Source organism: Loxodonta africana, chromosome 8, assembly GCF_030014295.1.
Source record: "Loxodonta africana isolate mLoxAfr1 chromosome 8, mLoxAfr1.hap2, whole genome shotgun sequence".
Classification (NCBI taxonomy): domain Eukaryota; kingdom Metazoa; phylum Chordata; class Mammalia; order Proboscidea; family Elephantidae; genus Loxodonta; species Loxodonta africana.
The window spans coordinates 41,679,191-41,783,272 of record NC_087349.1 but is presented as its reverse complement, the minus strand read 5'-3'; the positions used below and the strand labels follow the sequence as shown (position 1 = coordinate 41,783,272).

Sequence of the window (104,082 nt, the reverse complement as noted above, 5' to 3'; positions counted from 1 at the left end):
GGTTAAATGCTATGGCTGCTAACAAAAGGGTCGGCAGTTTAAATCCGCCAGGCGCTCCTTGGGAACTCTATGGGGGCAGTTCTACTCTGTCCTATAGGGTTGCTATGAGTCAGAATCGATTCGACGACACTGGGTTTGGTTTTTTTTGGTTTGCCAGAAGGACAAACAAATCAGTCGTAGAAGAAATATAACCAGAATGCTCCTAAGAAGCAAGGACGGCGAGACTTTGTCTTGTTTACTTTGGACACATCATCAGGAAAGACCAATTGCTAGAAAAAAGCATCATGTTTGGTAAAGTAGAGGGTCAGCAAAAACTATGAAAATCCTCAGATGGGTTGACATAATAGCCTCAACAATGGGCTCAAAAACCTCAAAGATCATGAAGATGGCACGAGACAGGGCAAAATTTCTTTCTGTTATATATAAGGTCTTCCTGAGTTGAAGCTGACTCCATGGCAACTAAGAACAACATATTTTTTCAAATTGTCCACTATAGTCCTTTTTTACTTTTTAATATAATAAAAGACATATAAGATTTAATTGCTATCCTTAGGGAGTATATCTTATAACTGGAAAGGGGAAAAAGTAACATACAGGAAACAAATAGAGAACAATTGAATTCAAAACTACTTGGTTACTGAAAATAAGCCCGACAAATTGTTCAGAGAAGGTGAGATCAGAAGAGTTGAGAGAAAATGTAAGTTCTTTTTTTGAGCAGAAATTTAGCATCCATTGTCCTGAGAAAATTAATAATATAATTAAAAGTTCAGCATTAAGGCTTAATTTTGCCAGAGAAAAGGCCAATTTCCCAGGCCATTTTTTTTTTAGGACTTTAATTGATCAGTAATGCCACGCTAGAATATGAAGCATTTCTCTTTTAAATGTGGATAACAGTGGCCTCCAAAAGCTGCCTCCAAACAGAAGCGATTCAATTCAATTCTACATAAAAAAATAATAAATAAGCTACAAATGTTATAATTCAAAGATACAGAGGGAGAAGAATCCGAATCTAGATTGCTTTTGAAAACAGAATTATTTTGGCATTATTTGCATATTCCCTTTCTTTTACAGTTCTTCTGATCAGAGGACTTTTGAAATTTTCTATTTATATATAAAGAAATTCACACCACAATATTTGTCCTTTAGGCCAGAAGAAAGTAGCAAGACTGACTGCCCTCAAATTAACACCAACCTCAAATAATTATTGTAACACACATAGTCACTCAAAAGCATAGGTATACTCATTAACTTAAAAAGACCCATATTTCATCAAATCTAGGGTGCTGTTAATTATAAAATTCACAACTATTTTATGAATTACCAAGACAGAAAAAAGTTCTGCTAATGAACTACAGTGTACCATCAATTGTTAGATGGATCCTAATAAAATGTGAATAAATGTGCATTTTAGAATCAGTGAAATAGTCTATATATTTTTGGGACCACACGTGAGACCAGGGTCTGTGCTTCTTTTGTTCATCACTGTATGGATAGCAAGCCCAAATAAATTCTAATAAATCTTTTTAATGAATAGGAGAGTGAGTGAATGAATGAGTAGATCTAACAGTAGATTTCGTCTTACACTCCAAATGCCTAAATGATAAATAACAAAAACATTTTAAATCAACTTTAGCTGCTAAAGAAGTACAGAAAAGTAACAGTAATATTGTCTGACACTCTTTTAAAGAGATACATCTATCATTTTTAGAAAAATGCTCTGGAAATGATTAAATTCTGATAAATAAGAACCATCTACCTCTACGTGAAACAGGTGAAGCTTGATTTGTAAAACAAAAATGAGTAATCTGCAGTGTTTAATATGACAAATTAACTGGGTGGGGAGAGCAGGCTGCTATCACCCCTACTCCTCTCTGTTTTTAAAAGGCAGGCACATTCAGACACTGTGTTTTACCTATACGAAAGCAGCTCTATGCTTCTATAAAAACCTGTGGGGGAGATGCCATTTTGTCCATGTACCACTTACGTTGGCTTAGAAAAGACATTTAACAGGTAAAAAAACAATCTGCTCCCCCAGATACAGGAAGGGCTTACTACAATGTGATTACTGCACCTGAATTCTTATACGACCCACTGCCGTCAAGTAGATTCCCACTCATAGCAACCCTATAGGACAGAGTAGAATAGTAACCTTTACAAAGGCAAATTGTCAACTCTTTCTCCTGCACAGCAAGCAGCTGGTGGGTTCGAACCTTGACGTTTCAGTTAGCAGCCGAGTGTCTGATCATTGTACCACCAGGGCTCCTTGAATTCTTATATAGACAGGTACAGTCCAAAGCACCTAGAGAAGGATTCTGTCTATGCTCCAAAGGAAGTTACATCTTTGACTCCTAGTGCTACTCAGTAGCCTGTTTTCTTCTCTGCCCTTTTTCCTCTTCTGCTCCACCCTGTGAGTCCCTGGGTGGCACAAATGGTTAATCGCTTGGCTGCTAACTGAAAGTTTGGTGGTTCGAACCCACCCCGAGGTACCTCAGAAGAAAGGCTTGGTTGATCTACTCCCAAAGATGACAACCATTGAAAACCCCATGGAGGACTGTTCTACTCTGAAACACATGGGGTTGTCATGAATGGAAATCCACTCGAGGGCAAGCGGGTTTGGTTCGGTTTTGTTTTTTACCCCACTCCTTCTTGCTTTGAATCACCATCACCACACCATCACCAAGTTCAGATGCAAAGTGATCCACAGGGCTGACTGAACCCAACTAAAAGTGTTCAAAATAGCAAGAAACAGGGAGCAGAAAGCCCTACCAGTGGGATGAGTTATATAAAAATGCCTCTACATCCATTCAATAAAGAGTAGTGAGTCATCTAGGTGAGTTACTATGGAATTATGAAGATGTTATAAAGATGAATCAATATTCTGGAATCCTGGGAAGCCATAGACAAGGTTAAGAAAAATCCATATGTACTGACCTGGAAAGATATCTGTGATATGGTCTTAATTGAAGAATAAGAAAAAAAAGTTGAAGACTGATATGTGATTAATTATGGGGGCTTTAGATATGTCTGCTTAGAAAACATTCTAAAATGTAACTATCATTGGGGGAGGCACAGTGCTTGTCTTCAAGAGGTTTTTAGTATAGTGTGAGAGATAAGACTTGTCTGTATGGAAAATGATGATGCTGACTGAGGTAGATAGTGAGATATGTTTTAACAGAGGATGAGATAAGATACTGAGAGGATCAGGAATGTTCATGGGGGAAATAATGTTTTAACTGGACCTTAACGGAACCAACTCCATCTAACAATCTAAAGTATGCATGAGGGTATATGGAGTGGGTACAGCCAGAATCTATAACAAATGAAACCAAAAAAACCAAACCAGTTGCCATGGAGTTGATTCCAGCTCATGGCCCCGTGTGTTTCAGAGCAGAGCTCTGCTCCACAGAGTTTTGAAGGCTGTGACTTTTCAGAAGCAGATATCCATGTCTTTCTTCCAAAGCATCTCTGGGACGGTTTGAACCGCCAACCTTTCAATTATTAACCCAGTGCTTAAACATCTATATTTCAGTGTAGTTGAGCTGCATATTCAGCAATCATATGCCATTTAAAGGTATACCCACTAAACCACTGCCGTCGAGTCAATTAGGACAGAGTAGAACTGCCCCATTGAGTTTCCAAGGAGCGCCTGGCAGATTCCCTTTAAAGGTATATATACACACAAAGAGAGAGAGAGATGCATATGCTTGGTACATGTAACAATTAATAATTAAATAAAATTTAAAAATCACATACATAGCCTTAACGGGATGTTATAGGGTGTATAGTAGTGTCCCTGGCCTGTACCCATTGGATCCCAGTAGTATCCTCCCAGATGTGGCAAGCATAAATGTCTCCTGACATTGCTAAATATTCTCTGGGGCATAGAATAGCCCCCAGATAAATAAAGATCACTGATATATGCGAACAAAACATATACCATGGACTTTTTTCCTCTCCTTGGCAGGTGGTAAGAATTCCAGAGTTCATGGCCTGGATTATCTCACTTTCCTTTTTTTTTTTTAAATAATATTTTATTAGGTGAAAGTTTACACAGCAAATTAGGTTCCCCTTTAACAATTTTTATTCAAATTGTTCCATGCCATTGATTACAATTTTTACCATGTGTCAGCATTCTCATTATTTCCATTGTATTTGTTCTGTTTGGATTGATCTAGCTTCCCTTCCCCTCCTTGCCTTCTTGTCTTTGCTTTTGGGTAACTGTTTACTGTTTGGTCTCATATAAGTAGTTGTTTAAGGGAGCACATTACTCACAGGTGATATTATTTACAGGCAGCGCCCCTGTTCCGAACGTTCAACTTACGGGCAACTTGTACTTAATGATAGACTGCTATAAAGACTATTAAGTTAAAAGTTTGAGTTAAATACATATAATGGTTTGTAATAACAAATGCATGAACTACTTTGTGATGCTCATGAAAAGATTGCGCTGTTTGGAACTGTTTAAGCATTTTATATGCATAGAAAGGTAAAATATATATTATATACTAAGACAAACATTTAACTACCTGAAGCTACATAAGAACCAAATGTACCTGTTCTGATTTACCTACAAATTTGTCTTAAAGACAGACTTAGTAACAAATCTTCATAACCCAGGGATCGCCTATATTTTACAAGCCAGTATATTATTAGGTTGAAAGGTGACCTGTAGAAATAGCTTCAATTCCAAGTTTAAAGGGTATCTTAGGGCAATAGTCTCAGAAGTTCCTCTAGTCTCTATTGGTCCTGTAGGTCTAGCCTTTTTTAGGAATTTGAGTTTTCTTCTACATTTTTCTCCCATTTTATCCAGGACCTTGTATTGTGTCCCTGGTCAGAACAGACAGTGGTGGTAGCCACACACAATCTAGTTCTTCTGGTCTCAGGTTAGAAGAGGTTGTGGTTCATGTGGGCTATTAGTCCTGTGGACTAGTTTCCTCTTTGAGCCTCTGATTTCCTTCATTCTCTTTTGTTCCACATTGGCAGAGACCAATAGCTGTATCTTAGGTGGTCACTCACAAGTTTTTAAGACCCCAGACTCTGCTCACCAAACTAGGATGCAGAACATTATCTTTGTGAACTGTGTTATGCCAATTGACTAAGTTGTCCTCCAAGACTATGGTCCTGAGTCTTTTGACCCAGTAAGCCAATCCCCTAAGTTGTTTGGATATGTCTAGGAAGCTTCTGTAACTGTGCCCCCAAGTGGATTGTTCTGTATGTGAATATATATGCAGCACACACAAACGTGTGTATACACATGCTTACAGATACACTTATACATGCATGTGCATTTACTTACATACGCCTTCATATACACACACATGTGTCCATATCTACCTACATAACCACACATTGTTTTTACTGCTGCTGCAAAATTGTGTATGTTATAAAAAAATAAAAAAATAAATTTTTTTTTTTTTATGTTATAGCATTTACTGAAATTGTCCTTTTATCTTATGTCTTCATTTACATTAGTCAAGTTGTGCTGACTTCACCCATACTGGGATTACCTTCCCTGGATTTTCTTTCCAGGTTCCTTCTTCAGTGGCTCTTAACCTCATTTGGGTCAAATAAGCCTTCGAAGATCTGTTGAAAGCTGTTGACTCATTCATTCCTCAGGAAAACACACATGCTCACTCCATGATGAATACAATTTCAGGGGATTTACATTAGGGTTCTCCTGAGAGTTCTGTTTCCTGGAGCTCGTAGAATTGTCATGGTCTACATAATCCTGCAGATAACAGAAGGCTGGTATCTAGAAGGTCCATATTTTGCAGCCTTTTCTGAATTTAAGAAAAAGAAACCTGTTGCTGTTGAGTTGATTCTGACTCATAGCAAACCTACAGGACAGAGTAGAACTGCCCCATAGAGTTTCCAAGGCTGTAATATTTTACAGAAGCAGACTGCCGCAACATTCTTCCATGGAGCAGCTGGTGAGTTCTAACCACCAATCATTCAGTTAACAGCTGAGCGCTTAACCATTGCACCACCAGGGCTTCATGCTCAGAACACTAATAACCTGGTGAGAATTTCCCCTTTCTTCTTCACCTAAACCCTACTTCAGTTCGTTTTAGTAAGATTCATCCCAGAAAAAGACAAAACACAGATGGAGTAACACCGATCCAACTCCCCCTCTCCCTTTTTAGATCTGATTCTGGTCTAGTCCAGTTTATTGCCTCTCTAATTTTCCAGATAAATGAGAATGAAGAGGAAGGAGAGAGACAGGTAAGAAAGGGGCAACATGAACACTTTATTTTGATAAATATACGACACACATATACACAAAAAATGCATAGAATATGTATCTAAAATTTATGACTAATACAAAGTGAACCCCTCTATAACCACCACTCTCTGGGTACTCTTAAAGACTTTCTAGAAATCCAAAGCCAAACTGGTCACTGCTCTGATCCCCCTTTCCTCCCCACCTGGCATGAGCAGGCGTGCCAGAATATGGGGCACCCTGATCCTTTTTTTTCTTTTGATCCTACACGACTTAGGAGTCAAGGTGAACACTCCAGCAAATCTGACCCTTCCCCAAGGCCGGATCAGACCTCCGGTAACAAGTGTCCCAGGACCTAGCCTGGCCCTGATCCTGCAGCCTGGGTTAGTAATTGAGGAGTGAGTGAGGATCCGGGTGGCCCCTGCGTGACAGTTAAGAAGCCTCAGCCTTCCTGGTTCGGGAAGGGGAAAGAATGAGGGAGGGGTAGGATTTCTTTCCGGGTAGAATAGGGAAAGGACTGCTTCTACCTGTGTCTTTCCTTTTCAACCAGGGTGTCTCTGTTGCTCCATAAATAAACGTCCCACTGCCCTCGGCAAAGGATATAAAGGCAGCCGAACAGCTGTCCTGGAGGCATTCCGGGCCCGGCGCGAGCCTAATCAGGTGAGCTCGCTGCGTGATGATGCGGTTCCCATACCCTCCCACCCGGCCCTGACTTAATTCCCGGGGAGGCCACGATGGTTGGGGCTGTGGCTAGTGAAGGGGCACGGAGCGGGCAGGCAGGGGCCAGAACAGCCTCCTTTCTTAGAAGCAGAGAGGGAGAAGGAGGGTAGGAAAACAGGCCCGGGGAGGTGACCTGCTCCACTTCTCAAAGTTCTGCGCCCTGGAGAGCTGCGCCCTGGAGAGCTGCGCCCGGCTGTAGGAATTTGCCCGGAGCGCACGTCGCCTCGGGACCTGGGGTGAGCCCTGAGGGTCCCAGTGCTGGCCGGGGACTGTGCAGAGGGTCCAGAGCGGAGCTGGGTGGGAGTGAGGCTCAGGACCCCCTTCCCACCTCGCACGCGCCCCCTGGTTTAGGGAAATTTCAGGACGCGGACAGCGCCCCAGCTGTCCACCGGCAGGGCCTGGGTGGCGCTAGGGAAGCCCCCAAAGTGGGACTCACTCCCTCAGGTGCAGGTCAAGGGACCCACAGATACCCCTGCATGCTGGCCGCGAGCGCCCAGGGCGGCAGGGTGCGGCTCAGGCTCTCCCCGATCGGCTTCAACAGGCCGGGCTGCTGAAAGGGGTCGTCTCTTCCTGCCCCTTTCTCTTCACCTCCGATGTTCCTCCCGACTCCATCTCCACCCTCATCCTCGTCGCACTCCGCCTCGTAGGTCATGGCTGCGCCTGGTAGCAGGTCCGAGCGGCCACAACTCCCAGAGTACAGCGGCAGCTACGTGGTGTCGCGGCCGGTCTACAGCGAGCTGGCCTGGGAGGAGCAGCACGAGCGGCGCCTGCAGGAGCGCAGGACACTGCGGGAGCGCCTGGCCAAGGGCTGCAGGTAGCGGCGCCTCGCGGCAGCGCCGAAAGCGTAGGCGGCCCCGGCTGCGGGGCGCGCAGCTCCTCCGCGGCTTGGACTCTGGGGATTCCAGGGCTGTTTCCCTTCCCGACGCGGTCTTTCCTGGGCAGAGGGTGGCTCCATCATTCTTGGCCCCGAAATGGACTCTCGGAAACTTGTCTTTGGGGAGATTGTGTTCTGGGAGCCTCGTCTCTCTCTTTCCGCTGGTGAGGAAACCCAGAGTGTGCCTGGAGATACAGCGATCCCCAATGTCTTCTTGGTGAAGTTCAGGCTGAGGAGAGCAAGGGAGGAAAGGGAATCATTTAAAAAGAGATGATGGGTAAGCCCATCACCTGACCGGGAGGTCTTGAAACTCCCAAACTAATCTAGGCAGGAATTCAGGGGCAGATTAACCAGAAAACAAGGTACGCAAGGGTTTACTTACTAATCTGTAGTGCACAGTTTCACATGGGTTTCACCACATCGCTAATATGGTGAAAAACAGGTGAAACTGTGCACTACAGATTAGTAAGAACAAGTAAGCCCGTGCGTGCCTTGCTTGTCTGGTAATTAGTCCCTGGGCAGGATATCATTCAGAGACACGGAATGAAAGCTAGAATACGGGAGAGCGCCCCGTGCTCTAAATTATTAACTGTGAGGCAGTAGGACCCTGAAGGGAACCATCATCCGTGCCTAAACCCAAATGCGCCACCTGTAATTAGTTACCGCAAACATAATTTAGAGAATAGTCAACTACTACCAGATTTTCTTTCTTTAACCCTTTTTTTATGGAACATTTCAAAGATAGACACAGTAGTATAAAGAACCTCCCCTCTTCCCCGAAGACAAATCATCAGGCATGAAAAGGACTGGTCAGTGGGGAGGAGAGAGATGCTGATGAAGAGTGAGCTAATTAAATCAGGTGGACACTGGAGAGTGTGTTGGCAACTCTTGACTGGAGGGGGGATGGGAAGATAGAGAGAGAGGGAAGATGGCAAAATTGGCACGAAAGGAGAGACTGAAAGGGCTGACTCAATAGGGGGAGAGCAAGTGGGAGAAGGGAGTAAGATGTATGTAAACCTACATGTGACAGACTGATTGGAATGGTAAATGTTCACTTGAAGCTTAATAAAAATTAATTAAAAAAAAAAAGAACCTCCCCTCTAAGTTTTTAACCCCCCATCCAGCTTCACCAGTGATCAAACTCAAAGTTAATCTTGTTTCATCTGTCCCCACTGACTTGGTCGCCCCCTCCTGTATTATTTTGAAGCAAATCCCATAATTATGTTTTTTTCTGCATGTATTTCAGTATGTATCGCCAAAGACTAACTTCTAATATAGCCACAATTCTGCAATCACGCCTAAAAAAAAATATATATTTAACATCAGCAAATATTTAGTCATTGTTCAAATTTCCAATTGTCTCATAAATGCCATAATTAAAAAAAATTTATTTGAATCAGGAGCCGAGTAAGGTTCACCTGCTGTTGATGATGTATTTTAAATCTCTTTCATATATAGGCTGCCAAATTTAAACAATACTAAGCAGCAAGGAACAACAAAGTATCCATTCATCACACTAAGATTTCTGTAAAAACCGGCTCTAAACTCATGATGCCAAAATATACACTGTGTTTATTTTTCTTAAAAAAAAAAAAAAAAGAAAGAAAGAAAAGTAAGAAGAAGGTGCCTGGGTTAGAAGTCTGAAAATTAATCTCCATTTAGAGACCCCGTGGCTGCACCATTAAATGGGTTCTTGTGTAGGGATATTTTCTCAGAGGATTAAAAAAGGTGGAAGTGGGGAGGGGACACTTAATCCTGTGTTTTCTAGTACAGTGCATTTAAAAGGATAGATACAGTTCTTGGCATCATGGTAAGCACTTCAGTGTTAGTATTTTCCATGTAATTCTTATTCTTTTTCTAAATAGTTATAAATGTAGAGTTCAGTTCATAACTTTTTGATTTGCAATTGGTGGTGACCAAGATTGGACTGGAAACCCCATCTGCTTGCTTTTTAACAGTTGTTCAAGAAAGAGAGCCCTTCATGTACTGAAGACTCTTCTGCCCATTTTGGAGTGGCTCCCCAAATACCGAGTCAAGGAATGGCTGCTTAGTGACATCATTTCAGGAATTAGTACTGGACTAGTGGCTACATTACAAGGTAAGATGCTGATGAGCCGGCTCCCAAGTGGCTGAGAGTCAGTCGCCAGCAGCAGTTCATGACTTCCCCTGGTTACCATGGAGATCTGTGCCAAATGCTTGCTCATCCTTCAAGGCCTTCATTTTTCCTCTAGAGGCCCTTAGTAGAGAGATTCACTTCTTTTCTTCTGTAGAATTCCCTTCCTGGGAAACCCTGTTGCTCCTCTCGCTGCATGGTTCCAACAGCAGGCATATCACCTAAGCAGTAGCTTCCCAACTTTCTTTGACCACAACCCACCCTGAGAAATATTTATGTTACATCATGACCTGCACACTCATATCTAAAGTTTTGTGAAATAATACCCTCACTACAAGTGATGCACTCTGAGCTTTTCTATTCTGTTTATTTTTTTTTATGATGATTACAGCCCTTTAAATCATTTCATATCTTACACATGGGTTTCAACCTACAGCTTGAAAGTGGATTAAAGAAAAGTGAAGGAAAATCTTGGCCTGGACCACACATGAGTGTCTTTTCTGCCCCCTCCTTTTTTTTTCTTTTTAATCTCTTCCCTTTTTAAAAATATCTAGAAAAATGTTCCTGCACGGGTAGTTATTATTTATCTATTTGTTTTTGCTAGCGCACCACAATTTATTTCATTTTGGTTTTGATAACATTTTTTTTTTCTGAATGGAAATGTTAACTGTAGAAAATATAGACGAAAACATACAGTAAAATGCAAATTATCCATCATGTAATGTAGACATAAGGTGTATTAATATCTTTGGTCTTTTTCCTATTTGTTCCTGTGTGTAAAGATTGGGATCATATATACATAAGGTTTTTTTTTTTTTTATTGTGGTGAAATATATATAACAAAATGTTTGCCATTTTAACCGTTTGAAGTGTACAATTGAATAACATTATACATTCACACTATTGTGCTACTATCATCACTATCCACTTCTAAAAGTTTTTATTAGCTCAAACAGAAACTCAGTATCCCTTCAGCTGTAACTCCTTTTCCCCCTTTCCTTAGCCTCTGGCAAGAGTAATTATCTTTGATAATAGCTTTATACCATAATATTTCCATAAGAATCTTGGGAATCTCTTACAGAGTTGGTGCATAGCAATATGGCATTCTCCTCCTTTCCCCATCCCCGTCATCTTGTTTTTGCTCCCTACTTCCCACTTGCTAAAGCCTCGGGACAATGAAAGCAGAAATCTCATTTACTTACAAAAAATTTATGGAGCACCTAGTAGGGACCAGGCACTAGAAATGCTGGTATGAGTTAGATGCACTACCTGCTTTCAAGGAGCTCACAGTCCAATAAGGACATATATAATTACAATTCAGCCTGCTAAGGGATGGCAAATGAGTATACTTAACCCAGCCTTGGGGGACTGGGAATGGCTTCCTGAAGGTTGAGTTGTCAAAAATGAATTTCCCTGAAGGATAAATTTGAATTTGCCAACCGATGGGAAGTTAGGTGGGGGCGGGATGTGTGTAGAAGGCTGACTAGTTCAGAAGATTGAGCAATGTTGTGAGCCAAAATTTGACTGCAGAACTCTCAAACGATTACTCAGAGCAGGCCAGGTAGAGTCCCACAGAGAAGGAAGCTGTTCCACGGCCTCAGAGTAGAGCCTCGCCCTGATCATCGATGTTTGCAGTCTCAAAGGCAGATGGCAGATAGAGAAGGATGGAGCTGTGAGGTTCATAGACTAAACAATGCCAAGTGCCGGTGAGCATAGCAGACTCTAACAGCCATAACGAGGTACCACCCTGTGGCTTCTGAGAGACAGAAACCGTGCCTAATTCATGTTTAGTCAGTGCCTAGTACAGAGACTGGCACTTAATAGATAATGCCATAAATATTCAGTGAAAAGGATTAGATTGCATTCCTGATAATGAATCATCTTTGTATATGAAAGATGGTGTTTCAAGCCTCATGTCTACCAAGTTTTCATAAAGTATCTTATAATAATTAGTTTTGCTTATTAAGTATCAGACACTGTGCTAAGGGCTTTGACCAGTTATCTCATTCAATCCTCACAACAACCTTGCAAAGTAAGTACTATTATTATCTCCTTTTCAGTACATGAGAGATTTATAAAATCTTGCCCAGAGTTACAAGTTGGTAAGTGGTAGGGCTGGGACTTGAACCCAGAGTCTACAATTATCTTAACTAATGAACTATGTATTTCCTTCCTCTGTGGATAATAAATTTTCCAGAAACATCATCTCTATAAATTTTTTTTTTTGAGGTGAATTTCCAGGAGGTTAACCTGCTTGCTTCATTCATTTAATAAATATTTGTACTTATTCTGTATGTAAGGTGTTTAGCCATGGGAATTCAGTGGTTAATTGACAGAGTTGCTGACCCGATGGAGCTTGTTTTTAATGGTAGAGACAGGAATTAAATGACAGGTAAATAGATATGATATCCAATATGGTGGAATGAATGTGTTGCTGTCATAGGGATTAACTTGAGGAGGGAGTCTGTTTTTGATTGAATGGTCAAGGAAGGCCTTTCTGAGGAGGTGAAATTTAATCAGAGACTAGGGTAAGAAGTAAGACACAGCCATAAGATAAGCACAAGGGGCAAAGGCTCTGAAGCAAAAAGGAATTTAGTATTTTCAAGGGAAGAATGAAGAGAATTCTAGCTTGGGTGGAAAGGGTGGGTGAACAGAATGAGATAACTTTAGGGAAGGCTGGCCACTAGGGTGAGGCGAGTGAAGCACTCACTCTTAAGGTGCTCCCTTAAATATTGCACCTCAGGCATCTTACTTGCCTTACCCTAGTCTCATCCCTGAGAATAGTTGTGTCAGCTTGAAGCCGATCAAGCAGGAAATGGAGAGAACTGCATGGATCTGAAATATATTTTGGCGCGGTAATTGCTGATATTTACTGTTGGATCAGGAGTATGAATGGCAATTGCACATGACTCCAAGGTGGTTGGCTTGAGCAAGGTGGTTGGTAGGTAGTTATGTCATTTATTAAATGTCAAAGACTGGGCGAGGAGCAGGTTTGGGATGGAAAATCAAGTTTCTTGTCTCGATGTCAAGTTTGAGATGTGTGTATGACATCTAAGTGGAGATGCCAAATAGAGACTTGGAGCTACTACAAATGTGAAGGTCAGAGGAGAGGTCTGGGCTAGAAATAAAAATCGGGGAGCCTCAGCTTAAAGGTGATACATAGAATGGGAATCCCTGAGATTACCTATGGAGAGGGAAAGATGAGGAAGAATGGAGGGTAGGAATACTTCGAGGTAGGACAGTGAGGAGGGAGCAACTAAGAACCTGAGAAAGTTGGACCTGGGACATTAGAGAAAAAGGACAATCAGAGGAATGTGGGGTCAGAAGTCAAGAGAGCTTTTTTGTTTGTTTTCGTTTTTTAAAAAAAAGGATAGAAGGGTTGATAATGTTGAACATTATTGAGGGGTAGAATACAATGAATGAATCCATACAACATTTTCCAAAAGTTTCGAGGAGCAGAGAAATATAATTGGAGGGAGATAAAGACATGAAGGTGAAGAGGGGATTTATTTTTCTTTTAACATGGGAAATACTAGCACATATTTGTGAACTAATGGGAATGACCTAGAGAAAGAAAGAGATCTGTGGTCCAAGAGATAGAGGAAAAACATGGAAAGAGTAAAGTCGTGAGATGGGGCAAGTGTGGATGAATTCTAAGACAAAAGTGGAAAGATTGCTTCTTCATGACTGGAAGGACATTTCCTGTATTTTAAAAGGAAGAAAGATGGACAAAATGGTGCAGGTGCAGGTAGGTTTGACAATTTGGTGAAAAGCAAATTGGAGGTATCTTTTATAGATTTTTTTTTTTTATCATTGTAAAAAACATATAACACAACATTTGCCAATTCAACATTTTTTACGTGTACAATTCAGTGTGACCGATATATTAAGCATGTTATTTAACCATCACCAGCGTCTATTGCCAAGTTTTCTATTACCAAAACAGGTACTCTATGGTTTCTAGACAATGACTCCCCTTCCCCTCTTCCTCCTACCTGGTAACCACTAGTAAACTTTGGTATCTATACATTTACCTATTCTAGATATTTCATTTAAGTGTGGTCATACAAAATTTGTCTTCTTTTGATTAACTTACTTTACTCAGCATGATGTTTTCAAGGTTCATCCATGTTGTAGGATGTATCAGGACTTTGTTTTTCTTTATGACTGAGTAATATTCCATTGTATGTATGTACCATGTTTTGTTTTTCCATTCATCTGTTTATGGACATTCAGATTGTTTGCACCTTTTGGCTGTTGTGAATAGTGCTGTAATGAACTTTAGTGTGTATGTATTTGTATGGATCTCTGCTTTCAAGTGTCTTGGGTATATACCTAGAAGTAGAATTGCTGGGTCAAATGGCAGTTCTGGAGTCATTAGGTGGGGTACTAACAGAAAGTCTGGTGATTCAAACCCACTCAGAGGCGCCTTGTAAGAAAGGCCTGGCGGTCTGCTTCTGAAAGATCGTAGCCTTGAAAATCCTACGGAGGGCAGTACTACTCTGAAACATGTGGAGTCACCATGAGTTGGAATTGACTCAAAGGCAACTTTTTTTTTTCTTTTTAATGTTATATGTGCAACTTTTGGAGGAATTGTCAAAATGCTTCCCACAGCAGCTGTACCATTTTGCATTTCACCAGCAATGGAGGAGGGTTCTGATTTCACTACATCCTTGCAAACATTTGTTGTTTTCCTTTTTTGTTTGTTTGTTTTTTAATCTTAGCCACCCTGGTGGGAGTGAAGTGGTATCTCATTGTAGTTTTGATTTGCATCTCCATAATGGCTAATGATATTGGGTATCTTTTCATGGACTTGTTGTTGGCCAATTGTGTATCTATTTTGGTGAAATGTCTGTTCAGATCCTTTGCCCATCTTTTGATTGGGTTGTTTGTCTTTTTGTTAAGTTGTAAAAGTTCTTTATATTTTCTGAATACTAAGCCCTTATCTGATATATGGCTCCCTCAAAAAGCCTCCCAGTCTGTAGGTTGTCTCTTCACTTTGTTTAAGTTCTTTGTTGAACAGAAGTTTTTAATTTTGATGAAGTTAAGTTTACCAATTTTGTCTTTTGTTGCTGTGCATTTGGTGTTGTATCTAATGGAGACTATGTTTTTAATGATATGAGTCTGTTAAATGAGAGTCTGTGTGGAGAAGGGATGGGCAGTTTGAGGAGAGTAGGGGAGGAGCCCTGGTGGTACAATGGTTAAGAGCTTGGAATGGTTAAGTGCTCAGCTGCTAACCAAAATGTCTTCAGTTCAAACGCACCAGCCTCTCTGCAGAAGAAAGGTGCAGCAGTTTGCTTCTGTAAAGATTTACAGCCTTGAAAACCCTATGGGGTCAGTTCTACTCTGTCCTATAGGTTCGCTATGAGTCAGAATTCAACTCCACGGCAATGAGTTTGTTTTTTGATAGGAGAGGTTTGAGAAGTGGACTCAGAGAGATGAAAAGCACACTCATGAAGAAATGTAATTGGATTGTCAGACAGTGCTGAGTGCCCATTTGGGCCTTGTAAACACAAATTCTAAGTGAAACCGTTTAGCCAAAATGTAGATGTCTCCAGTTTCATTTATTTAATTGTCCAAAGGCTATCATGGATGGAAAAGGTGGATGTTTGCAGTCAGCTAGATTGAGGTTTTGCCAGACAAGGGAGAAAGACAAAGAAGCAAGGAAGTTAAGGGTATTTGAAAAATTCTGTGGAATCTGAGTTGGACAAGGAGGGAGGGCGATGAAGACAGAAGGGTACCAAGGACGGTGACAAAGTGGATCAGTTAGTAGATTAGAAGCCTCACGAGAAGAAAGGAATGTTGCAGTAGGGATTCTGGAGTAGGCCAGCTGGAAGGCTAGGAGGTGGTAGCTGGAGAGAGAGAGGCTGAAAATTGAGATTTCAGAGGGTGGGTCCGTTTTCTGATGATGATGAAGTCTATGATACAACCATGTGCTGGGCAGCTGAGGAGTAGGGGAAGAACTCATCAGAGGTGACATGCTCAAGTTACTGAGAAGCTAGGTTGTTGCTAAGGATAATGATCTTTTTTACTTTTGTTATCTGAAAGAATTCTCATCAGGCAGCAAAAGATCATTGCAGCTCTTTCATTGCAGCTTTTATTTATAGCTATGGTCTGCTTTCCACTTTCTACTTTTACTTTCTAAATGTTTCCAAATGTTTATTAGCATGAGCTTTATCTATATATATCAGAATTCTCTACATTATGTGTATCAACCCAGAGATCCCATGGTTTAAATCCATGGTTTAGATTTCTTTACGAAGTGTGTAAATTTCTAAATTGTTCTACCAAGTTCTCTTATAATAAAGATGCTGACAGTATATTTGAGCAGCATTTATCCATAAATAGGACCCTATATAAGAAAACTGACAAAGTCCTTATTTTTCAGGCATGTGGAATTATAGAGCCCAATTTAGGGAAATGGAAATTTAGGACACGAAGCAAGTCCATAGGGAACAGACAGGTTGTGCTTTCATTTGCTGCTGCTCCTTTTTTTGTCTTCTCTTTGTGGAATCACCTTTCTATTCCATGTTCTTGAAGCTACTGATGATTGGAATTCCTTGTTTTAGCTTGTGTTAAAACAATTGATGTAAAAAAATGTTGAAATGACATATGTTTTGTTAGATATGTATTTACCACAATAAAAAAAACTGCACCAGTAATACCTATGTTTCTAGAATGCAAACTCTACAAGAGCAATGACTTTATTTTTTCATTTCTGTATCCCCAAAGCCTAGAACAGTGCCTGGCACATGGTAGGTGCATAATCAACAGTTGTTGAATGAATATGAGTAAATACTTATTGTAGAAAACTAGAAAATACATGTAATGAACACGAAAAAGTACCTCCTCCACAAATTAGAAGTCTCCTAAAATCCTATAACATAGATAGCCCATTAGTATTTTGGTAAATATCCTGCTAGGCACAAATACACGTTGTTGTTGTTATTAGGTGCTGTCAAGTCAGTTCCGACTCATAGTGACCCCGTGCACAACAGAACGAAACACTGCCCAGTCCTGCGCCATCCTCACAATTGTTGCTGTACTTGAGCCCATTGTTGCAGCAACTGTCTCAATCCATCTTTTTGAGGGTCTTTCTATATACCTATATAAAAAATATAAAGACATATCTAGAAACGATAAGCACCAAATTCAGGATAGTGGTTGCCTTCTGAGGGTAGAGGGAAGAAAGAAAATATGATAAGAAAGCTGCAACTGTAATGGCAATTATTTATTTCTTAAGCTGGATGGTGGATACATGGTGTTTATTATATTCTTTGTCTTTTTGTGTTTCTGAATTAATTCATCTTTATTAAAAATCTTTGCACATTTTTTATATACACAATATACATGTTTACTTTTACAAAAGTAATGCATACTTATTACACTTTGGAATCTTTTTTTTCTCGGTTTTCCTTTTACTTCACGTCTCTCCGTGTCAGCAAATGTACTCTTGTAGATATCACATCCTTTTCATTTTGTAGAATTACAGTGTATGAAGCATAACTTACTCAATCACTTCCTTGTTTTGGGACATTCATTCAGTAAATAAATTTTGAGTGTCTGTGGGCCAGGACAGTTAGGTTGTTGTTGGTTTTTTTTTTTCGTTTGTTTTTTTAACTATCATAAACTTAATCCTTTATTAATGACTCAAGGGACAAAAGGCTTGGCTTTCTCTCACTTGATTGAGTGGGATGTGGGGAGATGATACAGAGTGAGTTATGACTGCCTACCTATGAAGCCTTCGGCCAAGAGGAAAAGAATGAGTTACCATCTTCTTGCAACCCTGTGTACACCAAAATATTGAGATTTCTCTGTGAAGCCTGACATTCATTGACCCAGAGGCTGTTGGGATACCCTAGTGGAGGACTGGTCTCCTTCTCCAGGGTAGAGTTGCCTTGCCTGGTGTTATATAAAATTGTATTTTTTCTTTGCCTGGATCTAATTTCTCTTCCCTATCAAGTGGGAGGAAGGATAGTACACAAGAACTGTGTCCCTAGAACACAGAGACACTGACCTCAAACGATACTGTGTCTACATGAAAAACTGGTTTGAGCCTTTGTACTGAATTGATCACGTTTTTAATCATCAGTTGACTGGTTTTTTTTTTCCCACTGATCCGATCAGTTGAGCTAACTCATTTGAGCAGATGATGCATGTGGATGCGATCAGTGTCCCACCTGATTGCGGTCATGGTCTGCATCCTGCCGTAGCCACAGACTGTGCACAGAACAAGGAGACCACTCAGGGCAGGCTGATGCATTGGAGCTGTAAACAGAACATACCAGTGAAAAGGTCTTTCTTTGTGTAGTAGAAATGATACCTTCACTTTTGTGAATTTAATAGTTTTGAATGTACTTTCAGGCATGGCATACGCTCTACTAGCTGCAGTTCCTGTTGGATATGGCCTCTACTCCGCTTTTTTTCCTATCTTGACATATTTTATCTTTGGAACATCAAGACACATCTCAGTTGGTAATTATAAACATATACTACAATTACATTTGTTTATGCTTAAAGTGTTTTGGCTATGTTATGTGTATCACGCTTTCATAGCTTTTTAAATGTTTTCCGGGGAATTAGGGCTTCAGTGCTTTGCCTGCTTTTCCTATTCAGTGATTCAGTGGCTCTCCTCAACTTTCAAAATACTGTGCTTTTGGTTAGCTTTATACTTTATTTTTTTTTTAATTAAAAAATGTGAAAACTATAGTCTACCTTCAAATTTCACAATGTTTTCATTAAGAAGAAAAACTTAACAAAATTTCACTCCACCTCTAGAAAGTGCTCCTTTTCAAAATACAGAATGACAGAGGAAAAAGCCTTCAAGAGGTCTTTGAACCTACTGTTTTACTAGATTAAGTTAACATTCACTAAATTATGTTCTTCAAATGTATATTCATGATCTCCTTAAAAAAAGTTCTTATTTTACATCACTAATATTGGAAGACCAGCAAAGTCTTGCCAAAACAATTTAGAAGCAAAGCTTGGCTTTCATTCTTTGTATGGATCAAAATAGATTTACGTCTGGCTGTTCCCAAAATTTTAATTCTATGTTGTTAGACTGTTCTAGTAAATGAATGTTTTATGCTATTTTGCAACTTTGACATTTATACAAGAGGTAATTTTATTCTTACATCCATCTGCTGGCTAGATATGCCTACCTAGATGATCCTCTTGAAACAAAAATACAACCATCCACTCCTCCCCCAACCCATACCCTCGTCCTTAGTTTTATCTTTCCCCTTATCTAGCATATTACCTTGTCTGTACAAGGAGATCAGCAGTAAGTTGTTGATTGAAAGCATTTCCTCACATTGGAGAGTCAATCAGCATTAAATGCTTACCTAGGTGAGGAACACAGAAGCTGTTTTTTCCTGTGGTATTGCTACATGTTCGGACACTCCAGGTTACTGGATCTTGGTGTCAAGTCCTCTCAACCATAAAGCCCTCCGTAATTATCTAACCATGGGACCATCATTATCATGGATAAAAATATCACTAGGGAATGGAGAAGTTGCTAGCAGGGAAGAGTGTGCTTTTTTAACCTAATCCCAGGATGGTTAAGAGCTATGGCTAAAAAGCCAAAAAGTCGGTAATTCAAATCCACCAGCTGCTTCTTAGAACCCTACGGGACTGTTCTACTCTGCCCAGTAGGGTTGCTATGAGTTGGAATCGACTCAAGGGCAATGGGTTTTTGTTTTAATCCCATGAGAGATTCAAGAATAACACTGAAGAAGGCATAGCCCTTAACCAGTACACCACCACGGTTTCCACTGAAGAAGGTAGGCTTTGTAAATCATTGTTCTCAATTGTTAAACACCTATGATTAATACTTGATTAATTGATACTTTTTTTCACCAGGACCTTTCCCAGTGGTCAGTTTAATGGTGGGATCTGTTGTTCTGAACATGGCTCCTGATGAACACTTTATCAGTAATGAGACTACATCAAATGCTACCGTGATAGATTTTGCAGCTAGAGATAAAGAGAGAGTATTGATTGCAAGCACCCTTACTCTTTTGGTTGGGATTATACAGGTAATAAACTTATAAATAAAATGTAGAGTGATGTGATTTTTATTTGAAATAACTAACTGATTCACCTAAAAGCAAGAACAAAGCAATCTAATGGAACCCAAAATTATTTTCTAAGTTACATTGTTGTAGATCTGATGCTAAAATAGTCAACAGGACCCCAAATTTTTAAGGCTCACTTATCAAAGTCAGAGATAGAAAAAAAGACAAAAGCAGCAGAAGAGCATGTATGATTGAAATGGAGATAAGGGAAGGAAACTGCGAGAACCCGTAAAGAAGAAAAAAGTGTTCTTGTGAGCAGAGCCAAGGGACGTGAAAGTCAAAGAAACTATATGATTTTTTGCTTTCCTTAGGACATATCTAGAAATACTTCTAGATATTACACATGGTTTTAAAATTTTAGAGTGATAGAAGGGTGGGAAGGGATAGGGTATTAAATTCAAATTTGCTTTCCTACAAGTACTTTTATGCTATAGATACAAGAGTTTTAGTTGGTGTTAGGCTTAATTTGTTAATATTTCAAGAGTGTTGATTCTTCTCCCAAGCAAACATTTCATTTTTCCTTCCTTTTTGTCCTAGTTGATATTTGGAGGTTTGCAGGTTGGATTCATAGTGAGGTACTTGGCAGATCCTTTGATTGGTGGATTCACAACCGCTGCAGCTTTCCAAGTGCTGGTCTCACAGCTAAAGATTGTCCTCAATGTTTCAACCAAAAACTATAATGGAGTTCTCTCCATTATCTATGTAAGTATTGCCTCTTACTACAGAAAAAAAAAGAAGTGGGTCATTATTCGTCCCCAAAAGAAATGTGTTCTTTCCCTCTTCAAAGTGAGTCTGGAGAGTATGGATTCTTCCATGCATACTTTGGGAACCAAAAACAATGCTCTTCTCTGAAAGAAACAATAGATTCAGGAGTAACACTGAAGATGGCAGGTTTTGTAAATCATTGTTCTCAGTTGGTAAAAATGGCTTCAGAAATGTCACTGTACTTAAAAATTTAATAAAAATAAAGTGGTATGATGAAGTGAAGACTGGCCTGGGATTCTACAGAGTTGAGTTATGCTTAAGCTTTGCCTACAGTAAGCCGAGTAACCTTAGACACATCATGTAGGGTGGCTGAGAGCTCGGGTTTGAATCCAGGTGGACCTGGATTCAAAAGCTGACTTCTACTTACTGGCCATGTGAGCAAGTAGCCACGAACCAGTTCCCTCTCTGTAAAATGGGGTCGACAATAATATCTACCTCATTGGATTGTTAAATAAGATAATGGATAAGAAATACTTGGCTCAGGGGCTTGCTTGTAACAAGTATTCAAAGTAGTCATTTTGAAATTGACATCTCAAGATCTGTTTTCTTTTTTATTATAAAATAAAATGGTTGGAGATGTGTCTTTAAAGCTCTTTCTAACTCTGAGAGTTTATAAAGTTTATAATGTAAATGTCTCAGCAATTATAGATGAAAACGAACATTAGATTCACACATGATTCAACATGCAAAAGAAGGATGAATAATCTTACTAGTTAGATTTGAAAATATTCCTGAATTTAAATAAGCGTTCTATAAAAAGCCTGTTACTGATGCTTGAAAAGCGGTGATTATAGTAACATATTCCTCAGCTTGGGGAAAATGAAACTATACAAAAATAATATGTCCACATTAAGAATGGAGTTTGAGTCCTTTAAAGATCTAGGTATTAGCTTCTGAAACAATGTATACATATATAAGATCTAGTGCAGTTGTCAGGAATTTGTTCAATTTCATAAAATGCCATAATCCCACATTATTCCATCCATCTAATAAATATTATCAAGTGCCTGTTACAGGCCAGGCACTAAAATGTGAAAATAGATCAAGGAGGGCAGTATATCACATTGATTAAAAAAAATTAGGATCATGGATTTTGAACTTCAACAGACTTGAGTAGGTGTCCTGGTTCCACCACCTACTGTCTGTATAACCTTGAGTATTATACTATTATTATACCCATTTCCCTAAGTTGTAAAATGGGTATAATAATAGTAGCTACCTTGTAGAGTTAAGAGGAGTTGTGTAAAGCACTTACTTAGCACAGTGTCTAGCACACAGTAAGAACTCAATTTATTATTGTTGTTATCATGGATGAGTAGATTTCATGGAGCTTACTGTTAATTTCCAAAGACCCAGTCTGTTAGAAGATATTAACACAGGCTATTTTTTGATTCACCATTGTTTGTGTCACTGTTAACTTTTTTCCTTACCAAGTCCTCTGTTCTCTTTGAGACCTCCTGATCGTTTTATTCTGACGGGTTCTCTCATTTGTACCGTCTCTGAGCCATCTTTCTTTTACTTGCTTTCACACTTTCCTGTCAAGCGTTCATTCATTTATTCATTCATTCATTTAATACACCTGTTCAATAAGTACTTGTTGAATACCCACCATGTACCAGGTACTGTTCATTTCCTAAACACCCACTGACTCCTGACCACACCAAGACATCCCTTAATGAATTTACTCACTCGTTGTAGGAACATTGCATCCACACAGATCACAGGAAGCCTTGGCCAATGGCTAACCTGGGGCCCTGATTGTTGCTGGGCCTCTGAAGAACAGGAGGCTAAAATAGTCTTTTTGCTCTCTTATAACTATGCTTAAGAAGAAGCTTGCTGCAGTTGACCTCTCTTTTAACAGGGACAAAAGTGACTAGGAAACACTAGAACAAGGTCAAAAACTGTCTCTATACCAAAGGTTTTTCTTGTTGAACATTATTCTTTATTTATATATATATACACACACACGTTTTCTTTTTTTTAGAGTAATTTTAGGTTTACTGAAAAGTTGCTCACAAAGAAGCTTGGAGTTCTCATATATCCTACCCTCTGCATACAGTTTCTCCTATAATTATCTTGTATTAGTGTGGTACATTTGTTATAACTGAGGCACCAAACTGTTGGTGCGTTATTATTAACTAAAGTTCATAGTTAGTGTCCACTCATTGTGTTGTACAGTTATATATATATGTTAATAATATTTTATTGTGTTTTTGGTGAGAGTTACACAGCAGCCTAGGTTCTCATTTAACAATTTTTACACGAATTATTCAGTGACATTGGTTGCATTTTTCACAATGTATCAACATTCTCATTAATCTGTTCTGGTTGTTCCATTTCCAATAATCTAGTTTTCCTGCATCCTTACCTTCTCATCTTTGCTTTAGGGCAATTTTTGACCATTTGGTCTCATACAGTTGATTTTTTAAAGAAGTGAAATACTCATGGGTTTTATTCTTTATTTTATGAGCCACTCTGTTATTTAACTACAATGTAACCTCAGGGGATAGTTTCAGTTCAGGGCTGGCATAATGGTCAAGTGCTACGGCTGCTAACCAAAAGGTCAGCAGTTCGAATCCACCAGGCACTCCTTGGAAATTCTATGGGGGCAGTTCTACTCTGTCTTGAAACCCAGACCCAGTGCCCTCTGTCTTATAGGGTCACTATGAGTTGGAATTGACTCAAGGGCAATGGTTTGGATTCTTTGGTTTTCCAGGGTGATAGTCTTGGAGTGCTCGAGTCACAACTGGTTCAGTAACTCTGGACTTTTTAAGAATTTGAGTTCTGTGCCACATTTTTCTCCCATTCTATCAGGATCCACCTAATGTGGCCTTGATCAGAACAGTTGGTAGTGATAGCTGGGCACCATCTAGTTCTGGTCTCCGGATAGGTGAGGTTGTGTGGTTCATGCAGACTGCTAGTCCTGCCCGCACGTGTCTGTCAGTTTGTCGTACTATGGGGGCTTGTGTGTTGCTGTGATGCTGGAAGCTATGCCACTGGTATTCAGATACGAACAGGGTCACCCACGGAGGACAGGTTTCAGCTGAGCTTCCAGACTAAGACAGACAGGAAGAAGTACCCGGCAGTCTACTTCTGAAAGGCATTAGCCAATGAAAACCTTATGAATAGCAGTGGAACATTGTCTGATACAGTGCTGGAAGATGAGCCCCCCAGGTTGGAAGGCACTCAAAAGATGACTGGGGAAGAGCTGCCTCCTCAAAGTAGAGTCGATCTTAATGACGTGGATGGAGTCAAGGTTTTGGGACCTTCATTTGCTGATGTGGCACAGCTCAAAATGAAAAGAAACAGCTGCAAACATCCATTAATAATCGGAACCTGGAATGTACGAAGTATGAATCTAGGAAAATTGGAAATCGTCAAAAATGAAATGCAACTCATAAACATCGGTATCCTAGGCATTAGTGAGCCGAAATGGACTGGCATTGGCCGTTTTGAATCGGAAAATCATATGGTCTACTATGCTGGGAATGACAACTCGAAGAGGAATGGTGTTGCATTCATGGTCAAAAAGAACGTTTCAAGATCTATCCTGAAGTACAACACTGTCAGTGAGAGGATAATATCCATACGCCTACAAGCAAGACCAGTTAATATGACTATTATTCAAATTTACGCACCAACCACCAGGGCCAAAGATGAAGAAATAGAAGATTTTTATCAGCTGCTGCAGTCTGAAATTGATCAAACATGCAATCAAGATGCATTGATAATTACTGGCGATTGGAATATGCGAAAGTTGGAAACAAAGAAGAAGGATCAGTAGTTGGAAAATATGGCCTTGGTGACAGAAACAATGCCGGAGATCGAATGATAGAATTTTGCAAAACCAATGACTTCTTCATTGCAAATACCTTCTTTCACCAATATAAATGATGACTACACACATAGACCTCGCCAGATGGAACACACAGAAATCAAATTGACTACATCTGTGGAAAGAGATGATGGAAAAGCTCAATATCACCAGTCAGAACAAGGCCAGGGGCCAACTGTGGAACAGACCATCAATTGCTCATATGCAAGTTCAAGCTGAAACTGAAGAAAATCAGAGAAAGACCACGAGAGCCAAGATATGACCTTAAGTATATCCCACCTGAATTTAGAGACCGTCTCAAGAATAGATCTGATGCATTGAATACTAGTGACCGAAGACCAGACAAGTTGTGGAATGATATCAAGGACGTCATCCATGAAGAAAGCAAGAGGTCATTGAAAAGACAGGAAAGAAAGAAAAGACCAAAATGGATGTCAGAAGAGACTCTGAAACTTGCTCTTGACTGTCAAGCAGCTAAAGCAAAAGGAAGAATTGATGAAGTAAAAGAACTGAACAGAAGATTTCAAAGGGCCTCTCAAGAAGACAAAGTAAAGTATTATAATGACATGTGCAAAGAGCTGGAGATGGAAAACCAAGGGGAAGAGCATGCTCGGCGTTCCTCAAGCTGAAAGAACTGAAGAAAAAATTCAAGCCTCGAGTTGCAATAGTGAAGGATTCCATGGGGAAAATATTAAATGATGCAGGAAGCATCAAAAGAAGATGGAAGGAATACACAGAGTCGTTATACCAAAAAGAATTAGTGGATATTCAACCATGTCAAGAGGTGGCATATGATCAGGAACCGATGGTACTGAAGGAAGAAGTCCAAGCTGCTCTGAAGGCATTGGTGAAAAACAAGGCTCCAGGAATTGATGGAATACCAATTAAGATGTTTCAACAAACAGATGCAGCGCTGGAGGTGCTCACCTGTCTATGCCAAGAAATATGGAAGACAGCTTCCTGGCCAACTGACTGAAAGAGATCCATATTTATGCCTATTCCCAAGAAAGGTGATCCAACCGAATGTGGAAATTATAGAACAATATCATTAATATCACACGCAAGGATAATTTTGCTGAAGGTCATTCAAAAACGGCTGCAGCAGTATATCGACAGGGAACTGCCAGAAATTCAGGCCGGTTTCAGAAGAGGATGTGGAACGAGGGATATCATTGCTTGTGTCAGATGGATGCTGGCTGAAAGCAGAGAATACCAGAAGGATGTTTACCTGTGTTTTATTGATTATGCAAAGGCATTCGACTATGTGTATCATAACAAACTACGGATAACACTGTGAAGAATGGGAATTCCAGAACACTTAATTGTGCTCATGAGGAACGTTTACATAGATCAAGAGGCAGTTGTTCAGACAGAACAAGGGGATACTGATTGGTTTAAAGTTAGGAAGGTGTGCGTCAGGATTGTATTCTTTCACCATACCTGTTTAATCTGTATGATGAGCAAATAATCCGAGAAGCTGGACTATATGTAGAAGAACGGGGCATCAATATTGGAGGAAGACTCATTAACAACCTGCGTTATGCATATGACACAACCTTGCTTGCTGAAAGTGAAGAGGACTTGAAGCACTTACTAGTGAAGATCAAAGACCACAGCCTTCAGTATGGATTACACCTCAACATAAAGAAAACAAAAATCCTCACAATTGAACCAATGAGCAACATCATGATAAACGGAGAAAAGATAGAAGTTGTCAAGGATTTCCTTTTACTTGGATCCACAATCAACAGCCATGGAAGGAACAGTCAAGAAATCAAAAGACGCATTGCATTGGGCAAATCTGCTGCAAAGGACCTCTTCAAAGTGTTGAAGAGCAAAGATGTCACCCTGAAGACTAAGGTGCGCCTGACCCAAGCCATGGTATTTTCAATCGCATCATATGCATGTGAAAGCTGGACAATGAATAAGGAAGACCGAAGGAGAGTTGACGCCTTTGAATTGTGGTGTTGGCGAAGAATATTGAATATACCATGGATTGCCAAAAGAGCGAACAAATCTGTGTTAGAAGAAGTACAACCAGAATGCTCCTTAGAGGCAAGGATGGTGAGACTGAGTCTTACATGCTTTGGACATGTTGTCAGGAGGGATCAGTCCCTGGAGAAGGACATCATGCTTGGCAGAGTACAGGGTCAGTGGAAAAGAGGAAGACCCTCAACGAGGTGGATTGACACAGTGGCTGCAACAATGAGCTCAAACATAACAACGAATATAAGGATGGCGCAGGACCGAGCAGTGTATCGTTCTGTTGTGCATAGGGTCGCTATGAGTCGGAAGTGACTCGGCGGCACCTAACAACGACGTTAGTCCTGTAGACTAGTTTCTTCTGAGTCTTTGGTTTCCTTCTTTCTCTTTTGCTCTGAACGAGTCGAGACCAAAAGTTGTATCTTAGATGGCTGCACACAAGCTTTTAAGACCCCAGATATTACTCACCAGACTAGGATGTAGAACATAAACTTTATGAGCTATATTATGCCAATTGACTGAGTTGTCCCAAAAGACTATGGTCCTAAGCTTTTAAACCCAGAAAACCAAACTTGCAAGGTGCTTGGTTACATCTAAAAAGTATTTGTAACTCTGCCCCCCTTTGTGGCTTATTATATACGTGAATGTATATGAATTCGTACACGTACCTATATATACAAATACATATAGCTACATCTATATGTATATGGAGCCTGGGTGGTGCAGTGGTTAAGATCTATGGCTGCTAACCAATTGATTGGCAGTTTGAATCCATCATCTGCTCCTCAGAAATTCTATGGGGCAGTTCTACTCTGTCCTTTAGGGTCACTATGAGTCAGAATCAGCTCGATGGCAATGAGTTTGGTTTTGGTGTATGTGCATGAGTATGTATATACCACACACACACACACACACATATATATATGTATCCACACACACTTTTTGTTGTTGTTCTTGTTGCAAAATTATATGTTTTATCCTTTACCCAAAATATCTTTTTTTCTTGGATATTTCTTTGTGGCATAATTTACTTTGGTCGTGCTGTGCACACTTCACCCACATTTGGTGCTACTTTTCCCGTCACCAAAAATGAGAAGTGTCTACTGTCTAGACAGTGATTCCCCCTCCACCCATCCCTGGAAATCAACAATGAACATTGATCTCTGTATATATACCTATTTTTGTCTTCTTATAAAAGTACAATCATACAATATTTGTCCTTTTGCGATTGACTTATTTCACTCAGCATAATGTCTTCCAGACTCATTCACGTTATGATATGCTTCAAGAAGTCATTGTTATTCTTTATGGCTGTGTAGTATTCCATTGTATGTATGTCCTACATTTTGTTTATCCATTCATCCATTGATGGGCACTTAGGTTGTTTCCATCTTTTTGCTGTTGTGTATAGTGCTGCAATGAACATAAGTGTGAGTATGTCTGTTCATGTCTCTTTTATTAGATATCTTGGATATATACCTAGGAGTGAGATTGTTGGATCATAAGATATTTCTATTTTCTAGTATTTTGAGGAAGTGCCATACTGTTTTCCGTAGTGGTTGTACCATCTTACAATTCACTAGCTGTGGATAAGTGTTCAAATCTTCCCACATCCTCATCAGTATCTGTTTTTTTTTTTTTTTTGTCAGTGCCATTTTAGCAGGGGTGAGATGCTATGTCATTGTAGTTCTAATTTGTATCTCTCTAGTGGCTAATGATTGCGAGCCATTTTTCATGTGTTTCTTGGCTGCTTGAACGTCATCCTTGGTGAAGTGTTTATTTGAACATTATTCTTGAAACTTCAGTTTAGAATATGTTGTAAAATTTTGCAAGAAATTTCTTGCAGGCTGAATTGGATGAAGGATGAAGGCATTTCAGTTATCCCTGCATGACGAAAATGATTATATAGGGTTGGATGAGCCACTTAGTCTCTAAAGAATGTTCCTTATGCCATCGAAAGGTACAATCATTCATGAGAGAATTCTTCGGCAAATGGAGAGTAGTGGGGGATTCCTCCAGGGAAGATTGTAAGATTATTGTAAAATACTTTCCTGGAAGGTAGGTACCTTAATATCCCTTTTGTTTTAAGATTGTGTTTTGAGTTGTTTGTTCCCTTCCTTCCCCAAGGGGTACTGACAACTGGAAATAATGAATACAAAAAATTGAAGGAAGAAATAATAGGAAAGACAGAAAAATAAAAATTTAATTTACAGATGCCAGAGATGTTGGATCTATACCAGCTGGCAGAGGGGACAATGACAGGATGTTGGCAGTGATTTAGAATTAGTAATACTTTCGATGGCTACCAGATAACTACTCAATATGTAAGTAAATCTCAGAGTCTGTTTAAAAGTGATTATGTATCCCACCATTCATTTTGAGTGGAATAGTTTGTCTTCATAGATGAGGACAGCTTTTCTGCTTGCTTACTGAATCAATGCTATCTGCTGCATTTCTTCCCCTAAAGAGGAGGAAGACCGTATTAAAAAGTTCTACCCTAATGGTGAAAGTTTTGAAAGCCACTATTAAACTTGATCAGATTTGTTATTTTGAACCAATTTCAATATGTAAAATTTAAGCCATTGAAATAAGAGAATAACACTGTCTTGGTTATCTAGTGCTGCTATAGCAGAAATACAAGTGAATGGCTTTAACAAAGGGAAATTTATCCTCTCATATTCCTAGGAGGCTAGAAGTCCGAATTTAGGGTGCCAGCTCCAGGGGAAGCCGTTCTCTCTGTGTTGGCTCTAGGGGAAGGTCTTTATCATCCATCTTTCTCTGGTCTAGGAGCTTCCCAGCACAGGGACTCCAGGTTCAAAGGATACACTCTGCTCCTGGTTCTTCATTCTTGGTGGTAGGAGGACCCCTGTCTCTCTGTTCCCTTCTCTCTTTTATATGTCAAAAGAAATTGACTTAGTATACAACCTAATCTTGTAGATTGAGTCCTGCCTTGTTAACATAACTGCCTGTAATCCTGCCGTATTAACATCATAGAGGTAGGATTTATAACACCTAGAATAATCACATCAAGTGACAAAATGGTGGAAAATCACACAATACTGGGAATCATGGCCTAGCCAAGTGGACATGCATTTCTAGGGGACACAATTCAATCCATAACAAAAACTTTAAGAATTGATCTATATATACACACAGGATCCAATAGCAGAAATACCAAATAGCAAAGAGGTTATTATGAAAAGTGTAGTATATTTATAGGAAAAAATGAAAGAGAAGTAATTTGGCTTCTAAAGTTTTTGTTGTTGTTGTTGTCGGTTCCGACTCATAGCGACCAAATGCACAACAGAATGAAACACTGTCCAGTTCTGCGCCATCCTTACAATCGTTGTTATGCTTGAGCTCATTGTTGCAGCCACTGTGTCAATCCAGCTCGTTGAGGGTCTTCCTCTTTTCCACTGACCCTGTACTCTGCCAAGCATGACGTCCTTCTCCAGGGACTGATCCCTCCTGACAACATGTCCAAAGTATGTAAGACTCAGTCTCACCATCCTTGCCTCTAAGGAGCATTCTGGCCGCACGTCTTCCAAGACAGATTTGTTCATGCTTTTGGCAGTCCATAGCATATTCAATATTCTTCGCCAACACCACAATTCAAAGGCGTCAACTCTCCTTCGGTCTTCCTTATTCATTGTCCAGCTTTCACATGCATATGATGCGATTGAAAATACCATGGCTTGGGTCAGGCGCACCTTAGTCTTCAGGGTGACATCTTTGCTCTTCAACACTTTGAAGAGGTCCTTTGCAGCAGATTTGCCCAATGCAATGCGTCTTTTGATTTCTTGACTGTTCCTTCCATGGCTGTTGATTGTGGATCCAAGTAAAAGGAAATCCTTGACAACTTCTATCTTTTCTCCGTTTATCATGATGTTCCTCATTGGTCCAATTGTGAGGATTTTTGTTTTCTTTATGTTGAGGTGTAATCCATACTGAAGGCTGTGGTCTTTGATCTTCATTAGTAAGTGCTTCAAGTCCTCTTCACTTTCAGCAAGCAAGGTTGTGTCATATGCATAACGCAGGTTGTTAATGAGTCTTCCTCCAATCCTGATGCCCTGTTCTTCTTCATATAGTCCAGCTTCTCGGATTATTTGCTCATCATACAGATTAAACAGGTATGGTAAAAGAGTACTGCCCTGACACGCACCTTTCTAAAGTTAACTGATAAATTCCTTATACACAATGTTGGATTTTTTTTTCATTATGGTTCCATGCACGCAGATAATGCTGGGCAAGAATGAAGAAATTATCTAAATGAAATGGTCCTCAAATTCTCCAAACATGGTAGAATATGAAGTAACAATTTATCTGTTATTTAAAGCCCATTATCATGGTTTGAACTATTCGGAATACTAGGCTAAAGTACAGAATCATGTGTGTATCCATATTATTTTGAACATATTTTAGTAAATATTTTAATAGTAAACTAAATTAGAATTATGTTTCAGTGCTTTCTTAGAATCTCTTGTTTGTATCTTTGAGTTCAATCTATTTCGGTTTATATGGGTCAGTTTATTTCCACATAGATTATACTTTCTATTGTAAAACTTGCATAAGAGATCCTGAATGATTGCTCAATATATATAATTACTAACATAATTATATGCCTTGTTTGATGCAATTGTATAATATAAACTTTTTGTTTTTCACCTCAAATTACATTTTTAATATGCCAGAGGTACTTTTTATTGAGAGGTCTAAGTGACTTTCATAGATGTAAATGGGAATCCTGTAGTGAACACTTTTGTAAGGTAAAAATGTTTTTGTGAATGATATAATTATTCCAAAAGTTTTTTACAAATTTGAATTTTCCATTTTGGATTGAAAAGTAAGCCTTTATTGTGTAGCAATTAATCAAAATGTTATACCTGGCTCATTAGTTACTGAGGGTCATCATCAGAAAATTGATTACGTAGAGGGCCAAACAGCAATGATACCTTCACGACTGAGGTGTGTGGGACTGTTTGCTCCTGTGTTCAGTGCCCTAAGTTCTTGAGTTATTGCGTCTGCTTCTGGTGGGTTTCTGTTTTCTCTTTTTCACTGTGCTGTCAGCTGTTTTGGAAACCCTGGTGGCGTAGTGGTTAAGAGCTACGCTGCTAACCAAAAGGTCGAGGTTGGCAGTTCGAATCCACCAGGCGCTCCTTGGAAACTGTGTGGGGCAGTTTTATTCTGAGTCGGAATCCACTCAACGGCAATGTTTTTTTTTTTTTTTTTTGATCAGCTCTTTCATCTTGTGCTGTCAGTGTATCTGTCTCTAGCAGTGTTCACTGTTCTGGAAAGCAGATAAAGTGAACTTGTTGTATTGGATTTAAAATAAAAGCAAAAATACTTTCTCTGTAAGTCAAATGCAGACTCTAGTTAAAGGACTTCGTGGAATGTATTATGATTGCACAATAACTGCCCACCCCTTCACATTCCCTTGCTCTGAATGTGTTCAGGTTGCTGCCAAAATGACTTCTAGATTACTTAATGTTTACTATACATAATAATTGTTATCAGATTGCCATGATAATTATTTTAAGTATACCTATAAAAATAAGTAAGATATATGTTATAAACTATAAGATGCTCCATTACCTTTATCCTCATTTAAATGTGTATCTATGAAGAGACTCATTCAAAGAGAAGCAATCATGACTCAGAGATTACTTGTCTCAAATAACTGAGGAAAATCTTAAGTTATGCTTCCTAAGGGACCAAAATTAATATGACAAAGATGCTAGTGTTCTTCCCTGGGATTTTCCCTCGTTAATTTCCTTGAAGAACACTCTTGATTCCCAGAAACCTTCTGTTTACAAAAGAAAACTAGTTTTTCTTGAGCTGGTCCTGCTGAGAATTTGCATTTCCACCCTCAACCAAAAAGACCTGTTGCTGACTCATAGTGACCATATAGGACAGAATAGAACTGACTGCTCCATTGGGTTTCCAAGGAGTGGCTGGTGGATTTGAACTGCTGACCTTTTGGTTAGCAGTTTAGTAGTTAAAAAAAAAAAAAAAAAATTATTATGCCACCAGCACTCCGTTATTTCCACCCTAGATATACTGAAATCAGAATCTACATTTTTAAAAAGATCCTCAGGTGATTCTTATATATAACTTCCTGGGAACTTGTTAGAAATGCAAAATTCTCAGCAGGGGGTTGAACTACAGGGGCCTGGAGCCCTGGTTTGCCCACTTGGAAAGATTTATTTAAGCTACCTTGGTTCAAGATTTAACTAAGTACCAAATTAATTTCCAAAAAATTAATATGAGTCAGAATCAACTTGAGAGCAACAGGTTTGGTTTTTTGATTTAACTACTGTGCCTGTTGGCTCCCACCTCAAGCGGGTGCCCAGGGCATACACCCTAACTGCCTCCCACCCCCTAGTTAGGCCTCTGTCTGCATATGAAGTGTTTTAGGAATTTTTATTATTACCTATATCATCTGGGTTTAAGGAAGAGCTTTACCTAAAATACTGGGTAATTGTGACCAAAAAAAAAAAAATGGTTGGAACTTTTTGGTGTGTCAGCCTTTAGTCTCAATAATACCATATCAACATGGAGAAAATTGGGCCACTTAATAGAACCTATAATTCCACTTTAGAGTATAAACTTTTAGAGCTTTTCTGCAAGCAAAAAACAATGTATAGTGACATTTTTTAAAAAAGTTCTTCATCTTTATTGTAGAAGGTACCAAACCAAAAAAACCAAACCCATTGCCATTAAGTCAGTTCCAACTCATAGCAACCCTATAGGACAGAGTAGAACTGCCCCCACAGGGTTTCCAAGGAGCGGCCAGTGGATTCGAACTGCCAGCCTTTTGGTTAGCAGCCAAACGCTTAACTACTACTTCCCATAGAAAATACAGACAGGCAAAAATAAGAAAGTAGAAATCGCCTATAGTTTTAGCACTCCAAGTTAACTAACCATCGTTAGTAACTTGGTATACATTTTTGGAGAAACTTGTTGCATTTAATGTTCTTTGTATTAGTCAACAGATTTTTATAATTTTACATGAAACTCAAGTGCTATTTGATGATGATGTCATGATTTTTCAGATAGATTCACGTAAGAACTAATTAAAAAAAATTTTTTTTTTGCAACAGGAAATACATAAATTTATTTTCTTTTAACAGACGCTGGTTGAGATTTTTCAGAACGTTGGTAGTACCAATATTGCTGATTTCGTTGCCGGCTTACTCACCATTATCATCTGTATGGTAGTTAAGGAATTAAATGATCGATTTAAACACAAAATCCCCATCCCTATTCCTATAGAAGTTATTGTGGTAAGTAGAATATGTAATTCAGAAAAGTCAACATTAAATGAATTGACAGGAAAGAAATTGTTAAAATCAGTAGAGGCTTTTTGTTTTTTCTCTCTGTGTTTTTTTTTAACCTCTTCTTTTGTTTTATTTCAGACAGTAATTGCTACTGCTGTTTCATATGGAGCCAACCTGGAAAAAAATTACAATGCTGGCATTGTTAAATCCATCCCAAGGGGGTGAGTATGACAATCTTAGGCAATACTAATGTATTAGGCCAGTAGTTTCTACTTAAAAATTACAAGCTTCATTTCACTGGTGTCCTTCAATAGTCCTATTTGTGTGTGATCTTGAAGAAATACCCATTTGTGTAAACCATCAAACAAACAGTATGTGTGTAGATAAAGTTCAAGGCATTTATTTAAAAGCAGCCACCTTGTGCACTCTCTGTTTTCATTTTCTTAAATCTTGGCAGTACATGTACAGTTAATACTAGACTTTTGATTTAAACTCATATGTATAATTACAATTATACAATGGCATCTTGATTAGTAACATTAAGTGCACTGTGAACAATCTATTTAAGAAATCAGGAACATCTAGCTAAATTTTCCACCATTTAGTTTGATCTGTCTTAGATAATAATAATCATATCTTTTGTGCCTATCAGTAAAATGCATTATTTTCAAGAAGAGTTTCTACATGCTTGGTAGTTTGATGAATTAGAAGAATAAAAGATCAAGATCCTTCATCCACCTCTGTGGCCTTGGGAGGTTTTCCTATGAAACAAGGGTAATGACAGCTACCCAAGCCTCAGCTAGAGCTTGATGTGAAACACCAATGAGATCTCTCAAGAAAATGTGTAGAAGTGAAAAAAAGTGCCCTACACTATAATTTTATCACCTGGGGTTAAAAATGTGTAGTAGGCTTGGAACATTAACTTGTAGCCTTTATGACTAGCCTTGCTGTTAGATAACCAATAATTACCAGTTTCCTCTCCCTTAATACTTGCTAAGGGACATTATACCAATCTTTTTTTTCTCCATACTCTTATTAGAAACTCTTCAGGCAAGATAAGTCCCAGTGCTTATTCCACAAGGAGTTGTTGCCTTCATATTTGATTAATCTTATGATTTCTTCTAATATCTGTTCAAAAAATATTTTAAAAATTATAACTGGCTACGTGGGACTTTATTTATATATTATCCATTATAGTGTTTCTCAAACTTACCTTTTCAAAAGAATAATGTATGAGACTCCTGTGAAAAAAAATGGCTTCCCACCCCAAATCTATTCAATCAGACTCTCCAGAAGAGAGACCTGGGAATTAATATTTTTCAAGAGCACCCCAGGTGATTCTTAAGATCAGGAGAGTTTGGGAAACTATGTATTAGAAAGAAAAAACTATGTATTAAAAAAAAAAAAAAGGACCAAAATTTTAATACTGAAATATAATACAGGAGGAATTTAATGATAAAAGATGCAGTGTGGCCACTTGAGTTATGGGATTTTCATTCTAACAATTAGGTTATATGAGTCATTATAATTATGTAAAAATATTTTTTAGAGATCTCGTTGTCAGGCTTCGTGATATATAACACTCATAGGTGGTCCACAGCAAAAGCCCTGACCCCATAAATCCATGTTCCATTCATTGATTAGGGGAACTTATTTTTGCTACCCTCAGTTACCCTTTCTGACCCTACAGAGAGGTTTTCCTGGCTATTCCTGGCTACTCTCCTCCTGGGACTCCATATATAGCCTCTTGTCCCTAGGCTTAATTAAGTTTAATCCTCTGACAGACCACCTGGTATGCTGGGTCAGGTAACCTTCCTGACCCCAAGGACTATAAATTCCTTCGTTTGTTTTGCTCAACTTTGTCTCCCTAGAACAGTATCTAGCCCACAGTAGGCTCTCAGAAAATACCTGTTGACAGGATAAAATATGAAAGCCTGTGTCATTATAAGCAAGTCACAAGAGAGGCCTTTGTTACTTGTTCTCACTTGGTAGCACAGAAACAATTCTAATGATATTAGCAAACCTGAAAAACAGAGGGTGGCCTGAAGAGATTGGAAAAAGAGCAAGGAAGGTAGAGTGGTTGAGGTGAATACAATAGAAGGAGGTGGAACAAAGAAAAATTGTGATATTCCACCCTTTCATCTCCCTTTTCCTAAAGGAACCAAAACAAGACTATGGTCAGCAGCTTCCTTTTATTCTATTGAGGGTCAGTATCATATGTTAGGGTTGCTTGATCCCCAATCACAGTTGGGCAGCCAGCCATAAACTATGACTCCATGCCCTTCTTTCTTGCTACCTTTTCTGGCAAAAAATATACAATTTCTCCATGTCCAGTCGGCACCTGAGTATCCTACTAGGATTCACCCAAACTGGGAGCCCTAATCCTCTTACTAAGGCTTTTTCTTAACCAGCAGACTCTAAGAGGGCCAGTCACAACATGCCTTTCTTCTTATGAAACTGATCTTTATCCTGTAGCTCTGAATGTGTCCAGTTCCTCAATCATCACAACCTCGGCTTCTCCTTTACATCTTCTGTCATTGTTTCTCCCCATAACAAGATGGATGATTTTCTCCTCTGTGTTTATAACCCTCTCCTGCCTCAGGGCGGAGCACACCAGTGACCAGTCCCCTCCTCACCAGTGTCAGGTTGTTATCATGTTTATTACCACTAGTTTTCTGTTTTGTAAATGTTTTCAGCTTTGCAGGCCACAATGCCTCTGTTGCACCTACTCAACTCTGCCATTGTAATTTGAAATCATTCATAGCAAATGCATAAACAAATGAACATGGCTGTGTTCTAATAAAACTTTATTTACAAAAACAGGCAATGGTTGTTACCACTGTTTTCTAAAGTGATTTTCTCTACATTTGTACTTGAAAGTGTGGTACAGGGAAGAATAGCAGGGACAAGGACAACAAAATTACAGAGGCCCTTTCCTAGCTGCTTCTCAGGGGCCACTTTTTGTTTTAGCTGGAGTAGTTTTGCTTCAGTTTGGCCAACCTGAAGTAAAAATGTGCAGTTGGCATCATGTTTATCCTGCCTGCCTCTCTTTTATTGGCCCTTTGATCATTCAGAGGTTTACCTCTCTGTCCTCTTCTTTTTGGATAATTGTGTGCTCATACTCTTGTAGTCCTAGGTGCTATTGGTAATGTTATCTCATCAACAGGTCAGATAGGGAAGAGTTCCCTGCAGCCAGACAAGGCCACTGAGTGAGCATAGAATTTGGAAAGAGTTATGTCCACTGAAGGAGGGCAGGAGCTAGTGGAAAAATCTACTCACAGAATGAGATGTCCAGCCAGGGCATTAGGTTGAGTGGCTTGGGACAAATAATTGGCACTATTAAGGTTCAGCAAAACAGTACAGATGGGTGGCAGGAGTATGGCAGATTTAGGCTCTCCCAGCATTTACTGAGCACCCCACTTACTCCTCCTAGTAGCCCTAGGAGAGGAGTATGGAGTCTGTATTTTGTAGTGAGGAAACTGGGACCTGGTAGGGTGAAATAATTTACCCAAAGTCATAAGGTTGCATGTGGAATGATGAAGCCAGGATTTAGGCCCTTTGATTTCAAGTGTTTGCATTTTATCCTGTGTAGCTCTGGGAAACAAGGATCTGGCAGTATTTGGAGAGCTAGACAGGCAGGAAGGCAGTGGGCACTAGGCTGCTATCGAAAGTAAACTCCCTCTAGGACTGGAAAGTTATCATGACGAGCCCAAGTTACCTGAACTAGGGTTGACTGGGTCTCAGGAAAAAGTCAGGAGCCTGGTTTTAAAAAGGAAGGTCCAAGGTCACATTCAGACTAGCAGGTGATGTGATGCCAAGTCCTCAAGTGCTGAATCACAGCTCCTAACATCCTGTCTGCCTACAGATAGGATCCATTCCAGAGCCTACATGTGGGCTAAGATGGGAAGTGGTGAGAAAAGAAGTCTGAAAGTGGGGGGTCAGTTAATCTCGCCCATGGGGGGAGGAAAGATACAAGGGAAGAGAACCATGTAGATCTTGTAACCTAAGCAATCATCTAACATTTATACCTGCACTTACTAAATGGCCTTGAGCAAGTCACTTCATTCTTCTGGGTCTCAGTTCTTTTTTCAACAAAATGAGACAGGTTGATCCAACAATATCCTGGATGCTTGCTGGTTCTAAATTCCTATGATTTTCTATAAGAATCTTATTTCTAATCGAATTTTACCACTTTTCTCTAGTTGTAGAGAAAAAATATGTATCGTTCCCTATTAATGGAACTTCAGGCATAAGTGAGGTAGGTGGTGGAGATATTTTTGGCAAGTAACCTCTAGAATTATACCATGTGGTTAGTCATCAAAATATAATTAAATGAAAGGTCATTTCCCGGATTTTCTTGCTTGGGGCAACCTCATGATTATAAACTTCTAGGTTTATTTCTAATTTCTTAATATGGCTTATACAGTAGCTCTGGTTTTGTCATTCAGATATAAGTATCTAACAAACAGTAGTCATTTTACCCTACAATTTTGGGGTATTTTAGTAACTGTAACTATGAAGTATTCTGAAGATTAAACAAATTAATTTGTGGGGGGGAGGGACCTCAGGAAGATTTTAAATATCATGGCTCTTAAGATTTAGATGTTTCACTTAGCTCTTTTAGCATCTTATCTTTGTCTCTTTAACACACCTGAGAATACTTCATACAGAAGAAGTCTCACTTTATGGCTAGAATAGCTTTTAAATTCAAAGACTTTTAAGATGAAATTATATTTGTGTAAGGAGAAAGGGTCGGCAGTTCGAATCTGCCAGACGCTTCTTGGAAACTCTATGAGGCAGTTCTACTCTGTCCTATAGGGTCGCTATGAGTCGGAATCGACTGGAGGATGCTGGTTTTTTTTAAGGAGAAATGGTAATGTGTGAAAAGGCAGGGCATGGTGTTGTACGATATTAAAGAATCAAGAAAACCAGGTTTCTTCGTGGCAGAAGTATAGACTAGACAGCATATGTAGGCTCTCAAATAGCATACAAAGAAATCAGCCAGTGAGATACTATCAATTTTTAATTAAAAAGTGTAAAAATGATGCTACCACTTATGTATCTAATGTGCTTTTTTGTTTTCTTGAATCAAATGCTTTGACGTCTACCATGTGGCTGAGCTGACGTGGCATTTGGTGAAGTGGGAAAAGAACTGTGGTTGCATTGTCTTAGCACTCTTCATTTAAAAACTCACTAGGTTTTTGCCTCCTGTGATTCCACCTGTGAGCTTGTTTTCTGAGATGATGACTGCGTCATTTTCCATTGCTGTGGTTGCTTACGCTATTGCAGTGTCTGTAGGAAAAGTGTATGCCATCAAGTATGATTACGCCATTGATGGGAACCAGGTATGGTCGGTTTTTCTTCTGAGCTGGTTTTCTTTATAGGGCTACAAATGAGAAGAAGAAGGGGAAAAAAACTAAATGAAAAGAGTTTGGTGTCTGTTGAAGAAGGCATTGAGTTCTTCCTCCAGTCCTTATTGGGCTGGTTTCCCTTTGTGCTTGCTAATTTGAAGTTATTTTGGAATATGGAAGCTGCATCACTTTACTTTCACTTTTTTAAGAGACAAGTTGAAGTGATTGTCAGGGCATTCAAAATTAACGTATTAGGTCAGAGTTAGAATTCTTCATGCATCTCCTCTAGGTCAGTTTTTTGCTAAGTGGCAGCTACAATATGACAAAATGGTGCAATTCACACTGTTAGTAATAGTTATGACCACTTTAAATTGAGGCAATTCAGTGTGCAATTAATATATACAGAAGAGTTTTTGTAGGCATATGATGCGTTGCTGATTTTATATTGCTCACAAATCTCCAAGGATGATATGTTCCTGGAAACACAACAGTTACAGCAGTTAAATGATTAGTAGTCAAGCAGAATAATAGCTCTCCTGGTCGTAATATACTTATTAGCAAATATTTAACCATAGAAAATGCCTTACGTTAGAGCAGAAAAATGCTTTATGTGAGGGTTGCAGATAAGCCACTCAACACGCAGTGAAATAAGCATTTTAGCAAAGGATCTGTTACTATCACTTGTCAGCCTTAAAAACTGTTGAGAGAAATGAGGCCTCTCTTGAATTCTATAGGCTCCAACCTCCTGATGTCTACAAGACCCCCAGGTACATTTAACAGTAAAGATTAAATTGGGGCCACCAGGAAGGTGGGTTTGGGAGTTTACTTTCTTAAACACTCCATGAGGGTCTTACAAAGGTTATTATATTTGTACTGTAGCATCACTGCAGCCCTGGTGGTACAGTGGTTAAGAGCTTGTTTGAATCCACCAACCATTTCCTGGAAACCATACGGGGCAGTTCTACTCTGTCCTGTAGGGTGGCTATGAGTCATGATTGACTAGATGGCAACAAGTTTGGTTTGGTGTTTTTGGTAGCATCACCATTATCCAGTCTCTCTTTTAGGAATTCGTCGCCTTTGGGATCAGCAACATCTTCTCAGGATTCTTCTCTTGTTTTGTGGCCACCACTGCCCTGTCACGCACCGCCGTCCAAGAGAGCACTGGGGGAAAGACACAGGTATGGAACGACCTAATATGACGATTTTCATTTACGATCACAAAGAGCAAGTCAGGAAGGGTGTCTGAGAAAAGCTGGCATAGGAATTGAGCAGCACAGTTAGCGTATGAGAAGAAAGGGCATTGTGCTTCCTGATCTGATTCAACCTAGGTCTATCCAGCTCCATGGTCTGCTTCTTCACTGAAAACTTAAAAAACAACGTTTATGGTTTTCTGATGAAGCAATTCTTAAATCTCTTTGTGTTAGGGCTCACCTGACAGCTAAATTTACCTGAGTTTCTAGGCACAATAATGATTGACACGTAATTAGTAATAGAGAATGTTGGTTGTTACCAATTTGTTATCTGAGGATAAAGAGGGCCTAGTAAGAATACTTCATGGCTTAGTGAGTTATTATATTTATCAGGAAAATGACAAGCATACGTTGACGTTTCCTTTACAAGGATCAGTAATTTCCTCCAAAGGCCTTTGCTCCCACTGAACAGCAGTTTGGTAGCCAAGAATATATTTGTTGTAACATTTTGACATTTATTCTAAGTAAGGTTTTTGTTCCTAAACTTTGAATGCGGGATTAACCTTGTCTTTTAAAAAATCTCGTTTTAAGGTGTTAACTTCACAAGGTGACCAAAAATCCAGCAGCCCTGTTAATCTCAGGATAACCCCTCCCTCAATCGCACGTAAAGCTCAGGAGCTGTTCTTAAAGAACACCCTTTCTAGGCAGAGAGGGAGTCAGATATACCAAATCAATGGGTAAAGTCAGAGGCAGACTCTGGAATTATGTTTATGTTATGCCTGGAGAGCTTATTCCTTTAAACACAGAAAGAGCTATTATTTAAGAATAAGAGGTGCATTGAGAGCGTAAAGAAGAACAAACCAAAACTAAAGAGTGGTAATATGCGTACACATGCACGCACACACACACACACACACACACACACACACACACACACACACAGAGTCTTCAAATAGGGTTTTATTGAGGGAGAACCCATTGCCGTTGAGTTGATTCTGACTCATAGCGACCCTATAGGAAAGAGTAGAACTTTCCCATAGGGTTCCCAAGGAGCAGCTGGTGGATTTAAACTGCTGACCTTTTGGTTAGCAGCCAAGCTCTTAACCACTGTGCCACCACAGCTCCTATTGAGGCAGAGACACTTACAAATAGCTACAAAAGGATATCATTGAGAAAACAAATGATTCCAATGGTGGCTTAGCCCAGGGAGCCTTAATTATCCCCAAGGTGCACTTGATGGTCTTTTTCCATTTGTGATAGATCTTTATGACAGAGTTGGAAGAATTGGCCTCTTCCAATTTCTTGGTTCTTTTTAAACAAAAATTTTAATTCTAGTTTTCAGAAATTTTCTCTTTATAACTGAGTTTACATTTTTTCTTCTTCAATTTTTTTTTTTTTTTTTGTAAACATTTCTAGATCTGAAGCAACAGGTAAAATAATACAGCCTTTTCCAAGGGGCATAACTAGAGATCTCTGATCAAGGGGATGAGGTCAGAGTTTATTGCTTAAGCAGTGCCCCTGTTCAGGCTGCAGCCATTAGCAGTGGGGGTTTCTGCTGCTTTTTTTTAGATGGGGCATTGACAAGTTGTCCAGAGCTCATGGTCTTGAAATGGGTGGAGGCAAATCCTGAAATGCTGGTGTCCACTCACTCTCCTGCTATTACCTCCAGGCACGGGCTGGCCTCCGGAATAAGAATGCTCATGTAAAGTGACCTCCTTGGCAAGGGGCTTGGGGGATAATGGTCTTCTGGTAAGCTGATATCCCCTGTCACACACTAGTGTATTATACTGAGGAATGAAGGATGCCTGGATTTCAGCATTGAAGAATGAACCATGCTCAGAAATGACTTGATATTTAATTACTGAAATGTATACTAAGTTCTGAGGTTAAAAGTCTAAGTGTCTGCACTGAAATCCAGGGACTGAAGACAAATAAATTGGCAGGCCTCGCCTTATTGTGTAGCCTTTCATATTTTCTGTTATGTTAGAACCTTAGTTTCCGCATCTATAAAATGGGAAGATAATCGAATCCGCCTCATAGAGGTGTTGTGAGGATTAAATGAGGAAATGTTTGTAAAGTCCTGGCACATGCTTGTAAATGTTCATTTTTCCAGTCATGAGCAACTCCAGGGTAGGAACAGAGTCTTAGTACCCATGATACATATTTTGTGCCTGGCACATAAGAAGCATCCAGTGTCTATTTGTTGAATGGAAGAAGGAATATTGGTGGACATCAACTGTTTCGACACAAATACAGATTGTAGAAGAGCTGTTCTTCCTCTCCCTCCCCCATCTGATTCCTACTGACTCATGAAAAAATAATTCTGATTAGCAAACTACTCTCTAGCTGATTATGCTCTCATTTAACAGAATAATTAATTTCCTAGCAATTGAATCTGCTCATAGATATAAAATCTATATTGTTTTCCTCAAACCAGCCTTATAAAGTACAGGTAACTGATTCCTGACAGATCTTAATACAGTGACCAAAATTAGCCTTTGGTCCCCATAATCGGGGGCTTATTGTTACGTATACTTGGTGAGTAGGTGACCACTCTCTTAATGTGAGCTGGGCAGGTGGCTGTGGTCCCAAATCTCCATATGGCTCTCCAGTTCGCAGTGAGATGCAAGTGGCAAATGGGACACAATAAATATTGGTTAAGAAATTGCACTGGAGGAGTCCCTGGGTGGTACAAGTGGTTAATGTGCTCAGCTGCTAACTAGAAGTTTGTAGGTTCAAGTCCACCCATGGGTACCTCAGAAGAAAGGCCTGGTGCTTTTTCTGAAAAATTAGGCATTGAAAACTCTACGGAGCACAGTTTTATTCTGACACACATAGGGTTACCATGAATTGCGGCCCCCATGAGTCAGAGTCAACTGGATGGCAGCTGGTGGTTTAACTGCATGGAAGGAAGGAGAGAAGGGAGGACGGGAGGAAGAAATGAAGGGAGGATATTAGCATCCTCGTAGCAGAGGGGAAAGCTCACCAAGGTGAGGGGAGCCTGAAGGTGTGGTAGTAGGTGGTAACACAGCCTAGGAAAGGGGAGCTAGCAAACAAAGCAAACTAGTCATATACATAATATTGCCTCAGGCTGGCCCAGCTGTAATCTGAACATAAAGGATCAGTTTTCCAGGTGGAGCGAATGGGTGTGACTATGAAATTCCCTTACGTTTTCTAATTCTCTATTTCTGTCTCCTTTTCTCTGTCTCCTTTAACTCAAAAATCTTGCATGCGGCAGTAGCTGGTCTCAACGCCATCTTCTCTGTTGCTTCCTCCCTGATTGCTTTGCTTCCAGTTCCCTGTCTCCTCTTCTTTGTTTCAGAGCTTCTATTCTTCACTTCGGCCATGCCCCAGCTGTCTCGACAGAGAATTCACTGGTCATCTAATCAAACCAGAGAGTAGCCCCACCCCCTCAGCCTCTCTCCTGACTATCTTAGGAGAGCTTTTGGGCAGTGAAGGTAAAGTTTTTGAAGCTTCTTTTTCACCCCTGGTATTGCCTAGTCACTCTACAGTTGCCATTAAGAAACTGCCGTGGGGCAGAGCTGGGAGCCTGCTCAAAGCCTACATCCGTGGAAATGGCACAGGAAGCAGGAGACACAGCCCCACCTCTCGACATGCTAATGTGACATTTCGAATTTGTAATATGATTGGTAAATTTATTTTCTCTGAGACTTCCGTGGGAACCATGTGCTGTAAGTACAAAGTGTTACCAGGATTGCTAGTATGGCTGCTGCTTCAATAATTCAGAAGAATCGGATATGACATCATTAGAGCCGTGAGAATTTATTTTCCAAGAATATCACAATGATCTGTTATTGGGAGAAGGGAGGTGGTCATTGCTTCTTGGTATGGCAAACAACTAGAAGTTTGGTCCCCTGAATTGACACGAAGACTATAGGTCTATAATATATCCTGAGACCCTGGGTGTATAAATGGTAGAGTGCTCAACTGCTAACTGAAAGGTTGGAGATTCAAGTCCACCCAGAGGAGCCTTGGAAGAAAGACCTGGCAACCTACTTTAGAAAAAATCATCCATTTAAAACCCTATGGAGCACAGTTCTGCTCTGACCCACAGGAGGTCACCATGAATCAGCTCTGACTTCACGACAACTGGTTACTGGTAATATATCCAAATGAAAGTCAGGTCAAACTGGCTTTACTTTAGCAGGCTCAGTTTCCACGTTTTCTTTAGCTTCTCTGCCATAAACCGAACCAAACCCATTGCTGTCGAGTTGATTCCAACTCATAGTGACCCAATAGGACAAAGCAGAACTGCCCCATAGAGTTTCCAAGGTCGTAATCTTTAAAAGGAAGCAGACTGCCACAGCCTTTTCCTGCAGAGCTGCTGATGGGTTCAAAGCACTGACCTTTTCGTTAGCAGCCAAGCGCTTAGCCTCTGCACCACCTGGGCTCCTTTCTGCCATAACTACTGTATTCATTTTCCATTTTTGTTCACTTTTGTATAGTTTTAGCAAATAATTCTCATTTCTCTCAGCAGTATTGAGCAGGAGGGGGAGGCAGGAAGTCATCAAGTGTGCCTGTGAATGGGCCTCTCACACACCTTTAGCGAGCTGAAGAAGGAGGATGAGCCCTGTTCATGTGAGGTGTGTGTCTTTCAGATTGCTGGCATCCTCTCGGCTGTGATTGTGATGGTCGCCATTGTTGCCCTGGGGAAGCTGCTGGAACCCCTGCAGAAGGTATAACCCTGCTTCTGCGAACACTGATTGAATAATTTCCCTTCACTGCTTCTGAAACCAGAGAAATAACAGGAGATTTACAAATCATCACATCGTCACATGGAAAGCCATTCGCCTGAATAACACAACCTTCCCTGTCTCTCTTGGCAGTCGGTGTTGGCAGGTGTTGTGATCGCCAACCTGAAAGGGATGTTTATGCAAGTGTGTGATGTCCCTCGTCTATGGCGGCAGAATAAGGTTGATGCTGTAAGTCACCTACTGTTCGTTTTTCTCTGAAAAAATACTTTGGTGTTTATGCCTGCTGCCATATCACTATGTCTCCTTTTCTCCTAAATATTGTTAGCGCTTTGAGAACCCCAAAACAAAATAAGAATTGTGTGGATAAACCAGAGCAGAAGTCTTCCACAGGAACTGTCTTTTGTGAGATTCCTGTATCTCTGCGAAGATCCATGTCTAGCAAGACTCCCGTCTGAGGCTTATTCATGCACTCCTGGCCTTCTAAAGCCAAAACACAAATAATATTTTTAAATACTGAAATTTAGAAGAACAAGCAAAAACAAAACACAAAACAATGCAAGAACAAAAATTAAAGACATAAACTCATGCCGATGATAATTCTGACCAAAGTAACCTTCATAGCTATTCTGAGAATTTACTGAAATCAGAAGGTAAATCCTTTAGAGTTTCACTCTGATTTAAACCAGGACCGATAAAAAGTGTGAGAAAACTTTCTGTATGCCAATACAAAAAGATCTCTAAGACAAACCATAATATGAAAAAGAGACCTATGCAGAGTGGAATAGTGTGTATAATATGATAAGAGGTGGGAATATAAGATACGCTGTACAGTCATATTTACTTACATTTGCGAAAAGAAATGCTTAGGAAAAGCATACATACGTACATACAAATAACAGAGGACACAAATAGGCAGGAGGAAGGGGACTTGGTGGAGAGGAGAGAGGTTTCTCCAGTGTACGTTGTTTTAAGTATTATTTCCTTTTGAACCATGTGAATACACTACCTATTCAAAAATTAAAAAAAAAAAAAAGAAATGACACAGTTGGTCTTTATTCGGAAGGCTAATTTCCATTTTATGTAAATGTGAAACAAATAAAGTCAAAATGTATTTTTAAAAGGCCATAATTTGTTCTTAGATCATTGATCTTACTATTTTTACAGGTAGTCTCTCACCTGTTGATGATACCTGATGAATTAATGTAATTGTTTCATTTCTATCTTTTCGTAGGTTATCTGGGTGTTCACCTGCCTAGCATCCATCATTCTGGGGCTGGACCTCGGCTTACTAGCTGGCCTTATGTTTGCATTACTGACTGTGGTCCTGAGAGTTCAGTTGTGAGTAATATAAGAGACTCACATTTTCCCGTCGACAGGAAAATATACCCTGACCTTTCTTATATCATTTCGATAAGTGTAGTGAGACCATATTTCATAAAGTTGTTGTTAGCAACTCCAACTCATGTTGATATTAAGTACAACAGAAAGAAATGCTGCCCAATCCTGTATCATCTTCATGACCATTGATCATGAGACAATATTCTGTTGTGATTCATAAGGTTTTCACTGACTAATTTTCAGAAATATATCGTCAGGCCCTTGTTTTCTAGTCCGTCTTAGTCTAGAAGCTCTGCTAAAACCTGTCCACCATGGGTGACCCTGCTGGTATTTGAAATAACAGTGACATAGCTTCCAGCATCATAGCAACATGCAAGCCACCACAATATGACATACTGACAGATGGATGATGGGTATTTCATAATAAACAAAAAAAAACCCATTGCCATCGAATCGAGTCCGACTCATAGCGACCCTATAGGACAGGGTAGAACAGTCCCACAGAGTTTCTAAGGAGTGCCTGGTGGATTTGAACTGCTGACCCTTTGGTTAGCAGCCACAGCACTTAACCACTATACCACCAGGATTTTATAATAGTTATTATCTATTGAGTGCTTCTATGAATTAAGCATACAACATTTTACATGTGATATATTTAATCTTCAGAAAAAATCCTGTGAATAGGTTTTATTATCTCATTCCACAGGTAAGAAAACTAGAGCTCAGAAAGGTTAAGAACCTTGCCTAAGCTCACATAGCTAGTAACTGGCAGAGCTAGGATTTGAACCCAGGTCTATCTCACCCCAAAATCCACGCACCAGTCACGTGCTCTACTGCCATGCTGTCCTTTGAAGTCATTGTGAGACTAAAAGACTCTGATTATTTTGTAGTTTCTTCTTCAAATGAGATGAAGTATATGAGGCCATGGCCCAAGGCTTGGGAAATGACAGTTGCTCAATATATTTAGCTCCTTTTCTTCTTTTGAGGCTAAGAGGTCACCAGTTCTGTAACCCAGAACAGGAGAACTTTACAACAGTTGACTCTAGGCAAAATTTGTTCAAATCTGCCACATAAGGCATATACCAAATAAACTGTAAGACAAGCTACACAATTATGTGAAGTAGGATAATTAGATCATATGCAGAGGGAAGCAGCAAAGACATGATTCAAAGAACGGGAAACAACCTGTGAGGAAAAGTTGGGGGCCTGTAGCTGGGTTTTTGTTGTTGATTTTGTTTTGAGTCTTGAAAGGGTTTAGGTATGTGCCCTCTGGGGCTAACGTGGGAACACAGTCTCTCCTCACACTTCCATGTCTTCCCAGACTTCTGGCCCCTTCTCTGCCTGCCCTGGGGCCATGAAGGACCAAGAAACCTGGAAAGACATCAACTCAGAAGTCTTCAGCTTAGCACAAGCCTCCCTCTCCTGCCCCACAAACCATTTCTCCCTCTTGCCCTCTTTCCTTACCCTGGCATGTTAGTGTTTACCCAAAAGGCTTGTGTTTACTGCCTCAACACCCTAAGTGGTTACCCAGAGGCCCGAAAGAGTTCACAAACTCCCAAAGTGCCCAATTTGCTGCTAGGGGATGACTTAGAAACTACTCAGAGGATGCTACATCTCACACTGCTTATTCTTGTGGGTGTGTGGTTGAGGAGAGAAGAGTATTATATAGAGACTGTTTAGCTTATGAGCTTTAAGTTAAAAATTGGCATAGCAATGCGGACTGAAGAGAAATCGGTGGCATAATTTAGCTGTTGATTTGGTAACTAGGCTTTGATCCAACAAAAAGCAGTATCCTCTACGGTATTTAATTTCCTGTAATTATAATGAAGATCCAGAGAGCGCATTTTCAAAAGTACCCCAAACAGATACCCTTTCTTCACAAATTGTATTTAGCATTTGCCCCTAGTCACACTTGAAGAATCATGGAATTTACCTGATTGCATCAGGAACAGGAAATCAACAGTCTGGTTGACAGAAAGACTAATTTGATGGCCAACAGACTCTCCATACTTGTCAGGAAGTTATCATCATCCACAAGTGAGTGCCAGGCACTGAAGTCCCACAGGTTAAAGACTGCACTGCCACTCACCCCCAGGGCGAGGGTGAACCTTAGTTCACTTGCCTATAAAATGAAGATAATACTAGTGACCTTTCAGGATTATAAAAAACCAAGCCTGTTGCCATGGAGCCAGTTCCAACTTGTGGCGACCCCATGTGTTACAGAGTAGAACTGCTACATAGGGTTTTCTTGGCTGTAATTGTTACAGAAGCAATTTGCCAGGCTTTTCTTCCTCAGAGCCCCTGGGTGTGTTCCAACTGCCAACCTTTAGGTTAGCAGCCGATCACAGACTGTAGCGCCTGGGGACATTTTCAAGGTTATGATGGGCCTTAAATAAGATTAAACATATGTGAAAGCATCTTGTTTATCCTATAAACTGTTATGCATGTGAACGTGCGATGCTTATTATTTCTCTCAGCTATCAGAAAAGAGTCACGGTTCGTCCTTCTCCCCCGCTTCCACACAAACACCAGCTGTTCATTTCAAAGTTAGCTACAGGAAAATGTCATCTGCAATGAAGAGGGAGTCCAAAAACACCAGAATGATGGGCTCTTTAATATCTTATTTCTTTTAACTTTTTATTCCAAAATATGCCTGTTTCAGAAAATCCTGACTTCATTTTTCTTCCTTTAGTCCCTCATGGAGCAGCCTTGGAAGCTTCCCTAACACAGACATCTACAAAAGTACCAAGGTTTACAAAAACGTGAGTGCTTTTGTGAGACATTTGCTGGACTTGGGTTTGACTAGCCTGGAATTTCAGGAGCTGCGTGTTCTCTTTTAGCCTATTAGGTACAGGTGGCCAAAAGGGAGACCCTGTCATATCATAAAAGTCCATGAGACCATTGAGAGTATCATGGACTTTTGATCCAACATGCCCTCTGGTATCCGGGATTTATATAAATTTTATCCATGCTAATTGAATGTCACTAATCTTTGGAGCAGGCCATTTTAATGTAAAACCATTGCAAGAGGGGATTTTAAAAAATAGGCAATTAGATTATTTCCAGAAGTTGAATCAGAATTCTGTTTCTCTGCTATGTGAATCTTATCCTCTATGAAATTGTCTGAAATCCCTGTAAGATTTTCTTCATTCAATTCTAATAAGAAACTTTGTTTTCTGTCACTAAGAACCTTATTTGACATTTTGTTTTATCCTTGGAATATGAAAATGTAATATATAGTATTTGTTGTTGTTGTCAGGTACTGTCAAGTCAGTTCCAACTCATAACGACCCTGTGTACAACAGAATAGAACACTGCCTGGCCCTGCACCATTCTCACAATCATTGTTACGCCTGAGCCCATTGTTGCAGCCACTGTGTCAGTCCATCTCATTGAGGGTCTTTCTCTTTTTCACTGACCTTCCACTTTACCAAGCATGATGTCCTTTCCAGGGACTGATCCCTTCTGATAATATGATGAAGTCTCACCATCTTTGCTTCTAAGGTGTATTCTGGCTGTACTTCTTCCAAGACAAATTTGTTTGTTCTTTTGGCAGTCCATGGTGTATTCAGTATTGTTCTCTAACACCATAATTCAAAGACATCAACCCTTCTTCAGTCTTCCTTATTCATTGTCCAGCTTTCACATGCGTATGAGATGATTGAAAACACCATGGCTTGAGTCAGGTGCTCCTTAGTCTTCAAGGTGACATTTTTGCTTTTTAACACTTTAAAGAGGCCTTTTGCAGCATTTGCCTGATGCAATGTGCTGTTTGATTTCTTGACTGCTGCTTCCTGGGTGTTGATGGTGGATCCAAGTAAAATGAAATCCTTGACAACTTCAGTCTTTTCTCTATTTATCATGTCGCTTATTGGTCCAGTTGTCAGGATTTTTGTTTTTATATAGTATAGGAAATGAAAACAAGGAAGCTAAATGTCCCAATAGTGGGCCGTGCTCTCTGCAAATAAAATTTGCTTCATGACCACTACAGGAATATATTAAAAACAAAAATGAAAAAGCAATGAACGAAAATACCATTATAACAAAAAATGGTTTTTAAAAGCAAAAAAAAAATTTTTTTTTTTTTTTTGTAATATTTGGGCCCTAGGAAATAGTAGACTAATTCTACCATAACTTTAGAAGATGTCGAACACTAAACCTGTCATTTCAACAGGCGCTATTTTATTTATTTCCACAATCTATCTCATTTATATTGAGCCAACTGCCTTCAAAAGCTAAAAATGCTCCTGGAGAATCTTTTGGCCCCGGAGCTAGGCTGAGTTGGAGAGTTTTAGGTTCTAGATTCAGTCTTGGTGGGAGCTTACCCACACAGCCTCTCGGAGGCTCAATTTTCTCATTTGAAGGGGCTGGTCTAAAAATGCTATGCTTTCTAGAAATCACAGACTAGAGAAGTCTATGCTTCTATAATTTCACGGTTTCTACTTTTGGTTTGGCCACTGTGTGTCAGAATACAAACAAACAGATGACATCATACGCCTCAGTTTTCACAAATCTTCTTAGCTTTTGCTACTCTTTGCTAGTTAACATTTTAGGAGAATTTTAGCAAAATGAAGAGTGCTAGTGGCATGAACTTGAGGCAAATCATGTCACCATTCTGAGCTTCAGTTTCTGTATCTGGAAATGAGAGGGCTGAACAAATGGCCTCCTAAGGCCCGTTCTAACTTTGACCCTCTACCAGACTGTGACTTGTTGGGGTCCAGGAACTTTGGCAACTGAGATGAAGCCCCTATTCAAGGAAAGCTGAGTGCAGCTGCATAATCCTCTGAGTGATTGTGAGTTGCCAGAAATGTAACTGAATATTTGAAATCTTAAATTGTGTAACTTCAGACTTTTTTTATTGTGATAAATATATAGGTAACAAAACATTTGTCATTTCAACAATCTTCTCATCAGATCTTTTTTTTTTTAATGTGTATGTTAGATTGCAGAACCTGAAGGAGTGAAGATTCTTAGATTTTCTAGTCCGATTTTTTATGGCAACATCGATGGCTTAAAAAAGTCTATCAAATCCACAGTAAGTATTTTATCCTTAGAAATTTGGATTCTAACCTCCGTTGAGACTTCACTCATTCATGGGTTTCCAACTAGGAGTAAGACTTTATGCCTTGTTCTGTTTGTGCTGGGCATTAAGAATTATAACATAACATCCTTGCCCTCAACTTAAAATCTATATGGGGATAGAAAAAAAATCTCTGCAGCAATAACTATGCCAGATAGCAATTCTAAAGATGCCTCCAGGCAGAATGTCTCCCAAATAAATAGTTGTAGTGAGTGTGTGGGAGTTTGGGGCTGATCAAGGAAAAAGATATGACCATGAAATAGCAGCACTGCACAAAAAGCTATTTATCAGGGCTGACACATTGACAGCTACATGCAGGGGGCAGTCCCCTACAGCAGAAAGTCTTCCAGAGGCAAACAGCGAGGAAGCCACCAGAAGGGAAAGAGGGCAAGGAAATCCCTGGAGAAGAAGAGAAGGGAGAGGGAGCGTACATGTGCCTATGTGATGTCCTTCTCCAGCAAAATGGGGAGTCTCTGGGTCCGATAGCTCCAAGGACAGCAGCAGCTTGGGGGTCCTTATAACTACAAAGTTTTATCTTATTTATGGCTAGCAGACGTTGGGTGCAGTTTCATGTAGTATGTAAAGCAGGCAGTCTTTAAGTGACTAAACATCTGCTCATTTGGGCAATTTTATTTATTTATATTTTTTTATTGTGCTTTTGGTGAAAGTTTATAGCTCAAGTTAGTTTCTCACACAAAAATTTATACACATATTGTTATGTGACCTTAGTTGCAATCCATACAATGTGACAGCACATTCCCCCCTTTGCACCCTGGGTTTCCTCTGTCAATTCAGCCAGCTCCTATCCCTTTCTGCATTCTCATTCCACCTCTGGACAGGAGCTGCCATTTAGTCTCATGTATCTACTTGAACTAAGAAGCACATTCTTCACGAGTATTATTTTATGTTTTGTAGTCCAGTCTAATCTTTGTCAGAAGAGTTGGCTTCTGGAACGGTTTTAGTTCTGGGTTAACAGAGAGACCGGGGGCCATGTCTTCTGGGGTTCCTCTAGTTAGACCATTAAGTCTGGTCTTTTTAACGTGAATTTGAGTTCTGCACCCCACTTTTCTCCTGCTCTGTCAGGGACTCTCTGTTGTGTTCCTCATCATGGTGGTCATTGGTAGTAGCTGGGCACCTTCTAGTTCTTCTCGTCTCAGGCTGATGGAGTCTCTGGTTGATGTGGCCCTTTCTGTCTCTTGAGCTAATATTTTCCCTGTGTCTTTAGTGTTCTTCGTTCTCCTTTGTTTCAGGTGGGTAGGGACCAATTGATGCATCTTAAATTGCCGCTTGCAAACTTTTAAGACCCCGGACACCACTCACCAAATTGGAATGCAGAACATTTTCCTAATAAACTTTGTTATGCCAGTTGACTTAGATGTCCCTGAAACCATGATTCCCCAGACTGCCGCCCCTGCTACTCTGTCCCTCGAAGTGTTTGGCTGAGTTCAGGAAACTTCTTAGCTTTTGGTTTAGTCCAGTTGTGCTCACTTCCCCTGTATTGTGTGTTGTTCTTCCCTTTACCTAAGATAATTCTTGTCTACCATCTAGTTAGTGAATTCCCCTCTCTCTCCCTTCCCACCCTCGTAACCATAAAAGAATGCTTTCTTCTGTGTTTAAACCTTTTCTTGGGTTCTTATAATAGTGGTCTCATGCAATATTTGTCCTTTGGTGACTGACTAATTTCACTCAGCATAATGCCTTCCAGATTCATTCATGTTGTGAGATGTTTCTAGGATTCATCATTGATCTTTATCGTTGCGTAGTATTCCATTGTTGGAATATATCATAGTTTGTTTATCCATTTAGTTGTTCTACCTCTGTGTTAGTTTAGGCAGGTAGTGTGTTTCTAGAAATTTGTTGTGCATTTCCTCTAGGTTTTCAAATTTGTTGGAGTACAATTTTTCGTAGTATTCTGTTATGATTCTTTTAACTTCAGTTGGTTCTGTGTGATATCACCCATCTCATTCCTTATTCAGGTTGTTTATTTCCTCTCCCATTTTTTTTTTTTGTTTTGTTTTTGTTGTTGGTTTGGCCAGTGGTTTATTGATTTTGTTGATCTTTTCAAAGAATCAACTTTTGGTCTTGTTAACTCTTTTGTTTTTCTGTTCTCTATTTCATTTAATTCTGCTCTAATTTTTATTATTTCCTTTCTTTTGGTGCCTGAGGGCTTCTTTTGCTGTTCTTTCTGTGTTTGTTCGAGTTGTAGGATTAATGTTTTGATTTTGGCCCTTTCTTCTTTTTGGATATGTGCATATAAATTGACCTCTGAGCACTGCTTTTGCTGTGTCCCAAGGTTCTGGTAGGATGTGTTTTCATTCTCATTTGATTTTGTGAATTTCTTTATTCTGTCCTTAATTTCTTCTATAACCCAGTAGCTTTTGAGCAAGGTGCTGTTCAGTTTCTATGTATTTAATTTTTTTTCCGGTATTGATTTATACCTTTACGGCTTTATGGTCAGAAAAGACGCTTTGTAATATTTTGGATTCTGTTAAGTCTTGCTATGTGACCTAATATGTGGTCTGTTCTGGAGAATGTTCCCTGTGCAGTGGAAAAGAAAATATACTTGGCTGCTGTTGGGTGGAGTGTTCTGTATACGTCTATGAGATCAAGTTGGTTGATTGTGGCTTTTAGATCTTCCGCGTCTTTATTGAGCTTCTTTTTAGAATTTATGTCCTTTACCGAAAGTGGTGTGTTGAAGTTTCCTACTATTATTGTGGAGCTGCCTCTTTCTCTTTTCAATGCTGTTAGAGTTTGTTTTATGTATTTTGGAGCCCTGTTGTTGAGTACATAAATATTTATTATGGTTATGTCCTCCCGGTGTATTGGCCCTTTTTAATCATTATATAGTGTCCTGCCTTATCCTTTGTGGTGGATTTTGCTTTAAAGTCTGTTTTGTCAGAGATTAATATTGCCACTGCTGCTCTTTTTTTGGTCGTTTGCTTGATATATATTTTTTCCATCCTCTTGAGTTTTTGTTTGTGTCTTAAGTCTACGGCGTATCTCTTGTAAGCAGCATATAGACAGATTGTGTTTTTTTATCCATTCTGCCACTCTTTGTCTCTTTGTTTGTGCATTTGGTCCATTTACATTCAGCATAATTATTGGTAGGTATGAGTTTAGCACTGTCATTTTCATGTACTTTTTTGTGTATTGTTGACAGTTTCTTTGTTCTACTTAATTTTCTGTGCTGAGTCATTTTTCTTTATGTATTTTCTTTTTCATTGTTGTTGATTTTGTATTTGCTGAGTCTATAGGTTTGCTGTAAGTTGGAATTGACTTGATGGCAATGGGTTTGAGTTTTTTTTAACGTTTTTCTTATTTTTTATTTTGACGTGTAGGATTATTAGTTTCCTTTGTGGTTACCTTAATATTTACCTCTATTTTTTTAAGTTTAAACCAGTCTTTTATTTCTTTATATTGCCTTGACTTCCTCTCCATATGAAAGATCTGTGACTACATTATTTAGTCCCTCTTTTTTGTTTTAATGTTGTCATCTTTTATATACTAACATCTCTGTTTCCCTGTTTTAGCTTTGATTTATTTTTGTGACTTCCCTATCTGGGTTGATACCTGGTTGTTCTGTCCTGTGTTCTAGTCTTGGGTTGTTATCTGATATCATTGATTTTCTCTCCGGAGGATCCCCTTTAGTATTTCCTGTAATTTTGTCTTGGTTTTTACAAATTCCCTTCACCTCTGGTAATCTGTTAATACCTTAATTTTGCCATCATATTTGAGAGGCAGTTTTGCTGGCTATATAATTTTTGGTTGGCAGTTTTTTTCCTTCAAGGCTTTGTATGTGTCATCCCATTGTCTTCTTGCCTCCATGGCTTCTGCTGCATAGTCAGAGCTTCATCTTTGTGCATGACTTTTCATTTATCCCTAAAAACTCAGCTGCTCTTAAATTTATCTATCTTTGGTTTTGGCAAGTTTGATTACAATATATCTTGGTGGGTTTCTTTTGGGATCTACCTTGTATGGGATTCGATGAGCTTCTCAGATAGATATTGTCTCATCTGTCATGGTATTAGGGAAGCTTTCGACCAACAAATCTTCCATAATTCTCTCTGTATTTTCTGTCATCCTCCCCCGTCCACTTGTAGATTATTCCTCTTGATAGAGTCCCACATAATTCTTAGAGTTTCTTCTTTTTTCAAATTATTTTATCTGATTTTTCCTAAAATAAATCAGTGTCAGGTGCTTTATCTCCAGTCTCACTAATTCTGACTTCCATTGCCTCAATTCTGCTCCTTTGACTTTCTGTTGCGTAGTCTAATTCTGAAATTTTATTGTTAATATTTTGGATTTCTGTTTGCTGTCCCTCTATGGATTCTTGCAGTTGTTGAATTTGTCATTATACTCTTGTATAACCTTCTAAAGTTCCTCTGTTGCTTTGTCTGTGTGTTCCTTGGCTTGGTGTGCATTTTGCCTGATCTCCTTCCTGATCTCTTAAAAAGCTCTGTATATAAATCTTTTGAATTCTACCTCCGGTAATTCCAAGACTTTCTCTTCCTCCAGGAGGTTTGTTGGCTCTTTCTTTTGGTCACTTGCTAAAGTCATCATGGTCTGCCTCTTTATGTGATTTGATATTGGCTGTTTTCTGTGAGCTATCAATAAGTTAATATATTTATTTATTTTATGTTTGCTTACTGTGTCCTAGTTTCTTCTTTTCTTTTTTGGATATTCCTAAATAAGTTGGTCATGTGAGCTACTTTGATTATTGGCATCTTTGAAGCTCTCACATCCTGTCACCAGTTGGTTAGAGCTCTTACTAGGCATGTGGACCCAGGAGTTCATTAATTTTTCTCACGTGGATTCAGCTTACATGTCCAGGTTGTCAGTCGCCAAGTATGTGGTGCAGGTTCTCACCTACAGTCCTAGGTAGACAGAGGTGATTGGAGTAGGCACAGGTATCTGGCTGCAGTAGGGGCTTATGTACTAAGCAAGGTAGAAGGCTGACAGCTGCCCCTGAGTGCCCAGGTAGAAGGTGTGTTCCTGTTCCCTAGAGTGCCTAGGTGGGTGGGTTTTGCAGCTGGGCTTTGGGCACCCAATGTTGTTGGCTGTAAGGACTTGGAGGCACCACTTAGTCCTGGACCTCTGTCACAGGTGGCTAGATGGGGTGGGTGGAGCCACCAGTGCTCAGATCCCTGATGTGGGTAGGTGAAGACCCTGCTTAAAGGGCAGGGTGGTATCAAGTGTCGTGAATCTGCCACTTCCCTTAGCTGAAAATAAAAACAAAAATAAACCAAACCTGTTGCTGTTGAGTTGATTCCAACTCATAGCAACCCTAAAGGATGAAGTAGAGCTGCCCCGTGGGGTTTCCAAGGAGTGCCTGGTAGATTCAAAGTGTCAAACTTTTGGTTAGCAGCCATAGCTCTTAACCACTGTGCCACCAGGGTTTCCAGCTGAAAATAGGCGTCAGGTATATACCCCGTTGTACCGTGGTAATGAGGGCCTATGCTGTTGAAATCCACCCATACAGGTCTAGGTAGGAGTGAAAGATACCCAGAGTCCGTGGACCCCTTATGCCTGTGCCTAGGCAAAGGGGCTGTGCCTGTCCTGAGACCCTGCTTAGCAGATTATTTTTTCCTGTTTGTTAATTTGTTCCATCTCCAAAGCCAGGAGAGTGGCTCAGGATATACAATAGGTCCTACTTTCAGGTCAGGGGCACAGCAATTGCTGAAGCTGGACCGAACCCAGAGCAGAGTGGTGAGGGGGCAGTTAAATGGGAGAGAGGTACTTCTCAGAGGGGGAACAGTTTTTAATCCCATTCAGTAGATTAGACACTTTCACTTAACTTTTCCTGATTCCGCCCTGCTTCTCCCTGGTTCTGGAGGCTTGAGCAGACTCTCTGCTGCTCGGTGTTTCCTGATGTGGAAAACACATCCTGAGGGCTACTGCTTGCCTCAGCCCTCAGTCATCATCCGATCCAGCCTGCAGGGTAGCGGCCAGGTCAAGTCCGGCAAATCCTCGCTGCTTCTGAGCTGTCACTACCTGCCCCTGCCACTCAGTCTGACTCCTAAACTTTGTCTTTGATGTTCAGGGCTCTTAGATTGTCATATATAATCAGTTCACTTGTTTTTTTGGGTCTTAAAAAAAATTTTTTTTTTTTTTGTTGTAAGAGTGGCCACAGGAAGCATCTGACTACTCAGCCATCTCGGCCTTGCTTATTTGGGCTATTTTTGAAAAAATTGGATGTGTACAAATTTGAATTTGATGCTGGCAGGCTTTTGGGGGGCTAAAAGACCTCAGCCTGCTATGAAGAAATAAACAACCTGTGGCCAATACACAGAGACCATCTTTGGCTCATTTGTAGAACAGTATATAGACGTTAGGAGTCCCTGAGTGGTGCAAACAGTTAATGGGCTTAGCTGCTAATCGAAAAGATGGTTCGAGTTCACCTAGCAGTACCTCCGAAGAAATATCTGGCAATCTGCATCTGAAAAATCAGCCAATGAAAACCTTATGGAGCACAGTTCTTCTAACACACATAGAGTGGTCATGAATTGGAATCGACGCTATGGCAACTGGTAGAATAGGTGTTAAGAGTTTAAAAAAGGCAGAAATCTGTGTTAGCTGGACTGACCAGGCTTTGGGTGGCAGTTGGGTGGACGGAAGGAGATTATCTTGGGTGTTAGAGAACTAAGTGAGCTGAGAGGAGGAGGTGGGGACATTTATATAGGGCAGAGTTGCCCAGTTGGAGTAAACAGCAAAACATACTAGTTTATGTAAACAAGAAATTCTGGTCTTGAATGCTGTTCTCCACTTCAGATTTGGAGTTTACCTGTATGTCAGTATTTTCCTAAGTGAGTTCCAGGGCATACTGGCTTAAGAGGAATATTTATAGATTTTGGAATAACAAAAGGGTTCTGTAATGTCAAGGAAATTTGGAAAACACAACCCTAAATCGAAAGAGGTTATTTTTTTGCTGTTTTGCATTGTTTTTTTACTGTCTTGAATACTTTAACATCCTAATGTATTCCCTGAACCTCTGGGAGTGGGGTGGGTGGGGTAGGGTGTCCTGGTAGTGGAAAGGAATCTGCTCCATCAGACGTCAGAATTCCTTTTTTGGCAGAATATCTTTTTGAGATTAAAATTGTCATTAATGAGTATTAGAAACCAGACATTTTAAGTAACTTGACATTTATTTCCAAAGGTTGGATTTGATGCTGTTCGAGTGTATAATAAGAGGCTCAAAGCACTGAGAAAGATACAGAAACTCATCAAAAAAGGGCAGTTAAGAGCAACAAAGGTGAGACAACATCTTACTTTTTCTCCTTCAATTCTTTCTTTTCTCTGATGAAAGCAGTTAGAAGGTCTAAAATTAAATCTACCCCCTTTAGTACCCAGAAGTGCATGAGCAGGTGACATATATATAATGGAGAACAGCTGGGCTGTTCTTGTATGCAAGAGGGAATGGGAGGAAATAAAATGAAATCATCAGAGCTCCCTGGAAACACAGAGTATGATATATATATTTTTAATCACAAACAGTGTATGCATTACTTTTTCAATTTTATTGTTTATTTTTAAATATACTTTATTTTTGTTGAAAATCTAAACAATAGAACATACACCAATTCAACAGTTTCTACATGTACAAATTTTGACACTGATTACATTCTTCAAGTTGTGCAAGCATGCTCACCCTCCTTTTCCAAATTGGTCCTCCCCAATTAACATAAACTCATAGCCTCCTAAGCTTCCTATCTAACCTTTTGAGTTGCTGTTGTCAATTTAAAATTTTGTTTTTATTGAAAGAAATGAAATAAGTGTTAACTCAATGCCAGAATATTACTCACAATAGAAGGCACTAAGTTCATAAACTTTTACAACCATTCCCTTTTATTCACATTCTCCTGCCAGTGTGTCTCTTGGCAAAGTTCCACAATCTTCCAGAAATTAACACTGACTAATCTTCCACAATCTTCCAGAAATTGTGGCTCCTGTGTTCTTTCGTTTTTCTTCCTAGAGAATATCAAAGTTTGACCTGAAGTAAACCTCATTTCTTGAGAGTTTATCCCCTGATATTTTGCTTAATAAGGAACTGAGTGTAGGACTTTTAAGTCATTTGAAGTGAATTGTTCAAAGACATTCCAAATATCGTTGGTAATTAAGTTGGCAGTGTTTTCCTTGTTTAGAATGGCATTATAAGTGATGCTGGTTCATCGAACAATGCTTTCGAGCCTGATGAAGATATTGAAGATCCAGAAGAACCTGATATCCCAACCAAGGAAATAGAGATTCAAGTGGATTGGAATTCTGATCTTCCAGTCAAAGTGAATGTTCCAAAAGTGCCAATGCATAGCCTCGTGCTTGACTGTGGGGCTGTGTCTTTCTTGGATGTTGTTGGTGTGAGATCATTGAGAATGGTAAGGTCCTGGTTTTTAAAAGTATAGGTTTGGAGCTTTGGCGATGGTAAAATGATATGGGTTGCACAGGTTTGCAAAAGGGTGAATGCATGGGCTCTGTAATTTTTTTAGGTGAATGCTTTTGTAATAGAGTGTACTATTTTAGAGCATGGGCTCTGGAGCCATACTACCTGGGTTTGAATCCTGGCTCTGCCACTTACTAGTAGAGCAATCCTGGGCAAGTCATTCAGTCTGTAGGGACCCCAATTTCTTCATCTGAAAAATGGGGGTAGCGATGGTATCTTCACAGGGTTGTTATGAAGATTAAATAAGCTAATAGATATAAAGAGTTTAGAAAACTATCTGACATATAGTCACTCCTCAGTAAATATTAATATGATGGATTTTTTTTTTCTGTGAATACATAGAAAATAGAATATGAAAACAGGGAAAAGTGGGCAAAAGTTTGTGTTAAGTATGATGTTTCTTTTGTTATGTGAACAGCAGCAGGATAAGGAGTACCAGGTACATGGTAAGACTGGAAAAGCCAGGCATTATTAAGCATTTGAGCAGAAAGCAGGTACGAAATCTAGGAAGTCAAAGCAACAGTTGAGGGGCATGTAGCATAGAAATATTCATGGTATCAGAAATCCAGTTATGCAAGCTTCAGTTCATTAATTCTTTCAACAAATAGATACGAAATGGCTAGTATGTACTAAGCACTCTGCCTGGCAAGGGAGACTTAGTGATGAAGTAGCCATAGTCCTTACTCTCATGAGACTAAGCAGTCTAGAGGGGAAGGTGGACAGTAAGTAAGTAATCTTATTAATAAGAATGTATTAAGTGCATTCTTAAGGAGAGTGTCACCAGAAGTGTCAAGTTTAGGTAAAGTTTCAGTTTAAAAAAAAAAGCAGTTGCTATCAAGCCCATTCCAACTCATGAGTAAAACTGTGCTCCACTGGGTTTTCAGTGGCTGGTTTTTCATAAGCAGATCACTAGGCCTTTCTTCTGTGACACCTCTGGGCAGACCTGAACCTTTAGACTTTCAGTTAGCAGCTGAGTGTGTTAAATGATTGCACCATCCAGGGACTCCTAAGGTTCACTTAGCGTCAAGAAAAGTAAGGCAGAAAAGTAAGCAGTCCAGTGCACCAACAATCATATGTAGTAATATGAAACTGACCGCTAACTGATGTTTAGTTTAGCAGGGAGCCTCTTGCCTACCCTCTGCAAGAGTAGGAAATGAGTCCACAGTGTGGGTACTAGGTAGGTAAGGTAAATGAGTGATTGTGTTTGGTGAAAGGATAGGAGAATAGGCTGCCTGGTTCTGTTCCAGTTCTCTTAGTAGACCCCTTTATTATCTCTTTTGAGAACACACTCCTGTTGTTCCTTGTGCATTTCCTCTGTGCATTGGCTCAGACCCATTGTTGATCCCATTGCCGTTGAGTTGGTTCCAAATTATAGCAACCCTATTTTTTTTTTTATAGGACACAGTAGAACTGTCCCCATAGGGTTTCCAAGGAGCAGCTGGTGGATTCAAACTGCTGACCTTTTGGTTAGCAGCTGAGCTCTTAACCACTGTGCCAAATGGTTTAATGAGTTACTTTTGGGGAGAGTCTTGAAATATGTAATGTCGTAGTGTTTTCCACACATTGCAAGTAATTGCTATCAAATGCTAGAATGACTGTTATAAAACTAAAGAAAGTTTCAAATTTTATAATTGAATAGAGGCCTTGTTTTCTCCCCCCAGAAGTTTCTATTTCAATTCTATTATTGCCCATAACTCTTGTGTCTTGATTTTTTTTAAAATACAGTTTTTATTTCTAAATAGTTGTAGCTGAAATAATACAAAGAAGTCCCATGTACCTTTACCCTGCTTACCCCAATTGTAACATCTTGCAAAAGTATAATATAAAATCACAATCAGGATATTGACATTGATACATTCAAATTACAGAGGCCTTGGTTTTTAGGTCAGTTTTTACATTCCAAACCTTGTGGCCACACATACACCCCATATCTCTTGCACTCAAAGCTGTAAACTCATGCTCTTTTCTCCAATCAGCAGGGGATATCTTAGGAAGCCTCCTGTCCTTTCCTTCCTTTCTCAAATATTTATTAAGTATCTTTGTCCTATAGGGTACTTTGCTATAGATGTTGCCACCTCTTCAGATAACTGTCATTTCATCCCTGATCACACCATTATTATAGGTGGAAAACCTCTATGTGTTTTCCAGTAATGAACTTTCTTCCAATGACAAACTATCCTCCAATAATGAACTTACCTCAAAGACCTGATTAACCATGAAAGTACTGAAGTTTATCCTGAGCAAGTAATTGGGTGCTACTGAATTATGGACAAATGAAATTACTCATTGTTACAAATTCTTCCCTTTTTTTAAAAAGATTGTCAAAGAATTCCAAAGAATTGATGTGAATGTGTACTTCTCATCGCTTCAAGGTAAATGCATATATGAACATATCTGTCTAAAGATTTTCCCTAAGGTCCTTTCCCTCCCTTGGAATGTGGGCGCATATCTGAGGGCCTTTTCTCACCTAGGAAGACCTTACTTCTAATTTGTGCCATAGAGCTGGTAATGCATGGAAATCTATGTTCTGACAGCTGTGCAGGATCAATGGGGAAATCTTATCATGGGGAGAGCAGAGCTGAAGATGACTTAGATCCTTAGAACAAGAGGATCCTCAAGGGTGTGAGTCTATGTGTCTGTCTGTGTATGAGTGTATGTGTGTAAGAAAATACTGATGCGTAGAAGCAGAGCCTGAGATGGGGAATTCTTGTACAAGTGATTTACTGAGAGAGCGCTCTCTGGAGAAAAATACAGGGGAGGGGAGTGGGATAGGGCAGGGGAAGAAGCTGGGCAAACACATGGTTTCAGAAGTCTAGCCTCAGCCTGATTCCACAGGGAACCCCACAGCAGAAAGAGTACCAGAGGGTTATCTCTTCTTGAGGCCTTTGTACCCTCCTATCAGTCATTGGCTGCAGGCTACCTGTATGTGGCCGTGTAACCTCCAGGCTGTCTCAGGTGAGGCAGCTCCCATAGGCCTAGGAAAACTCTCCAGAAGAGGGCACAGCTGTGAGCCACTAGCAGCCAGGCACACAGCAGTTGGAGGATGGGGGACCAGCCTAGCCAGGCAACATGATAGGGTACCAAGACTGTCCACTCCAGCCAGTTATGGTATAACCATTCTATGTGCTTCTGGAAAAGAAACTCAGTTTAGAGCAGGATCACATTTTGGAAATAAAAGAAAGAAAAAAACTAAAAGGAAGAACTATAAAAATATAGTATTGGTTGATGTTAGAAAAATACATTTTCCTAGAAACTAACTGAACATTATGTGTCTCTTTCTTTTGAAGACCATGTGATAGAAAAGCTGGAGCAATGTGGTTTCTTTGATGATAACATTAGAAAGGACATTTTCTTTTTAACTGTCCACGACGCTATACTCTATCTACAGAGCCAGGTTAAATCCCAACAAGTTCAAGATTCCATTTTAGAAACGGTAAACATTTAACCTTTTTACATATATATCTTTCCTAAACTATCATGATTTCTGTAGATGGTAAAAATTACACAAACCTAGGTTTAAATCCCAGCCTAGCTGCGAGATTTTTCGGATATCTGCTTTACTTCTTAGAGCCTCAGTTTCCTCATCAGTAAAATAGGAGTGAAAACATTTATCTTGCTAGGTAGATGTGACGACTAAATAAGAAAATTTATAGGGGAAGACCTGTTAGTACCTAGTATGTAATAGTTCTACAATATGTAGTTTTACTAATAAAAGTAGGCATTAGCTGTAATGCCTTTTCTGAATATGGCATTGGATCTTGGGTCTTCTATGATTTGTGTACACAAATGACAGCTTAAATTCTCAGCAGCCTGGAAACCCCTGAATTACAAATGTCTTTAAATAGGACCCAACAAGCCATAAGCAATCTTTGAAATAGGAAAAAAAAAAAAAAAGCCTATGAATAAGCCCCAGAGTTAATTTTTCCCCCCAAAATGGAATAGACTTCAGTTGCTAATAGGCCTCCTTATTTTGTGAGCTATCCCATCAAATACCCAGAAGAGTATTTGATCTGGTTCATTGGTCTGGGCCTACTGGTGGGCCTGGTATAAGAACCTCATTTCTCATGGATCCTCTCACAGTGAATTTGGGTAACAAAAATAAATACTTTTTAAAATATAATAACAATAATAATAGTGACTCCAGTGACTTTAGTGCATTATATTTTAAATTGCTTCCCTTTTTTCCAAAACAAGGATACGTAGATCCTTATTGTAGATTGGAAGTTACCATCTGAAGTAAAACAAATTTAGAAAACAATAGTACATTATTCTTTTCAGGTGTTTTTAGTGAAGAGATTGTTCTGTTTAATGCTTGTGGGGTAAACTGTAGCCCTAAACACCAATATGTGGATCTTAAACACAAAAGAGGGAAAAAGAAAAGTAGTAAAGCCACAAATCTCAAAGGAAAAAAAGAAAGAAAAAAGCCACATGCAAGCTGCTCAGATTTGATGTTAGTCTCATCTTTGGAAACTCATAAACCTTTTAAATTCTCTAACTCGTAGGTGATAACTACAACAAAGCAGGATCATATAAAGCAGCCAGAAAAGATCCCACATTAAAAGTAAAATAGAACCAAGGTGTTAAGAAGTTTTTTAACATGAAACTAGGTATTTTGCTGTTTGTTTACACCCCATTCTCATTCAAGATCTCAGGCCATGAATGCCACAAAAACCACTAACCAAGAGTGTACCCACCAGGTTAAATTACATCTTGTTTGCAATCAGGGAGGCACTGTGAATGCCTAATGGATTTTTTGACCCAGAACAAATGTTAGACTGAGTAAAACTGAGTGCTTGTATTAATATACTTAGTGGTTCACTGGATATTGAGTATAGCTGGTGACCTGTCAGGTGAGAAGCCTTATACTTCTGAGTACTTGGTGTCTAGCACAAAGCCCTATGCATGGTAGATGTGTGGTAAATGACGACATATCTCTACCTGTGGTACTTTCATTTTCTTTAGGTAAGGTCATTTGTGTATTATGGATATTGTAAATGCAGAGTTATGACCCTCTCCCTACCCCTTTATTTTGCCATTGCAAGGACTATCCCAAAACTAACCCAACTTGTAGTTACCCCTAGATTCTAACTTTAATACTTTATTCTCATTAATTTCCACACTAGCAAAGAGAATTGAGTTAATCTATTTTGTAAGATAAACACAGCTAAATTATACTTCAAAATATCACTCTTACCTTGATATGTATTTGGAGTTGCTTTGGTAATGTCCTTCAAGTATGAGACAAAGCCTGGGTAGTTGCTGGTTTCCACTGTGTAGAAGATTAAATTGCATAGTATTCTCAAAAAGCAGATTTCCTGAATAACCACTTTGGTCCATAGGCATTGGCTTCATCTCCAGTGAAAGTTCATCTTGGGACTGTTTGTTGCCATCCACAAGCCCTTCACTGTGTCTTCGTTGCATGTTCGATGCTGTACTAAGTGCTCTTGGCTTAGCCATTGAAGGAGAAGCGCTATCAACTGCTAAATCATTTAGGCAGAGGGGAATGACTTGTAAGAGGCACACGATTCAGAGGTTGGGAAAGAGAGCCAGAAAGGAGTTTAGATAATGGAGAACTCTGCCAGTTCACACTTGAATTGGGGGAAAAAAAAAAAATACATGGGATAGGGAAAATTCAAAGAACAGGAAATCTGAAGAGGATTCTGATGTATGTAGATTATAGATGAGAGCCACTATCAAAGCTACCAGTCTCTTTCAATGGCATATCAGGTGGGTTGATGCTATTATGTTTACAATAAATACTCTCTGTATTCTCTTTGTCAAGATAACCCTCATCCAAGACTCTAAAGATCCTCTTGAATTAATGGAAGCAGAGTTAATTGAAGAAGAACTTGATGTTCAGGATGAGGTATGATCATTACTTCCTAAGAAAATAATTTTAGGTTAAATCTTGAATAAATAGGATAATACAAACAGTAAACGTATGATTAAGAACTGGGAAAATAATTTAAAGGAAATACCAAAAGAATGGCTTCATAGATGGGGAAGAAAGGCCTGCAGATCTACTTCCAAAAAATCAGCTACTGAAAACCCTATGGAGCACAGTTTTACTCTGACACTCATGGGGCCACCATGAGTTGGAATCAACTCCAACAGCAAGTGGTAATAGCCACTTAGTGGATTGAGATCTGCCTTCTGTAGCAAAAGAAACTCTCTCACTGAATACCTCTTTAAACGTGTGAGAATAGCTTTCTTATCTCTACCAGACTGTCCTCCAGGCAAGACTCCTCCCATTCCCTCTATCATTACTCACAGTCGTGCAGTTTGTCAGTGCTTTTCTGGCCAAGAAGGGGACACTCCAGTTGTGGTCAGGCCAGTATGAGATTATGCAACTATGATCTACCTTGATCTCATCAAGATACTTCTATTTTACTGCAACTTAAAAAAGTGTTAGTTTTCATAATAGCTACATCAAACTATTGGCTTCAGTTGAGCAGGGGTCAAGTAAAGACTTGAACATTTTCACACAAACTGTGGTGCCACTGGGTTCCCCATTTACATTTATGTGATTGGTTTTTGACCCTAGTGCAGTACTACATATATTTCTGCTAGATTGCATGTTGTGATTCCAGTTTATTGACATAGTTTTGAATTCTGAACCTGTCATCTAGCGTGTTAGCTATCCACCCCAACAAGTGTCATCTGCAAGTCTGATAAGCATGTCTCTTCTGCCTTTTTCTAGGTCCTGATAAAAATGTTGAAAAGAATAACTTTCGAACTCCTAGAGGAAAACCAGACAGATGGGGTGACAGGCAGGGACTGTTTTTGTGGAGGAAATAAATTGCTGGAGTGAAAGTCAGACCTGCATCTTAGCTTAGTGAGCCCAGGAAAGTCATTCTTAATGAGCTGAGAAGTCTTTCCAGCTTTAGTAGCTAATAAATGGCTATATGCATATAGGGCTGACTTAGTTTGAGTAAAAACTCATATATCAAAATTGGAACTTAAGAAATTGCCACACTATAGAAGTATTTATTGACTGCCCTATAAAAGGATTCATGGTAGAGCTCCTGTAGATAGTGAGGCAGTTTTCAGAGTAGTTTTAAGGGAATGGGCCTGGATGCTGTCATGATTCTGCCACTTACTGGCTGTGAAGTCCAGGGCAAATTACTTACCCTGATTTCATTTTAGATTCTTCATGTAAAATAGAAATAATAATACAGTGTTGCAATTAAAGTATGACAAGGTACAAAATTAAATTTTACTTTACTTGTATTGTGATGAGATACACCTAAGATGAGCAAACGTAAGCAACCAATGCTATTAAAACGTGTATGTAAAAAAGATAATGCAGACTTGAGAACTCAGTTGCATCAACACTTTGTTTCCTCTTTGCTTCCACAGGCTATGCGGAGGCTTGCTTCCTGAGAGAGAGAGTGGGCTCAAGGAGATCACCATGAGCAGGGACTGTGAAGCAAAATTTCCCCACCCATGTCATTCTATGCAAACGTTTTCTGCTTTGACAATTTCTTTGGACTTGAAACACTCATTCTTTTTCCATTAGATTTTTAAAATCTTTGTCCCCACCCCCGCCTTAGCCATTGGAAGAGGAGCACTAAGATTGTTTCTAGGCTTTATTTACAAAATGTGCAAAATGGTTGAAGAAAATTATCAGGTAATGTAGCAATGTCCAGGATCTGCTGATGTCATAATACGCCACTGACCTCCACTGACAGATTAGTGGGTATCAGAGTATCTTGTTCAGTTGAATTCGCCCCAGGAGTAAATACTTAAAGCAGCAGCCCCAGTGGGCAGGTGAGTCAGGAATAACTAATCATAAGGAAAAATCGATTTCTGGTTGACCTTGACGCCCAGGAGCTGCACTGACCCCAGTACAAGGTCACATTAAGTAAGTAAATACTGAAACCAATTATAAATGCATCAATTAGTAAAGCCTTCAAAATAATTTTTTGGCAAATTAATGAAAACTTTAAAAAACATGTATGTGTGGCTACTTCTTAATAATTAAGTGTTATTATGTGTGATCGGATACATAACCGGAATTCAGAATCAATGAAATGGTTCACTTAAAAGGTACAGAATAGGACCGATGTATTTTATAAACATTGATTCAGAGAAGTAAAGAGATAAGGAGATATTGTGCCCCGTGGAAATCATATTTTGATATAATAAAAACGAATCACAATTGAAATAAAAGAACGTATATGACATCCCCTCTAGCTTAAAAATGCAGTTTTAATTTTAGTCCTTAGAAATGATCATTGCATGAAGGTATATGTAGTGGTAAAAATCCACTGGCATCAAGTCAATTCATTCCAACCCTTATTTCAACCCTGTATGACAGTGGAACTGCCTCACAGGGTTTCCAAGGCTGTAAATCTTTGAGGAAGCAGACTGCCACATCTTTCTCCCAAGGAATGGCTGGTGGAGTCCAACCGCTGACCTTTCAGTTAGCAGTCGAGAGCTTTAGCCACTGCCCCCTAGGGCTCCTCTAAAAAAAAAAAAAAAAAATCTATGTAGGTATAAAATAGGTATAAATATATATAGTCTATTTAAAATCCAACACTAAAATTGTGTTACTTAAACAAAAAACAATTTGATTTAGATGTTTATAAGACTGTGGTGATTAAAAGGAGATTATATTTTTCTAAAATTTTAGTAGTATGTACATAATCTTTGAATTCTCTCCACCTTTCAAAAAATATGTCTAAAACAGGAACTGTTTATAGTAATCTATGTTTAAAATGACTTTTTAAGATAAAACATTCAAATGAAGAAAGTGTGTTTGGACTATACACTTGAAAATAGGCAAATTTTTTAAAAAACCTATGTTTTAAGCCAGAAAGTTTTATTTTATAACTTTTATTTATACTTAATCTTTTCTGAGTGCCAATAATTTTGTAGATATTATATATAATATATAAGCTTTGGTCCAGTGGACTATTCCCATATATTTCATATTGGAGTGGATGAAGTTATACTTCATTTCTAGAGAAAAAGAAATACTCAGGTCCCCAAATGAGAATATCTTGCTTAACTTGATTGAGAATTATACTGTTCCTTTGGCATAAAACAAACCAAAACCACTGCCATCGAGTCGATTTTGACTCAGAGCAATCCTATAGGACAGAGTAGAACTGCTCCATAGGGTTTCCAAGGAACGCCTGGTAGATTTGAACTGCCGACCTTTTGGTTAGCAGCCAAACTTAACCACTACACCACCAAGGTCTCAAACCCTTTGGTACAGGCGTGTGGAATTCTCGAATGCCTGGCTATCCAAAGGCAGAATGTTTTCTTTCTCTTTTCCTTCTGAAATACAATCAGAAATAACATATCTACTTCTGAAGGAATATGATCAGTGATTATGTGAGACTGGCTGATTAAAAGCATCATCACAGCCCACCCCATCCACTACTCAACATTAGAATTTGAATGAGTTGTAATGGATTATAATATTATAATATTCTTTCATGCCCGTGGGGTTGTATTGTTTCATTGACTTAGAACACAATTCTCCCTATGTTGGGCACAGCATAACCAGGATTATAATGTTCTCTTATTTTCATAATGCTACCTGCCTATAATGACAAGAAATCGTATCTCTACAGAGTGAATACAATAGTCTTGAAGAAAATTGATGAATACCTCTGTTCAATAGAGGAAATATGCACTACTTACTTTCTTATTTGTTTGAAGGAAACACCAAAGTTATATCTTACAGTAAGGCCAGAGTTTTGTAAAATCTTGGTTCCACATGTGCATTTTGTGAATAGTAAGTATACTTTTAATTCTGTATTGTTGATGGAGATTTCACTTGAAATTGAAGGTGCCTTTTGTTATGTTTTTAACCTATAGAATAAGTCTAGTATCATATATGAATTTTAATAACAAATGAAAAAAATCATATTTAGAAATATTTTCACCTTTTTATTAAATGTTAGATTGCCTTTTAAAATACTCTGATGTGCCCTTTGTGAACAATATATAACAAAAAATGCTACTTTCAAATTTGTCATTATTCTCCTCAATCATCATTTTAGTGCCTCTTTGTAGCTCTATTTTCCATTTGTGTGCAATTTCTTTTTGTAAAGGAAAGACTTATCCGTGCAATAAACCATGTTATTCACAAATATCTCAGGTAAATTCTTATCCAAATACTTCCAGCTTATTTTGTGCAATGACTTCTCATTATGTTGTACAAACATTTCTTTGTGCTACAGTATACAGACAAAAAGGATAGAAACTATAGCATATTACTTGAAGAATTTTCACAAAATAAGCACACCAGTGTAGCCAGGATGCAGATTAACAAGCAGAACATAACCAGCCCCCTAGAAGACTTTCTCTTGCTCCCTTCCAGTAATTGCCCTCAAGAGTAATAATGTCCTGACTTCTAACCCTTGTTTGTTGTGAACTTTATATAAATTAAATCAAAGAAGATTCTTTTTCTTTTCTCTTTTGTGCCTAGCTTTTACTCCACATCACAATTGTGAGGTACATCCATGATGTTGCATAATTGCTGTATAGTATTCTATCTATTGCCTGAATTTACCATCTTTTATTTATCCATCCTACTATTCATGGAAGGAGCCCTGGTGGTACAATGCTTAAGTGCTCAGCTGCTAACCCAAAGGTCAACAGTTTGAACCCAGCAGCAGCTCTGGCAGAGAAAAGACCTCGTGATCTGCTCCTGTAAAGATTACAGCCTAGGAAACCCCATAGAACTACTCTGTTCCATAGGGTTGCTATGAGTCAAAATTAACATCACCCGACACGTTGTTCATGGATATTTATGTTGTTTCCAGTTTGGGGCTTTTGTGATCAGTGCTGCTAGAAACAGTCTTTTTTTCTTTTCTTTTTATTTTTTATAAATATATGCACACAATCCTGATTGCTGTATACCTAGAGTTGCTGAATTACATTCGTATGTTCTGCTTCAGTAGATATCACAGTAGTATTTTTTTCAAAGTGGTTGCACCAATTCACACTTTTGTCAATTGTGAGAGATCCCTTAACCCCCTCCCCTAAGCCTATAGCATATACAAAGGAAACAAACAAAACAAACCTGTTGTCATTGAGCCAATTCTAACTCACAGTGACCCTATAAGATAGAGTAGAACTGTCTTGTAGGGTTTTCAAGGAGCAGCTGGTGGATTTGAACTGCCAACATTTTGGTTAGCAGCCAAGCTCTTAACCATTGTGCCACCAGGGCTCTAGATGAAGGAGGCCTGGAAATCCATCTATGCCTTGGATCCCTGGCATAGAAGTATTTGGTTGAACAGGAGAAGCCTGGATCATTAGAACACACTTGTGAGCCCATGACATGTCTCCAGTATGCTCCCAATTAAGTGGATAGGGGGAGGAAGTGGTAAGAAATGAGAATGGAAGGAAGACTGGGGCCAGATTCTGAGAGGTCTTGTACTGCATTGAGGAGCTAGGACTTTGTCCACCAGTCTGGTAAGAGATAAAGTCAAAATGGTTGAGTTACATTACTTGGCTAATCCAGTCAGCTGACCTCGGTACCTAGAAATAAATTCAAAAGGTGAAATTAGAGATGAATGAGACTTTTGTTTTTTTAGTTTATGAGGAAAGAGTAAGAGATTAAAGTAGATATATTAGCCTTTGTGATTTGGAAATAAAAAGCTTGTTTCATGAATGATTTTTATTTTCATAGTTTATCCTTTTAAAACACTTGTTAGTTTCCTACTATTTATAATCATACAAGGCATTACTTTTATAATCAGGAAAAGAAATACATGTTATTTTTAAAACTTACAAGGCAGAAGTAGATACTGATTTGAGATTGTGAAGTTAATATTATAAACATGCTGCTGTTTCTATGCACGAGTCACTGTCTTTTCTGGCTTTATTTGCTCCTAAGTTGGTATAAAAACCAAAAAAAAAAACAAACAAACCCACTGCTGTCAAGTCGATTCTGACTCATAGTGACCCTATAACAGAGAGTAGAACTGCCCCAAAGAGTTTCCAAGGAGCGCCCGGTGGATTCGAACCACTGACCTTTATGGTTAGCAGCCGTAGCTCTTAACCATTATGCCACCAGGGTATAGTCAGGGATAAATTTGCCTAAGAAAAATGTATATGGTAACTAGAAGAGAATTGTGGACTGAGCCTTGGTGACAACCAAAAAGGGCTAATCTGATGCCTCCTTTGCCATGAGACCAGAAGAACTGGATGGTACCATTACTGAACATTTTGATCAAAGATTCCATAGAAGCATCCTGATGAAAATGTGGAAAATGCAGAACAGAATTTAAAATTTTCATGGACACCAGACTTCCTGGAACCATGAAGGTTGGATGAATCCCTGAAACTATTGCCCTGAGGTAATCTTTAAACCTTAAACCAAAAATATCCCCTGAAGTTTTCTTAAAAGCAAGCAATAGTTTAGCTTAACTGGTAAAAAAAATCTACCTCGAGCACCATGCTCTTTTAAGAATTATCTATATGGGATCAAATTGACAATAGCAACTTTAAAGATTAGATAGAAACCTTAGGGGGCAGTAAATTTGTGTTAATAGGGGAGGAACAACCCAGAAAAGGAGGGTGAGAATGGCTACACAACTTGAAGAATGTAATGAATGTCACTACATGGTACACTTACAAAATCCTCATGACTGGACCAATAAGCAATATCATGATAAATCGAGAAAAAATTGACATTGTCGAGGATTTCATTTTACATGGATCCACAATCAATGTCCATGGAAGCAGCAGTCAAGATATCAAATGACTTATCGCATTGGGCAAATCTCTGCAAAAGACCTCTTTAAAGTGTTACAAAGCAAAGACATCACCTTGACGACTAAGGAACTCCTGATTCAAGCCATGGTATTTTCAGTCACCTCTTATGCATGTGAAAGCTGGGCAATGAATAAGGAAGACTGGAGAAGAATTGAAGCCTTTGAATTGTGGTGTTGGCAAAGAATGTTGAATATACCACGGACAGCTAGAAAAATGCACAAATCTGTTTTGGAAGAAGTATAGCCAGAATGTTGCTTAGAAGTGAGAATGGCTAGATTTTGTCTCTCATACTTTGCACATATCATCAGGAAGAACCAGTCCCTGGAGAAGAACATCATGCTTGGTGTAATGGATTGAATTTTTTCCGCCAAACGTATTTGTCGACTTGGCTAGGTCATGATTTCCAGTATTGTATGATTGTCTATCATTTTGTCATCTGACGAGATTTTCCTACCTATGTGTTGTAAATCCTATCACTATGATGTCAACGAGATGGATTCGTGGCAGTTGTATTGATGAGACCTACAAGATTAGATAGTGTCTTACGCCGGTCTCTTTAAGATATAAAAAAGAGAAGCGAGCAGAGAGACGGGGAACCTCATACCACCAAGAAAAAATGCACCGGGAGCAGAGCACGTCCTTTGGACCTGGGGTTCCTGTACAGAGAAGCTCCTAGTCCAGGGGAAGGTTGATAACAAGGACCTTCCTCCACAGCTTAGAGAGAAGAGAAAGATTTCCCCTGCAGCTGACACCCTGAATTTGGACTTGCAGCCTACTAGACTGTGAGAGAATAAATTTCTCTTTGTTAAAGTCATCCACTTGTGGTATTTCTGTTATAGCAGCACTAGATGGCTAAGACAAATTTGATGCAAGGAGTGAGATGCTGCTCTAACAGATTCCTAAAATGTGGGAGCAGTTTTGAAACTGAATGGATAGAGGACTCAGAAGGAAGTAAGTGATGAGAACTGTTAATACCGGAGACAGCGAAGATGATGAGAAGCAGCAGAGGACTGGCAGCTGAAGAGAAGCAGCAGTGGCAGAGAAGTGGCAGCAGCAGAACCAGGAGACCAGTACCAGACAGTGCTGGAGCCGACCCATGGAGAGAGCGAGCTGAATGCCTGTGCACAGGAGGCTTCCTGGCAGAGCGAGGCGCCAACAGGTGCTTATCGATTGAGCTAGGCTTGCCAACCAACGGAGAGAGAGAGAGCTGAGTGCCTTCCAGCCAAAGTTTACTGGCTGAGTGGGGTGCCTCCACGCACTGATCAGTGGAGCTACAGAGCTTTGGAACACTTCCCCAGCAGGGCAGATGCAGTCGTGAAGCCTGAGGACCAAGAGGCTGAGGAACCAGGAAGCAGAAGCTGAAGAGACAAGAAACACAGGAAGCCAAGCTGTCTCAGTCTCAAAAGGTATGGCCAGGACCTCTGGGGTTTCAAAGGGTGGAGCCATGGCCTCTGGTGTTTCTAAGGGTGGAGTTGCCACTCAGACAGACTAGGAGAATGGTGCACCTAAAGCCAAGGAAGTGGAGTTGTCATCCCAGTGGGCCTGGATGGCACCTAACAACAACAACCGATATATGTAGAAACTGTTGAATTGATGTATGCTTTTTTTTTTTTTTTTTTTTGCAGTGTATAGAGACCCTGGTGGAGTAGTGGTTAAGTGCTACAGCTGGTAACCAAATGATCAGCACTTTGAATCCACCAGGTGCTCCTTGGAAACTATGGGGCAGTTCTACTCTGTCCTATAGGGTTGCTCTGAGTCTGAATCAACTCGATTGCAACAGGTTCGCTTTGTTTTGTTTTGCTTTTTTGCTGTGTATATTCTCAACAACGATGACAAAATAAATAAAATTATATATTCAAAAAAGGGGGGGGTAGTCTAAAAAAGAGCCTGAGAAGAGATAATCAAAGGTGGAGGGGACCAAGAATGAAATCATTCAAACTAAGGGAAAAGAGCTTTAAAAGGTGTGTGCAGTTCTGCTCTTAGCAAACTTGTCCACTTCTGCGATGGATTGTCTCCCTTTCTGCATCTTCATTTTCTTTTTTCCTGTACTGAATCATAGCTATTAGCACTTAAATATGCTCTAGTGACATCTCCCATCTTATAAAACAAGGCCTACCTCTTCCATCCTCCTTTCTAAACACCGTCATGTCACAAAGCTCTAGGCATATCAGTCTCCTTATAGTTCCTCCAACATCCCAAGCTCTTTCCTGCCCCAGTGTCTTTGCACTTACTCTTCCCTCAGCGTGGTAGACTTTGCCCCCTGCCCCCTGGTTTTCCTAAAGATTGACTCTTTCTCATCATTCAGGTCTCAGTTAAACGTCATTCCAAAGAGGCCTACTTTGACCACACTATGAAAAGCACTTCCCCATCCCTTTCTAGCTCCATGGGTGCTTTCTGTCCCACTACCCTGCTTTATTTCCTTTACAGCACTTACTATTCTATGAAGCTGTTAAAAATAATCAAAACTCACTGAAATTTGAACATAAGACTCATTCTGAGAAGTATATGTATAAAGGGAGACTACTTTGATTCTAAAAAAAAGCAAATGGCACGAGAAGCTAGGTACAATGGAGCTTATAAAAAGAAGAGGAGGAAGAAATATAAATCAACCACTGGCTAATCTTAACATGACAGATTGAACTCCGTTATTGTTGATAGGTCCTTTGAAGTGACGACTCATAGTGACCTGCAAGAATGGCGTAGTGTAGCCATCAGACCTCCTCTAACTTCACAAGGTGGAAGGAGAATCAAGATCAACAGCTCAAGGCTGATTCCTGTGAGGTGGAGGTCAGACATCCCTCCTCTCTCCACCATCTTTACCAATTCTGACATCAACTCTCCCTCCCACAACACTTCTCTGCTGGGTTCGATAATTCATTGCATTGGCCCCACAGAATTCACAGACAATACTCAATGATTATGGGAGCTATTAGGGAAGTAACAGGTGTTGCAGGGTGAAAACATCACAAAGTTTAGTAAAGTAAAAAAGTTTTATTTGGCATAAAATCAAAGGGTCAAAAACAGGAAATGAACAAGCATACTGCCAGAGCTAATGTCTGAGTCCAAGGAGATATTACAGAATAAGCAGAGGTAGGAAAACAGACAAGCATGTTGCTAGAGCCATGTCTGCCCAAATCCAAAGAAATATTACAGAATAGGCAAGAATGTAAAAAACGGGCAAGCATGCTGTCATAGCCCTGTCTGCGTAACTCCAAGGAAATATTACAGAATAGGCAAGAGCCTGAGAAACATTACAGAATCATTAGTATATGTTAACATTACAAACCGGCAAAACCATCGAAAGCTTCACTTTTTCACAGATTGGCTGAAAACTGTTAAGTCACTGTGATTCTACATTTTGAATCATGTTTCTTAACAATCATTGGTACAGATTTCAGTAACGACAGTCAGATGGGTCTTCATTGGTCCAACAAATCTTAACCCAGACCCAGTGCCATCGAGTCGATTCCGACTCATAGCGACCTGATAAGACAGAGTAGAACTGCCCCATAGAATTTCCAAGGAGTGCCTGGAGGCCAACAAATCTTACTATTCATTAAATGCTAATAAAAAAGATAACAGTGGAAAGTAGGTGGACCTTTTGTGCTCTATTTATGATTTGTGAAAAATTCCCTAAAAGATGTTTTCCATGATTGTCATAGCTATTGTCTTTGTACCTCAGGGCCCATCCAGTTGATGTGTCCTTGTGAGTCCAGCTCCAGTGGGGCCACATTCTAGGACAAGGAATAATGGCTCCAATATTATCTCTTAAATCACAGGTTACAATTCAGGTTCAGGAACACTCAGGACACAGTTCTTCCATAAGGATATAGCCTCTCCTCAGCTGTGCCCGGAGGCACACCTCTCTCTGGCCCTTTGGCCTCTGCCCTGTTTAGGAAAGTATTACAAAGCTTTTAGCTCTGCTGATAAGTGCCCCAAGGCACCCCACTCCACCAGTAACCGTTGGCCTGACAGCACTCAGGTCTAGCTCCTTGGGCTGGCAAACGTAGCTCTACCAAGTGCCTGGAGGCACCCTACTCCTCCAGCAAGCCTCCTGCCGTGTCTTAGTTATCTAGTGCTGCTATAACAGAAATATCACAAGCTGATGGCTTTAACAAAGAGAAACTTATTCTCTCACAGTCTAGGAAACTAAAAGTCTAAATTCAGGGTCCCAGCTCCAGGGAAGTCTTTCTCTCTCTGTCAGCTCTGGGGGAAGGTCTTTGTCATCAACCTTCCCATGATCTAGGTGCTTCTCAGTACAGGGACCCCAGGTCCAAAGGATGCGCTTCCCTCCTGGTTCTTCATTCTTGGTGGTAGGAGGTCCCCATGTCTCCCTGCTTGCTTCTCTCTTTTATATCTCAAAAGAGATTGACTCAAGATACAACCTAACCCTGTAGATTGAGTCCTGCCTCATTGCATAACTGCCTCTAATCCTGCCTCATTAACATCATAGAGGATAGAACTTATTACACATAGGATAATCACACCAGATCACAAAATGGTGGACAGCCACAGAATACTAGGAATCATGGCCAAGCCAAACTGACACACATTTTAGGGGGACACAGTTCAATCTGTAACATGTCCAAGGACACTCAGCTTTCTCGCTCCAAGGTCTGGGAAGCCTACTGCTCTGTCTCCTGTCAGTCTTTCCTGCCACTGTTTCTCTGCCACCACTTCTCCCTGTCTTCAGTGTTACAGCTCTCTCTCTTTCAATGAGTCTCCTGTTTCCAGGAGTTTCTCAGCACAGTGATCTTGGGTCCAAAGGACACTCTCCACTCTCAGCTCTTCTTCCTTGGTGGTGGTGAGATGCTCCTTCTGGTCTGGAATTGGCTTTCTTTTAAACCTAGTGGGATGGAAAAATTGACACATTCTCTTGGTGAGCCACAATTACCTTATTTGCACAGTTCCACCCAATGACTTGGGCGGGAGTTACAAGACCATGGTGAGAAAGGCCTCACAAAAGTAATACATCACATACAGACCAATCCCTGGCTTTTCTAGCCAGGGTTCGTTCATACTTGGAGGATAACATCCCCCTCCCGATCATTTTACCAGTCCAAAACAGTCATTAACAATTAGTCCTTCAGGAGGGTAAAGAGTCCTCAAGGTGAGGTTACTCAGGTACCAGCCACTCAGGTCTGCTGCAGGTGTCTGTCTGATCTGGTCAGGTTCTCCAAAAGTCACCTTGGCTTCACCCTTTCTGGTGTCTGATAAAATTTAACTGAGAGAAGATTATTCCGTTGCTCTGAGCCTCACAAGGTATTGGCATAGCAAAATCTTTAAGTGATTTATGTTTGGCCACTGTACTTGAGTCCAGCAGTGCCGCCTCCTTAGTTTACTCTTTCACACTTATAACCTCTATAATTGCAGTTTTTACAATCACAATTAACCCAGTTAACAATCAACACTCACAACTGAATCATATAAACCTATCAGCATCTCTTCTCACCCTCTCTTCCCCAGACCCATCAGGAAAAAAAGAATCTATTCAGCGGGGATTCTCCTTCACCCCCTTCATGTTGAGTGTGAGCACACCTGTGAAAGCATGTAAGCCAACCACTTCATGCCTTTATCTCTTCCCATTTTTGATATCCAATGTTTAAATTGCCCATTCCTATCCAGCCAGTACTCTGAGAAGACAAACATGCTCCTTGGTCTTGAAGAATCTTCTGTTCTAGTTGGAACTTTGAGCATAGGCATCCATAAGCAAAGTCCAGTCCAGAGCAAGCCATCAAATTGCAGCAATTTAGTGTCAAATATCTTCCAAACTTCATTTGAGTTCTGGTCAGCTCATCCCTAGCCAATCAAGCTACGTTATAATGCAGAGTCGTTCTCTCATCCCTAGCCATCTTGGGCTAGGTCAACAGGCTCCACCCATAAATTCAGGAGTCCACACAATTCCTTGCACTTCTGATCAGTCAGACCTTCCTCTCTCTCTCTCATTCCTAGCACCTACAGGCTAGGTCAACCGGTGCCAATAGAACATATCCAAACTCAGCCTGTCTTTTCATTGCTGCATTTCCCCCACAGCCACTTACTGAATGGACTCAGGTGGTCACCACAAGTGAGCATATCAAACTGTCTACTTACCAGCTCCCTTTAACTTCGAGTCCTGGAAAGGGGTTCCTTCTGACGGGCACTGAATTTTTCTGCCTCGATGCATCCAATGGCAAACCACTTGCTCAAAGTTAAAAAAGCAAAAGTCACTTTTTTTCCTCTGTGTGCTTTCTTCACATGCAAATCTCTTGTTCTCTCAGCAGTTCTGGGTAGGTCTGCATGTCTTTTCAAATGCACGTTCCTGAGTGGGGCTTAGGTTTTTTACCTAAGGCCTTGATACTCTACACATAGCACTACTGCATTCAAACCAAAAGCCTGTGTTTCTTTTGGGCAACTCCTAGCTCCCCTTTTAGCATATCCAATCAAGTATTGGCTGAAAGCAGAGTTATACACTCTCTGTAATCTATAATACCCAATATTCATATCTATCATACATTTGGGTCTGCTTTACACTACCAGATAGGAGCAACATTCAATATCCATAGTACATTCAGATAAACACATAATCCTAAACACATAACTCTTTTTTTTATTAACTTTTATTGAGCTTCAAGTGAACGTTTACAAATCAAGTCAGACTGTCACATTTAAGTTTATATACACCTTACTCTGTTCTCCCACTTGCTCTCCCCCTAATGAGTCAGCCCTTCCAGTCTCTCCTTTCATGACAATTTTGCCAGCTTCCAACTCTCTCTATCCTCCCATCCCCCCTCCAGGCAGGAGATGCCAACACAGTCTCAAGTGTCCACCTGATATCATTAGCTCACTCTTCATCAGCATCTCTCTCCTACCCACTGTCCAGTCCCTTTCATGTCTGCTGAGTTGTCTTTGGGAATGGTTCCTGTCCTGGGCCAACAGAAGGTTTGGGGACCATGACTGCCGGGATTCCTCTAGTCTCAGTCAGACCATTAAGTATGGTCTTTTTGTGAGAATTTGGGGTCTGCATCCCACTGATCTTCTGCTCCCTCAGGGGTTCTCTGTTGTGCTCCCTGCCAGGGCAGTCATCTGTTGTAGCCAGGCACCATCTAGTTCTTCTGGTCTCAGGATGATTTAAGTCTCTAGTTCCTGTGGCCCTTTCTGTCTCTTGGGCTCTTAGTTATCGTGTGACCTTGGTGTTCTTCATTCTCCTTTGATCCAGGTGGGTTGAGACCAATTGATGCATCTTAGATGGCCACTTGTTAGCATTTAAGACCCCAGACGCCACATTTCAAAGTGGGATGCAGAATGTTTTCATAATAGAATTATTTTGCCAATTGACTTAGAAGTCCCCTTAAGCCATAGTCCCCAAACCGCCACCCTTGCTCCTCTGACCTTTGAAGCATTCAGTTTATCCCGGAAACTTCTTTGCTTTTGGTCCAGTCCAGTCCAGTTGAGCTGACCTTCCATGTATTGAGTATTGTCCTTCCCTTCACCTAAAGCAGTTCTATCTACTAATTAATCAGTAAAAAACCCTCTCCCTCCCTCCCTCCCTCCCCCCCTCGTAACTACAAAAGTATGTGTTCTTCTCAGTTTATACTATTTCTCAAAATCTTATAATAGTGCTCTTATACAATATTTGTCCTTTTGCCTCTGACTAATTTTGCTCAGCATAATGCCTTCCAGGTTCCTCCATGTTACGAAATGTTTCACAGATTCGTCACTGTTCTTTATTGATGCATAGTATTCCATTGTGTGAATATACCACAATTTATTTAACCATTCATCCGTTGATGGACACATTGGTTGCTTCCAGCTTTTTGCTATTGTAAACAGAGCTGCAATAAACATGGGTGTGCATATATCTGTTTGTGTGAAGGCTGTTATTTCTCTAGGGTATATTCCGAGGAGTGGGATTTCTGGGTTGTATGGTAGTTCTATTTCTAACTGTTTAAGATAATGCCAAATAGATTTCCAAAGTGGTTGTGCCATTTTACATTCCCACCAGCAGTGTATAAGAGTTCCAATCTCTCCGCAGCCTCTCCAACATTTATTATTTTGTGTTTTTTGGATTAATGCCAGTTGTTGGAGTGAGATGAAATCTCATCGTAGTTTTAATTTGCATTTAACACATAACTCTTTTTAAAACATTTCAGTTGCATCTTCTCTTCTCCATCCCTTGACTATCTTCCCATTCATTAGCATATGGCCTTTGGTTTCTGGCTGGGTGGAACCAGAAGACTCTGGCCCCTATCAATCATCTGTTTTAACTGGTCTGACCTTTTCCCTGGCCACTTCGGATGGGGCTTTTCTCCCTTCAGCTGCAGTATAACATTTATTGCTTTCCTTTCAGCCATTACAGATAACAACAACCAAAACAAACATCTAAGAATCAAAAGTTTTACTTCCCAAGCCTGTTTGTTCTTTCTCTTACAAAGCCCCATGCTTCCATGAGTTCGGAGCCATTGCAACAAATCCCACTCCTGATGTCAACTGTAAGAATGGCATGTGGCAGCATCTGACCTCCTGTAACTCCATAAGGGGGTAAGAGAATCAAGATCAATAGCTCAAGGCTGATTCCTATGAGGTGGAAGTCAGACATGCCTCCTCTCTCTGCTATCGTTACCAATTCTGACACTAACTGTCCCTCCCACGGCATTCTCAGGTTCAGATTAAGGGAAGTAACAGGTTACAATTCAGGTTCAGGGACACTCAGAATACAGTTCTTCCATCAGGACAACTTCTCAGCTGTGCCCACAGGCATACCTCTCTCTGGCCCCTCGGTCACTGCCCTGCTTGGGCAAGAGTTACAAAGGTCTTTTAGCTTTGCTGATAAGTGCCCTGAGACACTCCACTCTGCCAGTAAGCCTCGGCCCAAAGGCGCTCAGCTCTAGCTCCTATGGGCTGGCAAGCCTAAGTCTACCAAGTGCCTGGGGGCACCCTACTCTGCCAGCAAGCCTCCTGCCCAAAGGCACTCATCTCTCTCACTCTGTGGCCGGCAAGCCCATTGTGCTGTCTCCTGCCAGTCTCTTCTACCACTATTTCTCTGCCACTGCTTCTCACTGTCTTCAGTGTTACAGCTCTCTCTGTCTTGGTATCTTGGTTCCAAGAGTTTCTCAGTGTGGGGATCTTGGGTCCAAAGAACATACTCTGCTCTTGGCTCTTCTTCTTGGTGGTAGTGAGATCCTCCTTCTGCTCTGGAATTGGCTCTTTTAAGCCTAGTGTAATGGCAAAATTGACCAATCTCCTTGGTGGACCACAATTACCTTATTTACACAGTTCAACCCAATGACTTAGGTGGGAGTTACAAGATCATGACAAGAAAGGCCATACAAAGCAATCCATCACACCACAGACCCCATGTATAACAGAATGAAACATTGCCTAGCTCTGCACCATCCTCACCATTGTTGCTATGTTTAAGCCCACTGTTTCAGCCACTGTGTCAATCCATCTCACTGAGGGTTTTCCTCTTTTTTGCTGACCCTGTACTTTAGTGAGCATGATGTCCTTCTCCAGGGACTGCTGCCTCCTGATAACACGTCCAAAGTTAGTGAAACAAAGTTTTACCATCCTTACTTCTAAGGAGCGTTCAGGCTGTACTTCTTCTAAGATGAGTTTGTTAGTTCTTCTGGCAGTTCATGGTCTTGAATCCTGTCCCTGCCCTTCTACTTAGATCAAGTGATATCAGTTCTCAAGATAACCTCTGTCCCTCCACCCAGCCATATATTTTGAGATTCCAATTTACTAAGTCTGGCTTCAAACAGGAAAGAAAGGACTTGCAACTTCAGATGAAAGAAAAGCTTCTAGCTGATTAATTTTGGTCAGGGATTTCTTTAAATATTTGGTTTTGCGGAGGAGGTTTTTAAGAAATCTAGGTACTCGGCATAAGGAAAGGCTTCTGCCAAAACTGCAGGGGGCCTCCATTTTTGCTGTTTACTGCTTATGCTAAGCTGACTTTCAGAAGTCAGCTAGCCAGCATACCCCAGGAAGCCTGCAGGCTCCTTTTCCCCCCTTCCTCCCAAAGCATGCTCCCAGGAAAGATATTCATTCAGAATGGCCTGTGAAATATCCATAGATTAACAAAATTTTCACTGACTCAAACTTTATGATTACCCATTAATGTTTACAGTAACTTAGAATTGTCTGGTGCCTGTTAAAGCATAATTTTTTAAATGTCAAGCAATCAGAATTTTTTCTTGTAAATTCCTGGATTTTCTGTACTTAAACTCTGTGAAAAACTCCTTTCACAGGAGTGTTTTTGTGAATTCTCATGGAGTGCTGCCTGATCTAGATTGCTCTATTCCTTCAATAAAACTCTTTGCTTTAACTTTAGTAGAAACACCAGTTTTCTCTTTGACATTATTTGGTGATCGGAAGTGGGAATTCTAAGGTGTAATGCCTGGAGTGAACTCCTGAAGACTCAAGGACCAAAGCAGAGCTGTTTGGACTTACCACTCCACAAATTCTTTGGAGTCACCGCGAGGTAAATAACCTCTCGAATTTTGAGCTCCACTTTTTTGTGTTGCGCTCTTAGAGACTTATTGAAGGATTCTGGTGTTGTTTTGTCGTTGTCTGTTACATTTTGTCTTGTCCGTTTTAAATCTGGTCTTTCAAGAATTGTTGCTAAATTTTGCCTCCATTAGTTGCAGTAGTGTGAGGTTCCAGGCAACTTACTATTCTAGAATTTTTTGAGTTTATGTCGTCTCAGGCTCCATAAACCGAAAGAAACCAAGAGCGCGGGAAGGCCGATTAAAAGCAATGTGATGGTTAAGGTTGTGTGTCAACTTGGCTGGGCCATGATTCTCAATGGTTTGGCAATTATGATCTGATGTGATTAGCCAATCAATTGTAAGGGGAGTTTCCTCAGGGGTGTGGCCTGTATCCAATATGTATATGGATGTTTTGGCAAAGATTACTTGCTTGGACTTGATCCTGCGTCCAGTTCGTCATCATTTGACCTCTGGTTCTTGGGACTTGAATCGCCTGCCTGCTGTATTTCTGCTGATCTTGGGATTCTTTAGCTTTCCCAGCTTGTGAGCCAGCGGCTTGCCCTCTTAACTGTCGATCTTGGATTTGTTAGCCTCTGTAGCCTGTGAGCAAGTGGCTTAACAACCGACCTGCTGATCTTGGGTTTGTCAGCCCCTACAGCTATGTGAGTCAGGATAATCCTCCAGCCTGACACCTGACCCATCAGCTTGGGACTTGCCAGCCTCTACTATCATGTGAGCCAATTCCTTGAGATCTCTCTCTCTGTTTCTGTCTGTCTCTCTCTCTACACACACACACACATATATATACACATACAAATATGTTGTAAGTGGGAAGAAATGGGATCCTGAAACTTGGGATGGGGATGTATGGGCAGATAATCAAGAAGCTGGGGACATGATGCCCGAAATTTTGTTGAATCATTCCTGTCAACACAACCATCCATCTTATTCCCATTTGCAAAGATTACTCCATCTTTGTCTGATAAGTCATGCAATCCAGTAAAACCATTATCGCCTCCACCCCCATCTGATGAGATTAACCCAGTTCTGTCTGAAGAGCCTTTATCTGAGGTATCACCTGGAGTGACATCTGAGTCATTGCTGAGCATGGCCTTCAAGTCATTGCCTGGGGCATCTTGTAAGCAGGATGTTGGTGAAAGTCCCCAGGACCCACTCCACCTCCTATTTTTGCTTCTAGATCTATAAACAGACTTAAGTCCTAGTGAGCCTGAGAAGGTGAATTACAAAGTGTGAACCGGGAGAAGATATGTTACACTCCAAAGGAACTTCTTGACTTTTCTAAATATACAAAAAGGAACATGAGCAATATGTTTGGGAATGGCTGAGTGTTGGATAATTGTGCAAGAAATGAAAAGTTGGGTCAGTTGAGTTTATTGGTGTAGGCTTACTAGGCACTGATCCTTCATTTAATGTTTCTGGTTGATAGGTTAGTGTCTTAGTCATCTAGTGCTGCTGTAACAGAAATACCATAGGTGGATGGCTTTAACAAAGAGAAGTTTATTCTCTCACAGTCCAGTAGGCTAGAAGTCTGAATTCAGGGTGTCATCTCCAGTGGAAGGCTCCCTCTCTCTGTTGGCTCTGAAGGAAGGTCCTTGTGATGCATCAGTCTTCCCTTGATCTGAGAGCATCTCAGTGCAGGAACCTCAGGTCCAAAGGATGCACTATGCTCCTGGCACTGCTTTTTTGGCAGTATGAGGTCCCCATGTCTCTCTGCTCACTTCTCCCTTTTATATCTCAAAGGAGATTGGCTTAAGACACTATCTAACCTTGTAGACGTTATCAATATAACAGCCACTTATTCATCTTATTACATCATAGTGATAGGATTTACAATACATAGGAAAATCACATCAGAAGATAAAAATGGTAGATAATCATTCAAGGGAATCACGACCTAGCCAAGTTGCCAGATATTTTGGGGGGACACAAGTCAATCCATGACATTTAGGAAAGAATGTAAGGGTTTATTGGTTAGTTCACTGAACCTCGGATTACGTGCCTTTGTATACTGTAGAAGAAGGTATCCAAAAGCTTAGGGAAACTGGCATGTTAGAGTGAATTTATCAGGTTAGACCCACAGACCCACATATGGATTGCCCAGAGGACACAGCTTTTACTACAACGGTGAGGAATAAATTTGTAAGAGAGCCCCAGCTTCCTTGAAGACTGCTGTGATTGCTATTTTATGTAAGTCAGATTTGACAGTGGGAACTGCCCTAACTGAATTAAGACATTAAGTACAATGGGGCTGATTGGAGCCCGTGGTGGTGGGGGCCAAGTGACAGCATTCAACCACCAAGGACAATGTGGGCATGGTTGCAGTAATGGAGAGCAGAGTCAAAGCAGTAGCCTGTGGACATACAGTGTTGGCTACTTAGTCATGGTGTCCCTAGGAGTGAAAGAGATAGGTAATTCTACTAAATATTTACTTGATCTGCACAAGTGGAAGAATTCTAGGTCAAGTGAACAGCAATCTAATTCAAATCTCTAGAATAAAGAGTCACAGTCCCTCGATCAATTCCCAGACTGAAATCTGGTCAATGCCTTTTTCTTAATTCCAGTGTCTAAGGAACACCAGAAGCAGTTCTCCTTCAGCTGGCAAGGCCAGCAATACACCTTCACTATCCTACCACAGAGGTATATCCATTCTCCAGCCCTATGTCATAATTTAGTTCTCAGGGACCTTGATTGCCTTTTCCGTCCACAAGTGGTCCATTACACTGATGATGTTATGCTGATTGCATCTAGTAAAGAAGAAGTGTCAATGACTCTGGAGTTATGGATAAAACATTTGCTTTGTAAAAAAAAAAAAAAAAATTTGTAGAGGGTGGGACATTAATCCAAAAAAAACTCAGGCGCCTTCCAACTCAGTGAAATTTCTAGGAGTCTAGCGGTGTGGGGCACGTAGAGATATTCCTTCTAAAGTGAAGGATAATTGGTTACATCTGGTCTCTCCTACAATTAAAAAGGAGGTACAAAGTCTGGTGGGCCTCTTTGGATTTAAAGGCAACATATCCCTCATTTGAGTGTGTTACTCTGGCCTATTTATCAAGTAAAGCTGCTGGTTCTTAGTGGGGCCCAGAACAATAGGAGGCTCTGCAACAGGTTCAGGCTGCCATGCAAGATGCTGTGCCACTTGGGCCATATGATCCAGCTGATCCAATGGTGCTTGAAGTGGCAGTGGCAGACGGAGATGCTGTCTGGAGTCTTTGGCAGTCCCCTACTGAAGAATCACAGTGCAGACCCTTAGAATTTTGGAATAAGGCCCTGCCATCTTCTGCAGATAACTACTCTGTTTTTGAGAAACAGCTTTTGGCTTTTTGCTGAGCCTTAGTATAGCCTGAATACTTTAATGTGGGCACCAAGTCACCATGTGGCCTGAGCTACCCATCATGAACTGGGTGTCGTCTTACCCACAGAATCATAAAGTCAGACATGCACAGAAGCATTCCATCATTAAATGGAAACAGGCTTAAGCAGGACCTGAAGGCACAAGTAAGTTGCATGAGGAAGTAGCCCAAATGTCCACGGTCTAAACTCATGTCACATTACCTGTCTTCTCCCAGTCTGCACCTATGATCTTAGGGGGAGTTTCTTATGATCATTTAACTGAGGGAGATAAAACTTGTACATAGTTTTTAGATGATTCTGCATGATATGCAGGCATCACTTGAAAGTGGACTCAGTAGCACTGCAGCCCCTTTTTGGGACCTCCCTGAAGGACAGTGGTAAAGGGAAATTCTCCCAACAGGCAGAACTTTGAGAAGTGCACCTGGTTGTTCTTTTTGCTTGGAAGCAGAAATGGCCGGGTATGTGATTGTATGCTTATTCATGGGCTGTGGCTAATGGTTTGGCTGGAAGGTCAGGTACTTGGAAGGAATGTGATTGGAAAATTGGTGACAAGGAGATATGGGGAAAGGTATGTGGATAGACCTTTCTGAATGGGCCAAAGAAGTGAAGATATTTGTGTCTCGTGTGAATGCTCACGAAAAGTTGATCTCAGCAGTGGAGGATTTTAACAATTAAGTGGGTAAGATGATGCATTCTGTGGAAACCAGTCATCCTCTTTCCCCAGCCACTCCCATCATTGCTCAATGAGCTCATGAACAAAGTGGACATGGTGGCAGGGATAGAGGTTATGCATGGGGTCAGCAATAAAGACTTCCACTCACCAAGGCTGATGTGGCTACAGCCTCTGCTGAGTGCCCAATCTACCAACAACAGAGACCAACATTGAATTTCCAAATTTGGCATCTTTCTTTGAGGTGATCAGCCAGTAACCCGGTGGCAGGTTGATTACATTACATTACATCGTGAAAAGTATAGCGTTTCATTCTTACTAGAATAGACACTTAACTTTGGAAAAGGATTTGCCTTCCCTGCACTCAGTGCTTCTGCCAAAACCACCATCTGTGGACTTACAGAATGCGTTATCCACCATCATGGTATCCCACACAGCATCACCTCAGATCAATGGACTCACTTCATGGCAAATGAAGTATGACAATGGGTTCATGCTTATAGAATTTGCCGGTCTTACTATCATCCTGAAGCAGCTGGCTTGATAGAATGATGGAATGGACTTCTAACGACAAAATTACGGCACCAGCTAGGTGGCAATGCTTTGCAGAGTTGAGGCAATTTTCTGCAGGATGCTGTATATGCTCTAATTCAGTGTCCAGTATATGTTACTCTTTATCCCATAGCCTGGATCATGGTTCCAGGAATCAAGGAGTGGAGATGGGAGTGGCACCACTCACTATTGTCCCTATTGACCCACTCGCAAAACTTTTGCTTTCTGTCCCTGAGACCCTATGCTCTATAGGTTTAGAGGTCTTAGTTCCAAAGGAAGGAACGCTCCCACCTGCAGACACAACACGGACTCCTTTGAACTGGAAGTTAACAATGTCACCTGGCCACTTTGGGCTCCACATACCCCTGGATCAACAGGCAAAAAAGGGAGTTAACATATTGGCTGGTGTGACTGACCCTCACTACCAAGGGGAAATAGGATTGATGTTGCATGATGGATGTAAAAAAAAGTATGTCAGGAATACAGGAGATCTCTTTGGGTGTGTCTTAGTTATCCAGTGCTGCTATAACAGAAATACCACAAGTGGACTGCTTCAACAAACAGAAATCTATTCTCTCACAAGCTAGTAGGCTAGAAGTCTGAATTAAGGGTGCCAGCACAAGGGGTTGGTTTTCTTTCTCTGTCTGCTCTGGGGGAAGGTTCTTGTCATCAATCTTCCCCTGGTCTAGGAGCTTCTCAGCACAAGGGCCCTGGACCCAAAAGATGCACACACTCCTGGCACTACTTTCTTGGTCATATGAGGTCCCTCTCCTCTCTGCTCAATTCCCTCTTTTATATGTCAAAAGAAATTGACTCAAAATACAACCTAATCCTCTAGATTGAGTCCCGCCTCATTAACATGACTGCATCTAATCCTGTCTCAGTATCAAAGAGGTGAGGATTTACAGCACATAGAATAATCACATCATATCACAAAATGGTAGACAACCACACAATATTGGGAATCACGGTCAAGCCAAGCTGACACACATTTCTGGGGGGTATAATTCAATCCATAACAGTGTGTCTTTTAGTGCTTACCATGCCCTGTGATTAAAGTCAATGGGAAACTATAGCAACTCAATTCTGATATGACTACTAATGGCCCAGACCCTTCCGGATTGAAGGTTTGGGTCACCCCATCAGGCAAAGAACCATGACCAGCTGAAGTACTTGCAAGAGGAAAGCGAATACAGAATGGGTGGTGGAAGAAGACAGTTCTTAATATCAGTTATGCCCACATGACCAGTTGCAGAAACAAGGACTGTAATTGCTATGAGTATTTCTTCCTTATATGTGTGCATCAAATATTTTTGTTTTCTTTGCTTATAAAACATAAGATGTAAATGGGGCTAGTGAGTTTTTGGTTGTACACATGTTAGTTGTATCACGTTAGGCACAAGTATGACTTTGTAATTGTCTTTATTTAGAGATTGTGTATGATTTAAGGAGATGTATACGGGTGACAAGTTGACAAGGGGTGGAATGTGATGGTTAAGGTTGTGTGTCACCTCTGCTGAGCCATGATTCTCAGTGGTTTGGCAGCTATGTAATGATGTAGTTTGGCAGTTATGTAATGAGGTCATCATCCGCCGCCATGTGATCTGAAGTGATTAGCCAATCAGTTGTAAAGGAGTTTCCTCAGGTGTATGGCCTGCATTCAATATATAGATGGACGTTCTGGAAAAGTGTGCTTGCTTGCTCTGGAACCTGCATCCAGCTCATCATCATCTGACCTCCAATTCTTAGAACTCGAGCCAGCTGCCTGCTGTATTACCTTCCAATCTTGGAGTTCTTCAACCTCCACAGCCTGTGAGCCAGCAGCCTGCCGTCTTACCTGCCGATCTTGGATTCATGAGCCTCCACACTCCTTGAACCAGTGGCGTACCATCTGACCTGCCAATCTTGAGTTTGTCAGCCCCTGCAGCTACGTGAGTCAGGGAAAGCCTCCAGACTGACCCACAGACTTGGGACTTCCTAGCCTCTACAAACATATGGCCATTTTCTTGAGATAAATTTCTCTCTCTCTCTCTCTATAGTTTTGCTTCACTGGTTTTCCTTCTCTAGAGAACAGCCTAAGACAGGATAAGCTGGTTCACAGGATGGGCTGGAAGCTCTAGGCTGTCTGCCAGCCTCAAGACAACCCCTCTGCAACTGTTAGCACACATGGTTTAAGCAATACACTGTCCAAGCCCTGCAGTGCTCCCTGAGAAAATTTTACTGAGTCCAAGAGTCCTAAACTTTGAGCAAACTCAAAGCTTCTGTGAAAATGGGAAATGCCATATCTAGGGGCAACACAGAGTTTCCTTATGGGACTCCTGCCCAATATATAGACAAGCACTATGGCTCTGCCACTTGCTTGTACCTATCTGCTTGGCATAGTCTCACTAAGGGCAGCTGATAAAAAAAAATTGTGGTCACATTGGTGTTCTTTTGAACTATTCGAATTGAGCTTTTTGTGCAGTAAATTAGAACAGGAAGACTCCTGATTTAAGACACTTCTAAGAAACATTAACGACCTACGTTATGCAGATGACTCAACCCTGCTTGCTGAAAGTGAAGATGACTTGAAGCACTTACTGATAAAAATCAAAGACCACAGCCTTCAGTATGGACTGCATCTCAAAATAAAGAAAACAAAAATCCTCATAACTGAACTAATAAGCAACATCATGATAAACAGAGAAAAGATTGAGGTTGTCAAGGATTTCATTTTACTTGGATCCACAATCAACACCCATGGAAGCAGCAGTCAAGAAACCAAAAGACGCATTCCACTGGGCAAATCAGATGCAAAAGACCTCTTTAAAGTATTGAAAAGCAAAGGTGTCACCTTGAGGACTAAGCTGCTCCTGACTCAAGCCATGGTGTTTTCAATCACCTCATACGCATGTGAAAGTTGAACAATGAATAAGGAAGACCGAAGAAGAATCGATGCCTTTGAATTGTGGTATTGGCGAAGAACATTGAATATACCACGGACTGCCAAGAGAACAAACAAATCTGTCTTGGAAGAAGTACAACCAGAATGCTTCTCAGAAGCAAGACTGGCAAGACTATGTCTTACATACATTGGACATGTTATCAGGAGGGATCAATCTCTGGAGAAGGACATCATGCTTGGTAAAGTAGAGGGTCAGCAAAAAAAAGAGGAAGACTCTTAATGAGATGGATTGACACAGTGGCTGCAACAATGGGCTCAAGCATAGTGACAAATTGTGAGGACGGTGCAGGACCAGGCAGTGTTTCATTCTGTTGTGCAGAGGGTCACTATGAGTTGGAACCAACTTGATGACACCTAACAACAACAAGAAACATCAAGAAAGCAGAATTGCTTTCCTGCAGGTTACTGTACCCAGATTAACAAAACAGGGAGCTGTAATGTAAAAGCCCTGTTCCTGCCTGCTCCCTTTAAAATCCATCCTAATATGGACCATGCAGGTACTTTCCAATTTGAAAAACTAGTGTGTTTAAAGTAAGAGGCTATGTTTATAGCTGGCAGAATGAATTAAGTTGAGAATTAAATCAGGTTTCATATAGCCATTATGAAAGAATCCCAAAGGATCAACTCCCTACTAGGAATTTTGACTCTGGGAAACCAAAATTTCAACCTAATTCTTAACAACCTTGATAAATGAGCCTGGATTTCCCCCTTACCCAGGTGCTGATTTGGGGTTCATGCTCAAAACACTATACTAGAAGTAATTTAGAATTTCACTGATCACTTTAGGAAAATGAGCTCCATCTACTCTTTTTCCTTCCATTTTAGGAAAATGAGTTCCCATATGCTTTGCCTTTTCTTTCCTCTGGGGAACCTTAATGCTCAGGATTTGTCAATCTATCTGAAAGGTGACTAAATAAATAGTTTATTTAATTGGTGTAACAAGGCCTTAAAGCAGACCAATTATTCTAAGTTGCTTCTCTAAAGGATCCAATAAAACATGCAAATACCAAAGCCCCATTGCTGTCAAGTTGATTTTGACTCATAGTGATCCTATAGGACAGAATAGAACTGCCTCATAGAGTTTCCAAGGAGCACCTGGTGGATTTGAACTAGTGATCTTTTGGTAAGCGGCTGTAGCACTTAACCACTACACCACCAGGGTTTCCATGCAAAGACAGGGTTATGAAAATATAATGCATTTCTACCTCCAAATGGCACTATTAAGTTGGTTTATAACTTTTTTTCAGAATTTTTAATCTGATTGGTTTAATGATAAATAAGCACTTATAAGTTTAGTAGTTGTAATATTCCTAGGAATTAATGGAAGTGATTTTTTTCTAGAAAAGGTTTTTATGTTTTGTGCTATGCCAACCTTAAAAACAGTTTCTTAAAAAAGCAGAATGTTTCTAAGTAATTTAAGATAGAGATTATATGAAATGTGTTTTATTTAGAGAAAAAACAGTAACTTTGTCCTGAAAAGAAATTGATTCCTGGAAAATTGAATGTCTTTTATCTTTAAAATGACTTAGGCCAATCCAGACATATGTAAATGAACTGAGATTGCACAAATCTTGACTATGAGGCAGAAAGGGGTTGGGGGCAGGATCTGGCCTTCATGGCCCCACTAGGCCTGCAGCTTGCCTGTGTAGTCCCAGAACTACTATGAAAACAATTCAGTGGTCTTATTTTGAGTGATTTTTTTTTTCCCGAAAATATAGAATTCATTTTGTAGTAGTTTATTTTTCTTAATTTCAAGTGCTATAATTTAAAACTTAAGTTGTATATAAAAACAGCAACAAACCTGTGTGGAATTTTTTTTTTTTCCTTGTTGTTGCTATAATTAACTGTGTAAGGTAAACCTGGAAACCCTGGTGGCATAGTGGTTAAAGTGCTACGGCTGCTAACCAAAGGGTCAGCAGTTTAAATCTGCCAGGCACTCCTTGGAAACTCTACAGGGCAGTTCTACCCTGTCCTATAGGGTCGCTATGAGTAGGAATCGACTCGACGGCACTGGGTTTGGTTTTAATGTAAACCTAATTATTTTATCATGGTTTACATTTTTTGTATACCTCACTTTATCTTATGCTGCTGATTTTTGTTTTTTTTTACTGAATTTGTAAGATTTTGTTTATTGAAGCAATTATTATGTGGTGACCTGTCTATATCATTAATTATTTAACACTTTTATAGTTTTTATTATAATTCCTTTCAGATGTCTTGTTCACGATACTATCCTTCAGGATTATGTGCTTATCAGTGAAATAACCCCAGAGGAGTAAGCGAAAATAACCTGTAGCCAGTTATATTCAGGAATAACTACTGCAAATGATGGTTATTTGGTCAGAGTCTTTCATTTTTTTATACACGATTTTCAATACAACACGCAATGTAGATGTTGAGTAGTAAAGAATGGTGGTGCTCCTGACAAAAATGTATGTTGCTAACTGTTCAGATTTTATATCTGCAGAATTTATTTCTCTGCAGCTGAACTGTTCCTAAGTAAAGTGCCATCGAAGTCTCATTATCTTTGAAATACATTGTCTGTAATGACCCTAGGCACATTTTGCTATCTCTGGAACAGGGGGGATTTCACATAGTGAATTGAGAAATTCATACTTAACTCAGCGGCCAGGTTTTGGGCAGAAAGCCCATTGAAATAAGTGACAAATAAGAGTGAGAGCAGGTACAGCTCAATATGTGACGTCTGAAGGTTTGGTTGGCATTAATTCAAATATTGACTGCAAATGTTAATGTGTAATATTTAATTTTATATATTTTGAAATAGCAAATTTGTTTTTGATGGTTTAAAGTCATGATTTCCAGCTTCTTTTGAAGTTGTCAGTCTTTTTATGCACCTCTTCCCTACTCAAACAACACGGTGCATTAATTTTGTTAGGCCAATTAGAGCTTTCAGACTATAACACCATTTGAATTGAGAAACAGGATTGGATTCATGATATGAGCAAAAATTTGAGCACAAGTGTGTTCTTAGTTTATATTAGTTTGACAATTAATTAGCTTTATTTTCCCTGGGATAGATTATTCCTCTATTGTACTTTAACAACTAACATGCTTTCAAAAGATTTCATATCTCATATTTCATTACTTATAGGCCATCTCTATTAATAAACAAGGAAAACCAGGTAATCTTGTAGTATCATTTTTTGTAAGTGCCAGCTGCCACTTGCCAACCAACATATTTCAGTTGAATTCAGAGTTGAATTTATTAATGTAGGCTAAAATATTTATCAAATTGCATCCTGAAAACAAAGTCTTTTGTTAAATGTTACATGCCCTAGGTTTTTAAAGTACAGTATCTAAATACAACTTTCCCTCTTCACTTAAGTCAGGTATATATATATTTTTTAGAGCATTTTTGAATCTTTAAAGTCTCTTAAACATTGTTTAAATAACTCATGTAAAGCCACCTTGCTCATCTTATAATTTTGGTTTTCCAACTTTATACACTTAATATAATTATCACCTTACTGTCAGAAAATTGTTTTGACCAAGATTTATTGTTCAACTTTGTAGGTTAGGGAAGGGACAATTTAATTCTTTCTACATGTATCTTACTGGTTACTATTCTCTTACTGTCTAATATATACTGACCACTTGTAAAATGATTGTGTGGTTGAGATCTCTTAGTTATAATACACACAAATAGAGCATATCGACTCTTTCTGTACAGGTTGCTAAACAATTCTCACACATCTGTGGCTGCTGATTGTTGCTGGTACTTGATTTTCCGAGTTGGTAAAGGCACAGTGCAGTCACCCCACATTCCTGAGAGAAATGCCAGCCCTTCAATGGGAAGGCAACCACACAACCCCTCTGATGAATATAGACAAACTCATTCATATATAAAATAGCAAATTTTCTTGTGAGCCTTTTCATTTTTCTGTTCTATTCTGATCCTGCTGTGTTGTCTAAAAGGATGAAGGTGAAGAGGACATCATTGTCTAGGTGAGATCAACGGCAAGCAAGTGAAGCAATTTTTTAGGGTTACAGATAATGCTTGGTTTACATTATTGGCTGGTATCTGTTACATATATGAAGACTTAACTACTCAGTGTTGCCTAGGCACAGATCTGAACAACATTCTGAGATATCTATCTTGGTGACCTATGATAACTCCTGACAGTTTTGAAGCTTTGTAGAAAGCCACAAAATATTTTTTCCAGCCTTGAAAAGGGAAAGATGAAGATACAATAAGGTTTTTATGTGGTAAGTTACATAAAACGTGTTTTCAAATCGAAAGTGCCTGATTTTCATTGGGTTAAAAATTTAAGTGTCAGTATTTCCTCTTTTCAACCACTTGTGTGTTGGCTTGTTGTACTCTGGTGGTTTGTGTGTTGTTGTGATGCTGGAAGCTATGCCACTGGTGTTTCAAATACCAGCAAGGTCACCCAAGGTGGACAGGTTTCAGCTGAGCTTTCAGACTGAGACAGACTAGAAAGATCTATGCCTAAAAAAATTGTCCAGTAAAAACCTTACGAATAGCAGAGGAACATTATCTGACACAGTGCCAGAAAATGAGCTCCTCAGGTTGGAAGGCATGCAAAAGGTGACTGGGGAAAAGCTGCCTCGTCATGTAGAGTGGACCTTAATGATGTGGATGGGGTCAAGCTTTTGAGACCTTTGTTTGCTGATGTGACACAATTCAAAATGAGAAGAAACAGCTGCAAACATCCATTAATATTCGAGAAGTGTAATGTATGAAGTATGACTCTAGGAAAATTGGAAGTCATCAAAAATGAAACAGAACGCATAAAGATTGACATCCTAGGCATTAATGAGCTGATATGGACTGGTAATGGCCATTTTGAATCAGATAATCATATGGTCTACTATGCCGGTAGTAACAAATTGGAGAGGAATGGCATCACATTCACCATCAAAAAAAACATTGCAAGATCTATCCTGCAGTACAATACTGTCAGTGATAGGACAATATCCGTACACCTATGAGGAAGAGCAGTTAATAAAACTATTATTCAAATTTATGCCCAAACCTTTAGGGTGAAAGATGAAGAAATGGAAGCTTTTTGCCAAATTCTGTGATCTGAAATTGATCAAACATGCAATCAAGATGCATTGGTAATTACTGGTGATTGGAACATGAACATTGGAAACAAAGAATGATTGGTAGTTGGAAAATATGCCTTGGTGATTGTCACGAATTGAATTATGTTCCCCCAAAAAGGTGTGTATCAATTTGGCTGGGCCATGATTCCTAGTGCTGTGTGGTTGTCCTCCATTTTCTGATTGTAATTTTATGTTGAAGAGGATTAGGGTGGATTTATAACGCCCTTACTAAGGTCACATCCAATGTAAAGGGGATTGTCACCTTTTATCTTACAAGAGTTAAAAGGAAAAGGAAGCGAGCAGAGCGGGGGACCTCATACAATCAAGAAAAAAGCACTGGGAGCAGAAGGCGTACTTTGGACCCGAGGTTCCTATGCAGAGAAGCTCCTAGTCCAGGGGAAGATTGACAAGAAGGACCATCCTCTAGAGCTGACTGAGAGAGAAAGTCTTTCCCTGGAGCTGGCACCCTGAATTTGGACTTTTAACATACTTTCCTGTGAGGAAATAAATTTCTCTTTGTTAAAGCCATTCACTTGTGTTATTTCTGTTATAGCAGCACTAGATAACAAAGACAGAATTTGGTACTGAGAAAGTGGGGTGCTGCTCTAACAGATACCTAAAATGCGGAAGCAGTTTTGAAACTGTGAATGGATAGAGGAGTGGCAGCAGCAGAGAACCAGCAGCAGCAGAACCAGGGGGGCAGCATGAGATGGTGCTGGAGCTGACCCACCACCCACAGAGTGAGAGGGCTGAGTGCCTGTGTGCAGGAAGCTTCCTTGCAGAGGGGGATGCCTCCAGGCACTTACTGGTGGAGCTACAGAGCTTTGGAACACTTGTCCCAACAGGGCAGATGTGGGTGTGAGGCCCAAGAGCTGAGAGGCCAAGAAACCAGGAAGCAGAAGCCGAAGAGACAAGGAACACAAGAAATGGAGCTGTCTCAGCCTCAAAAAGTATAGTCATGACCTCAGGGTCTTCAATGGTTGGAGCCATGGCCTCTGGTGTTTCTAAGGGTGGAGTCACCACTCAGAAGCACTAGGAGAATGGTGAGCCTAAAGTCAAGGGAGCAGAGTTGCTATTCCAGTGGGCCTGGAAGGCAGAGGCCAAGGGAACCTCCACTCAGAGTCTAGAGAATGTGGCCAGTACCTAGAGTCTGGAGGGTAGGGCCATTGTGCAAATTGTCTCAGAGAACAGAAGATTATCTTCAAAAGCATTGAGGGCTAATGTAATGTGTTCTGCTGACTTGCTTAGTGCCTGTTATCCCTTCTTTTCCTCCAGTTTCTCCCATTTGTAAAGGAGATGTCTAGTTTTTACCTGTTCTGCCATTGTACCTTTGGAAGCAGTTAAGCTGTATTCTAGATTTCACAGATGAAGAGGAATTTTTTATTTTGGACTTGGAGTTAAGACTTTTGCTAGGATATGATGGGGTGAGTATGTTTTGCATGTTGCAAGGATGTGATTTTTGGGGGCGAAAGGGTGGAATGTCATGGGTTGAATTATGTACCCCCAAAATGTGTGTATCACTTTGGCTGTGCTATGCTTCCCAGTATTGTGTGGTTGCCCTTCATTTTGTAATTGTAATTTTAAGTTAAAGAGGATTATAATGAGATTGTAATACCCTTACTAAGGCCACATCCCTGTTCCAACTGAAAGGAAATTTTCCTGGGTATGGCCTGCACGGCAATTTATCTTACAAGATATAAAAGGAAAGGCAAGCGAACAGAGAGGGGAACCTCATACCACCAAGAAAGAAGCACTGGGAGCACAGTATGTCCCTTGGACTGGGGGTTCCTTCACAGAGAAGCTCCTAGTCCAGGGGAAGATTGACAAGAAGGGCCTTCCTCCAGTGCTGACAGGGAAAGAAAGTCTTCTCCTGGAGCTGACGTTCTGAATTTGGACTCTTAGCATACTTTACTGTGATGAAATAAATTTCTCTTTTTCAAGTCATCCACTTTGGTATTTCTGTTATAGCAGCAGTAGATAACTAAGACAATGATAGAAACAACAACAGAGATCACATCATAGAATTTTGCAAGACCAAAACTTATTCATTGCAAATACCTTTGTTCAACAGAAACAGTGACTTTTACATATGGACTTCACCAGATGGAAAACATAGGAATCAAATCAACTGTATCTGTGGAAAGAGATGATGGAAAAGCTCAATATTATCAGTCAGAACAAGGCCAGGGGCTGACCACGAGACAGGCCATCAATTGCTTAATTGCAAGTTCAAGTTGAAGCTGAAGAAAATTAAAACAAGTCCAAGAGAACTAAAATACAATGTTGTGTATATACCACCTGAATTGAAAGACCATCTCAAGAACAGATTTGATACATTGAACGCTAATGACCGAAGGCCAGACAGGTCGTGGGATGACATCAAGGACATCATACATGAAGAAAGCAAAACGTCATTAAAAAGACAGGAAAGAAAGAAAAGGCCAAAATGGATATCAGAAGAGATCCTAAAAGATGTTCTTGGATGTAAAATAGCTAGTGAACAGAAGAAATGCTGAAGTAAAAGAGCTGAAAAGAAGATCTTAAGTGGTGGTTCGAGAAGACAAAGTATTATAATGAAATGTGCAAAGACCTGGAGATAGAAAACCAAAAAGGAAGAATACACTCAGCATTTCTCGATCTAAAAGAATTGAAGAAAAAATTCAAGCCTCAAGCTGCAATATTGAAGGAAGAATTGAATGGGGAAAATATTAAATGACACAGTAAAAGTCAAAAGAAGATGGAAGGAATACACAGAGACATTGTGCCAAAAAGAATTGGTTGACATTCATTTCAGGAGGTAGCACATTGATCAAGAACTGATGGTACTAAAGGAAGAAGTCCAAGCTGTCCTGAAGGCACTGTGGAAAAACCAAGCTCCAGAAATCTGTGGAATACCAATTGAGGTGTTTCAACAAGCGAATGCAGTGCTGGAAGTGCTCACTCGCCTATGTCAAGAAATTTGGAAGACAGCTACCTGGCCAACTGACCGGAAGAGATCCATATTTGTGCCCATTCCAAAGAAAGGTGATCCAATAGGATGCAGATATTATTGAACAATGTCATTCATATCACACGCAAGTAAAATTTTGCTGAAGAGTTTTCAAAAGCAGCTACAGCAGTACATCAATAGAGACTGCCAGAAATTTAGGCTGGATTCAGAAAAGGATGTGGAATGAGTGGAATGAGGGACATCATTGCTGATGTCAGATGGATCTTGGCTGCAAGCAGAGAATACCAGAAAGATGTTTACCTCTATTTTATTTTATTGACTATGCAAAGGCATTCAACTGTGTGGATCATAACAAATTATGAATAACACTGCGAAAAATGGGAATTCCAGAAAACTTAATTGTGCTCATGAGGAACCTGTATGTAGACCAAGAGGCAGTCCTTTGAACAGAACAAGGGGATATTGTGTGGTTTAAAGTCAGGCAAGGTGTGTCAGTGTTGTATCTTTTCATCGTACTTATTCAATCTGTATACTGAGCAAATAATCCAAGAATCTGGACAATATGAAGAAAAGCATAGCATCAGGATTGGAGGAAAAGTCATTAACAACCTGCAACAGGCAGATGACACAACCTTGCTTGCTGAAAGTGAAGAGAACTTGAAGCACTTACTGATGAAGATCAAAGGCCACAGCCTTCAGTGTGGATTACACCTCAACATAAAGAAAACAAAAATCCTCACAACTGGGACCAGTAAGCAACATCATGGTAAACAGAGAAAAGACTGAAGTTGTCAAGGATTTCATTTTACTTGGGTCCACAATCAACAGCCATGGAAGCAGCAGTTAAGAGATCAAAAGACGCATTGTATTGGGCAAATCTGCTGCAAAAGACCTCTTTAAAGTGTTAAAAAGCAAAAGATATCACTTTGAGGACTAAGCGTGCCTGACCCAATCCATGGTATTTTCAATCACCTCATACGCATGCAAAAGCTGGATGATGAATAAGGAAGACTGAAGAAGAATGGGCATCTTGGAATTATGGTGTTTGTGAAGAATATTGAATATACCATAGACTGCCAGAAGAATAAGAAAATTTGTCTTGGAAGAAGTACAGCCTAAGAGCTCCTTAGAAGTGAGGAAGGCAAGACTTTACCTTATGTACTTTGGACATGTTACCAGGAGGGACCAGTCCCTGGAGAAGGACATCTTCCTTTGTAAAGTAAAGGGTCAGCAAAAAAAGAGGAAGACCCTCAATGAGATGGATTGACACAGTAGCAGCAACAATGGGCTCAAGCGTAGCAACGGTTATGAGGATGGTGCAGGACTGGGCAGTGTTTTGTTCTGTGAAAAAAAAAAATTTTTTTTTTTTTTTCTACCTAGGGTTGCTATGAGTCAGAACCGACTCCAGGGCACCGAACAATAAGAACATTTTCTCTTTTTTTTTTTTCTGATATTAGACTACAAGTGCATAATACTGTCATAATTTTACTATTTTAACTGCTAACTTAATTACTACTCTATTTCTCTTGTTTTTTTAAACTACTCAGTTGTTTAGATACTTGATAATTCTAGTTTATCCTTGGTATATCCTGAGTATTTAGTATTATTTCTTAAGATTATTATATGTTGTATCTAAAGCTATTTTAAAACAAGGTTAATCACTCTGTTTAAAGATATTTTCATCTAAAGTTCTTTTTTGTTTTTCAATTAACATTATTTGGCTTTGTATTACTTTGTAATTAATTCCTATCAAAGATTTCACTTTTAAGAAGTATTACTGTTATTATTATAAGTTAATCATAATCATTTCAATTTTGTCATCTGCAGATAAGTTTTACTTTGCTTGGCCAAAATATTTCAACAATAATGAACTATATCAGACTTATGAAGAAGACTGTAATATATGAAACATAGACACAGTTGGCTAAATCAAGATTTCTAGGACTCTTACATAGAAACTGGGAACCCTGGTGGCATAGTGGTTAAGTGCTATGACTGCTAACCAAAAGGTTGGAAGTTCAAATCCACCAGGCACTCCTTGGAAACTTTATGGGGCAGTTCTACTCTGTCCTATAGGGTTGCTATGAGTCAGAATTGACTCCACGGCAATGGATTTTGGTTTTGATATGTAGAAACTAATGAGGTTTTCCTGAGTGCTGTTGATCCAGAATTGCATGGAACCAAAATTAACTACATAGGATTGGGTAAACTAAAAGAATTACCATAAGATTTTTATGAGAATATTACTGTTTTAAATGTTCTATTTTCTAAATATAAGAAACCATTTTTATTTTCCTTTTCATCTTTTAATGTGAGAATAAGTTATTTCAGTAACTAATGACATGTTAAGTGCAGAATATCCTGTGGATTAGACGTTATGGCACATGTCAAAGTTTGTACTAACTATATTCAGAGTGACTTAAATGATTCCACCCTTGGACTTCAAGGAATGAATACTGAAATTGATGAGAAAAATAGTTCTTCAAAATCAAACGACCCTCAACGTTCTTACTACTGCACAAAGAAGCATCTATATACCATCATTAAAACTGTTAACGTTGAAGTTTAACGACCCTGTTGCTTCCTTAACTGATACTATTCTCTATTTTTTATAAAAAATCTTTCTCATCATCGTCATTATTATAAAAATACTGCATCTGCCATTCTTCATTTTGCTTTGAAAGAATATTTTTCACAGGTTAAAGAAGGCTTTGATGACCAGAAAATTAGAATTCCAAAATCTCCCTCATATTGCCCCAAACCAAACCCATTGCCATCAGGTCGATTCTGAATCAGCGACACTATAGGACAGAGTAGAACTGACCCACAGAGTTTTCAAGCAGTGCCTGGTGGATTTGAACTGCCGACTTTTTGGTTAACAACTGTAGCTCTTATCTACTACGCCACCAAGCTTTCCAATATTGCCCCAGGAGAATATACATTGGAAAACACAGCAATTGAGAGTCCTTAAAAGTTCACAGGAAAGGTCCATACTTGGTCCTTCTCACTAGCCCATGTGAACCCAAGCCCCAACTTCCTACAGTTTAGCTAGTCCTTCTCGCTAACTAAATTGCAGGAAGTTGGGGCTTGGGTTCACCTGTCTCAGTTAAAAAGGATTAAATATCCTAAATTACTCAACCTACTGAAGGACTTAAGCTGAAGTTCAGGTGCCCTTGAGGCCAGAAGCAGCGGACAACCAATCCCAAGATCGCGGAACAAGACTTCTTGCAACCTGCTGAGGTTTTTGGACTTTGTTTCTTGATTACTGCTGTTCTCATGATAGTTGCTGAGCTACACTCTTAAAGTGTTAGTCATTGTTTCAATATGTTTTTTTAATACAAGTAATTGAAATTGTTGGACTCTGCTTAATACTATAGCCTTTGAAATAGCTTTATTTTGCCAATTTAAATTAATTTCTTCGTAAGGTTACCCTTATGACTGAAAGAAGAGTTTTTCTTTACCATAACTATTATTTTTATGATATTTGCTTATTTGTGTTACTTTGTAGTTAATGTTCTTATACTATGAAGCCTTTCTTTAGTATTCTTTTAACTGCATATTGTGACTCTGGTTGATGCCTCACATAATGATGCCTTTGTTAGATTAGCTCAATCAGTAGCTAGTGCTAATAATCTATTAGATTTGCCATCAAATCTCAAAAGCTGGGCATACTAATTTATACCCTTTAGTTATGCCTGTGTTTAACTATAGCTCTGTACCTGATTCTATTGTAAATCCTAATATTTCCTTTAAGGAGGCTATATGTATCAAATTGTGACACCCTCCAGAATTGTTCACAGGTCCGCCAGAAAGCTACATAGCTTCAACTACCCACTATATCCAACTCCCCTATCTTTGATATTTTTAGTTGTCTACCTACTGAAATTAGTTCTTAGCTAAGTTCAATTTTACAAACCAGGTTAATTCTCTTAATCATTATAATTATTATTATAGAATTAATCAAAAGTTTTACGAAATGCCTGTACTCGCAATGCAACAATACTTGCTATGCAAAAGATTTGCTTTTATGCAAAAGATCATCATTTCTAAGAAACAGCAATTCCTTAGAGAATAGCTTGGCCCTTCACCTTGGCCGGTGCCCCTCTCTGCCAAGTATTCCTATTAATTCAGCCCTGCTGTTACACATCCATTCTTAAAAGATCACAGAAGCTGAGGTACAAGCTATAGCATGGTAAAGACTGTGACGGTGGTGCCCAGCAGTCTGCATTATAAGCAACTGGATGGCACTGGGTCTGGGTGGGTGTCTTAAGGCTTATCAAGAGAAGCGGCCGCCAATAAAAGATAGGGTCCAGCTACATGTCTGGGGTCTGAAAAGTGTATTTAGAATAGGTGGCCATCGAATAAACATGCCATCTATAACTAACAAAAGGTCCCTCGCAGAAGACGAGTTACTCCTTTGTGAGCAATAGGAGACCTGCTCACTCTGAAGGTAAGGCTCCACAAGGAGTAAGGTGAAGAGCTGGCAAGTCTATGCAGAAGAAGGCACTCACATGGGAGTATGATCAGCAAATTTCTATAGAAATCCTTGATCGAAAGGCCGGGGGGCTGTGAAGGAGCTTTTAAAAAATCTAGGTACTCGGTATAAGGAGAGGCTTCTGCCAAAACTGCAGGCTAGACTCCATTTTCTGAGCTGACTTTCAAAATTCAGCTAGCCAGCATACCTCAGGAAGGCCGAGGGCTCCCCACTTCCCCCTTCCTCTCACAGCATGCCCCCAGGAAGGATATTGACTCAGGCTGGCCCCTGAAATATCCATAGATTAACAAGATTTTAACTGACTCAAACTTTGTGTTTAACGAACAACGCTTATGGGACCTTAGAATTGTCTGGTGTCTGTTAAAGCATAATTTTGTAAATGTCAACCAATCAGAATATTTTCTTATAAGTTCCTGAATTTTCTGTACTTAAAGCCTGAAAAATTCCTTTCAGTGGAGTGCTTTTGTGAAGTCTCACAGAGCAATGCCTGATCCAGATCGCTCTATTCCTTCAATAAAACTCTTAGCTTTAATTTTAATAGAAACTCCAGTTTGCTCTTCGACGGTTTTGTGGGTAAGAGAACCCAAAAATCAAAGCAAGATATCTGCTATCAATTTCTCTTTGGCAAAGCTATTGTTTGTTTATTTACATATATACCGTCAGTTTTAAGGCAGAGCCTCACACAGCTTTGCATCAGAATCCTGTTTTCTTTGCTTGGCTTCCTCCTTCACAGTTTTGCATTAAAAATCCTGTTTCCTTTGCTTGGAAGTTATACATAAACCCCATTGTGCCCGTGTAGTATGATTAAGAATGTTGCTGATGTAGCTTGTATG

The 104,082-nt window shown here is 39.9% G+C and overlaps 1 protein-coding gene across 1 annotated transcript; it reads left to right on the top strand.

Moving 5' to 3' along the window:
- Positions 1-7,590: 7,590 nt before the first annotated feature.
- SLC26A4 (solute carrier family 26 member 4) lies at positions 7,591-67,552 on the top strand. The gene is made up of 20 exons (XM_003407207.4): positions 7,591-7,754; positions 9,773-9,912; positions 18,292-18,402; positions 19,789-19,964; positions 20,541-20,705; positions 33,717-33,869; positions 34,002-34,084; positions 39,061-39,208; positions 40,279-40,392; positions 45,024-45,101; positions 45,252-45,347; positions 46,351-46,457; positions 49,150-49,219; positions 51,400-51,492; positions 58,691-58,786; positions 59,676-59,906; positions 62,289-62,343; positions 63,259-63,404; positions 65,754-65,837; positions 67,331-67,552. Exons 1-20 carry the CDS (start codon positions 7,591-7,593, stop codon positions 67,352-67,354), a joined length of 2,334 nt encoding a protein of 777 aa, XP_003407255.2. The 3' UTR covers positions 67,355-67,552.
- The last annotated feature ends 36,530 nt before the right edge of the window (positions 67,553-104,082 follow it).

Bases quoted from the DNA above. Each gene is read 5' to 3' on its own strand.
- SLC26A4 (XM_003407207.4), top strand. From the start codon at position 7,591: ATGGCTGCGCCTGGTAGCAGGTCCGAGCGGCCACAACTCCCAGAGTAC. The intron at 39,209-40,278 runs GTATGGTCGGTT...TCTCTCTTTTAG, and splicing joins ACGCCATTGATGGGAACCAG to GAATTCGTCGCCTTTGGGAT. The intron at 58,787-59,675 runs GTGAGACAACAT...TTCCTTGTTTAG, and splicing joins GGCAGTTAAGAGCAACAAAG to AATGGCATTATAAGTGATGC.